Raw genomic sequence first — 144,179 nt, forward strand, 5'->3', positions numbered from 1 at the left:
ATTTAACTTTTTATTTGACTACTGTGATGAACATTTCAGACTAAAGTGCTCATTGATACTCATTAGTACTTCCTTTCGTTTTAATCAGCCATCTTTTTTTCCTGCACCTATAATATTTAGGATGAGCGCTATTCGATGGATAGCACACAAAGGGAGAGATTTACAAACATTTTGCGCTGGGTTAGCGTCACAAAAGTGACTCTAACCAGCGCAAAATATTTGTTTGCTATTTACTATCCAGCGCAAAACTTGTTTTGCGCTGGAAAGTAGGTTAAGGTGTGGATAGCTCTGAGAGGTTGGTGATTTGGATGAAGATGTGTTGTGACAAGGAGATGTGTGGTGTGTGAGGAAAAATAGGAGCTAGGTATGTGTGAATTCTTGGTACTTGGGTGATTCAAGGGAAGTGGAGACTTTGGGGGCAGATTTACAAGAAACTGACACATCTGTAGAGATTTGTCACCTTCCCTGTGCCAGCCTGCGATACCCTTGCGCCACCATGGATGCGCCACATTTATAATATGGCGCACCATAGCGCAAGGATTGACAGATGCGTCACAAATTCAGGCCCCAAAAGTCACGCAAGCATGACACAACTCCAGCAATGCTTGGGGAGGCCTATACTCATTTCGTCAAGATACATTCCCTTTGACTGCATAATAACCTATACCAATTTCCTATCCCCCTCATTCTTGTCTTAAAGAGGGCAGTCATTATTGGTGAAGAGATGGAGCTCATTAGTATATTCAATTTTTTAATAAAGTGCACAATCTGCAGATATCCAAAATAAAAAAGCTTGCAGCGATCTCCTGCATCCTTGGAGATTCTGCCAGGATATAATATTCCTTCCTTCCTTCCAAAAAATATCCTAGTACTTTAAATCCATTCATATACCAATACCTCGTATGGCTATTAAGGATTTGCAAACCCAACACCTGGCATTCATTTAACTGCAAATACCTATAACCTGCAGATTGTCCCTTTACGGCATTAAATGTTTGAAGTCTCGAAGAATATTCCAGGAGAACTTTATATCTAGTCTTTTTTGTGAGCTTTGCAGTCTTTAAAAAAGCAGGTAGCTAGGACCCCACCTCCTTCAACATCTCCTCAGTAAACAAATTAACCTGAGATCCTTCAGCATCTAAAATCCGCGCTGATCTAACTAAAAGGGCTGCCTCATACTAAGAATACATATTGGGTAAAGCCAATCCACCCTGACTTATATCCATCTCAATGACAGGGAATTTAACTCTTGGAGCCTTTTTATTCCAAATACAACGCCTTAAAAGTGTGTGCAATTCCTTAAAATATGCCCTATTGATTTTTATCAGGATATTCGAAAAAAGAAAAATCAACAAAGGTAAGAGACATTTTTTATCAATGTTACACGTCCTATCAATGTATGAGGGAGAAATGCCCATCTATCCAATAATTACTTGATTTTTTTCTCAACATTGGTTCATAATTCAATCTATAAAGTTCTGTGAATTGGTTAGTTACTCTTACCCCTAGATAACGAATTGGTTGGTTATTTGATGCCTGTTGCTGAAGGTTTAAAGGGAGTATACTTGACAAGGTATTAAATACAATGTAGGAAGCTGGCTCTGTATATAGTGTACCATAATGAGGTATAATGTGCACAGAGTCCAGTGGAACCCCAATGGTAGGCAGGGGTAAAAGTAGAGAGCACCTTACTCTCTATTTATGGTAGTGTGGGCTCACAGTAAGGCTTTATCAGAGGGTAGTGTTAAGCATTTCTTGTACACACTCAATCAGCAAATGATGTCACACACTCAAAGACTGAACTCGGACCAATTTGATTTGTATAAAAATATTATTTAGTTGTATATATTTTCAAGAACCGAGTAAGCCTGGCACAGGTAAGTGTATATGGTATTTTTCAAGGCAGGTGGAATAATACAAGCAAGGTGAATGAAAATGTCTTTGTTACAGGTTTGTAAATCTTTTTAATACAGTGAAAGTGACTGTTAGATTATTTTAGATTACTTTACAGATTACTTTATGAATTACTTTTTCTACTCAGTGTGATATGCCTAGATATCACACTGGGACATTTACTAGAGACAAGGTAAATAAAGCACACTTAGAACAATTTTCAAGAAAAGCAGTCAGTGCAGTCCCATGGAAGGAAATTGAGTTATCGGTTTACAGGTAAGTAGAAGTTTGTGAGAGTTGGTATTCTGAGGTTAGAACCAAGGTTCCCCCAAGGTCAAGGATGCACTCACAGAACACCCTCAGCGGCGCTAGGGCGGCTGGGTGGAGAGTGCTGAGGCCCAATGTTATCCAATGAGGGATAGGGGACCTCTGGTTGGGCCTGCTCACGAGCAAGCCACAAGGTTGTGGGAGCAAAGCTCCTGGTGTTAGGCAAAGTGTAAAAGGGGATCCGAGTTAGCACCCAAAGTACACCCGCAGCGGTGCAGGGGAAACTGGGTGTAGGGTGCTGTTTTGGCATTGGGTGCCCTGTTTTCAATAGGGATTATCTTGTTGCAACAAAGACTGCAGGCTCGGGGACGAAAATCTTCTGGAGGTGACCACCAGTTGGAGAGGTAAGTTGGGATGCCTGGGGATGCTGGAACATCGTCGGTTTGGCCACCCAAGGCTGTGGGACGTCGGGTGCAGGGGTGTTTTTATGCGTCGGGTTTTCTTACCCACTCCAGTCACGGACGGGGGGGTCTTCCAGAAAGAGGCTGCAGGTTTTGCTAGGAGGTTCGAGGAAGGTCAGAGATCACCTGATTTCAGGTCAGGATCACCACGGAGACCTCCTCATGGGGTTGGGCCACTCGAACTCGGGCCGTAGGATTCAGGTGCAGAGTGGTGCAGACTCGCGGACTTGGCGGAGCCAGAGTCTTTGGGTGAACAAATCCGGTGCTCACAGGAGACAAAGTCTTTCTTGTGGAAGGCAGGTCAGGTCCTCTGGGTTCTTGAGGTTGCTGGCTGCAGGACACACCGGGATTTCGCTGGAGCAGGTTTGAGGTGGGGACAGGCTGGTAGGGCTGGGGCCAACTCAGTGGGCGTCCTCCTCTCCTTAATTCAGCATGGCTTTTCGGTCCTTCTTCTTCTCGGTCGGTTCTTGCCTGAGGAGGCAAGGTTCAGGGTTGCGCAAATACTGGATTTAGGGGCATTACAGGTATGTAAAGGTTGGGACCAATGGGTCCCTTCCTTGGGGTCGTTACACCCCCTATTATGCCACTCTCTAGTGGGAGGGGGGCATATGCCTCATTCTGGTTGGCTGGGACCCCCATCTGCAAGATGGCAGGGACTGAGAGTTGTGCTTCACCTTACCTCTCCCACCTGAGGGGTGGGGTTGGCAAAGGTGGGCACATCTCCCTTCCTCACTTGGTTTTCCCGCGATTCTCCTGCCCAAAGTGTGGGCCAGAACCAGTGGGGGCCAGTTGCTGGAAGCAGCATAAGCCTGGGGAAGCTCACAAAGGCGGCAAGCCTTTGAAGCTTCCTCTTCGTGAACCCTTCCCATCCTGCGGGATGAGGCTTGGCACCTCGTCCCAGGGTGTGCATTGTTGCAGACCCCCGAAAGCACCAGGCTCTTGACCCAGGGGTCCTGAAACATGTCTGATGGTGTTGTCAGCTGGCGAGCAGCCACTCAGCCTGGACACTAGTGTTAGGTCGTTTTTCAGGGAGCTTCTCTAAGATGCCCTCTGGGTACATTTTTCATTAAATCCCACACTGGCATCAGTGTGAGTTTAATGTGCTGAGAAGTTTGCTACCAAACTTCCCAGTTTTCAGTAAAGCCATTATGGTACTGTGGAGTTTGTAATGACAAACTCCCGGCATCATATACTCTTAATATCATTACTGCACTTACAATGTCTAAGAATTAGTTTAGACAACGTTGGGGTACAGGGCACATGCACCTGTACCCTCACCACTGGTATAGTGCACCCAGCTAGAGGGGTGGTTGACCAATGCTATGGCAGTGTTTTGTAGGCATGGCACACACGGATGTGTGCCATGTCGACTCCTCACTTTGTTCTGCACCAGAACACGGAGCCTGTGTAGGCAGTGTGTGTGTGTAAAGGTACAAGGCCTCTAAGGGTGGCACAGTAAGTGCTGCAGCCCTTAGAGGTCTTCCCTGGCCACAGTGTCCTTGGTTCCTGTGGTACTATTTACAAGGGACTGACCTGTGGCCAAAGAGTGCCAATTGGGTTTTGTCTTAATGCAGTTTTTAGGTAAAGAACATAGGTCCCGGGTACCTGTTTGGCAGGGACCCAGGGCAGACTCAGTCAAAGTACATCAGCAGTTTAGCAAAAAGTGGGGGCAACCATGCAAAAAGAAGGCACTTTCTTACACAACCCCCCCACTCCCCACCCCAAATGAAAGAGGATAAGAATAACCTTTCCCTAGATTGTCTTCATTGTCTAAGTGGAAGAACCTGGAAAGTCCATCTGCATTGGCATAGGCAGTCCCAGGTCAGTGTTCCACTATAAAGTCCATTCCCTGTAGGGAGATGGACCTCCTCAAAAGTTTACGATTTTCACCTTTCATCTGCATTAGCCATTTGAGAGTTCTGATCAGTTTGAACTAGAAAGTTAGTACCAAATAAGTATGGTCTCAACTTCTTCAGGGACCTTGACCTTCATAATTGGTCTGGGATAGGACCGCTCCTATCCCTAGCTCAGAGGCATTGGTCTGCACTATGAACTGCTTGGTATAGTCTGGAGCTATTAGAATTGGTGCTGTGCACATTGCCTATTTCAGGGTGTCAAAAGTATTTTGACAGCTAACTGTCCAGTTGACCTTTTTGGGCATCTTCTTTGAGGTATGTTCTGTGAGGGGGGTCACAATGGACGTATATCTCTTCACAAACCTCCTGTAGTACCCAGTCAAGCCAAGGAATACCCTGACTTGTGTCTGGGTTGTTGGAGCTATCCAGTCCAGGATGGCCTGGATCTTGGGTTGAAGGGGTAGCACTTGGCCTCCACCAACAAGGTGCCCAAGTATACAACTGTTCCCTGCCCTATCTGGCATTTGGATGCCTTGATAGATAAGTCTACAGTTTGCAGGGCTTTTAAAACCTTCCCCAGGTGGATCAGGTGATCCTGCCAGGTGGAGCTAAAGACAGAAATATCATCTAGATATGCACACTAAAGGATTCCAATCCAGCAAGGACTTGATTCACCAACCTTTGGAAGGTGGCAGGGGCCTGCTTTAAACCAAAGGCATAACAGTAAACTGATAATGCCCTTCAGGTGTGGAGAATGCTGTCTTGTCCTTTACTCCTGGTGGCATGCCAATCTGCCAGTGCCCTGCAGTTAAGTCAAAGGTACTTAAATATTTGGCTGCACCTAACTTATCTATCAATTAATCAGCTCTTGGGATAGTGTGAACATCTGTCTTGGTGTCAGAGTTGAGCCCTCTATAGTCCACCCACAACCTCATTTCTCTCTTTCCACCCTGTAGATAAGGTTTGCGGACTAGAACCACTAGGCGGGCCCAGGTGCTCTCAAAGGGTTAAATAACCCATAGCTCCAGCATCCTGCTGACTTCAGCTCTAATGCTTTCTTTGACTTGATCAGACTGTCGATAGATTTTGTTCTTGACAGGTACAATGTCCCAAGTGTACACATCATGGGTACACCAGTTTGTCTGACCATGGGTCAAGGAAAAGATCTTAGCATACTGTTGCACGACAAGCCTACTGTTGGGGAGAGAGAGTGTCTGAATAAGTATAAGTATTTTTATTAACAGTTTGATTATTTAAAATCTTTACAGTAAAACCAGCTAAAATCAATGCCCACCCCCCATGCCTCCCCCTTCCTCAGCCATCCTTCTGCTAAGGCCCCTATTACCAATAGCCAATCTTGTTACGAGATTCTTTTTGCTTTAAACCGGGGGTTGGTTTCATGTTACACCAATATTACAATAAAACCCATTAAAAATAACTATCTGTCTCTTCTTTGCCCATTGATGTTATTGCCGGTCCCTTATTGTCCGATAAACAGTCTCTGAGTTTCAAGAGCTAACGATAGTGCATTTATAAACTCGCTTCTAAGGCCTGTCTAATTAAATGGATAAACTTTGCCACTCTTGCGAGAATATGTTTTTGTTTCCGAAATACACCAGTCTGACGCACCCTTAATATCGGACGAAGCAGCCTTTGTCGTTCACTCATCAGTTTAGGGCAGCAACATAAAAGGTGAAACCAGGATTCCCTGTGATAGTTGCATAGCCGACAGGAGACTGCACCATCTTTTCGTGTCCATACAGGGTTAAAATCCGAAATTCTAAGGGCCGTGAGCCTCATAAAAAGAATTTTCCTGCAAGCTTGGACCCCTAGTGCTTCCCGTCTATACTGTTGAGCTTTCCCCAAAGTATAGGATTCGTCCAGTGCCATCGTGATGGTATTATGTCGGAGTGCAGCTCGATCCTTTTCGAACGAAATGGAGCGGACTTGCAGTTTCATAGTATTTGACCAGGCCTTTTGCGAGATATCAGGTAGAGACAAACTATCAGCTTCAATATTTAGGGTCCCTAGTGCTTTGCCCAACTTGATGTGCCAGGGGGAGTCCTCTTCTCTAAAGATTTCTGCCAGATGATGTTTCGGAGTGTTATTCGAGGCTTTGAGTACCCTGATGTAGTACTTAATTAGGTCCCTCCTGAAAGGCCAGTTCAGGTCTGCAGAGCCCTAATTCCAATCATAGCCTGGTATTCCTTGCATGCCTAGGTGCTTGTAACACAGACTTGTGGGCTTTGACCTGAGCTGCTGCTATTAGGTTGTCTAAAGCACCCGGGAATGCCAGGTGGCCATAGTTGATAGCCGGTATTTATTTTGCCTTAAGCACCATCAGCATGGGATCTGCCTGTCGGGCTGGACAGGCATTGGCTTCGGCATCTCAATGTTAGAATTACACTGTTAGTTTTGGCAATTAGATGTTTTGTATGTCTTGCCGGAGAAGCCCTCTCGAATAGCCAAACCCCAAGATAATTATAAGCTGCTGTTGTCCCAATTTGGTGAGCTCCCATTTTTCAAGTAGCTTGTTTTTTGTGGAGATATCTACCAAATATAATTATCTTTGTTTTGCTCTGGTTGACTGTCAAGCAATTTTCCTTGTTGTACATTCCCAGCTCCTTTAAAGCTCTTTGAAGACCCACCCTGGTGTGATCCAACACTACTGTGTAATCAGCGTACTGGAAGATTGCCAGTCTCACCTTGCCTATTGTTGGTATCAACTCTTGATGATAAGGCTGTGGGGCTTATCTTGACTTGAACCCAGGTCCCCTCATAAATAGGCAACTCCATTCACTGACCCATCTTTGGGGCTGTAAGAGAGGAGGTCAGATAGAGGCTCACTCTGTCTCCAGATCCTCATCTGTCACCATAAGCATGGTGATGTCAGCCCTGTCATGGAAAAAGCTTAAGGCGGTTCACATGGATCACCCTTTTGGGAGTCCTGCTTGTGCCCAGGTCAACCAAGTAGGTGACCTCACATTTCTTTTCTAAGATGGGGTAAGGGCCAGTCCATTTGTCCTGGAGAGTCTTTGGTGCCACTGGCTCCAAAACCCACACCTTTTGCCCTTGTTGAAATTCTACCAGTACAGCCTTTTGGTCATACCAGTGCTTCTGGAGCTCCTGGCTGGCCTCAAGATTGTAGGAAGCTTTTTCAATATACATTCTGGACCTTACGCCTAGTACATAGTCCACAATGTCTTGTTTGGGTTCTTGAAGACAAAAGGTTCTTTTACAAGACAGAGTGGTCCCCTTACAGAATGGCCACACAGAAGTTCAAAGGGGGGAAACCCTACTCTCTTCTGAGACACCTCTCTGTAGGTGAAAAGCAAGCATGGTAAGAGGACATCCATCTCCCTTTGAGCTTTACAGGGAGCCTCATAATCATGCCTTTCAATGCCTTGTTAAACCTCTCAACAAGACCATTGGTTTGTGGGTGATAAGGTGTAGTAAACTTGTACCGCAATCCACATTGTTTCCACATATGTTTTAGGTAAGCAGACATGAAGTTTGACCCTCTTTCCGGAACCACCTCCTTAGGAAACCCTACTCTGGTGAAGACACCAATGATGGCCTTGGCTACTGCAGGAGCTGTAGTAGTCCTAAGGGGAATTGCTTCAGGATACCTAGTGGCATGATGCAATACCACTAGTATAAATTTGTTGCCTGATGCTGTGGGAAGTTCAAGTGGACCCACTAAGTCCACACCTAGCCTTTCAAAAGGAACCCCAGCCACTGGAAGTGGAATTAAGGGGGCCTTTGGGTGTCCACCTGTTTTGCCACTGGCTTGAGAGGTGACACAGGAGCCGACAAACTCTTTTACCTTCTGAGACATTGGCGGGCCAGTAAAAGTGGCTAACTAGCCTTTCCCAAGTTTTAGTTCGGCTCAGATTTCCAGCTAGGGGGATGTCATGAGCTGAAGTTGGTAAGAACTCCCTATACTTCTTAAGCACTACCACTCTCCCAGTGGCTCCAGGGTTGGGGTATCTGGCCTGTACAGTAGTCCCTCCTCCCAATAGACTCTGTGGGTACCACTGACATCTCCCTTTTCCTATGCAGCAGCTTGCTGCCTCAGGCTCTCAAGAGTGTGTACGGGCCGTTTCACTATGGCTTTGCTCGCGTATGCGTACCCATAGTGATACGCTCCGTACACGCGCATGTACAGGCCGTTTCACTATGGCTTTGCTCGCGTATGCGTAGCCATAGTGATACGCCCCGTACACACGCGTTTACGGGCCTTTTCTCTATGGGTAGGCCTACGGCAGCACTCCCATTGTGATGGGGAACGTACACACGCCCTCCGAGCGCATGTACGGTGCATTCCACACCTGACAGTGGTGACAGGCAGCACACAGAAAGGAATAGAGCTGACATACTTGTCCAAGGCTGGACATCAAGGCATTGTCTGTGCAGTACTACATGTGTGGGGCACAGGTGCGTCAGGCTATAATGTGGCACATTACTCCTCAGTTGTGAAGGCAATAGATGTATGATGAGATGTGTACAGATGTCATGTGTGATGGTGGACTATGTGCCAGAAATCCCCTTCACTCCTTTGACATGTGTGCATGTAGTACAGAACACTTGTGAAAAGCGTCACTGCCATGGCACAGTCAACAACACACGCAACTGTCCCCTGATGCCAGCTACAGGGTTTTTCACACCTGACATGTGACTACCCGCGTTGCACGATATGACTATGTCATGTATGTGTCGTGTGTTCCCATTAGCTTGCTGTAGGTGTTTGGTCAAATGCATCTGCAGTTGCGGCAACCAACATGTGTCTGTGTGTAGATGGCCATGGCACAGTATTACGCATACCACGCCACATGTGGAATCCGATGTAAGGTGTGTGTGTATGCATCGACACGGAGTTTCAAAACAAGGACATATCTGCATAATCTCAATGTATGTGGGATCATTATTGAAATGTAATCCTACATGGCAAGGTGTGTGGTCTGTCCTTTTTCCATTACATGTGACCTGTGCCTCTAGTGTTCCGCAACCTGTCTGTACAATAAACATCCTTCCTCTGCACATTTTTGGTTGTCTGTAACTCCTGTAATGCGTCTGCCTGCTCACTTACACTGGCCCACAGCTAGTTTCATGGCATGGCATTATGAGTTTGAGAATAAACGTTTGGAGCTGTCTCTTGGTAGGAGTGTCACATGCCTGGCATACGTGTCCAGGGCATATTGCACAGACCCGACTCTGTATGTAGCATATGTGTATTGCCTGTTGACCATGTGCTGAGTACATTGACATTGGTGGTGTACTGTACTCACTCTTCGTTGTCACTTCTAATTCACTGCAGGGCTCCGCCTCTCCCTCGAGCAATTCCGGACTTGGCTGACATGCGGGAAAATGACTGTATACGCCGCTACCGCTTCCCCCAACGTTTGATTGAGGACTTGACGACACGGCTGGCAGCACACCTCCAACCGCTACACAGGTATCCTGGTGCACTGACACCCAAGGTGAAGGTGATGGCAGCCCTACATTTCTTGGCCACGGGTACCTTTCATCATACCATTGCCCATGTGGGTGGGATGTCCCAAACCATGTTAAGCCGTGTTCTGCATGATTTTTTAGAGGCCATGTTGGAGCACCTTGATGAGTTCATAAAATTCCCAACTCCTGAGCAGTTGACAGCTGTCAAGCGTGAGTTCTATGCCCTGGGAGTGATGCCCCATGTCATTGGGTCCATAGATGGAACACATGTGGCTTTGGTACCACCACAGGCACAGGAGGTAGCCTTCCGTAACCGCAAGCATTACCACTCCATTAATGCCCTTGCGGTGTGTCTTGCCAACATGGTGATTTCACATGTCTGTGCTCGTTTTCCAGGATCAGCACACGATGCGTACATCATGAGGCGTAGCAGGGTGCCTGAAATGATGCTGCAGCTGCGCAACGAACGAGCATGCATTGTTGGTGGGTATACTCTGCCAGTCCTGTATTTAACGTCATCTTCCTGTCTTACTGCTTCTCCTGACCCACTCTTGTCCATGATGTTTCCATGTAGGGGACGCTGGCTATCCCAATATGCCATGGCTGATCACGCCTCTCCGCAACCCCAGCACGGCTGCCGATCACCGCTACAACAACGCCCATGGGCGGACCCGGCGAGTGATAGAGAGGACGTTTGGCCTCCTGAAGAGCCGATTCCGTTGCCTCCACAAGACCGGTGGCGCACTCCCATATGCACCGGTGAAGGTCTGCAAGATATTCCTCGTGTGCTGCATGCTGCACAACATGGCAGTGGAGAAAGCTGTGCCACTCATCCTGGATCCAGATGAGCAGGACCATCCACCCGTGGAGGATGAAGGGCTTGGGCACGAGGCAAGTGATGTGGAGGAGGAGGAGGAGGAGGCGGTGGAGGACATGCGGAGTCGGCTCATACGCGACTTCTTTGCTTAGTGGTGAGTTCCAGTGTCTGAGTGTGCACGCATTGGGCTGTGTGTGGCATGTGTTGCAATGTGTGTGTCCATCTGCATGTCTTCCAAGTGAGTCTGAGGTGTGTTTGGATGTGTCACTCGAGTGATGGTGCAATAGAAGAATGTTTTTCCAGAGTCATCATTGTCACCTAGCATGTTGACAACCTAATACGTGTCGAGTACATGCACATGCATGCGGATGTACTTCTTTTGGCTGACTTCTGGTCTGTCTCCCATCCACAGGTACTTGCGCATGCTGTCTGCTGGTGGCATTGTTGTGCTCCTGCTATTCCTCATGATCACAGCAACATGTGCTGAATCAGCGTATCATGCACGCACAAGTTTGAAAATCTCCTTCGGGTAAGGGATGCAGCACGGCTTTTTGGGAGTGGTATTTGTTTTGAATGTGTGTGCACTGCTCCTGTTCATGTTTGGTTACTTTGCATACATGTAGAATCACCATGGAGCACATTACCTGGAGCAGAATTCACCTGAATTGATGGTCAGACTTGGTGACAGTCATCTGGAATGGGATTGTGATGGAGCCATCAATGTGTGTGACACTGGCCCTCGGAAACATACGGGTTGCACCGGGTTGACATGGTGTGTGAATTCCCCATTAGGGGCTCAATGGTGTATAGCAGGCTCTCCGTGAGCAGCAGGGGGTGTTTAGCTGTCACCCGTCACTTGTGTGCCAGTGCCATGGATTTCCAGCATCTGTGGTGCTAAGGGGGGTGCCAGTGTTGGTCCCACGTCTTCATCCACATGACCTGTGTATGTGTAGACAGAGTTGCATTAGCATTCCGACACACATGACTAATAAAGGTGTCCCTCTGCCTCCAAGGTGCCTCATCTCTGTCAATGGTGGTCTGTTGCCACTGTGCATGCGGCATGTCTGGCATTGTTCTCAGAGATGGTGCATATGAGTCTATGTGTAGAGTAGCAAGATTCAAGCTGTTTGTCAGGGATTAGATTCTGTATTGTGCCTGATGTCCATGGCTGTGTAGGTTTTGTGGCCTGTCAGTCTCCACGACGGCCACTGTGCCGCATGTGAATCCATTGTGTGTGTGTGTGTGCCATGTTGAACCAGACATTCCTTCCTTGACATGCACCTTTTGCATGGTTCCTTCCTGAGATCCTTGTCTTTGTGTGCTACTTGCGGCATTGTTTCCTTGACATGGCGCATGCTGCTGCGGGCCCTGCTGCAAGGGCACCCAGTGTCCACGCAAACGAGCTGGTGTCGATCATGGATTGCTTGCTGACATGTGCTATGCTGATCAGCAGCATCTGTGCCTCATGCGGCAGCACACTGCATTATGCACAAGATCCCCAGTTCCATCCACCTCAAGGCAAGAGGGAGACCATCCCCCAGGTCAACTATGACATCCGTGTCTACTCCTACCCTGCACTCTACGGACATGTGCGTTAGAAATCCCATGATACTTGTCCACATCCAGGGTGCATCTGCACAGCTCTGCTACTACATCCGGCGACCAGGCCACATCAACGTCCAACAGAGATGGGGGGAGTGGATCACTGCCAGCTGCAGGATGACCTTCTCAATCCACGCACACCCTCAGGATGCAGCCCACACCCACAACACAACCTTGTGGCACTGTGATCCAACACCCAATTGTGCCATCTCCATGCATCCAACCTTGGCTGCCCCACCATTCTCCACATCCACCTGACTCAAGCATGCAAGACATGGTTCTGCCACGTGTCTACACATACCTGGGACTCCCACCCCAGGACACTCCACATGATCCCTGACCTCTGCGCATGACCGTTGCTCTTCTAAATAGGTCTGTGGGCACCGTTGTGCGGGCACCCCCTCAGCTGGTTGGGCCCATCACGGGTGAGTATGGTGCTCCATGTCTGTCTTGGATGGTACGTTGTGACCCATGTGTAGGCTTTCCTGTTTTCAGTTTCTATTTTAGGTATATTCTGGTGGTGTTTTTTCAGTGTTTTCCAGTGATTTCAATACTTTAAAAAAACAGTGCTTTTCAGTGGTTACTCATTTTCGCGCCATAAAAAAACAGCAGAAACAGTGTTTTACCGGTGTTTATGGAACGCTTTGCTTTTATTATTGCTTGCTTTCTTCACTGATGCATGGTATGTAGACAGTGTACGTACAGTGTATATGAGGTCCAAATACATTTTTACAAGTAGAACTTATTGTAGTACACTATACAATACTTCTTCAGTGAATCTTTGGAAAACAAACGATTCACAATAATGAAAGAGAAGAGCAGACTGAATTGAAAAATGTGGTCATTCAATTTCTCCCAAGAGGAGTCCAGAAGCTGCTTGTTTCCCCATCAACAGTAGCGATGAGATGCGTTTTACCAAACAAATACAAGTCGAACAAAACCAGCACAGTAGTTAAACATGCATTAGCAGCCTGCTGCATTTGGAAACGCATTGGGGATTGGGGAGTTGAAACGAGAGTAAAAATGTTTAGAGTTAAAATATTTTATCAACTATCAAATATAATTTGAAATGTCTAATACTTTGGCGCTTCATTAAGGCAACTTCATAGTAGAGCCAATGCATAACCAGAGTAAGGTTTAACAGTTGCTTTTTGCTGCATATTTTTTGGGGGGGTTTGTGCAACCTTGGATTTCTTGAGGGAGGAGAACTGACTACGTTATCGCGGACCTTGACCTGACTGCTGGTCTCCTCGTACGAGTACCCCAAAGAACGGTGCAGCCAATATGCCAAATTAGTCTCTCCCGCGGTCCAACATTACACCCCCACCCTCACGGTGTAGCACTGGCACCACCCAGACAACCTTCCTGCTCCCTGTCCGTCAATGGGGGGGGGGGGCGGGGGCGCAATTAGCCTTCTGTAATCTTTTAGCTGTCGCTATGCCAGACACTCAAATTATTGCACGCTCCGCCGCCTGTGTGTGCCCCCCAGCTTGCCACCCACTGTTCCTTCCACCTCCAGCACAATCCCTGTGTGTCCTTATTGCCTCGTGCCATGAGAGCCCCCTCCCTTTCATGAAGGTGACCGTCCTCTCCCCAAACACCAGCGCAAAATACCGCCAGCCTCCCTTGCAGTTTCTCTGGAATAAAAATAAATGCAGCCTCAATAGTATTTTTAACCTTTCAGAATTTGAAACAGATGGGTGATATTTGTGTAAAGAGAATTCCCGGGAAATCTGGAGTAACAAAGAAAAAGGATATGGAGTCCATACTCACCTTTACCTTCCTTAGCAGGTATACAAGCTCAGCTGTGGCCAGCGTGAGAGGCTTGCGCCGCTCCTCCGAGATATATTCTGAATGGTACCTCGCATTTCTCAGCACGACATGCCCTGTTTATTTAAAAACAGTAGTGTATCTTCTCTTCTCAGTGGCAGCATTTTTTGGAAATCTGAGAAAAAACACCCAAGCACTCAATCTGCCCTACAAATCCGTTTTAACGCACAGTGAAGAGCAGTGTGGAAAGTTTGCACTTCAGTGCTTTCAACATGGCAGTTTCATGACCTCCCCATGCCCGACAAGTAGCTAACACTGCCAGAGGGCTACATCCAGGACTTAAAGTGGGCCGGCTCCTGCAGGTGCTGGGCACAGGCAATTCTTACAGCAGGTGGTCAGACGCGTCTCTATTGGGCTCTCCATTTTTGCCCTCACCCTCAGGGTGATTTTTTTTTTTACTGTGCAGCTGCTCATAATTTAATGTAACTTCAACGAGACGGGTTATAGTTCTTTCAGTGTCTCATCAATTCAGCACTGAAGCATACATACAACAAAGCCGTAGTTACTGCTTATTTATCTCATGCAACTAACAACCATTGACAAAGCCAATAGACCTGGCTCATTGTATGTGTAATGTTACTTGTTGTATCATATATCGGGATGCTAAGACAGAAAACGCAAATACCAGTGGGGCGACACACTATGCTAAGCACAGGTTTTTAGCATACGTGTTTTTAAGCCTCGCCCTTAATTACATCCACCACTCCCATTTAAAAGACCCACTAGATTTTTCGTCGTCCTACATAAAGCCAAAGCCCTGGCCATGGGTACCTCGATGTTACAGACGCAGCAAAACACCTGCTGGGGTAATAAAACATTATTCCCAGCACCAATTGAATTACGGCGGCACTTAATTTTTTCGGAAATGCTACATTGTAAGCCGAAAGCGCTTTATCTGCGCCCCCCAACCCCACATCAACACGCTACCATGATTGCAGGCACGTGAGGCACTGTTCTGCTCTGCATGATGGATGGCCGATCTTCCTGTAGGTCGGGCCCAGTTTGTTGAGCACTAAATTTCCCAAGTGCGTGCCACCCAGTGTTTCCCCCTACACTGCCGGACTGGTGCCTCTATCCCCCTCCATGGTACCCCCGTGTGGAAATCAATCACGCCCTTGTAAGAAATGGCGCCAATCCCTGCTCTCCTATAGTGCCTGGTGCAGCAATCTCCCCCACCCCCAGATGTGGGGGGAACACCCAATAGATCCTAACCGGCCAGACTCTTGCAAAAACCTCCTCCGGTGCAGCCTGGCTCCCAGCCTTAACCTAGTAATTAGACCCCTACCTGCCCTGACTTAACCTGGAGAACCGAGGGCCCCCTTTGCCCCTCCCTTCTCGCTACCCCCGCGCTTTGTCTCCCTCTAACTAACCTGTCTCTGATATTGAAGTGCTTTTTATGCTGCCCCCGTTGCGTCACCCCTGGACAAATACCTTCTTTGTGGTATTCTGTGAGATATATCATCCGCCCAGGCTCACACGCCGAGATTCAAACTTCACTCCGAGATTCAAACAACACCCTGCTCCTGAGTCAGCAGGTCCGAGCCTCGGCCCCCCTCGCCTCCCCCTTATACCATGCCATTTACTACAATTGTCTCATGTAACAACCTTGCGCTCCTGTGCCCAATTACAATCTGCACAACTCCTAAAACGCCCCTGCCGTGTTAAGTACCGACCATTACCCACCCCCATATCCATATAAGTGCCTGGACGGCCCTCAGCCATCCCCCCTTGCTATCCACGGGCATTTCACCACTCTTCATTATCCTTATCCTCTGCCCGCACTTTATATCTTTCGTGTTGCAGCTTGTTAGGGCCGAAGCCCTTGTACCCATCCCTTGCCTATGAATGGCACTTGAATCCCCGCTGTGCCTTTCCCACTACTCTGCCCATTTATAACCACCATCAAGCCAGCCCCAGAACAACAGTCCCGCCCTACCATTATCACACATCGTTACCTCCTCTCCTGCACATTGCTCCACACCTGCTGCCATATGAAATTCAATCGGGGGCCATTGTACTGCTTTGGCTCCATCAAGTGGCCAAGTGGTGCAACAGCAACGAAAATCAGTGACACTCGGTTTAAACCGAGTCCGCTGATTTTCGTCCGGTAGTGTACTGTCGGTAATATTCGGTTTAAACCGAATTCCGGACAGCCTACCCATGTGTGTCCTGTGCCAGACTCAGACACCAGGGTATGGTGGTTCGGAGTTAATTCAGAAATCAGGCATGGTTTGACTTTACTACACACACATGTAGTGAAATAATGCAAAATGACGGCATCATCTTGTGATTGTGATGAATTTTATTAGTGCTGGGGTACGTGTTTGGGGGGGTGACAAGAGGTGCTTGGCGGGAGTGTAGAATCCAAAGTTCACAGGGGGAGTTGGTGTCCTTGCCATTGACAGTCATCAGAGTCTGTGCCACAGTCTTTGTCAACTTTGGTCAGACAGTGACCAGCAAGGCCATGTGGCAGAGAATGTCCTTTGCTGCTGTGCTGCTGTTGGGCCATAGGGCCAGGTGCCAGGCCAGGTGACCTGGGAGATGGTGATGTTCCGCTGACTCTCACAGTCTTTTGCGTGGACGACCCACCTTCCTGCGGGGACCCTCAGACGCCTGGCTTGACGGTGCAAGGGACGCTCCATCAGATGATTCCTCCTCCTCCTCCCTCCCTGGGGCTGGTGCTGCTCTACGCCTGCTGGCACAGGGAGGGTTTGCCAGGCTTTGGGCGATCTGACGGAGGGATTGGCTCATGTCCCTGTGCACCGCCAAGTGCTCTGCATGTCTTGCCTCCATCCTGGCATGATGCTCAACCTGCAGGGCCTTCATCTCATTGAGGGTCTCCACTACCTGGGCGATGCCTCTGGAGTCACGCCGGTATGCGTCTAGGATGGTTCTGACGTGTGCCATAGCCGGGTCCTGAGCCAACTGGGCAGGTTCGGGCCTCCGCCGTCCTCCACTCCCACGACCCCTGCCCACTTGCGCCTGGCCTGCCGTTGTGGGCACATCGAGTCTCCGGGACCCCTGAGGGATGGCATTTGCGGTGTCGCCTGCCTCCTCCTGGGTGCCCGAAGAACCTTGTCCCTCCTGGACAGACTGGCTGCGTTGTTGTGTGCGGGCAGGGCTCCTGGGTGTCTCCTGGGATGTGGCAGGAATGGGGGTGGTGGTTGGCACAGTTGTACCTGACGCAGGTGCTGCAGGTGGTTGGACACCAGAGGGGCCAGGTTGGTCTGGGTCATCCACGGAGTGGTGAGAGTCGTCGCTGGCGTTGGGGTCCTCTTCACGCAGAGCCTGGTCCTGTGAGTCTTCCCCCCCAGTGTTGGGGGGAGATCGACGACGTTGACCTGTATGTGAGAGAGACAGTGTTAATTGTGTTACATGCGACATCCATGTTTCATTCTTTTTTGATTTGCCACAGTTCCTCTGGGTGGTTGGATTTGGCTACCATTCATCACACAGTGTACTTGTGCATGGATATGTCCCTTGGCCACAGCTTTCGACACTTTACCTATGTGTGACACAATCTTAGTTGATGCATATTTTGGGAACGCAGTCAGCAGTGTAGTGAGCGGGCGTAGCAAGCCATGCAGAGCCGCCTTACGTGTTGCACTGTACGTGGCCAAATGGTGTTTTTTCATGATATTTGAGAATGCAGGTAGGTAACTTAACAATTTGTGACAGGGTTCTGACGAACACAGTGGGTAGGTATACTGGGTGTACGGTTCTGTTTGTGCCTGCAGCACGGATGTACTCGTGCACAGATTGACACATGGCCTAGTGTTTATCAAAGGTTAAAGGGGGGGTTAAGGCACTGCCAAACCTTGTCTACATGCACACAGTCCACCTGCTGACGAGCGGACATGGCCACACTACCCAAGGGTGATTTGGTCTCCCTCTGTCTCCCTTACTCCCTCCCTCTGTCAGCCTCCTCCCACTGTCCGTCTCCCTCTATCTCCCTTTCTCCCTCCCTCTATCAGCCTCCTCCCTCTGTCCGTCTCCCTTTCTCCCTCCCTCTATCAGCCTCCTCCCTTTGTCCGTCTCCCTTTACTCCCTCCCTCTGTCAGCCTCCTCCCTCTGTCCCTCTCCCTTTCTCCCTCCCTCTGTCAGCCTCCTCCCTCTGTCCGTCTCCCTTTCTCCCTCCCTCTGTCAGCCTCCTCCCTCTGTCCGTCTCCCTTTCTCCCTCCCTCTGTCAGCCTCCTCCCTCTGTCCGTCTCCCTTTCTCCCTCCCTCTGTCAGCCTCCTCCCTCCCTCTGTCTGTCTCCCTGTGTCCACCTCTGTCTCTGTCCCTCTCTCTGCCCCTCTCCCTCCCTCTGTGTGTCACCCTCTGTCACCTCAGCCCAGCTTCCTGGGCACACACAGTTTGCAGGTCTTGCAAAGGCCATTGGCTTGTTCATGTGGGTTTGTTTCTTCTCTGCGGGCACCCATTGGGCGGAGTGTGTGAGTCTGCGCTGCTGCTGTGGCGGTGTGTGCTGACACTCATTCAGTGTGCTGCGTCTTCATTGGCTGCTGTTATGTGCAAATTGTGCCTTCATACCCATGTCGTCCTGCAACGCGGCCACCATTAGCAGGCAAAACAGTACTGTGTGGGGGGACACTGTTGGTATGGCTGTGCCCTACGCCATATGGGCTGAGGGCATTGTTGTGTGCTTCAGAGTTGCTCTATGTTAGTTTTGAGGCCCACCCTCCCGGCATCGGGGACATCCTGTCTTGTGTTTGTGTTTTGTGTGGCCTGTGACTTGGCCTGGCCTTGCTTGGGGCATGGTGCATGGAGGCGCTAGTGGCATGTGTGTGTTTTTGGAGTGTGGTTGTATCCGGTGCTGGCTTTGTGGGGGTTGCGTGCATGATTGGTATTTGGGTTGTATATGGCGTTCCCCCCATGTGAGGTGAGTTGTTTGTGTACTCACCAGGCTCTCGGACTCCTTCTAGTCCGTCACATGCCAACAGCTCCAGCGTGGTCATCACCTTCTCCTCCCAGGGATGGCCCTCCTCCAGTGATGTTGGCCTGGTTGTGCTCGTCCGTCATTTTGCGGCGGACCGTCCTCCGCAGATCGTACCACCTGGCTTGGCACTCATGCCTGGTCCTTCTGGTGGACCCAACAGTATTCACGGAATTGACTATCCTCTCCCACATGGCAGTTTTTTCTGATATGCTGGTCCGTCTGACCAATGTTCCAAAGAGCTGTGGCTCGACTCTGATGATTTCGTCGACAAGGGACTCCAGCTCGACCTTTGTGAACTTTGGATTCTTGTTGGTGGGCATGGTGTGGGGTGTGGGTGTGGATGGTTGTGGGTGTGCAGGTGTGTGTGTGTGAATGTGATGAGGGTGTGTTTGCGATGGTGGTTGTGTGAAGGAGTGCAAGCGTAAGGTGTATTGATGGGTGAAGTATGGTGCAGTGCGTTGTCTCTGGGGTCTGGCAGCAGTGGATCTGTTGCAAAGGATCATGGTTTGTGTGTGTTGGGCCTTTTTATTGGTCCATTTGTGGGTGTGGCTGTGTTTGAACTTTGGGTGGGTGTGTTATAAGGAGTGGTAGTGGTTTGGGCCTCTGTTTCTCTGTTTGTCAGTTGCAGGTCAGTGTATAGGATGTATTTGGCCTTGTTGGATATGTTTTGTGGTGTTGTGTGCCTCGGATTGACTATCCTTGTGTTTTTTTGGTTAGTTCTGGTTCAGTAGGGGTGTTTTTAGCCTCTGTACGGTGCGTACATGGGCCATGTTGTTGTAGAGTGCTGTCCTTTGCTATGGCTTAGTACGACTCGTACATGCCCGATGTTGGGTGAGGGTGCTGGTGTGTGGGCCTGGGGTAGGGTGCGTACGAACACGGGCAGGGTGTTGGTCCGCACCGTCCATCGGTGGTGGTTTTTCGCACGGTACATACAAGGGGGCCTGGGTGTAGGGTCCGTACATACACGGGTGGGGGTACGGTCCGTACATACACTGGTGGGGTGGGGGTACGGTCCGTACATACACTGGTGGGGTGAGGGTACGGTCCGTACATACACTGGTGGGGTGGGGGTACGGTCCGTACATACACTGGTGGGGTGGGGGTACGGTCCGTACATACACTGGTGGGGTGTTGGTACGCTCCATTCATACACAGGTGGGGGTACAGTCCGTACATACACTGGTGGGGTGGGGGTATGGTCCGTACATACACGGGTGGGGTGTTGGTACGCTCCATTCATACACGGGTGGGGGTGTTGTAAATTGGCAGCGATTGGATTAGCATTAGCGGAATCCATCTGGTATTTAGAGGCTATCTTGTCCATGTTGTAGAATCCATTTTGTATTTCTGGCAGCCATTTTGTTTGCCATGTGCTCACCATGTGCTTTGTCCTCCCTTAGTGTTGACTGCTCTTGTAATCTGCCTAGCAACAAACTATATTTAGTATCTCCTACTTCCGCACATGCCCAGTTGAGTTTGCAGCTGCTAGTATCATGTAACTGTCAGGATATGTTTACCAGTGTTAGCAAACTGTTAACTCCTCCCACTTGTCGACTGTGCAGTTTCTGTATGACCATATCTGTGCATAACTCCTCTCAAGTATATCTGTACCGTCTTCTTTTAGCCCCTGTGTGGGTATAAAAGGACCATGGCCCTGCTGTTCAGTGTGCTACTTCATTCAATACCGAAGGGTGCTGTCTGAATGTAGTTCCACCTCATGAGGTTTATTAAACTCTGTATTTTCTATATCAGTTTCTGTGCCAACTTCTTTCCAATAGTCTGAGGACTCTGTGCAGAGAAGGGCGAACCCCTTGCACTGGTAGGCCTAGCTGAGGCCTATTTTCTACAAATTGGCGCCCAACGTGGAGACTCATCGAGAACTCGGATGCCCGAAGGATTGGTCGCGACGAAGGATTGGAATCTCGCTCTGGACGTGATCACTGCCCGATAAGACCCGAGTCTTGGCATCCGCGGCGGCTTTTCCTTTCTTTCTGATCTGACCATCCAGGTGGCGCCGGTCCTCGACTGAGATCTCTTCTGTTGATTCGCCGTGCAGTGACCGTTTGGTTGATTTTAGAACTTGGCAGGATGAATCTGGACACCAAGTGATTGGTAAGTGTCCTTCTGCGGCGCTTGCTGTTGGTTTTGATGCCTGTGATTGGTAAGGTAGTTTAGTAATGCTTACTGTGGCTTTGAGATTGTATATTTGTGTTGGCCAACTTGGTTTGTTTTGACATATGTGACTTGCAATTCACATAGGCAGGTAATGAGGAGAATTTTCTCTAACTGAATTGATTTGAACGGCACATCGTACTAAAGGTACCTTAAGTGCTACTTTGATTATAATACTGCATATTCTGCACTATTTTTGGCATGCCTGTCTTTAGCACACTTCGTAGGATGTGTTGCTTTTGTAATGGTACCACTTTGAGTCTTAATGAAGCACAACCGCCCCCCCCGGAGGGGACGCCTAATAGGGATATGTACATTAAGTATGGTCTTTCTTCTATAATGTACAGCACATTATGGAATAAATATACGCGTAAGGATCCTGAGTTGCGTTGGCCTATGTATGGGTCATTTGATTTACGAAAGATTGAGTATGTGGAGCAATGTATGTTTAAACGAAAGACTAGGCACGATATGTTTGATTGTGTACGAATGTGGGAGAAAGAAGTGCGTGAACGGATGAAACGTGAGCAAGCCTTGATTGAAAAAGAACAGCGGAAAATTTTTTATGTGAAAGCATTAGAGTTAAAGAACAAAGAAATGAAAGAGTTGAAGGAGAGAGAAGATAGGGAGCGCGCTTTACAGGTAACTGGCCAATACCCTGTTCGGAGGCCCCTTTATCCTATACTTAATAAACCACAAGATGATTCCTTATTATTAGATCGTCCTCCACCTCCGTATACTGTTCCTTCTGCCCCCCATGAGTTAGATGAGAACTCTAGTTTGGAGGAAGATAAGACGCGAGAAACTCGTTCTATGTTAACTGCTGCACGCTCATCTCAGCTCCGATCTGCTGCTCGTAAAGCAACTCATGGAACTGCCACCGCCCCTGAAATTCTTGATAGTATGAGAGGGTGGTATGAAAGGGAGCATCTGTATTTTACTGAGGTGTTTGCCGGTGAAGTCCTTGAGTTGTTTAGGAAATATTCTGAGGAGTTAGAGCCTAAGGATATAACAGATGATTATAAGCAAATGCGTGATGGTCTTTTTGTTTTCTCCCAGGTGGCTGATACAATCAGGCGTTTGGTTAAACTTCGTGTTGATGCAGTCCGCTTGCGAGAGGAGAAAAAGACTGCAGACGGGGCTGTGCAGACCTCTCAGACCGGCATGGCACAAGCTTCTCCCTCCGGAACAGATAAGATTATGATAGTCCATGCGAAACCTATGCGGGAGGCTGCGCCCTTGTATGTTCCTCCTAAAGGACAGGGTACAAGCGATGATAAGGCCTCTCTTGATGCAAAGGGTTATTTTATTTATAATTGGGTTTACACTCCTTGGAATAGGACGGATGTTATGGCACTTAAAACTGCATTGCCTGATCCGCGGAAAAATCCAGCCGCTTTTTATGAGGAAGTTGAAGGTGCTATTAGTTCTTGCACTATGACTTTACCTGATATTGATTTATTTTTCGGATTGATATTACCACCTGATATGTGGAGAACTGTTCGTAAAATTGATGATCAGGCAGCTTTTGGGGCATTATGGAAAGACTTAGAACAAATGGATGCCGAAAGGGAACCCGCACAGAAGCCATGTCAGTTAATTTTAGATCTCCCTGCAGCTATACTAGTTAAGTTGAAAACGATTATTCCCCCTAAAAAGATAGATTGGACTGTTTTAGCGTCTTGTAAGCAAAAGGCAGATGAATCGGTCTCTGATTTCTTTACACGCTTTGAAGAAGCATTCCACGATTTTAGTGGCCAGTCTTTGACAGATGACACAGGCAGACATCTGTTTGTCGATAAATATGTCGCAAACCTGTTGCCAGGAATAGCTAGTCGCCTAAAGGCCAGTGAGAGTTCATGGTCCACGTCTTCCCCGGTCTCCCTTTTTACTATGGCCCAGTATTATGAGCGCCAGGAATTAGAGGCAAAGGGTAATGAGGACAAAAGGACTAAAGAATTGAAAATGAAAATTATGTTGGCTCAGGCTTATGGTCCGTCTTTCAGAGGTAGCGATAGAGGTGGACGTGGGTCTTATGGTTCATCTCTCACTTCTTATACTCGTTCGAATTTGTCTGCTGACCAGTGTGCATACTGTAAGAAATTTGGCCACTGGGCTTCGGATTGCCCAGCACTACGTGCTCCGCAGTATACACGTGGTCGGGGACAAATGAGAACTCGACCAGGATATTCAGGGCCTAGAGGAAACACAGGTGATCGTGCTAGGTTTGATACTAATATACGTGGGCAGGATGGGTTTAACACTTTTGATAGAAGGAACCAATATCAAATGTCTGATTATGTGCCATCTGATTCTCAAGATTCTGCTCATGCATAGGATTGCCTAAGATGGGGTAAGGAATCAGTTGAAGTTCCAGTAGATCAGAGGGGTCCCTATGTTACAGCGAATGTCTTGGGCTCCACTGATCAGTTTCTGGTTGATACAGGAGCTACTCGTAGTGCCTTGTCTAAACAATTGGTCCCAAGGGCTCCCCTGTCTGGCTTAACCATTACATCGATAGGTTTCGATGGAACCCCTTCCCTTAGCCCATTGTCGCAACCACTTGCATTCCATGTGGATAAATGTACTGCTCCATGTCCATTTTTGCTTCCCCGAATACACCAGACAATATTGTGGGTCTTGATATGCTTAAGTATTTCAGGGCTACGATACGCTGTTCTACAGAAGGTGTCCGTGTTATCTTGAATGACAACCATCCTGTGGCGGAGAGAGCTTGTCTTGTTAAAGAGGATATTGCATTAGCTTCACTCCCTAGTACTTTGTGGGCTACTTCAGATACTGATGTAGGGCAAATGGTTATTCCACCAGTACATATTAGTGTCAAGGAGGGCGCTGTGTTGCCACGTTTGCCTCAATACAAAATTTCACAGGAAGGTGAAGAAGCACTCACATGTATTGTCCCTGGTCTCCTTTTGCAATGGGGGTTGTTGAGGAAGTTCCCTACAATATTTGTAACAGTCCGATTCTTCCTATTCTGAAAAAAGATACTGACACTAAGGTCTACAGATTCATTATTGATTTGCGAGAAGTTAACAAGATTGTAGTACCACAATACCCCGTGGTTTCTGACATAACAACACTTCTTACTTTGGTCCCCCCAACTGCGACTACATTTTCTGTGATAGATTTGAAGCATGCTTTCTTTTCGATCCCTATTCATCCTAATAGCCGATATTTGTTCGGTTTCACTTTGAATAATCGATCGTATAGATTCTGTAGAGTTCCTCAAGGCTATACTGAGAGTCCTAGTATTTACAGTCAAGCATTGAAAAGACAACTTGATTCTTTTGTTTTGTCTGAAGGAGTGGCTCTCATACAATATGTCGATGACATCTTGTTGGCAGCTGACACAGTGTGAAATATGTACTTTGTCCTTGCTGTCCTTTCTTGCTTCCCATCATCACAAAGTATCACGAAAGAAATTGCAATATTGTAGACCGAAGGTAACCTACTTAGGTCACCTTCTGTCTAAGGAGGGACGTGCACTTACACCAGATCGCATTCAAGCCATTTTAGACACACCAGTGCCCCGTACTCAGAAAGATGTCCGTGCATTCATTGGCCTTACTTCTTTTTGTAGGCAATGGATATTAGGATTTTCACATATTGTTAAACCCTTGCTGGCACTTTTAACCAAAGACACCCCAATGCCCCTTCCATGGACAGATGAGTGTGAGACTGCTTTCCGACAGTTACAACAAGCTCTTTGTTCAGCACCAGTGTTAGGAACTCCAGATTATACGAAGTTTTTTTCATTATATGTACACGAGAAAGATGGATGCGCATTGTCAGTTTTAGTGCAGACACACGGTGACAAACAGCGTCCCTGTGCATATTTTTCAGCAGTTCTTGATCCTGTTGCTCGTGCGTTACCCGGGTGCTTCCGTTCAGTTGCAGCAACAGCTGTGTCAATACGTCAGAGTGAAGGGATAGTTTTGTCATATAAGCTGTTGGTGCTAGTACCCCATGCGGTTGATGCCCTTTTAAATCAGACGAAGACGCAACATTTAACTAGCGCTCGTCTGACAGGATATGAATTGACATTGTTGGCCCCTCACATTACACTAAAGAGATGTGCGACATTAAACCCTGCCACTTTGTTGCCATACCCGGTGACTCAGTCTCAGTCACAGGAGTCTCATGATTGTATATTCCTTACTGAGGAACAGACAAAGGGTCGTGTTGATTTACAAGACACGCCCCTTTTAAGTGTCGATGGGGAACTATGGGTTGATGGGTCCTGTTTGAAGTTACCAGATGGTACAACGTCAGCTGCATATGCAATTACAACACTTCAGACGGTAGTTGAGACAGCTCGTATCCCACAGAAGTCAGCTCAGGCAGCTGAGCTAATAGCATTGACACGAGCGTGTGAACTCAGTACTGACTTATCTGTGAACATTTATACAGACAGTCGCTATGCCTTCGGAGTGGCTCATGATTTTGGGCTACTCTGGAAGGAGAGGGGTTTTCTTACATCCCATGGGGTGCAGATAATGCATGGAGAATTAGTGCATAATCTCTTGACTGCTTTAACATACCCGAAGAGAATAGCGATTGTTAAATGTAGCGCACATAAGAAAATAGTTGATAAGATAGGGCGAGGCAATGCTTTTGCAGACCAAACAGCCCGTGAAACTGCCATGCAGCGAAGCACCACGTCCATGTATGTAGTAAAGTCACAGGCTGAACGCTGGCATGATACCAGGCAGGAAGTGCTAGATATGCAGAGATCTGCTTCTGCAGAAGAAATTGAGCAATGGTCCAAGGAAGGAACATTGGATGATGAGGGCTGTTGGAGGAATAAAGAGATGAGTAAGTGGAGATTGCCGACAGCTTATTTACAACCTATGATTCATATGGCACATGGGCCGGCACATGTTGGAGCCTCCTCGATAACGAAATTGCTTACGCAAGTTTGGGAGCATCCAGAAATTGCCGGCACAGCTAAAAAGATGGTACAGTCCTGTCTGATTTGTCTTCAGCATAACCCTGGAAAAGGGACACAAACTCCAACAGGAGGGTTTGCTACGCCAACTGCACCTTTTGAAGTCTTGCAAATGGATTACATCCAGCTCGAGCGCTGTAATAACTTAAAGTATGTCCTAGTAGTGGTATGCGCCTTCAGTAAGTGGATTGAGGCATACCCTACGAAGGACAATACAGCTCTCACCACTGCAAAGGTGCTTTTGAAGGAATTTTTTCCTAGATTTGGTGTTTGTAAATTTTTATGGAGTGATAACGGTCCCCATTTCATTGGGCAAGTTGTCGAATATGTCTTGAAGGGGTTAGGAATAAAACAAAAGTTCCACGCCGCCTTTCATCCACAATCAGCAGGGTTAGTGGAGAGGTATAACGCCACACCTAAATTAAAATTGGCGAAAATACTAGCCTCCACATCCCTGAAATGGCCAGACGCGTTACCTTTGGCACTGTTGTCCATTAGATCAGTGCCACATTCGCGGTCTGGCCTTACTCCCTATGAGGTGGTGTTCGGCAGGCCTATGAACATTTGGGGAATTCCTAAGCCACGTCCCTTACACGACGTACCGTGTGTATTGATGAGTGACTATTTAGCACAATTGACTGACAGTTTGATCTCTATTCATCAACAGGTTCGAGAAGCTCTTCCGGACAGGTCTGCAGGTGAAGGCCATGGACTTCGGCCTGGAGATCAGGTGATGATCCGATCGTTCCAGAGGTCGAGCAGCTTGGAACCGAGATGGCGCGGCCCGGAGCAGATGCTCCTATCGACGAGAACTGCGGTTCGAGTAACGAATAGGAGGAATTGGGTGCACTCCACCCACTGCAAGAAAGTGCCGGCTACCTTGGTGGATCCTGTTGCTTTGATCGACCATCGGGACATCTTGGATACAGAGAAAGGCCAGGCCATATCACCTGACGAACCTGAGGAAGTCTTCCCGGACCACACGATTCCTGGAGTATCCCGATACCAACTGAGACCACGGAAAGAGCCTGCATCGTCGAAAAAGACTGGTTGAGCAACCTCCCTGGGTTAGTGAAACGGAATGCCGATGTGGCAAGGGGGGGGATCAGTTCTGTGTAGTGTAGCGACACCCGTCTTGACCCTCGGTGAAGAAATCAACGGCTGCCCAGGGATAAGAGCTCCAACGGTTGTTTTGACAAATAAGCTGATCATGTCCACAATGAGATCCACTGTTTCTAAGAGGAAGATCATTTGTACTATGGGGTTTGTTGTTGCTATGGTGGCTGTAGCAGTAATAACCTGGTTCGTTGAGAAGGTGGCTCCTGCCCCAGAACTTTTGATTGCCACTACTCCGGTACCAGTTGAACACCACTACTTCACGCTTCCCTATCATGAACGGAAGCATCGACAATCCTACTTGAATAATACCTTCATTCAGATGTTGCATCATACTCACAATGCCACGAATACTACCAACTGTTGGGTGTGTGGGATGATACCTGCACATCAGAAGAAAGGAGGAACACCTTTTATTCCTCTTCCCTTTTTTCATAATGGTTCTTGTCAAGCTTGGTATGCGCTTTTGTTTGCATCCGGGAAACGTACAGTAGGCGGGCTTCTTTTTCGCCTCAATAAAGTATGCTACCAAGACAAAGATGGCTATCCTCAAGCCAACGGAACTAAATGGGAATGGGAAGAGTATCAACCGGACAATATTTCAACGCCATATATTTTCACAAATATGAGAACTTTTCCTAGTAATAAACAATTTGTGATTTCTGTTACTAGAGCTAAAGCAGAGTTATGTGTAAGCAGTGTTGGAAGAATTCCATTGGGGAAAAGTCAATGTACTGTGATTCTGCCTATTGAGGGTACAAATAATAGCACTTTCATAGCCTCTCCCAATACTTACTTATTCTGTGGTAGCCACGGATATTATCACCTACCTGTTGGATGGTCAGGCGTATGCTATGTATCTTTTCTATTGCCCCCTGTGTTTCTGGCACCTGCATCCTACCACCGAGACTTTAAGTTATTTACTGATATCTCTAAAAACAGATATAAAAGGACAATAAGTGTTGACGAAGTAGACCAAACAGATACCACTCTACAACAGTATGTTGATTTTAATCTGGGTTTGTTCTTCTTTGTGGGAGCTGCATTCAACAGTAGGAAAATTAGACGATTGACTAGAGTTGTGGAAGCTGTTACCAATCAGACAGCCTTGGCGCTTGGAAATATTACAGAGGAGCTGCAAATTGCAAGGATTGTAGCTCTCCAGAATCGAATGGTTCTAGATGTAGTTCTGGCTGATCGAGGTGGTGCATGTCGCATCATCGGTAGCAGCTGTTGTGTATTCATACCGGATCACTCACCTTCAGTGTATGACGCAATTTCAAAACTGCATAAGATCGCTGCAGAAGTTCATCCAGAGACTGGTACCTGGATACTAGCTGGATGGTTCTGGACTCTCGTTTCTGCTTGGGGCTGGAAGCTATTAACTATCTTGTGTATTATTATTACTGTTTTATTTACATGCTGCGTATGTATTCAATGTGGTCCAATGCTTTGCTCCATTTGCATTTCTGCTTGTATACCTGTTAAAAGGAATATTGAAGAGATCAAGGCCCAACAAATGTTGAATAAAGAAGTGGCCGAAATAATGTTAATAGATGTAAGTGATACATATTTAGATTACCCTAGAGGAACAGATGTCTTCAGCTAATGCTAAAAGGGTCTTCTGTTGTAAATTGGCAGCGATTGGATTAGCATTAGCGGAATCCATCTGGTATTTAGAGGCTATCTTGTCCATGTTGTAGAATCCATTTTGTATTTCTGGCAGCCATTTTGTTTGCCATGTGCTCACCATGTGCTTTGTCCTCCCTTAGTGTTGACTGCTCTTGTAATCTGCCTAGCAACAAACTATATTTAGTATCTCCTACTTCCGCACATGCCCAGTTAAGTTTGCAGCTGCTAGTATCATGTAACTGTCAGGATATGTTTACCTGTGTTAGCAAACTGTTAACTCCTCCCACTTGTCGACTGTGCAGTTTCTGTATGACCATATCTGTGCATAACTCCTCTCAAGTATATTTGTACCGTCTTCTTTTAGCCCCTGTGTGGGTATAAAAGGACCATGGCCCTGCTGTTCAGTGTGCTACTTCATTCAATACCGAAGGGTGCTGTCTGAATGTAGTTCCACCTCATGAGGTTTATTAAACTCTGTATTTTCTATTTGTTTCTGTGCCAACTTCTTTCCAATAGTACACTCCATTGATACACGGGTGGGGGTACGGTCCGTACATACACTGGTGGGGTGGGGGTACGGTCTGTACATACACTGGTGGGGTGGGGGTACGGTCCGTATATACACGGGTGGGGTGTTGGTACGCTCCATTCATACACGGGTGGGGGTTCGGTCCGTACATACACGGGTGGGGTGTTGGTACGCTCCATTCATACACGGGTGGGGGTACGGTCCGTACATACACTGGTGGGGTGGGGGTACGGTCCGTACATACACGGGTGGGGTGTTGGTACGCTCCATTCAGACACGGGTGGGGGTTCGGTCCGTACATACACGGGTGGGGTGTTGGTACGCTCCATTCATACACGGGTGGGGGTACGGTCCGTACATACACTGGTGGGGTGGGGGTACGGTCCGTACATACACTGGTGGGGTGGGGGTACGGTCCGTACATACACGGGTGGGGTGGGGGTACGGTCCGTACATACACGGGTGGGGGTACGGTCCGTACATACACTGGTGGGGTGGGGGTACGGTCCGTACATACACTGGTGGGGTGGGGGTACGGTCCGTACATACACGGGTGGATTGGGGGTTCGGCGCGTACATCCGCGGCCGGGGGGGCATTTTGCGCGTACATGCGGGGTCTGTGGTGGGGTGTTCGGCGCGTATGCGGACACGTGTCTCCATGCCTGCTGTGGGAGTTCGGTCCGTACGGTATTTTTTGCATACAGTTGTGAAATCGAAAGGACGGGAGTGATCGTACTAGCGCGGTCGGACTTCATTTTTCCGATTCGTACGGTAAATCGTCCGGGGATGTGTCGGACACAATTTCCGACCCGAGGACGTGTGGGGAAATGTTCCGGATGTGATTCGTATGGAGTTTTTCCCATGCGAATCGTACTTGGCAGTTTGTACGCTACTTGTACGATTCGTACGGTAAAAAATCCAGATTCAATTCGGCCGGGGGAAATTTTTCCAGGATCCGAATCGGCACCTATATGGGGGGAATATGTGTTATGGCTCAGGTTGCATGATCAATCTAATTCTGGAATATTACTTATGTTACTGACTACGTAGGTTACTAGAACTTTAACTAGGTCATTGGTGACAGCACAAAAATCTCTGTACACCATCTAACTGCAGGGGTTTGAATGTTGTCATTTGAATGCTGTCTTGGAGCTGCCAGCTCGGTTTGGTGGTCTGCTTTAATGTACTTTCGAATAAACCCACATGAAATCACACTACGAGTGTTGTAGTGAACCTGAACTTAACAAAGCCACAATAAACTGAAAACGTAAATCAGAAATATAGTGTCAAAAACTGGACACACACACACACCTTAAAACACATCAGAAACAGTGACACTAGAAGGACTGATTTTATTTGTTTATTTGTCCAGAATGGAGCGGGGATAACTCAGAGCACCCAAACAAAATACAGAAAAGTCAAGTGCTAAAATGCTAACACTATAAATCTACAATATTCCTGGAGTTCCAGAAACATCTATTAACAAACATCAAATTAGCGCTATCGGAAGCAGAATGAAAGTAAGTAGGAAGTTTCAAAAGGTGATTAGAGCTAGACTATTCCAGAGATGTATGGGTACTGGCTTAGGTACATTGTTCCACGATGTTTAAGCATGAAAGATGAGATGACGTCATTGGCCTCACAAGACTACTAAAATGAGGGGAAACTCTAAAATGAGGGGAGGCAATGCGGTTACTAGACTTAATACAGGCAAACGTTCATCCTGAGCGGTTGACAGATTCCCTTCACGGTTGGACGGCAATTGAAAGGACGGCAACAAAATAAAATCTGCACACATTTTAGCAAATGGGGTCACAGAGTGGAAATCTAAAAAGGTTAAACACCTCAGTCAGAGAGGGGACATGGCTGCAGGGAAAATAACATGATATTAGTCAGTCCCCGAAACACACTTTTTCTATAATAAATATTTCTTTTACCATCCTTATGGTTGTGAAATTACATTATAAATAACCCGTAGGGAGGCTTGAATGCTGGCTTTGGCATACTGCACAAGGGAAAAAAAGATACAGCTAAACACTGCTGCAACACAGTTGCTGTGATTCATAAACTTGGTTTCTGAACTGTTAGAAGAAAATATGTTACAATCAACTCTGTGCTCAATTTTGTCATTTACAATTGGAAATCACAGTGCAGGTATCCACAAAGTACACTGGTCAGTCCTAGAAAGAAATTCTTATATTGCAAAGACCATTTTTTCAAATCCGTAGCTCACTAAAAGCTTATTATGCATAAATGCACCACCTTTTTAAACAGAAACAATTCTAACTGTAAGTATCTATAATAATTAGTATGAATACAAGTTTAATCAGCTGTTGAGCACTCCCTGTTTATTGAATATATTTATAAAATGGGGTGTAAAATGTAAATTACAACTGAATAAGTGGGAGTATAGCAATACCTCACGCTTTTCTCAGGACTTCATATTTCTTTTAGAAAATTCTTTAAAAATATTGGAGGCTATTTTATGACAAAATACTATTCAATTCTCAGCTGGCATTCCAGGAACTTCTATTTTGGAGTGTTACAAACAAACAAAAACTGCGATAATGTAATGGATAATAACGTGCTTGACTAAATGGTAAGCTCTTTCAGAGGCATACCAGCAGTCAGTCCCCTGAGCCTCAGCACCTGCGACATTAATGAATGTCCAAGGTAAGAGCTTATGTGTGAGTTTTTCCTCCTTTTCATATCAACAGTTATAGGAGTCAAATAAAGACCAGTATAAGAGCAATTTTTATATCTCAGTGCATTTTCATTTCAAATTCTGGAAGTGTAGATAGCTTTTTAACTTTCTGAATCAAAACAATGAGTACCATTGAGTAATAGTCATCGCTTATTTTTAAATTCCCAGAACCCCCAAAAACAATCTACATTTGAGGCTGCCCAAAGACCGTAACATGGCCAAATTTAAAAACTCTGCTCACAACTTATTTAGACAAACATGCACCCAGCCATTCCATTTCAGTTCTCAATTTTAGGTCTGTCATTTTTAAGTAAGCATAGGTGCAAAATAAAACATTAAAAAATTGTAATATTGTAATGACTTCTACTATATATTTTTTATATGTTTGTCATCAAATCAGAAATATGAACTACACCAATTACAGATATATCCTTTTTCATGCTAGACTCTCAAGTAAGTCATGTAGGAAGGGACAATAGGGCCTCAACTTGTGGCCTTGCAGTACTGTCAAGTACTAAAGTAAATAGTTGACAAAAAGTATTGACTTTGGAAAGCTTATTTAATATCTTATAGGAAGCAAACAAGATAAATATTAAGAATTACTTATTGATGGAGCTTACTAAAACATACTGAGGTATTGACTCACTTACAGAATGCTGGACGGAACCAAAACTTTGGCTAAACAAAAGCTTAACTTGTCAAGGGTAAAACTAATTTCCTCCTGAAATGATCAATTTAGGAATGCTACTTAGAAAAACGATTTCAAAAGCATCCAATGGAAACTTTATTCAATGTTTCCAATATGCGTATATGTACTGATTTTACAATTTAGAATAGATGCGTTGGCCTAGGAGTCCACTAATTTTTGTTTGGATTGGTTAAAGAAGTTATGTGCTCATTCTTGACGTGAGGCAATCCAGAGTTTTTGACAATGCGTTAACTAAATTTGAGGTTTCATAATGATTTCACAGCCATATGGGTGGAAGAATGTGGGTAAAAAATATATATATAATGAGAACCAAACCAGACAGTTCTCCTTCAATTGACGAGCCCCAGGACGTTTTATGTATCAAAATCTTGAAAAAATGTTAAGAACACTCCCTTGAGTGCCGAACGGCATTTAAAAAGTTACAAAGTTTGCTTAAAAAAAACCTGGTGTCAAGTGAACTCGACTCCTGCACAAAAGAGTAAAAAAATATGTTTCAATCATGATCAGAATTCATCTGTATATGTATCTAAAAGGTGTAGGTAGACGAGAGGAATCTCTATATCACAATTTTTTACATTCCTAGGAATTCCCCATACTGCGGAATTTACATTCTTAAGAAACTTCGTACTGCAGATCTGCAGAAATTACATTCTTAACAATCGCCTGTACTGTGGACTTTCATTAAGAATTCCCTGAACTGCGATTTTAGTACTGCAGACTTTACAATCTCAATCCAGTGTACTGTGGACTTTTGTATTAGGGATCCCCTGTACTGTGGATTTGACATTCTTAAGAAACAATGTACTACAGGTTTTACATTCTTAGGAATTACATTCTTTGAAAGGTTTTACATTCCTGATAAACAAGTCATGTCACTCTCTACATGGATGGGAACAGTTACTGTACAGAATGAATGGTGTGTTGCACCGCTCTGCAACAACAACAAAAAAAGACAAGAGACTTGTCAACTCGTCTACCGATGGCGAGAAGAAAGGCATGAAGGCTGCAAGACGGCTGGTTTATAAAAAAGAAGTGCGCTGCCAAACGCTACTAGGAAAAGGGGAGAGGACAGGGAATGGAGAGTTGCAGACAAGGGACAGTAATGAGACTTCAGCACTGTGACATGCTGCGGATGGTTTTGTGTTCCTTGATAGTCTTTTCCCACTCCTTCCCGTTGATTGGCTCCATCTCAATGCTCCGGGCAGAACCTTCATCCAGGCAGTGTGGGGCAATACCTGAGTAGTAAAAAAATAAAATAAAGGTAAGCTTGCTTTTGTTTTAAGAATATTTTATCACTTCCAATAGCACAAGCCTATTTTTAATCATACTTCAGTTTTGTTTAACTCCACAAACTTTACAGCCCTCCCAGTTGTTCAAGATAACACTTGCCTTTACTTGCGCTAAACAATGAATTAATACACAATAAACACTGGGTTTTCTTCAAAATGTTCTCTGTGAACTATATGAGAGAAACGTGTCTCGTCTACTATTCAGAATTTGAGTGTTTTGTAGAAGTATGAACCTTCCCCCTCTAGCTGCTGCGCCAGACCATGTCAACTACTAAGCCGACCCAAAGACCGAACAGTGCGTTTGTTTCTTGGCAGATAGTCATGCGAACACTTGCAAATGCATGAGTACCTCCATGCTAGTTGAAGGCCTAGGAGATCTGATTAAAATAAAGTGGGAGAAAGTAGAAATTACATATTTTCCTTTTTTTGCATCACATGACATCTAAGTTATACCACAGCCTTATACACTGTAATATCTTTTTTACTCCTTCACTTTGCCCCTTTATCTCCTAATTTGTTGAACTATCAGCACGAAGGGAGACAACAGCTTTTTTTAAGCAGCAAGAAAATCATTTCATACGGAAAGACAGAGCTCTTGAAAGCAAGTTCAAGGTCCACCTCACTCATCAACATAACATCAACACCTTAGTCCATTTTTCTCTACTATACCGAAAGGATACAATCATGGTAGGTCATCTGGAGGTAAGTGGAAAAAGTATTGTCAAGGGGAATGGGGTTGTGCGATAGAATAAAGGGAGATGTGATTAAAGGATAAGATGTTTTCAGCAAAACGAAAGTTACTTAACATCTGTAATGGTCTTTCTGATGATGTACGTTATCTCTCTGGAGATTCCTTAAGTGAACATCACCAATGCCAAGACTGGAGATGTAAACATTTCTTACACCAATATCTCCCTACCAGTGCAGGTGATGCAAGGCCGCTTCACCACAGATCTACAAAGCTCGAAGACTGGTGACTTGATAGCGTAATACGTCATTTGCCAAAGTGAGAGTTATGTTATGTTTTTTTCCATGTCATACTAACATTCCGGGGAGGAAACAGAACTGGAACCCAATACTATTCACTCAGAAATGGGGAGGCAGGAAGGCCTAAAGCAATCTGAAGAAAATAGGTGTCTAACACAACAAAGCTTAACAAATGTATGGAATGGCCTTCTAATTGAGACTGCTTTCCACAGCTCTCGTATGGTAATTGTCGCCAAAGCAGTAACCTATAGAGCAGTGTTTCCCAAACTGTGGTCCGCGGACCCCCAGGGGTCCGTGACACATTCCCAGGGGGTCCTCAGGCAGCAATTTTAAAAGCACAACAAAGTTCCTTGTAAAATTAGCAGTTTTCCAGCAACAATAAAAGTGTCAAGATAATGTCAGTGATTTATGTCCCTGCTGGAGAGAGATGAGTTTTGTCCAGTGGCAGCTTTGACTTATCTAATGTAGCACAGAAGGTTAATATGCCTACTGCAAAGAATGTGTACCATGCATTTAAAAAAAGTGTTTTATGTTCATAGGTTAGTGGGTTTCTGCTTTTGTCACAGAGATTATTTTGTTACTGTGCAGTTCATAAGTGACAATCATAATCTAGCACAGTGACCTATTAACTGTCATCAAAGAGCTGCTTGCAAACTGCATGATACAAGTTAGAAACATGTTTTTTCTAAGTCTTTCATTATCCTGATGCTGCTAAAAAAGTTTATTTGGGAGGAAATACATTTTTATTGTTAAAGTCAATGCTAACCACTGTGTTATGTTCTGAATCCTGAGTTTGTGCTGCTCCAGACCAAGTACTCTTTAAAAATGCCTACCATTATGAATGACATGTGAATCCTACCCCTTGTAGTCGCATTTGCCTTATGTAACATTTTCTATACACTGATTTACACATATGAATCATTGTGTCTATGGGGCAGATTTACAAGGAAAGTGACTCAGTGTGTGCCTCAAGCTATTTGGCTGTGCCGCACTGAGTCACTTTCAAAGCACAAACTGCTGCCATGTGCCTGCACAGGCTCCCTTGCACCATGGTGCAAGGATGCCTGCGTCGTGGGGAGATTGTTTTTGTGCAGGAAGGGAATCTTTCCTGCACATAAACAATCAGAAATGGCATTTTTCAACTTCGAAGTGTGCTGCATTAGCACACATAGATCTTGCAACCTTTCTGTACATAAACAATCACCAGAGGTGATTTCCTCTTTCTATGCGTGCTGTAGAATGCAACACGCATAGAAAGAGGAACAAAACGAGGAGAAATAAATACATTTCTCCTTGTTGCGCCTCCCTATGCCTCCACTGGGGAGGCGTAGCATTCAGACACATTTCCAGATTTACGATTTCTAGTAAATCTGGAAATGTGTCTGGTTTCATGGGTGTTGCATGGGAACACCCACAGCAACACCCATGGAACGCCCCTTTCACACAAAATGCTGTGTGCAAATGGGCCATATTTACAAGACCAGGAAAAGTCACGCAGGGTGGCCTTTCCTGTCCTTGGAAATATGGGGCTCTAAAATACACCACCGGTGCGTCACTTTTTGTGACACACCCATGGCACAATGGGCTTGTAAATCTGCCCCTATATGTGTGTGATGTAAAGTGCTCTGACATCCTACAATGGTATGATAGATGCTATAAAATACATGTGACAGAGGGGCTATGGAGAGATGAGAGGCACTGTTGCAGGGTGATAATAAGGTAATCATGGAAGAACCCCAACAAAGATTGTCGTATCCTGGTGCATAGTAAAGTCATCATTTACTATTCTTTAAAAGCTGATACAATTCATTATATAATGATAAATGTGTAGTAGAATGCACCATTGTGTCCTAATTTTTCTTGGGGGGAGAGCCTCCCAAAGCCCCCTTTGTAGTGGTCAGGTTCACTCGCTGCACTTGGTGTGCACTCTATGGGGACTGGTCTGAAAACATTTGCCAGGGCTGCTTTGGGTTTCCAGTCTAGCCCTGGCAGGAGCCTTGTACTGCGAAATAAAACAAACCATTTAAAAGTTAGTCACGAAGATGCAGCACTAACCTTCCTGTTTTTTGCAAATTCTTTCAATACAAAATACTAAAATCCTTAGTAATTTGATTAATTGTTTTGTGTGCACACGTATTTGTTTTCGAATTACTGTTTTAATGTTTGAAATTTAAATCATACAAATTGCTTGGGGGTCCCCGGCTTCCAGTGGTGACTCAATGGGGGTCCTCAGGAGTCAAAAGTTTGGGAACCACTGCTATAGAGGAAAGCTGATTGAAGCACCAGAATCACACCTGGAAGCTCTGGATCACTGCCTTGTCAAGCTGGAAATCCTCCTTCAAGCGAGCATATAAACAATAATGCTTAGTGAAGGAACACAAGGATGACTAGGAAGAAGTAATGCAAATAGTCTCTACTGGACACACAAACTGCATCATTCATCTCTAAACCCTAGCAGAGTCCTGTTCGAATTAACTTGTAACATTTTCACCATAGGGGAAATCCATCTTGATAAAATGTATTTCCCAACAGATATAGGTCTTGCACCCTGAAAACCTACAGAAAGGTTATCATCCACCCTGAAAATGTTGGTCTAAAAGACAGCTCTCAGAACTCTTGTTGAAGCAAGTCTATACAGTCTTTCCTCCTCGTTTGGCCAATGGGAAGAAGAAAAAGAATGCAAAAGCACCACCTGAGGGAGAATAAATTCTAAAAAAAAAAAACACATTGGGCAAGAAAGAACATTCAATTTTAAAAGTAACCTTCGGACACGTGCATCAAGCTAGGCAATTACGGTTCCTTAATAGCGATTATTAAGGAATCGCCATTAAGGAATCGCAATTGCCTATGCATGTAGGTTTTGCAAAAATATTTACGATTCCTACACATTCCTTAATTGCAAATCCCAAATTGCGATTCCCAATTAAGGAATGCCTTCCCATTCATTCCTATGGGCCTCTAGGCCTATAAGAATGAATGGGAAGCCATTCGCAATTTGCGAGTACCAAATAGGTACTCGCAAATTGCAAATGCAATTTGAAGGGTGTCAGGGGGCCTTAAAGGCCTCCCTGCTGCACCCCCAAATTTGGCATGTATGCTCATGTGGCGCACACATATGGCACTTTGAAAAATGCACTTTTGTGCATTTTTCAATGTATTTGCAAATTACCATCAACTTGCAGTTGATGGTAATTAACGTATATTAAATGCGAAGTCGCATTTAGGAAAGGCTTTGATGCATCCCAAATAGGGAATCACAATTTGCGATTCCCTGAAAGCATTTGCAATTTAGGTAATCGCAAAATTTGCGATTACCTATATTGCCAATGGGTTTTGGGTTTGATGCATCGGAAATGGCAGTTTGTGGCCGGTAAAATGCATGATGCATGTGCCAGCTTGTCTTTAAGAAAAGGAGGTAAAGTCTCAAATTCACCAATTCTCCTAGTTCTACTAATAGCAACTAGAAATCCAGTTTTGAAATGTCAAGTCACAAGAATTAAGGGGCACAAGCAGCTGCCACATCATGAAAATAAGAACCAAATTTAGACCCCTTTCAGAAAATGCAAAATGAAACTGGAAGGGAGCTTATTTTGTAACCCCCTTAAAAATCGTTAAAACTACTGACTGCTGTTGTCACATAACTTATAACAGTAATTAAAGCTGAGGTATTTTTCAGCCAGTGAGACAGCAAATTGCAGAAAATACATACCTTCAGATTTTAAGGTGTCCTAACTGTTCCCCAAACACCAAATGCTTGAATACACTGCTCTAATGGACAGCACCCTTGCTGCCAACAATATGTAAGTCATTTCATCTGGAGCAGCGGTATTAGACAGCTAATCCCTCAAGATCCAAACAGGATGGTGCCGCTTTCCGATGCAGAAACTGTTGTTCCTGTTCGGATAAAAGATCCTTCCTCATTGGCAGATAGTCCAGCTCCAACAGGTCTAGTCTACATTCCATGCATGTCTCGCCCTATCCGGTGCGATCATGATCACAAACCCAGTCCTCTCAGATCTTTTGTGCAGCTCTGAGTCAGTGGCACTGATGGGAACCCACAGCGGGGCCTGAAGTCCCATGAAACAGTCTGAGCATCCCTAGAGGTTTCAACAACTTAGCTGGCACTAGGGTGATGAAAAAACGATCATCTAATTTGGATTTCGATGTTGGATCGAACAGGTGGGAGAATGTTAACTGTGAAACTAGCTGATCTAAAACTAGACCACTTTCCTTTGCCATGAACAAGATCCACCCCATCTTACCTTCAACATCTACTGAGATGTTGCTATTATCATGGCCACATTTTACTAGCTTTGACACATGACGCTGTAGTGTTTTGTGATGAGCTTAACGATGTACTGTACACTTCTTTATAAAAGTAATTTGCTATATTTTTAGGTTTCCTGAGGTCACCCCCTCAATCAAAGATTCACCTTGAATTTTGGTTCAATGACCTATTATTAGAAGGCCCTGTAAATTAGATTCATATTCAGAATTTGGAACTCAAATGAAAACTCGCTGAAGAGTCTGATATGGAAAGCCTTCACTCTGATCAGTCTATGATAAACTGTTCAGAGAAGAAAGACAGGTTTTGAGTATATCAGCCCTAAGGAACACGTATAGGTGGAAGCATGTTTAACCTCCGAACGGTGTTAACTACTACAAAAATATTTTCATGTCACCACTTTCAACATCACTGATCGTCCCAAGTTCCTGAGGCTGGAAAATGCAACACAGATAAATAATAGTGATTTAAAAAAATTCTGAACTGGAGGAAACAACTGGGTCATTTAGTCTAAATGTCTAACTACAAGGTTATACAGGAAGAACAAATTCCTATTTAGTATTCCTGTAGGCACAGGTAGTAGAAAGTAAACAACTCAACGTCGATTCCAGATGTAGATGGCTAAAAATGAAGATAACAGACCAGTTAGAAGATTAATTCAGAGAGCTGAACTCCTCTTCAAAGGCTCAGTGGCAAATGCAAACAAAGTGTCTTGTTTTTGTACTGGCCAACATAAGATTTTCTGCCTTGACAATGACTAGTTTGAGACAGGGCATTGTGGACTGAGTAACTTCTTCAAGAACGAGGCAGCCAAGCTCAGAATTAGAAGGATAGGCTAGAGGACCAGGCATCAGTGAAGCCAGTGAATTACTTCTTTTTCCAGGACTCGGATATGTGCTGGAGGATGGGGACAGTTATGAACCTGGAGACAATGTCACACTGGGGAAGCACAATATTACCTTAATGGTCAGTCTGGGACTCTAAGTCCATACACTATTCCATTATCAACCTGTGAGTAGCCATGCCACCTAGTGGTGTGGACAGTTTCTATAGCCGTTGTGATATAGAGGTTTGCAGACGACCCTCACATACATGCTCCACAGACTCCTTGGCTATACTCCTGTGCAAGTGCAAGCTCCCAAGTGTTTTGCTTGATAGAAATTGTCTGATCGATGGCCGAGTCAGCAGATTGTTGCAGGTAACGAGAGAGATAATTGTTAGAGTTGGTGAGGAACCAAACTTGCCATTTTCTATCTGATCTTCTGAAGGACCCTTAGAGTCAGAGGGGTCACAATAAAAGATACGTTATGTTACAGTTAGCTACTTTAGATCGGTATCATAAAAAGAAAAGTTTTCCTGCATATGTTGAGGGAGATGTTTTTCAGCTATTAGGGAAGATGATTCCACAGCTGCTGGGTGAGAACACTGAAAGCTTTACCGTCTAGTTTGAATTGTTTTAAAATATTTTACATCAAAAGGGATGCAGAGGAGAAATGTAATGGGTGGATTGATACATAATTCCTGATTTTAAATTTTAGGTAATCAGGGTAGCACCATAAAGAATATGCTACTTACCAGTATACATCTGTTCTTGGCATGTAGAGCTGCAGATCTACACACTTTTGCATAGATCGCCATCTGGTGTTGGGTCCGGATGTTTGCACTTGTTTTTGTCCTGGAAAGACTTTGGAAGTCACGAGGTATGTGACTCCTCCTTAGGATCATAGTGCGCATGGGCATCGGCTCCATCTTCAGATTGTTTTTCGCCAGCAGGGAAATGATGGAGCTTTGTAGTAAACAGGAAGATGCCCTTGTATAGTGTATCTAAATAAGATAATACTGGAACAGATAAAGGAAGCCGGGGAGGCAGGTGGGCGTGTGTAGATCTGCAGCTCTACATGCCAAGAACAGATGCATACTGGTAAGTAGCATATTCCGTTCGAGGCATATGAGCTGCAGATTACACACTTTTGCAAAGATTGTATAGCAGTCCCACGTCTAGCGGCGGCCACCATTATCTGTTGTAGTGGTCTGAAATAGGGTTTTGAGTACAGCTTGGCCTACACTGGCTTGTTGTTTCGTTTGCACATCTACACAGTAGTGTTTAGTGAACTTATGTGGTGTAGACCATGTAGCTGGTTTGCAGATATCAACTAATGGAATGTTGCCTAAGAATGCCATAGAAGCCCCTATTTTTCTTGTAGAGTGGGCTCTAGGAGGAACAGTTAAAGTGTGTTTTGCTTTGTGGTAGCAAATTTGTATGCATTTAACAATCCATCTGGCTATCCCGGACTTAGATATGGGATTGCCTTTGTGTGGTGGTGAGAAAGAAACAAAAAGTTGTTTAGTTTTCCGAAAAGGTTGTGTTCTTTCAATGTAATAGAGTAATGCTCTTTTAACGTCTAAAGTACGAAGAGCTCTTTCTGCGACTGTGTGTGGTTGCGAGAAGAAAATGGGCAACTCCACAGATTGATTAAGGTGGAAGGGGGAAATGACTTTAGGGAGGAATTTAGGATTAGTGCAGTGAACCACCTTATTATGATGCATTTGTAAGAATGGTTCCTGAATAGTTAGGGCTTGTAGTTCACTAACTCTTCTTAGAGAAGTTATGGCCACTAGGAAAGCAACTTTCCATGTTAAGAATTGTAGCTCACATTTATGTAGAGGTTCAAACGATGGACCCATCAGTCGTGTGAGCACGATATTTAAATTCCACACAGGCGAGGGTGGAACTCTGGGAGAAATTATCCTTTTGAGGCCTTCCATAAAGGCTTTGATGGCGGGCACTCTAAATAGCGATAAATGTTGTCTATTTTGTAGGTATGCTGCTGTAGCAGCAAGGTGTAGCTGAATAGACGTGTAGGCTAAGTTGCACCTTTGTAGGTGTAGTAGGTAGGGTATGATGTGTTGGATAGACACATCTAGGGGATTGATGGTATTATGGCAATATATCACAAATCGTTTCCACTTGGCTGCATAGCAGGCTCTAGTGGTAGGGCGTCTAGCCTCCTTAATGACGTTCATACAGTCAGGAGGAAGGTTAAGGTAACTGAACTCTAAGATTTCAGGAGCCAGATCGCAAGGTTCAGCTGAGCTGGGTCTGGGTGTCTGATCTCTCCACGGTTCTGGGTTAAGAGGCGTGGTAAGAGGTGTAATCTTTGGTGCGGGACTATTGACAGTTCCAACAATGTGGTGTACCACGGTTGTCTGGCCCAAGTTGGAGCAACTAGAATTAGAGTTAGTGAGTGTTTTTTTTAAAACAGATTTTATTAGTTGTTTTTTCCAACATATACCATACCACTAACATGTTACTCTGAGCATTGTAATGGTACATACTGCAACAGTGCTGCATCAACATCAGTAAAGGGCAAGAAAGAGAACAAAAAGTCCACTGTGCATCATAATAATTTGGCAGTAACAGTCTGTACCCAATGTCCCCAACTTATTTTCACACCCCCTCCATCCAGTCCTTCATCTTGTTGCATTCCTCCCTATGGGAATCTTAATCCTCAGATTCCGGCAGGCATTGTCCCTATCAAATCAATATCAGTCCTATTCCGAGATACGGTACTATCTGTTACTAACCATTGATACATATTCCTGTCATTGTAAGTGTTGTGTTGTGTCCAAGGACCGGTTCCAGGGCCCACAGTCATCATTGCGTGCTAATATGGTGTCACGAATTCCACTTCCTGCAGTTTAAAAGTTTCTAGCATTACATCCCATTCCAATGTTATCAGGATTTTCCTTAGCCCCCTGATCTCCTCCCGTCTCAAGATTTCGCTATGCCATACATGTGTGGGGGGATGTTTCTTGGACTTCCACCGCATGGTGATGGCCCGTTACTACGAGGAGTAATGACAAGTTTATAAACCTATATTGCACTTTGTGTTTTGAGGGGGACTTATGGAGGCCCAATATACATTCCTCTATGGTGTTGGTCACGTCCCTTTGCGTGGCAGCAGCTACGTGTCGTCTGACCGAGTCCCAAAACCTCCCCAAGTGTGGACAGGACCATATCATGTGGGCTAAATCGGCTCCCACTTCATAACATAGAGTTAGTGAGTGTTGCTGTAGTTTGCGCACCATCCCGTGGTATGAGTGGTAGAGGTGGACAAGCGTACGCAAATCTGCCTGACCAGTTCATCCATATCGCATTGTCTTTGGATAATGGCGGCGAAGCTTGGGCATTTGGCGTTTTCGTGGGTGGCAAAAAGGTCTATCTGTGGTTGCCCCCATATCTGAAAGTATGGTTGGAGAACTTGTGGATGGAGTTCCCACTCGTGAATCTGTTGTGTTTGATGACTTAACAGATCTGCTATGGTGTTTTGGACTCCTGGGACGTGTTGGGCTAGGAGGAATATATTCTGAGGTATAGCCCACCTCCATATGTTTTGTGCTAGCTGAGAGAGCTGCAGCAAGTGTGTCCCGCCTTGTTTTTTGGATGTAGTACATGGCTGTCATTTTGTCCGTGCGGACTAAGACAGCCTTGGCCGATATTTGTTTTTGGAATGCTTTTAAGGCTAGGAATATGGCCAATAATTCCAGGTAATTGATGTGGAATAACTTTTGTTGAGGTGTCCACTTGCCTTGTATGGTGTGATTTAATAGGTGAGCTCCCCAGCCGGAGAGCGATGCGTCCGTTGTCATGACAATCTGAGGAACTGGCTCTAGGAACGGTCGCCCTTTGGAAAGGTTTTTGGTGTTCCACCACTGCAGAGAGCGGCGAGTGCGACCGTCTACCAACACCAGATCTGTTAGCTGACCTTGAGCCTGGTTCCATTGTCGTGCTAAGCACTTTTGTATGGGACGCATATGGAGTCTTGCGTTAGGCACTATGAAAATGCAAGAGGCCATCATCCTTATGAGCTGCATGAACACTCGAGCTGGGAGAGAGTGATGCGTCTGAAATTTGGGTAGGAGAGCGAGGATGTTTGCTATCCTTGCTGGACTGGGATAGGCTAACGCTTTTGAGGCGTTTATTGTGGTGCCGAGGTATTGTGTGTGAGAGGGTTGCAGATGAGACTTGGTGTAGTTTACTGTGAACCCCAGGTCGTGGAGTAATTGGAAAGTTGCGCGAGTGTGACAAACCCACTGGTTGTACGAGCTGGCTTTTATGAGCAAGTCGTCGAGGTATGGGAAGACGTGAATGTGTTGTCTTCTTAGATGGGCTGCGACTACTGCTAGGCACTTGGTGAATACCCTTGGTGCTGTTGTGACTCCGAAAGGGAGTACTTATAATTGATAGTGCTGCCCGTCCACTACAAACCTGAGATTATTTTCTATGAGCAGTGTGTATAGGAATATGGAAATAGGCGTCCATGAGATCTAAGGTGGCCAGGAAGTCGCCCTGTGAAAGTAGAGGGAGGACTTGCTGAAGTGTGACCATGTGGAAGTGGTCTGATTGTATGTACCTGTTTAGTGGTCTGAGGTCTAGAATAGGTCTCAGAGAGCCATCCTTCTTTGGTATGAGAAAATATAGGGAGTAATCTCCCTTGTTTTGTTGGTGCTGGGGAACTGGTTCTATTGCACTTTTTTGTAGTAAGGAAATCACCTCCTGTTTGAGGAGTGACAAATGGTCTGCTGACATTGGACGCTGTTTGGGTGGAATGTTTGGGGGGTAGAGGTAAATTCGAGACAATAACCTGATTGCACTATTTGTCGCACCCACCTGTCTGTGGTGATGTTGGTCCAGATAGGAAGGAACTGCTGTAGTCTTCCCCCGACAGGGGTGGAATGGTCCGGGGGAAGCGTAGGGAAGTCATTGGGCAGGGGTGGAGGCAGAGCGGGTGTTGTTGGTCTTGCCTCTGCCCTTGTTATTGTTACCTCGGTATCCTCCTCTGTGGTAAGCTCTGGTGAAGGTGAATTGGGTGGGAGACTTGTAGGAGGTGGATGGGGTTTCAGATGAGTATCCCTTGGAGTTGCCCCTGTAGGATGAGCGACAAAAAGAACGTCTGGGAGCTTGCGATTGCAAGGCTCCCATTGATTTGGCTGTATCTGTGTCCTTTTTCATCTTCTCAAGGGACGCATCAACATTAGGGCCAAAGAGGCGTTGCTGGTCGAATGGTTGATTTAGTATAGAGCTTTGCACCTCAGGCTTAAACCCCGAAATGCGTAGCCACGCGTGTCTGCGAAGAAGGACGCTTGTGTTCACTGCTCTGGACGCGGTATCTGCTACGTCAAGAGCACACCGGATAGAGGTATTGGTGATAACTTTACCCTCTTGTATTAGGTTGTTGGCCCTATGTTTGCGTTTGTCCGGGAGTTGTTGGAGCAGGGACTCTAACTCATCATAGTGAGCCCTATTGTATCTGGCTAACAGGGCTTGAGTATTTGCGATGCGCCAAATATTAGCTGCCTGGGACACTGTTCTTTTGCCAGAGGCGTCCAGGTGTTTAGACTCTTTGTCGGGTGGAGGTGCATAGCCTGTTGTCTGCGAATTAGCCCGTTTCCTAGCATTTGAGATGACCATCGAGTCTAATGGAACAAGGCCCCTAATGTAAGCTGGTCTGTAGGGGCAGCTTTGTATTTCTTCTCAATTCTAGGGTTGATGATTCTAGTCCTGACAGGGTCTTTAAATACTTCTGTAGCGTGTTTAATCACCTCTTTAAGCATGGGCAAAGTGGATGTGGACCTTTGGGTGGTGTCGAAAGTGTCCATTAAAAAATCATCTTCGACTGGATCTGTATGGAGGTCGACCCCGTGGTACAGGGCAGCTCGGTGTATTAGCTGAATAAACCCCATGGTATCTTCTGGCGGTGAAGGCTTAGAGGGGTAGATGTCTTCTTGGGGTATATTAGGGACATCAGGCGTATTATAGTCATCCCATGGGTCAAGGGAGCCTGGAGGACTGGGGTCATCTATTGGCATGTTGTTGTCACCGTACCCTGTGTCATCATATGTGTAGTCGTAATCTACTGGTGGAGGGGATGGCGTAGGAGACCTAGGCGGGAGGGGTGGAGGAGGAGGTGGTGGTGGAGAGGGTACCCTAAGAGGTGATGTGGCTATATCCCTTCTTTTAGGTGGTGGAGCTGGTTCAGGCATGTTCAGTGGTCTTTTTCTGGAACTGAGAGTCAATTGACCGGTTTTAGGGTCTTTAGTTAAAGTTTTTTGTTGAGGGTCTGGTTGAAAAAGCTCCTCCAAAGAAGTTTGGGTGTTCGTTGTCGACGGTGTCGGCATCGAGGGCTTTTTCGGCGCTGGCTGCAGAGCTGTTTTGGGCTTGGAGCCATGCGATTTGTCGGTTTCTGTGTGTTTTTTCAGTGTTGATGCCTTTTTCGGTTCCGAAGAAAGTGAGTCCGAACTTTTGGGGAGTGGCTTCTTCATCGGCTCCGAGTGTTTTTTTGGTGCCGGGGAGTCACTAGTTGGAGTTTTAGGTCCCGAAGGCTTCGGGGTTGAAGTAGCAGTCGGCCCCGAGGATGGGTGTGGCTTCTTTTTCGGTGCCGATGATTGGGTTTGGGCACCGGTAACAGGCAGACTCGAGCCGGAAGGCTTGGTAGGCTTCTTTGCCGCGCCCGAGAGCGGGGCATGGGAAGCAATGTGTCAGTGTGCACCTGAGCCCGAAGGTGTGACCGAAGCCTTTGTTGTTGTAGGGAGTGGGTCGGGTCGACGTCTGTACTTACGACCCGTTGAGCTGGAGTCACTTCTTCGATGTCGGAGTCATCGGCTTTGGAGGCGCTGATGAGCTCTTCTTCGAGCCGCTCCTCTGGCACATCGACACACTCGTGGAAGATGTCGTCGGGGATTGAACTCGACGAGCGAGCCATGGTCCTTCGAGCTCGTCGATCCCAGATGGTCTTCCTCGAGCGGAGGGAGGCACAAGCGGGACAGTCTCTGACCTCGTGCTCGGGAGAGAGGCAGAGGTTACACACCTCATGCAGATCGGTGTGGGGAAACTTCGACCCACATCGAGGACACTTCTTAAATAGTGTCCTTTCCATGAGCCAGATGCCAAGGCTCGGGTCGGCCCGAAGGCCTGCTTCGACGACCGGAATGGAAGATTGGTAGAGATGGAGTGCATGATGGAGAAGTGAGGGGGGAGCCCCTCATGGTGCATGTAGTACACACAATCATTCACATAAGTTTTGGCAGTAATGCTTACAATGCGGTAGGACACAAGGTACGTTGCTACTGTGATGTACGGGTAACACAGTTATTCAGCATGAACACTCAAGGGAGCGAATTGAGAAATCCTTTCCTGATGCACTATACTACTTGTCGCTGTCAGCATTGCTAAGGTAGACACTGATTTAAATATATTAACATGGAACGTCAGAGGCCTGGGAGACCCGAGGAAAAAGAGACAAATCCTCTCATACTTGGATCGCCATGCAATCCACATAGCCTTTATCCAGGAGACCCATTTTAGAGCGCAGGCTACTCACACTTTTGCCGGTAGATGGGCGAAATACGCAGCTTTTTCCTCCTACTCATCATACTCTAGGGGAGCGGCAATACTGGTAAAAAAAGGAACGCCCTTTATTATGGCAGGCACTAAAAGAGATGCCCAGGGGAGGTATTGTCTGATGTGGGGTAGGCTAGGGCATGTGGCAGTTACCCTGGTCTGCTGCTAGGGCCCCAACATAGACGACCCGCATTTCTTTACAGACCTCAGTGCGACTATCATAGGCGTGGGCCCGCAGCACCTCATCTGGGGAGGGGATTTCAACACTACGCTTGATCCACCTAGGGATAGGTCTCACCCGGCCCCACATCATTATACTAAAGCTCGTGTGACGCTGGTAGAGACACTAGCTGAGCACAAATTGATTGACACATGGAGATACCTCCATGCTGACAAGCGTGAAGGCACACACTTCACGGCGCAGGCGAGATCATGGGCACGGCTTGACTATGTTTTTATATCTCCTCATTTTTATACGGCGCTTGATCGAGCACACCATCTTCCTAGAACGTTCTCTGACCATTCGCCGGTACGCGTTACGCTACGGGCTGCGGACCTTGGCCCCCCATTGACTGCCTGGCGCCTGCAACCCACGATGCTACTAGATACTGTGTTTCAGGAGGAATTGCGGGACGACTGTTTGGATTTTTTTAGGCGCAACAAAGATTCTGTGAATGATGTTGAAACTATATGGGATGCATTTAAAGTGACCTTAAGGGGCATATGCATCGCTAAGGGGTCCGGTGTACTGAAGAGTATACTAGCACGACTGCGAACACTAGAAGGTGATCTTAAAGCGCTTGAGACGTCACTGGCTGACGGCCCTGACGATGCTATACTAGCACATATACGCGAAAAAGTGACGGAATATACGGACGAAGCCACTAGGGAGGTGAAATTTAGAGGTAAACATTGGATTGCCCGCCGCTATGGCGAAGGCGAGCGGCCAGGGAAAGCCCTGGCGGCGACGATAAGGTTGACGCGGCCCCCTAACACTATATTGGAAATTGAAGGCGTGGAGGGTGCAGTATACAGAGACACCACGCATATTCTTAACGCGTTTGTGGAGCACTATCACCAATTGTATACGTCAACTAGGACTGGGGATCTACACTTACAGGATTACCTGGAAGATGTGTCCCTCGGATGGCTTAGCGATGCACATAGAGAGTTTCTGAGCTCCCCTTTTGAATTGGACGAGGTGCGTGAGGCTATTATGCAGATGCGATCGGGCAAGGCTACGGGCCTAGATGGGATACCAATAGAATTCTATAAGACTTACATTGATTTTATGGCACCGGTCTTGCGGGAGGTGTATGAGGATGCCCTTGAGGTGGGCCATTTGCCCCCTTCTATGCGCATGGCCCTCGTTACATCACTCCTTAAACCCGGGAAAGCTGCAGATAAGTGTGTCTCCTACCGACCCCTCTCATTGCTCAATTGCGATGTGAAAATACTTGCGAAACTAATTGCTACCCGTATTAACTTGCTACTCCCTAACCTGATATTAGCCGATCAGGCAGGGTTTGTGCCCGGCAGGGCGACGTCCCATAACCTGAGCACTTTCTTCTCGATCCTCAACTCGGTGCATGAAGACCTGCCGATGGCTGCCATCTTCCTCGACGCCTCGAAGGCTTTTGACTCGTTAGAATGGGATTATGTATTCCAGGTACTGTAACGTATGGGGTTTCCACTCATTTTCATCTCCTGGATTAGACTACTGTATACAACTCCTAAGGCCAAGGTGCTGATAAACGGCAGACTTTCCTCGGCATTTCCCATCTCCAGAGGCACTAGACAGGGTTGCCCCCTGTCGCCCCTGCTGTTCACTATAGCCATGGAGCCACTTGCAGCGAAGTTAAGACAACACCATAAGGATAAGGCGCTGAGGTGTTTTCAGAGGCAGATATTAATATCTATGTATGCGGATGACATTACTTTGTATATACGGGACCCCAGTGATAACCTCAATCCGATTCTTAGGGAATTCATCCGATTTGGCAGGCTCTCCGGAGTTCAGATAAACTGGAGCAAGTCACGGGTTTTCCCTCTTACGGCGTCTACAGAGCGGTTTGTGTTAGAGTACCCTCTCGCCTGGTGCGAGGGGGACTTCAAGTATTTAGGTATACACATAGAAAAAGACAAAGATGAGTTAATGCGGGCCAATTATGGCACGACGATGACACGTATTACAGACTGCATTACTAGATGGATCACGCTTCCCCTTTCTATGGCGGGAAGGACGTCGCTGATTAAAATGGTCATATTGCCTCAGTTGTTGTATCTTTTCTTGAATATCCCCTTTTATCCAGGCAGTTTTTTCTTCCGGCATCTACGCTCAGAGCTCATTAGACTAGTTTGGGGCGGGAAGTCACCCCGGCTCAAGTGGGAGGTCCTCACTAAGCCATATAGTCAAGGCGGGTTTGGCGTCCCTGATTTTGAGCTGTACTTTCAAGCTGCGCAAGCACATTACGCCTATTTCTGGATACGGCAATCTCGATACATGCCCCAACTAGCGGACGAACACTGGCTGGCACACCCGGTCCCCATAGAAGGCGCCTTGTATGTCCCAGTACAGGGGAAAGATACAACGCCCACGATAGTGGCGAGTACAGTGACTGCATGGAACCGAATACCAGCCAAATTAGGGATTAACATGTTGTACGCGCCGCTCTTGCCCCTTGTTTACCATCCAAGCATGCCCCTGTTACAGGAAGCGGGGTTTCGGAAATTAGTTCATACTATCCACGTCACGACGTGGGGGGACCTGTACCGTGATGGCACGTTCCGTCCTATGGAACACTTATATGAAGGCATCCAACCTTCTCCCCTTGACGTTTTTCTGTACATCAGGCTCCGGCAGGGGATTAAGGCGCTAACACCCGACTTTCCGCAGGAACCACCGGCTGTGGCACCATTACAGCGTATCCTCCTAGACGAGGCCCCTGCCAAGTTGGTCTCTAAAATGTATGGGTCGGTCCACTCGCTCATAGCCGCACCGCCTCTGGCGGCTCGGGCGAAATGGGACCTAGAACTGCAGGTCCCCCTGACAGACAAACAGTGGGAGTTCTGCCTCCAGCAGACGGAACGTATCTCCTCTAGCAGTAGATTTAGAATAATACACTATAAATACATTCACAGATTGTATTACACTCCTGCTCGGCTTTACAAATACCGGCTCCGTGAAGACGATAGGTGCGACAGGTGTCATGCCCCTGGGGCGGATTTTCTTCACCTGGCATGGGCATGTGAGGCGGTGCACCGCTACTGGTGCCAGATATTTACAGCACTTTCTAAAATGATTAATTCGGAGATTACGCCCTCCCCTATCCCTGCCCTCTTGGGATACGTGGAGCCCATACAAGCTTCGCACCGCAAATTCATTGCGCTTGCCTTCTTACTTGCTAAAAGACACGTTGCATGTAGGTGGGGCAGAGGTAGGGCCCCAAAATTAAAAGATTGGATGCGAGATCTTACTTATTGTCAGGAACAAATCAGTACATATTCTGAACTCTTACCAACAGCATCGCGACCAGCAGATATCTGGGCTCCACTACAGTGCTACTTGTTAGGGGGGGAGGCTGCCGTTGCCAACGGGACACCCACATAGCCACGTGCTGGCGAATCACTCATGGACTGCTGAGAGATTGTTGAGGGAGTGTACTGCCCTTGGAATATGGCTCTATAGACACTGCATGCTGGGGGACTCCACCCTTGTGAACACTATCTTCCAGACACCTGGTGTTGGGACGTATGGGACCTGGCGAGGGGCTCCTCCAGGGAGAGTGTAGTCATCGGTAAACCCTATAGTAATCATAGGATTGATGTACAGTCCTGCTCTGATGGACAGGTTCGCACTGTCAATGCCTGTTGTGTTCTGTTCCTGCCTCCATTGTATTGCTTCTGAATGAAATGTGTACCCATTGATGCACCTTTGCTTATTGCTGTATGTTCGCTCAAAATGCTCAAAATAAAAGTTTAAAAAAAAAAAAAAAAAAATTGGTAGAGATGCGCGCCGATTAGGGGTCGCGTTCGAGACAATACCATCAAAAAGGTGAAGGATTGCGCGTCGAAACTGGAATCGGTAACGGTTCCGAACTGGAGCGCGAGAAACACATCCGAACCCGATGGCGGATAAAAACAATCTGAAGATGGAGCCGATGCCCATGCGCACTATGATCCTAAGGAGGAGTCACATACCTTGTGAATTCCTAAGACTTTCCAGGACAAAAACAAGTGCAAACATCTGGACCCAACACCAGATGGCGATCTATGCAAAAGTGTGTAATGTGCAGATCATATGCCTCGAACATACATTTATATATGGCACGCAGTATTTTGCGCTCTAGTTAAACAAAGTATCAAAATGGCCTGGAAGTCACTGGAGGTGCCACAGCACCAACGGGGGCTAAAGGATCTCTTTAAATAGGGACAGCTGAGACGGATGTGTGGGATAAACTACGCGCACAGTGCCTTAGAGGCCATCCTGCAGACACATGGGACGACTATCTGAATGCACTAAAACCTAAAACTGATGACAAACCGCTCTGGAGGAGGGCAGGTAATGGCTTGAATTACCATACTGGGCTTCATATGGGACATGCAATGTGCCACTTGCATTGCATGCCCACGGGTGCGGGCTGAGCCATGCACGGTCAATTCCCGTGTGTAGTACAAAACACTCACCGAAGAGATAGAACGCCTGACTGGCACATACATGATGAGAAACCAGTACCCAGCAGGACAGGGATTAGCGGGTGCTATGCCCCGACTCACTAGGAGTTAGGCAATGTTTGTGATTGTGACAGTGACTAATAACCAGCATATTAGTTAAGTTTCCCTGACAAGAGAGAGTTGTAATTGTTCACTGTTTTTGTTTTGTTCCCCATATCGGCCTCATGGCCAATGTGTATTTCCTAACCGAAGAAGATCACACTGTTTTGGACTGTGCACACCAGTGTACACTCCAATTAACTGGGAAACATCACACATCTTCAACTGCTGACGGCACATGAGCGAAATAGATACTCTCTCGAGGCTATAAATGCAATATCTGTCATATATGCTTGAACGCTCTTGTATACTGTATAAGTCCAAAATGACCCTGTATGAAAATAAATAAAGAGATACTGGGAAAAAACTGGCATGAAGAAAAACTGGCATATCTATGAGAAGAAAACAGGGGGTTTACATGGAGGCCAGCCAGATCTCAACTAATCAATGCCCAAAATAGGCTTTACGAGGTCGGAAAGAAGGCAGGGAAATTATTGCGCAGTTCGCAAAAATAAATGATGGTCAAAGGTGGATTTGGCGTGTAAAACAAAAATTGAACAATGCAGGGCAAGGCAGAGGATATAGCTACCACTTCTGCGTGCTACTTAATAGAGATATATGTGACCAAACTAACATGCAGGCAGGAACTGAGGGATATGTGTGGACTTATCTATTGAAACACTGGGGGATGAGGACTGGGTTAGGCTGTAGGGGGAATCATAATAGAAAAATTGCTGAGACCATATCCCAACTTAAATCCAGGAAAGCCCCGGGGCTAAATGGTCTATAAAAGAGCTGTTCAGAATTTCATCAGGCAAAATAGAACACATCCTAGATTTGCACGAGGGAGCGAAAGAAGGGGGTATTCTTCCATTGGATCAAAGGTGAGCCACAGTCATCCTCATCTATAAACAGAGTAAGTCCTGGGAAGATTGTGCCTCATACAGGCCCATCTCCATTTTAATTTTGGTCAATCAGCTGTACACTGTACTAGATAACTTAATACATCCTATCCAATCAGGGTTTATGACTCAAAGAGCCACAAGACCTAATTTACACTGATTGTACAGCTGCTTGTCTAAAACACTGACTTTAAGGGAAGCCCCAGTGATTATGTCACTGGATGCTGGAAAGGCATTCCACTATGTTGAATGGCCCTGTCTAATGTTAATATTGGAGAAGGCAGGTTTTGGTCCGAAATATATACAACGAATAAAACTGATATATACAATATCAATGGTAAGTGTGCATGTAAATGTTGCAACCTCTGAAGACTTTCCATTAAATCGAGGCACCACGCAGGGTTGTCCGTTGTTGACCCTGGCCAATGACCCACTGGCCTCCTGTCTAAAAAGATATGCCTAGATTAGAAGTCTGAGGTGGGACGCTGGACGGGAAAATACAGCGTTGGTCCACGCAGATGATATACACTTGTACCTGGCAGACCTTGCCCAGTCAGTACCTCCTTAAAGTTATTAGAAAATTTGGCAACTCTTTGGGCTGCAGTGTTCATTGGCATACATCGATCATAAGTACATTGACGGACTGGTCTTCACACAGTGAGACTGACTATCTGTTACACATAACCAGGGAGGGATTCCGATACTTGGGAATGTATGTGACTAAATATGAAGATAGATTCATAGACAATAAATTAAGAGTGCTCCTAGATGGACTCCTCACCGAAGTAGCCCATTGGAGGAAACTGGGACTTGATAGCTATGTCCAAGTTAAGGTATATCTGGCTCTCAGAAGGCTTAAAATTCTTTAAGAAACTGGAAGAAAAGTATGAATTAACGGACTCCCAATTTTACAAGTACCTCTAGATAAAATATGGACTACAAAACCACTCCGTAGATAATCTAAAAACAAAATCTCCGCTGGAATATCAGACGACCTCAGCCCCACTGCACAAACATGAAATAGCCCTGACATATAAAAAAAACCTGCTTAATGAAATGCAAGAACCACTCACAAAACTCAGAGGGAGATGATTTAGGACTACTGGCAGATAAGGATTTAACCTGTATCTAGTAGCCATCAGTGCAGAGTTCAGAATGGTACGCCTTAAGTTTTTACAGCGGGGATATCACACCAGTGTACCACTGTTAAAATTGTGGATTGATTTTGGAAAGTATATGCTTGAGGGGGTGTCAAGGAGTGTTTACATACTTGGTTGGAATGTCTCAAAATACAACTATCCTGGGAAGGGGTTAGAAACTAGATTCACTGTAAAATCGGAATTGCTTTTGATATGCCAGCAGACTTGCAACTGTTGGGAAAATAGTGAGATACACCAATTTCCTGATATCTCCGAATTTTCTGTTATTTGGTAATGATGATGAAGTTAAATGAAGGAGTTTCTTAAATGTAAGGAAGTTGAATTGATATGAACATCTAATAACAAGAAAACTTGTTTAAAATAGGAATTCAGGCTTCCGATTTGATTAAGATTTTCGATGGTAGATTCATTTGTAGCTATGTGTTTTTTTCCATATAAAACTCTTAAAATACTTCTACCATGATCCCGCATAAAATGAAAGTAACTGCAGTAGGCGTAGCGATCCTGTCTAGACTTGACCATGCCAACAACTGTTATGTAGGACTCCCTTCTAGTACCGCTGCCATATTCAAACTCCGAAAGCAGTTCTAGAGTCATTGGCCCTGCTGGAAGCGAGTTTCAAATGGGAGATCCACTGAAGGATCTGGTATTGCAAACACTTATTCTGCCATACTTTCACATTTGTCCTTTCCAAATAATACCTCAGCTCTCTTTAAGCCTTACCTGTTCAAAGCCAGCTCAGCTGAGTTGACAGATTCTGCGACTTTAAGAGAACTAGAACATCTTGAGTAGTGTGATGGTTCATGTGACCTCTCCAACCGTTCAGGGAAGCATCCATCACTACTACCTCCAGGCAAGAGGCACATCCTAGGGAAAAATCTAATATCGGAGTTTCCATAGTCTGTATAGAGATTTGTGGCGTAGGGGGGATATCATATCTCTGTCGCCCCAATTGATGGAGACACTCTTGCAGTGGCTTATGTGGAGGCCAGTATGAGGAATCAGGACACGCAAGATCAAATCAAGGCCACAAGAAACGCTACCTGGTTGACTGAAGGCTCTGACAGGACTATTACCTTTCTGATGAAGCAATCAGTTGCATTTACAGGGTCCAGAATTGCTCACAGGAACTCATTGTTGTTGAGTCAAAGAAGACTTAGGAGAAGACGTAGGTGATGTGGTAGATACTTAGCCATCACAAGCCTCCATTACCCTGCCTTTTCCCAAGTGGCCTTCAGCAACCGCTTGTAGAAGTATGGATGAATGGGGAGGCCCTAACACCATAGACGGCCACTTCTACTTTCAAGAATTTGATGATCTCGCTTGGTACAGGCTTTAACTGGAAATCAGTGATTTGAATTGATATAAGGAGGATACCACTACAAAACAAAGAATCCGCTTGTGACTATATCATGGTGCAATGTGCAACTGAGAAGAGAGCGAGATCTAATAACAGCAAGAGATCCCATTGGTTGCGAAAGGGTTAATCACCTGCTAAGTTAGCATTTTCCACATGTCTTTCACAATGTTTTTGCTGAGGCCGCTTGCTTCTAGGATTAGCCTTTTCTTTTCGTTTTAGTCTACACACAAGTACTAAAGTGTAACCCTTCCATTGGTCTTGTATGGGAACTTCCTCTACGGCGCCATTTGATTGCATGGGCTGCACTTCTTGCTTCAACAAGACGAGATGTTGATGAGCAAGAAGTCACAGATGGATACCGGTCTCAGGATGAATTTGCCTAAATTGGGGTCAGTAGCCTGCAGCCACAGTTTCCAGGATAAAATGACTTCTGGGGCCGAGGTATATGAACTGAAATAAACTTTACTCACATTAAAAACTAAAATTTAAAGAGTAAGTCATGCCTTTTTCTGGGATTCACAGTATATGCTGTTTTTACCTGATTCCCCATTTGTGAAAAATGATTTTAAACATTGGGCGAAGAAAAACATTTTGAGTAAAATAAGAGTTAAATAAATAGAAACAGGAACATTTGCTTTCGTTCTAAACATCAAGCCAGACGACTGCAAATTATTCCCAACGTTTTGAATATGAGGTGGATTCCTTGAACGGACATAGAAAGTTACCTACATATAATCCTAGTTCTGAAGGTGAGCAAGCTATCAAATTAATAAGGAAAGCAAAGTAATCGAGCACATTTTTTGACTTGGCAATAAGAGCTAGAGCATGAGTTCAGCCATCAAAATATTTGTCATTCAAAGCGTTCAACAAACATCATGAGAAACATTTGGTAGAGCCTTCAAAACTGTAAAAAGTGTATTCAGTCAACATTTTGATGCATTTCACTTTAAGTAAATTAGATGTCACTGTATTAAGTGGTTTTTAGTGTGATAATTTCAAACACACACACTATATACATATCCATCAAAAGTGCTCCGTTTAATAACGACTTTTGATGGAGTTGTAGGGGTTCGCTTCCCCGCCGTGAGCTCACCGTGAAGACGCTTAGGGTTAAGCGACCTTTTGTTGTGGATATATATATATATATATATATATATATATATATATATATATATATATATATATATATATATATATATATATATATGTATGTATATATATATATATATATATATATATTTATATATATATGTTATATATGACACAACACAGTTTTGCCACGTATAGTCATAGTTAGGTCAGAATTTCTATAGAAGCGGTGTTTTTTGCTAATAATGTTGGTGTCGTTTGAGGAATCTTCACGAAACTTAAAGTAAAGATGTATCTGTAAGAGAATATGTTAGTTATAGAATCCTTACCTTAGAATTACCCCCAGGCGCCAAACTGGATCCAGGGATTTTTTTTTAGCAGTACCCCTACGCGTTGGTAGACTCCGCGTCCGACTTTGGTGTCGTGGTCACTGGAATGACGTTGCGGTGTTTACTTAGATGCCGACTTTCCAAGCCAGAAGCGCAGAGCCATGCAAGACACTGACCACTGGTGCACGTAACTAGGGTCCTGAAAGGGAGTCCCTATCCCTAGAAGTCAGTTCGCAGAACGGGGAGGATGGGTGGGGCGGTAAGGAATCTATAACTAACATATGTCTCTTACAGATACATCGTTACAGAAGGTAAGTAACTTTTTCATCTGAAAGAGACTGCTAGTTATAGATTCCTTACCTTAGAATAGATACCCCAGCAATGCCAACCCGGGAGGTGGGTCTGCGAACTAAGTTCACACCAGAAAGTCCTGGAGAACAGAACGGCCAAAATAGCCGTCTCTCCGGACTTGGCTGTCCAGGCAATAATGTTTGGCGAACGTGTGAAGAGATGCCCACGTGGCCGCCTGACAGATGTCAATGAGTAGCACTCCACGTCCCAAGGCAGTACTAGCTGCCGTAGCCCTGGTGGAGTGGGCACCCAATCCCACTGAAGCTTCCTTTTTCGTGAAGGTGTAGCAGATTTTAATACATAGGGCAACCCATCGAGAGATGGTGTGTTTTTGCACAGCCCGACCTTCCTTGGCACCCACATAGCCAACAAAGAGTTGATCATCCACCCGGAAATCCTTTGTGCGGTCTAGATAGAAAGACAGCCCACGTTTTGGGTCCAGATGGTGGAGTCTCTCCTCCTTCTTGGAGGGGTGTGGAGGCGGGAAGAAGGTGGGCAAAGTGATGGTCTGTCCTATGTGGAAAGAGGTAACCACATTGGAAAGAAAAGAGGGCCTTGTGCGAAGGACTACTTTGTCCGGATGAATAGCAAGAAAAGGAGGTTTTGAGGATAGAGCTTGAAGCTCACTCACTCTGCGAGCAGAGGTGATCGTGACAAGGAAGGCACTCTTCAGTGTAAGGAGTCTGATAGGGCAGTTATGTGGAGGCTCGAAAGGAGCACACGTAAGGAATGTCAAGACAAGATTCAAGTCCCACTGGGGCATTATGAAAGGAGAAGGAGGAAAGAGGTGAGTAATGCCCTTTAGAAATCTATTTAAAATAGGGGCTTGAAAAGAGAAGGCTGATCAGGGAGGCAAAGAAAGGCAGAAATGGCCGAAAGGTAGCCTTTAAGAGTGCCCAGGGCAGAGCCCTGCTGGGCTAAAGAGAGGATGAACAAGAGTAACTCAGAAAGGGGGGGGGGGGGGGGGGGGGCAGGAGGGTGGAAGGTCAAAAGCTGTCAACTGCCGCCGCTCAATCTCCACGCAAGGAGGTGGAGGCTGGACAAGTTCGGGTGGAGGACCGTCCCCTGCTGCTGCAACAGAAGGCCCTCCCGAAGTGGCAGTTGGATCTGAGGATCGATGGCCATGCTCAAGAGCTCGGGGTACCAGACTCTTCGTGCCCAGTCCGGAGCCACAAGAATGACTTGGGCCCGGTCACGCTTGATCATCTTCAGCACTCGGACCAGAAGTGGTACCGATGGACAGGCGTACAGGAGGCTGCATTTTCAAGTGACAAAAAGCATCGCCGCGCAAGTGCCGCCTTGGAAATTCCAACGCACAGAACTGCTGACAGTGTGCATTCTCTTCAGTGGCGAACAGATCTAACCAAGGCTCCCCCCACTGCTGAAAGAGACCTTGAAGAACCTCCAAGTGAAGACTGATCCATCATGCGCCGACGGCTGAGCTCCTCCGACCTGGCGTTCAGAGAACCTGCCAGGTGTTGAACCACCAGGGACATGGCCTGATGTTCCAGCCATGCCCAAAGGTGAAGAGCCTCTTGACATAGGGTCCCCGACCCCATCCCACCCTGTTTGTTGCAGTACCACATGTGGCGTCATCTGTGAACACCTGCACTACTCTTCCTTTGATAGAGGGAAGGTATGCCTTTAATGCCAGATGAATCGCCCGGAGCTCCAAAAGGTTAATGTGGAGGCCGGACTCCGCCGGAGACCAGAGTCCTCTGATCTCTGTCTCCCCCAGGTGGCTGCCCCACCCGAGGAGTGATGCATCGGTCACCACTGTTAGCTCTGGTTGGGGAAGGGAGAGGGATCTGCCGCTGACACAATCTTCGTTCGTTAACCACCACTGCAATTGATGTGCAGTCCCCTCTGAGATCTGGATATAGTCGGAAAGTTTGCCCTGATACCGTGCCCACTGGAACTTCAGGTCCCACTGCAGAGCCCGCATATGCCACCTGGCATGATCAACCAGCAGGATGCAGTAGGCCATGAGGCCCAGCATCCTCAGCGTCATTCTCACTGAAATCCGGGAAAGAGGCTGAAACATCGGTATCATAGCCCGAATATCCCAGACAAGCTGTTTGGGAGGATAAGCCCGAAACTGTGCCTTGTCCAGAACCGCTCCGATGAAAAGGAACTTCTGAGAGGGAATCAGGTGCGACTTCGGCACGCTGATAGTGAACCCCAGCAAATGCAGGAGGTCCGCCGTAGTCTGGAGGTTGGAGTCGACAGCCTGGGGCGAGCTTGCCTTCAAAAGCCAGCCATCGAGATAGGGTAAGACTGAAACCCTTGATCTGCGCAGGTGAGCTGCGACCACCGCCATCACTGTCATGAACACCTGAGGGGCGCTGGTAAGGCTGGTAAGGCCGAATGGGCGTATGGCGAACTGAAAATGCTTGTAGCCTACCATGAACTGTATGTAATGCTTGTGTGCTGGCAGGACGGGAATATGGAAATATGTGTCCTGCAAGTCCAACGCTACCATCCAGTCTCCAGGTTCGAGGGCAGACAGGGCCTGAGCCAATGTGAGCATCCTGAATTTCTCCTTCCGGAGGAAGCGGTTGAGGGCACTGAGGTCTAAGATAGGACGCAGGCCTTTGTCCTTCTTGGGTACCAGAATGTAGTGGGAGTAACAACCACGACCGACTTCTGGCACAGGGACCCTTTCCATAGCTACCTTGGCCAAGGGAGCTGCAACTTTGTGGCGGAGAAGGGCCAAATGATCCTCCGACATGCAATGGAAGGATGGTGGCAGGGAGGGAGAGGTTGTGTTGAAGGGGAGGAAGTAGCACCTTCGGACTATCTGCAAAACCCACCTGTCCGACGTGCTGGTGTGCCAGTGGGGGAGGTGATGGTGAATCCTGCCGCCCACTGGTCTCTGGTGGCCCTGAAAGGTGGGACTATTAGGGTTTGGAGGCTGCTGCAGGGGGAGGGTATGGGTGGATTGGCCTGCCCGCTGGCCCCAGACCAACGTCGTTGGGTCCTACGTACGCTGCCACACACAGGCTGGGCAGCTTGAGTGAGCCGGTGGGTAGACTGGGCTAAACATGGTGGGGCAACCTTTCCATTGCCGCGAAAAGCAGACTGCATAGGGCGAGAGGTCGCCGCGAGGCCCAAGGATCTGGCTGTAGCCCTAGAAACCTTAAATCGCTCGAGCGCTGAGTCCGCCTTATCACCGAAAAGGCGACAGCCATCGAAGGGCATGTCCAGTAAGGTGGATTGGACAACCCCAGAAAAAACAGACGTCCTAAACCAGGCGTTGTGCCTCTGGGCTACTGACGTGGAAACCATTCTGCCCAGTGAGTCAGCAGTATTCAGCCCACATCTGATTGTGAATTTGGCTTCGCCTCTGCCACTGCGCGGGTTAGAAGGGCCCGAGGTCTCCTCCGGGCACTGCGGCAGCACTTGCGCAACCGTATCCCACACCGTAAGGGAATAACTGCCCAAGAGGCATGAAGCATTCACAGACAGCAGCGCTAAGATGGTGGACGAAAACATCTTCTTCCCAAGATGGTCCAGCTTCTTGGACTCCCTATCTGGTGGAGCAGTAGGGAATGCACTCTTAGAGGACGAGGCTTGGACCACCAAGCTCTCAGGGGTTGGTTGTTGGGAGAGGAAAAGTGGGTCGCCCGGAGCTGGGTGGTGGCTTCCGGCAAACATCCTGTCCACAGGAGCCCCTTTGCTGGACTTGGACCAAGTGCCCCGGAGGACGTCCTTGAGTGCTTCATTGAAAGGCATAAGGGGTCCTAAAGAAGCCACCGCCAGTTGAAGCACCTCTATCAGGAGGTTAGTCCTGACTGCCACTGTAGGAAGCTCCAGGCCCAAGGCCTTAGCCACCCTACGCAACACCACTGCATATGACGCCCCCTCCTCCATTGCCACGGAAGGGGCAGAAAGCATGCCAAGGTCTGGGGAGGTATCCAGACCACTGGTGTCACCCAGTTCCTCTTTCCAGTCTGGTTCATAACCTAACTGATCAGCTAATGAGTCCACAGACCCCTCAAAGTCCTCAGGTTGCCATTCAGGCCTAAAAGGAACACCAGGGATGAACAGTGGCACAAAAGTGCCCTCCGGCGCAAGGCAGACGTTGGTCGATGTTAGTCAGGCGCCGTGTCCAAGTTGGGGGTGAGGCTGGGGTCGGCGCCGGTTGGGGGCATGACTGGCACCGAGGGAGTCGGGATTGGCGCCAGGGAAGGTACCGTGAGGTCGACCGGCATCGATCCGGATCCAGGCGTGGATCCTCGAGGGCTCTACGGCTCCGGGGTCAGAGCCGCCCGCATCGAAATCCCAGGGCCCTCAAATGAGTCCGCGGGGCACAAAGGCGAGCCAGTAGAGTTGGGCTGCCCAAAGATGCTGTGAAGCTCTTTGTAGAAAGCTCGAAGCTGGGCAGGGGAGGCTACGGCACAGGGAAAAGGAGGGAAGTGCGGAGCCGTCCCAGGAGCAGGCTCCGAAAACGGAGCTGGAGAGCGGCGACGCTCCGAGTCCCAAGTTGGCCGATGGACAGGGAGAAGGCGAAGAGCGTCGCTGCTTCTTCTTGTGCTTTGACTTACGGAACGATCTCGAAGCCGAATGATGGTGGTGGCTCCGCGACCGGTCCCGAGACCTTCCTCTCGACCGGGACCTCAAACATCACGAAGCCGACTGCCGGGCCTCCAAAAGCTTTCAGGACTGCTCCCACAAAGACTTGGGATTCATGGCCCGGCAGCCGGAGCACAACTTGAGATCGAGGGTCAGCCTGTAGTTCCAGACGCAGAGCAGCAACTCCCTGAAGTTGTCATCTTAAAGTGCTCTGACGTCATATTCTGAAGGAGCAGTCAGAGTTAGAGTACTGACTGCAACATCCTATGTTTCTTGGGGTTTAGAAAGTACAACAAGTAAATAGCTGGGTTTTTATTTCTCATTTTTGAATGAATGACTTCGCTTCTTTTAGCAAAAAGAACATATGATGGACAAAATGCTGAATAATGTCAACCCCTTCTCCCCCCCATTCAGAGATCTGGGCCTAAGTCCATCGTTTGTTTGCTCGCCGTGCCATTCCAGTTTGGACCCAGCCATTTGCAAATCAGTCTTGACCCTGCTCCCCATAGGAACAGTTAAGCTTGAAATGCTAGGCCAGGTTCTTCCCGGACCAGAAACAAGCATCCTAGGACCGATTTAGGGGTATCCCCCCCATATCAGCTAGGATAGCTTTAGTCCAGCGGCATGGTGATCACGGGACCCACATCTGGGCATACCCGTCCCATTTAAGGACGCAACAAAAACTAAAAGAACAAATGATGGGCGGAATGCTTAACAATGTCAAACACTCACCGCCAGTACAGAGATCTGGGTATAAATTCATAGTTTTTTTGCTCACCACGCCATTCCAGTTTGGATCTAGCCACATGCAAATCAGTCTTGACCCTGCTCCCCATGGGAACAGTCCAGCCCCAACTGCTGGGCCAGGTCCTACCCAGACTGGAAACAAGCATCCTTGGGCCTGTTTCGAGGTATCACCACGCATCAGCCAGGATAGCTTGACTCCAATGGCATGGTGAGCATGGGACCCACGTCTGGGCACACCCGTCCCACTTAGGGTGACAAATGAAAAAAAAACAAATGATGGAAGGAATGGTAACAATGTCAAACACTCACCCCCAGTACAGAGATCTGGGCCTAAATCCAATGTTTAGGCCCATTGTAGCAGCAGCCGTAGATGATTTGGACTAATGCTGTGCTAGCATATTGTGTGGTGTGCAGTGAAATTCCACGCCATAGCTTTGGTTAATGATCAAAAGTACTCATTGGTCTGAGATTACATCCTTCTATTGGGGAAGGTATAACCTGATGCATCCTTCCAACGTGTTAAGTGGTCAGAGAATGTTTAGAAGATCATTGTTTGGAGACAGACTTGTCCTTGGTTTGGGTGCCCTTAGCCTTACTGTGACTGTTGTCCCAGAAGTCTCCTCTGGTAGGTGATTTGGAATGAGGTCTAGGTGTTTCTTGCAGCCCATGGTGTTTGGTGACAAAACCATGACTTTGGTAGAGGATTTTGGAGAGCTTTCATATCCTTTGCTGTCCTTTCTTTTCTCCAGATGCTGTGAGCCAGTTGTGGCACAGAGTGGGATGTTGGTGTTAGCCTCCTGTTTGGCAGATTCAATGGTGTTGAGGGCATACCTGACATTTAACTTAAAAATGATCTTGCCCTCTGGGACCATTTCTTCCAAAGGTTTTTTATAAGCATCTGGAAGTTGCTTGACAAGTTCCTCCATTTCCTCTCAATTATGTGCCATACCTGGAGAGCAGGCCAACAGTTTTGCCATTTGCCACTGCATTGCAGCCCCCACAGTTACTAGTTTGCCTGAGGTATCAGTTTTCTTGCTCTCCTTATCAAGTGGATGGGTATATTCCATGACTAGCATGAATGCCATTTTTTTGTGCTGTGTGGAAGACAAGAGAATCAGGTGAAATAGTATGCAAATGAAGATAGGGCCTAGCGGAGTGGCTTAGTATTTTTTCTCCGTCAAGGTATGTCCAACCGTGCCTTACCTAGATATTTGAAGCTCTCTGTGATACACCTGCGCATCAGCAAGAACTGTAGGGGCAGCTTTGTTTTACAAAGGGTCTCAATGAGGAAGGTATCCTCCTCTTCCACCTCAAAGAGTTTAACTTTGAAGTGTTCTGCCACTAGAATGAGAGCATAAGATGCGGTTGTGTCATCTGGTGGGATGGTTTGACTGGACAGGACTCTAAAGATGCGTCATCTGGAGCATCCACATATATTCATCTCCATCTTCCATGAGCACTAGGTCCTCATACGAGTCTGGCAGGTCTAAAGAGTGGTCCTGGTTTGAGTCTATACAAATAGATAGGGCCTCTGTTAATAAGTGTGCATGCTCATTCCTTGGGCTTATTTTTTGGTATTAGGTAAACCGTAATAAGCTCCTCTGGGATTGCCTCCTCAAAGGTAAGGTAATATCTTTTATGGTGTAGCTAGCCCGTTGTAGGAGGTGGTGCTAGGATATGGCAGTCAATTGGGTCAATGTAAATCCTCCTTTGTCTTACATCAGGTTATCTTTGGCAGCGAGGGTGTCACTTAGAGTCGAGCTCAAGGCTGGTTTCCAGGCCGACTTCAGTGTAAATTTCTGTTCCGAGATGGGCTCAGACAGATCGCTGCCCTGGGGCTTTTGCCTCTGGAGGTTGAGGAGTCTCTGTAGCCAAAGGTGCCTTCCAGGCTTGAGGGGTTTCAGGAACAGAGGGATGTGCAGAGTGTTGAGGCATCATGGAAGTTCTGGAGTGTAGGCACGTCTCTCTTGGTGCCATTCCTTTCTCTCGCGCAGATGCTCCGCTTGAGTTTGAACAATATAGGAAAGACCCTCCGTGTTTGTAGAAACCTATGTGTGTTTTAGTTCTAGACGTATTTCTACCCAAAGTTGAACACACAATTTTCTTTTGTGATAGCTTGCAATGTTTGAAAGTGATTGCTGATGTTTCCTACCACATCACTGTTTCAAAACAGAGGTTGTAAGTGCAAGTCCTGCTTTTGTCTGAAACTTTGCCTAATGTTCCTTTCAGGTCTCAATGTGGTTGAAGACAAAGCCTCTGATGGGAATGCCCTACTGATTTTTTAAAAGGGCATCCTAGAGGCCCCCTATCGCGTGCCTATGTCAGCAATTACAAAGCTTGCGCTATACCACTCTGAATACTTTTTTATTTTTAGAGTTTTATATAGCTTCGAACTAGACCCGAGAAATCAGGTATCAGAGCGCTTTACATGAGCACCAGTTTCGTTACAGGTGAACACATTCATTTTTGTTAGGCATGGGGAGATTAAGAGATTTGCACAGAATCACAGGTTGTGTTAGCATCGTTGGCGAGACTCGAACCCAGGTTCCCCAGCTTCGAGGTCGACCGCTCTAGCCCTGAGGCTACATCCTCTCCCCCTCCTTCTACTTTATTTTCTCCCTGGTGTTATTTCGCCATAAGAACTTCACATCTAGTGGATGATGGAAGCAGAATAAAGCTCTCATTTTTTAAAGCGAATATCTAGGTATAATAGTGGGCGTGCATGGGTACAACTGTAAGTTCAGTCAACGTTTAAGGGATCATGCTTCTAGCACCTTTTAGGATATACAATTCCATGCTGTTTCTTTGTAGATTAACACTTGAGCATGAAGCTTTTTTCTTGTTCTTTAATTAAGTGAAGTTGGATCGTTTTTATAGTTCATCTATGATGCCCATAGCTTTGAAGCAGCATTAAGTCACTTGTGATACCTTTTTGCCTGACTGGCATTTTAGGAAACAACATTTTGTATTATAAGATTTCTTGTTTTGTGTTTATCGCTGAAAATAGAGGTTTAGTAGTTACATCATACAAATTGATTTGACTGGATTGAGCTGGCCTCAGGTGTTACACATGATGTGGGCCCCTTGATGTATGTAGAATGTATGGCAGTAGGATAGCCTGTGTTGATAATTTGGTGTGCAGCTTGTGCTTTGTTGACTGCGTTTTTCTATTGATGTATTCTTCTGTAATATGCCTGACATTTTTGTCTCTCATTGTATTCACTTCTAATACGATATATTTTTAAAGTATAGTACTGTCTTGTAGTTTTTATTATACCCCACACAGGTCGAGGATGTCAGTGTGCTTCTACTTGTTGAATGGTTCCTTCAAACACTTCACAAATATCCGCCCTGCTAACAATGCTCAGATATCAATTAAAGCACTTTCATCTTCCCACTGCACTCTTGCAAATCGAAAATTAGGATCAGGAAAGACACTGTGCTAGAACAAACAAATACATTTCACCTCGAGTAGTGCTGTTTCATTATAACTTACAACATCATTCTTATTCCTTGAACTGTACATACCATATCCATCTGGATTGGAGCGAGGTGTGTAGAAACTCTGGACTCCGCAAGTCTTACAAAATGAGTGTCGGGCTCGATGAGTGTTGAATGTGTATGTTGTTAAGTTGTCAGCACCCTAAGAAAATCAAAAATATTAGTCAATGCAAAAATGTGCAGTATTATACACCAAGTATCCTATGCAATGGAATTCTCTACAAAACGCATAAATGATTTAAAAAAACACATTTGGATTTGCCTGGATGGGATACATAATTCTAGTTATATACAATGGATTATGTAGAATTAAATGCGAAGAGTTTCGTAATTGCCTATGTGAGAAACTATATTACAATAGCAAGAAATTTGTCAAGACTAACCATGAAGTTAAACAGTATCCCTTTGAAGGAAAAACTTATTCACTCCTTGCTATTAAACAAACCCATTTCCAAAGCCTGTGATGTAGCTGTGAGGGGGGGAAGATAAGTTCACTTAGTTCTAAGATAGATATGAAATTAATTTAGATTCAGACTCCTCAGAAATAAAGGCGATTTAGCATCAGAAGAGTACCACTCCAGTTTGAGTTGTGGCCGATGCATCTTCAGAAAACTCCGAGGAGAATGGTGAAAGCAGAAGATGTAGAATGGGGAAAGGAGAGAAGGGGGAGAACTAACTGCTATGTGAGCAGGTGAACAGGGATTCCAGAAAGATCTGGTAGAAGAGACTATGCTCTCCTTTTACAGTGAGATGCAGGTACACCAACAACTGGAAAATATGCACAGCCACAAATGCCATAGTCATTCAACTGGAATGGGAAGTAGGAAATAATTTACCAGTTTAGTTAAACTGTTTTTTTAATCATGGGCATAAAAAGTTAGGCCCCTTAGAATATTTCTACGTGTTCGATGGGTCTCAGAACACTTGTCAACAGGGCACAGTACATCTCTTCCACGTTATAGTGTCAAACAATGTCAATGTAAAGGATTTTTTAACGTTTTCCATAAAATGACAGAAGTGAAAATAAACGTGATTCAATAAAAAACGTTATTTAGAGCAACTGTAATAACAAACATATTCAATCACGTATTACTTTACTACAAAGGTCATATTACAGGTTGTTACCAAAATACAGGGAAACTGACATGAGAAAACACCGTTTACTGTTTCCGAGATTTCAGGTTACAGCGACGCTGCAAAGGGAAACAACTAATAGTCAGGTGGAGTTTTTAATGTGATTTTACCTCTACGCACAAATTGAATCCCTTGTATTCTGGTTTGGTTAAAACAGCTACTTTTTTTAATGTACGAAAACACGCCATGGCATAAATCTTTTATGCAGATATGCACAGTGTAATGCTAATTATTATCATTATTTAGAAAGGGGAGAGGAGTCTTCGCCCATTTGATGCCTTGCCTCGTGTGAGCATGGCTGCTCCTTGTCGTAGGTAATGGTAATAAATAGCATATTACAGTTTGCGCATCCTCATATACGAAGAAATAACAAAGTAAATAATGCACATCTGTATGTATATATATATATGAATGCTCCCTTGCCTTGTCCCAAAGATTGAGCTGCACTCCAACACAAGACCAAAGGTGGCAAGCCTTTATTTCAGAGTACAAGCGGCATACTGAAAACGATTACAATGTAGCAGCCATAGACGCGACCAGCCTGACGCGTTTCAAGGGTGTGTGTCCCTCTTCCTCAGAGGCAATCGCGCTTAGGAGGTGCTCCGGTTCCAGTCCCAGAAGGATGTTTTACGCCCCCAGATGGGCGGGTCAACTGTCCCAAGCATCCTGGGACTTGTAGTTCCGGTGAATAAAACCATGAATGGTGCACAAATATTCTGCCCTTTTCAAGCCCACAGATGGGCCATCGCTTTTCAGGTCCGCTTTAATCCCTGGTCAGTGCTTCCACAAAGACGGCAGGCAATATACTGCCGAGTGGCCCCCTCTCATCCCGGGGTGGTGCTGCTCGACGGCTGGACCGCCGCCAAAAATGAATGCTCCCTTGCCTTGTCCCAAAGATTGAGCTGCACTCCAACACAAGACCAAAGGTGGCAAGCCTTTATTTCAGAGTACAAGCGGCATACTGAAAACGATTACAATGTAGCAGCCATAGACGCGACCAGCCTGACGCGTTTCAAGGGTGTGTGTCCCTCTTCCTCAGAGGCAATCGCGCTTAGGAGGTGCTCCGGTTCCAGTCCCAGAAGGCTGTTTTACGTCCCCAGATGGGCGGGTCAACTGTCCCAAGCATCCTGGGACTTGTAGTTCCGGTGAATAAAACCATGAATGGTGCACAAATATTCTGCCCTTTTATATATATTCACTGAAAACACCATAGGTTTTAGGGAAAGTTATAGTTAGTTGGACATTTCATTCGTACGAAATCCGTGAAATTCCCCCGTTATAGTTAGTTCAGCTAACTATAACTTGCGCTCCCGCAATGCACTGCTGATGACGTCACATATTACATCACTCATGACATGGTCAGTGACATCACAGATGACATCACGGATGACATCATCCAGTGACTGTGTGTTTCTGTAAAGTTTAAATATGTTTAAAATATATAGGGAAAGGCATATTGAAGAATGAGTGGGTGTATAAGTGTCTGAATGGATGATTTAGTAGGTTTGTGACTGACTCTATAAGTGAGTGATTAAATGTATCTTACTGAATGCATGGGTTAGTGACTAAACTGTGTGAATGTCTGTATCCGTCTGTGTGTTGGTGTGTAAGCGGCTGCATGGGCAGGGCTTGACAAATCCACTCGACCGCTCGCATTTGCGAGGTAAATTTAATGCGGTCGAGCTATATTTAGGTCCTACTCGCCCTTTCTGGCGAGTAGGAAAACATACTAACTTTTGTCCTCTGTCTTTGAAAACGGAGCAAATGTGACCAGATAACAAGATTTAAAGACCTTTTTATTGCTCACAAAGCAAATGAGCAATAAAGATGCCTTTAAATCTTGTTATCTTGTCACATTTTCTTCACTTTCAGAGACGGAGGTCAAGTAGGTTACTGTTAGGTCGAGGAGATTTTTCAAGGTACTAGACCTGCAGGATTAGTACCATTTTTCACATTTTTCAAGCCCTGATGGGTTTGCGAATAGCTACATGAGTGTCTATATGGGTTATTGATTGGTTGTCTGAGTATCTGTATGGGTGCCTGAGTGTTTGTGTGGGTGGGGTGTGTGGGAGACTGTGCATAAATGTGTCAGAGGGTGATTCATTGGGTGCATGGTTTCAAGAGTGCATCTGTGATGGACTGTATGGGAGGGTGAGTGTGTGTATGGGTGTGTTAGTGAGTGAATGTATATGTCAGTGGTACATGTGTGAGTAACTACATATGTGAAAAGCAGTATATATGTGTGTTGGAGTACATAAATGGCTATAAGTGGGAGTGTGTGATTGTGAGAGTGGCTGTATGGATGAATATGTGCTTGTATCATTGATTGTATAAGAACGTAAGAATGTGCTAGTATTTGTATGAGTAATTGAGCTAGTGTGCGTATAACTGTATAGGTGAGTAAATGGGAGTGTGTTTAATTATTTGCATGACTGACTAGGTGTGTGAGTACCTCTATGGATGAGTGGTGGTGTGTGAGTGTCTTTATAGGTGTATGAGTGCATATGATAGTCCTGTACTGAGTGACCATAAGTATTAGTGACTGTACGGGTGAGTGAGTGGATGTGTGTGTAGACCTAAGAATCAGTGAGTGGGTATGTAGTTATTGGTGTTGGAGTGTCTATGGTTTTGAGAATGGCAGTCTGTAATTTAGAGTGGGTGTATCTAAAGTTATATTAGGGTGTGAGAAAATGCATGAAATTATCACATGGATGATGTAATCAGTTATGTCATTTGAGATGTCATCAGTGATGTCACTGACCAAGTCATGAGTGATGTAATATGTGACGTCATCAGCAGTGCATTGCGGGGGAGCGAGTTATAGTTAGCTGAACTAATTATAACGGGGAAATTTCACGGGTTTCGTACGAGTGAAAACTAACTATAACTTTCCCTAAAACCTATGGTTTTTTCAGTGAATTTCTAAGGTTTTTTAGATGCTAATTTCTAACTATAACGTGCCTGAAACCTATGGTTTTTTCAGTGAATTTCAAAGATATTTCAAATGCTAGTTTCTAACTATGCCTACAGAGGTAGGACATGTGAAGAAAGATGAAAATACGCACAGAAAGAAGCAAAAGAAATGCAGAAAGAAGCAACAGAAGTCCACAAAGACGAAGAAAAGTGCAGGAAGAAGCAAGACCTGTGCAGAAAGAACCAACAGAGGAGCAGAAAGAGGCCTTGTTCCAAAATCATCCTGTGCCCACAACTTTTTCAGACGGGTACTGGTGGTAACTGAGTCTGACTAACCAGGCCTAGAGCCAGTGCTATGCTAAAAGACACTTAGAATACAGTGAAAACACATACATACACTAGGGAACACTATGCATTGGGGTACCCCTGTGATTAGCATGACCTCTTCTGTAAGGCCCTAGTACATAACCGGGCAGGGGGATTAAAACAACCTCTTAAAACGTGATATGGGGGGGGGGACAGTGGTGAAGGGGGGGGGGGGGCTGAGGTGATATGTGTGCATTTTAAGTTGGGAGATTAAGTCCCCTTGAATCCTGACGGTCCCTGGGGTCCAACTAGCCAACCAGGTACCTCCAGTAAGAGCCACAGAGCTGCGTTGCAGAGATGTGTAAAAAGGGGCATGGCCTGGCCCACCTCTCTGCAACGCAGCGCAGTGGCGCTTACTGGAGGTACCTGGTGGGGTTGTTGGCCCCCAGGCACCCTCAGAATTGAAGAGGAATTAATCCCCCAACTTAAAACGTGCCACAGGGCGCGTTTGCACACTTGTCACATCAGGCCCACCCCCTCCCTTTACCACTCTGCAAACGCGCCCCCTGGTGCGTTGTAAGTCGGAAGATTAAGTCCCCTTAAATCCTGAGGGTCCCTGGGGTCCAACTATCCCACGAGGTACCTCCAGTTAGCGCCACATAACTGCGTTGCAGAGACATGTAAAAAGGGGCATGGCCTCTGAACACTTCTCTGCAATGCCCCTCCCTGGCACATACTGGAGGTACATGGTGGGCTAGTTGGCCCCCAGGGACCCTCAGTTTTCAAGGGGAATTAATTCCCCAACTTACAACGCGCCAGGGGGCGTGTTTGCACGGTGGGGAAGGGTGGGGCCTGAGGTGACATGTGTGCAAACACACCCTGTGACGCGTTTTAAGTTGGGGAATTAATTCCTCTTCAATCCTGAGGGTCCCCCCAGTAAGTGCCACTGTGCTGCGTTGCTTACTGGAGTTACGTGGTGGGCTAGTTGGACCCCGGGGACCCTCAGGATTAAAGAGGAATTAATTCACCAACTTAAAACGCGCCACAGGGCGTGTTTGCACACATGTCACCTCAGGCCCCGCCCCCTCCCTTCACCACTGTGCAAACGCACGTCCCATGGCGCGTTTTAAGTTGGGGGATTAAGTCCCCTTGAATACTGAGGGTCCCTGGGGGCCAAGTAGCTCACCAGGTACCTCCATTAAGCGCCACAGAGCTGCTCCAGGGCCATCACTGGCTCCAGGAGGGGGGCCGTGCGGCCCCTCCTCCCAACATTAGCAAAGGTGGTGGTCCCCGGGGCTCGGGGTCCGTAACGGATCCCCAAATTTGCATAGTTAGTGCCCCGGGGTGGTGGCGGTCCCCGGGGCGTGTGGGTGGGCTGGAGCCCCCCACACAGGTAATGGCTTTTTTAAAACAAGCCCCGGGGGGGGGGTGGCGGTCCCCGGGGCTTAGGGGGGCTTGGAGGCCCCCCACCCATTTAAAATACAAGCCCCTGGGGGGTTGCGGTCCTTGGGGCGGCCCTTGGAGGCCTCCACCCATTTAAAATACAAGCCCCGGGGGTGGCGGTCTCCGGGGCTGCGGGATTCCATGTGCCCCCCCCCGCAAATATGTAAAGAAAGCCCCGGGGGTGGGGGCCCCTTTGGGCCAAATATAAACATTGCCCCCGGGACTTGGCCCACCCGGGGGCTAAATAATAACGAAGCACGGGAACCCGCACTTTGGTTTTTTTATTTTCGCGGCCGGATTCGCACACCCAGCGCGAATTTGTCCGATTTTTGTTTTTTTATTAAATGCTTTTTTTGGCCCTGGGGGTCCTTGTGGGACCCCTTGAGCAGGCCTAGGGGGTCAGGGTGTTTCTACCCTGCCCCCTTTTCTTGTTTTGCGCCTTTGTTTTTCTATTTTCTTGTGCCTCGGTTCTACTGAGGCACAAGATGGCTGCCAACACTTCCTGGTTTGAAGCCAATTAGAATGCAGCTCGTGATCGGCAGGGTGCGCGGATCCACCGCGGCCATAGATATCGAATTTTTTTTTTCTCTTCTCAGCAACTACTAAACGGATTTACACCATTTAAAAAAAAAGGTCTCTTTCTTAACCAAGGGCTACCTTTTTGCCAAATTTGGTGTAATTCCGTTCAGCAGTTTTGGCTATAACCGTGTCTAAAGTTTCCTATGGGAAATTGATTTTTTTACCTCTGTTTTTTTAATATATCAGGAACTACTGAACGGATTTACACCATTTAAAAAAAAGGTCCGTTTCTAAACCAAGGGCTACCTTTTTGCAAAATTTGGCGTAATGCCGTTCAGCAGTTCAGGCTGTAGGCGTGTCTAAAGTTTCCTATGGGAAATAACGGAGAAAACGCGTTTTGGAACCCCCTTTTTTCTCGGCCACCGCTTGGCGAATTACCCCGAAACTTTCAAGGTAGGGGCTGACCATAACGGGACATAAGTTTTGAACATTTCGTGAAGATTCGTCAACCGGTGCCAAAGTTGTTGCGAAAACAAAAAATGCTTTTTGAATACAAACATGGTCTTAACTATAACTACCTACTGGCGACCGCCAGTACGTAATACATATATACAGATGTGCACTGTTTAATTTGCTGTTTCTTCGTATATGAGGATATATACACACACACATATGTGTGTATGTATGTATATATATATATATATATATATATATATATATATATATATATCGCAAAGTGGTCTACAAGCAGCCCGCACTGACTGCCAGTGCAGTGTTGGGGTTAAAAGACCACAAACCTCCTGAATATTGATTTCTCAAATGGAGACCCTGCACTCCCTGAGGCTATATATATATATGTATGCACTGAAAAAAGCAAGGGTTACAGGGAGGTTATAGTTAGGCTCCGATTATGCACACACAATACCATAGAAATTCAGCAGTTATAGCTACCTGAGCTAACTATAACTTACGCCCCTGCAATGCACTGCTTATGACCTCACATATTACATCACACGTGACATGGAAATAGTCTTAAGAGCTTGATGGGCTACTCTACCAGGCTGGTAGGTTTACGTGATTTTTTTTCTGAATCTAGTCTTGGTGCCTGGGATGTTTACATAAAGAAGCTGCTAGAAGAGGTGTCCACTAGGGGAACATTCACTGTTCCACATTCGAAAGCAAGAAATATATTTGCAAGAACATATGAAGCAACTGCCTAATTTGAATATGAGCTGATCAAAATGAAAATAAGGGCCAGAATTGGATGGAGAAGAGCAGACAATGCAAATGCAACTGGGGTTTATTTACCATGTAGGTAGGGTCAGCGTAAAACACAGCACAGCATTAGCAGACCTACCTTGAGTAGCTTGAAGCGGGAAGCAGGAACAATGAAGTGGCGGTTTTGTTTCTTAACACAAATGCTGCAGCTGCAAAAAGTAAAAAGAGGAAGTAAAAGTCTGCTATACACTAAGTCTCGTGATGGGGGAATGATGAACAGATTTAAAGGCATCCACTACAGAATCTACATAGTTATGTTATGTTATGTTACGACTATATATTGTGCGCACAGATACTCCAGCCAAGGAGCGTCCTGGCGCAGAGACAAGGTAGCACGTAACACAAACCACAGGCTAAAAACAGATGCTAAGAGACAGCTAAAACAAAAAGGTTTTTATGGCCCTCCGAAAAGTCAGAAGGTCCTCCAGCAAGCGGATTTCAACAGGCAAGGAGTTCCATGCTGACGCAGCCATTACCCTAAACGAGCGTCCTCCCATGCGGCTAAGCCTGAATCTGGGAACCACCGCAAGGGCCAGACCCTGAGAGCGAAGGCTACGGGCAGGGACATAGAAGGACAGACAACTCGACAGGATTTCCGGGCCTGTACCTCGCAAGATTTTAAAAGCAAGGCACAATACCTTGAAGAGGATGCGCTTCCTAACCGGAAGCCAGTGTAGGGAGCGAAGGACACCTGTAACTGAGCAGAATCTGGGCAAGCCAACGATCGCCCTCGCCGCAGCATTCTGAACCCGTTGTAAGCGGGTTAGTTCAGCCTGGTTAGCCCCAGCCAGGAGAGAGCTGGCATAATCCAGGCGGGAGATGATAGTAGCCTGGATCACCAGCTGCCTGGTCGGGGCGTCAAAGAACTTGAGAACAGGTCTCAAGCCCCTCAGGAGACCGAAACAACAGGCCGCGGTTCTTTTAGTATGGCCTACAAAGGAGAGGCCCGCATCCAGCCATACCCCCAGATTTTTCACTTCCGATACCGGGATCGGAGTAGGTCCCAACTCTGAGGGCCACCAGTGGTCACCCCACAGCTCCACTCCCTTCCCGACGACCATCACCTCTGTTTTAGTGGCGTTTAGCTGAAGGCAGTTGCCTGTCAGCCAACTAGCCACCGCCTTCAGTCCGGACTGAAACCTGGGGGCCTCAATCTCCGCATCCCCACTGAGAGTAACCGCCAGCTGAGTGTCGTCAGCATATGAGACCAAAGTAAGGCCCCACTGCCTAGCGACATCCGCCAGCGGTCTCACGTAAAGATTAAACAACGTGGGACTCAGCGAGGACCCTTGCGGAACCCCCATGGCCAGTGGTTGGTAGTTGGACTTGAAGGGAGGGATGGCAACACAGAAGGAGCGGTCATCTAAAAAGGAGCGGAACCATACCTGACCGCCAATGCCAGTCTCCTCGAGCCGACGCAGGAGGATGCTGTGGTCTACCGTATCAAAGGCGGCGCTAAGATCTAACAAAATAAGCGCCGCCGTTTGACCAGCATCCAACCTTGCCCGGAGGTGTTCCACCATCACAAGTAGCGCAGTTTCCGTACTGTGCCCAGCACGGAATCCGTTTTGTGTGGGGTCGAGGGCATTGGTCCGAGTCAGATGTTCAGACAGGGCCAGGTTAACGTGGGCCTCCGTGATTTTGGCTGGCCAGGGTAACAACGAGATGGGGCGATAGCTCTCAGGCTTGGAAGGGTCCAGGGTGGGCTTTTTAATGATCGGGGACACCACAGCTTGTTTCCACTTAGATGGAACGGTTCCCGTTTCCAAGGAGAGGTTGACAAGGGAGCATACGGCTGTACGCCCCATAAAAGCCTGATCTCGGAAGAGAGCAGGCCTTACTGGATCGGATGGGGACCCAGATTTGACTTGCAGCGCAAGTTTGTCAAAACCATCCAAGGTAAGGGGGGGGAAAACAAGCAGTGTAGTCTGATGATGGACCCCATTTATACTTTCCTCAGTGAACCCTATGCTAGGGAATGTCCTATATATAGCTTGGACCTTCCCCAAGAAGTAAGATGCAAGGGATTCACAATGGGAAAGGGAGCTCACGGTCGTAGAGGTAGTCCGCTTCGCTGTGAGATCTTTTACGGCCTTAAAGATAGCTTTTGACGGATTCGGACTGTTCCGGAATTCGATGGCATAAAAAGCCGCACGGGCTCGGCAGATAGCTCGATGGTAAAGCTTAACGGACTTGGCGTATGCAGCTTTTAGATCAGCCCCATAGGTTTTCCTCCAAGCCCTCTCTGCTCGTCTACAGGCACCCTTTAGGGCCCGAAGAGTGCCATCGTACCAGGGACTCGACTCTCTGGAATTGATTTTAGTTGAAACGATGGGTATCAGAGAGTCCAAGGCCCTAGTTATCCATGAACAGAAGAGGTCATACCCCCTTTCCACATCCGTCAAAGGACCCAGCGGCTCCTCTAACAGAAGACGATGAAAGTCCTCTAGCCGAAGCTTTTTCCAAGCCCTCTTCTGGACCCTTCTAGCCGTAGAGATGGAAGGAGTGGCCAAGACCGGGCAGAGGATGGACACCAAAAAGTGGTCTGTCCATTCCACCGGAGAGACAGAGGTAATTTGAATCCCCAACAGATTGGTAAACAGGGGATCCAAAATATGCCCCCCCAGATGGGTAGTCTGGGAAACCATCTGGGAAAGTTGAAAGGCCTCCAGGTCAGAAGAGATGGAACGCACTGTCAGGCCGGAGAGGGTGTCGAAATGTAGGTTTAGGTCACCCATGATAGAGAAGTTGGCACAGTCGGCGACCTAAGGGCCAACAGTGTCAGGGAAAGCATTTCTAAACGCCACATCACTGCCGGGTGGGCGATAGACGACCATCCCGGACAGGGTAAACTCTGGGCTGACAGAGACCTTGAACATGGCGCTTTCACACCCGGAGATGTTTAGGGCACCCCAGACGCAAGGGTAGATAGATTTTACCACTAACGCGATACCTCCACCCCTAGACAGCCTATTCAGAGTATACATAGAATAGCCGGGTGGGCAGGCTAGATTAGTAATAGCGGTATCAGCGTCCTGTAGCCATGTTTCCGTCATGGCAAATACGTCTGGAGCTTCCTCCTTAATGAGGTCATAAATATGCTGATAGTGTTTCAGCGCAGACCTAACGTTTAAATTCAAGATCTTCAGAGTAGTGCGAGTGTCTGTAGTACGGCGGGTCTCCGAAGAAATAAACCTTGGAAGAGGATGCGGAGAATCGAGAGCCCACCCATTACAAGGGCAATGATATGGGCCACGCAATGGGTGTACCGGTAGAAGGGTGCAGCAGCGGCTTACCTGACCGATGGCAAACAGGCAATCCCGCGAGTACGTCAGCATGGTGGACCCAGGATGGTATGATAGTCCTTGCACAGAGTACCGCGACGTCCAGCGCGTCCTTAGCGCGGACGGGCGCAGACGGGCAGGACTCTGGCACGACTCCGGCCACGCGAGGACACGCCCGCTGCGCGATCCCGCTGCGCTAGGGGAGGAGCTTTAAGTAGGTGTTCCCAGGCTGCTCCTGCGCACTGAAGCGCTGGAGGGTAGAGACACCTCTATCCACACACCCCACTCCAAGATGGCTGCCAAAACGAACAGGTCACCCACCCCAGAGCCAAATCCGCCAAAACGGCAGTGCGGGGGCCAATTAAAGTGCAGGTAAAGGGCGCTATCTAAAAACAGATAAACAAACAAATAAGACACAAAAATTATTAAAAATCACAGAGGAAAGAGCACATGCTCGCAGAGCGCTCACACAGCTACCTTGTCAGGGGCGGTTTCAGGAGGGACTCGCCTTAAGTAGGTGTTCCCAGGCTGCTCCTGCGCACTGAAGCGCTGGAGGGTAGAGACACCTCTATCCACACACCCCACTCCAAGATGGCTGCCAAAACGAACAGGTCACCCACCCCAGAGCCAAATCCGCCAAAACGGCAGTGCGGGGGCCAATTAAAGTGCAGGTAAGGGGCGCTATCTAAAAACAGATAAACAAACAAATAAGACACAAAAATTATTAAAAATCACAGAGGTAAGAGCACATGCGCGCAGAGCGCTCACGCAGCTACCTTGTCAGGGGCGGTTTCAGGAGGGACTCGCCTTAAGTAGGTGTTCCCAGGCTGCTCCTGCGCACTGAAGCGCTGGAGGGTAGAGACACCTCTATCCACACACCCCACTCCAAGATGGCTGCCAAAACGAACAGGTCACCCACCCCAGAGCCAAATCCGCCAAAACGGCAGTGCGGGGGCCAATTAAAGTGCAGGTAAGGGGCGCTATCTAAAAACAGATAAACAAACAAATAAGACACAAAAATTATTAAAAATCACAGAGGTAAGAGCACATGCGCGCAGAGCGCTCACGTAGCTACCAGGTAAATGGACTAGTATCAAGCACACTGTAACTTATTTCATTGATGGCACACAGGCAAAGGTTGATACAAGATCACAGCTCAGCAAAGGTGCAAGAATCACAGGCACATCCCACCCACCACCATCCTGTGCTGTTTACAACCCAAGCCTATTTATAGGTTAAAATACAAGAATTTATATTTAGGATTTAAATTGCAGCTTCTGTAAGGAAGTTGGTTTCAGTTTAACAGATGCCAACTATGTGTAGAAAATACACAACCAAATATTCTGATTTTTCTTGCAGAACATTCGCAATATGGCAGATTATTGGTGATTCCAGTTGACTTGATCAGGCTTATCTTCTGTAAAGAATCTAAAACTACAAAATGGCCTATGATAAATAGTGTGTTATGCATATTACCAAGTTTAAGTGAGCACAGTCAGGCAGAAAAAGAGCAGCTACATACCTGAGGAAAAGAACAAAAAAGAAACACATATATAATACAATTGGTACTAACTTGCAATCAAAGACATGAAGATCAGATGGTGCCCAGACTTCAAAACGCACTGCTCCACAGTGGCAGCCTCCATTGTGCTTGACAAGACCTTTATACTCACTGGATGTGTGCAAAATGGGAAGAAAAGGAAATGGATAAGATAAGGATTAGCATGAATGGCATTGGCCCTTCAACACCCTGAAAAACATGCTTTGCACTTGTGGTTTATAAACATACTGGCCTCTACCTGTACCCTCTACCTGTACAACAGCTCTTGGCCATCCTAAGATGATGTCACCGGTGGACCTCACCACAGGCCTCTGATAACCCTAGCCGCTCTGTGACTCGAACTTCAACCAATGCTAGTCTGAGGAAGGAGGATGGGAGCGTGGGCCAGCAATAACAGTCACAGGCATAGCCTTGAGTTCTCTGCTATGGAACCTGCCCGCGGGAATTTCCATGGTCCAGCTTAATTAAAGACTTTCAATCATGTTTGCTGTCTAAGTCAGTCTCCCTATGCGGGAGTGCCATAAGAGTCCCCAGCTGGCTGGCAACCAAACAACCTAACTAATGAGGTCCAGTAAGGTGTACATGTGTGTGTCTTTATATATATTTGTTCTTGTACAGAAGGGTACTGTTGTATTTTAAGTTGCGCTTATTTAAATATTGACATTACTGTAGTAGTGGCATGTGCGTTGTTTTCTTTCATGCTGTGTTCCAAGTTCTAGTGTAGAACTGTTTATGTAACTTTCCAGTGAGAGACTCATTTTGTCTTGGAGTCTTGAGCTGGAAGGATGTTCTCCCGTGCTGTACCATTAAAAGTTTTCAAGCCTACGGATCAATTATTTGAGTTTTAATATTTCGCCATGTTCTTGGTTTGAAACGCTTTTCTAGTCTTTGTAATGCCTCGTTATACACATTCAAGTTCTCTTCTCCCACTTGTGTTGTAACTTGTGGAAGCGCTCTAAAAATGTCTTGACCTTCTGATCCTAAGCAATGTAGTAAGATGCTTTTTTTCCTCTCTGCCCCCATACGTTCTCCGTCAATTGCCTTCATGTATGTCAAGAATTCTTCTTTCCACCTTGACCATGGTAGGGGTGGATCTCCCTTACTTTGTAAAAACTTTGCAGGGGGTCAAACTGCATTTTTTTTTAATATTATTTCACTTCTTCTATTCCTTATTGACTCTTTTTCCGTTATTTTCCTTCTTTACACTTGAATATGTTGTGTAATGCACAATAAACAAAAAGGCATTAACATAAGAAAGAATAAAAAAAAAAAAAAAAAATTATCAGTTTTTCTCCTTTTAAGCTTTGAAATGTACTTCCCCCTTTTTTTTTTATGTAATGTACATCATCTTGTATACTTCAGGCAAATGTCTGATGGAATTAACTGTTCAAAAATATTCTCCTTGTCTTTCTCCCCCAATCAATTGAATGTAGAGCCAAAATTCAATTCAATAATCAAGTTGAAGATGGATTCCCCACCTTATGTATTGTTTCTTTCTTCCTCTTAAAATCCACACTGCCTTCTTCCGCGCACCGTTCACTCCTCTTCCTGCTCCGATAACTGGTCGCTAAGGCAACAAGATATTCTTCCCATGACTCACTGCGCGTTTCTCTTCATTTGACGCACACGCGCGTAACAATTGCCTCACTATTATCCTTCACTTAGCAACGCGCAACTGTTCACTACGCTCCACATGTCACCGTGCGTTCTGCGTCCTGACGGTCCTCAACAACGCTCGTTCACGTACCTTTCTCTGCCGCGTTCTTACTGCGGAGCTTGGATACGCCGATCGTTCCACCAAGACGTTCTTTTTCCTTAAGATAATGTATATTTTTTTTTTAAATAGAAATTCCTTCACTCTTCTAATTTCGCTTCCATCATCGAAGAGCTTCCAAAAATATCTTTTCTATTTTCATTAAGATATTCCTCCTTCCAAATGAATTTCTCTGTCTTTACTCCTCGAAATCCGCCAACTTCTTCTTCCTTTATACTGCTTTTCCTCCATGGATTCTTCTACTCTCCGTCCCTGTGCTTCTTCTGACTGGAGAGACTATAACTCGTCGCCAATATTAAAACTCAAATAATTGATTCGTAGGCTTGGATACTTTTAATGGTACAGCACGGCAGAACATCCTTCCAGCTCAAGACTCCCAAGACAAAATAAGTCTCTCACTGGAAAGTTACATAAACACTTCTACACTAGAACTTGGAACACAGCATGAAAGAAAACGATGCACATGCCACTACTACAGTAATGTTAATATTTAAATAAACGCAACTTAAAATACAACAGGTACATAGTCTGTCAGCTCGGGCTGAGCTGTCTCATTGGAGAATGGGCCAATATTGACTTATATATGGTTGGCCCCTGCCCCTAATAGTAACAGCAAGATAAAAAAAATGGAGTACTCAAGTCAGTCTAATGTAATCAGGTTCAGGGGCGTAGCATCAGGGGGTGTTACACCCCCTAATAAATGTATTTTCAGGTAAGTAGTTGGGTACAGATGCTTTCAGTCAGATATGGTGATGTGTCTGTCGGATTTCACATACACAGACAAAGCACACACACACACTCTTTCCCTCTGTTTCGAAAGTCTTAAACAATTTTGGCTAGTCTACAAAATATTGTGTTTTCCCTTACTTAGTACACCTACTAATCAGCATTCTTCTCTCTTTCCTCTGCCACTTAAGCCCCTCTCATGCGCACCACTTGTCCTATAACGTATTTTAACATGATATGCCTGCCCGGTTGTAGGAAAACCTGAAGCTCACACCCCCTCAATCTTACTGACCAAGCCTCCCCCCCCCCGCCTCCCCCCTCGATCAGGTTAATAATTTAAGTATCTGAATCCACCATGCGTTCCGTCTTCGTTTTATCTGCACCATATTTAGCATAGTCCAGTGTAAATGTCCTTTCTTCCCTTCTGTGGCTGTCCCTGTGGTTTGATGAGAAACCCTCATCTGCGGTGATCCCGACTTCTCACCTAACATCCTTTGTGTTCAATGTCAGTCTGCAGATTGGTTTTCACACTGTACTGTAGGAGCCCCGGCTTCAATGAAGCCGGATGCAACTTTACACAGTGGTCACGAGGGCCGGCATAAGCATCACTCCACTGGCCTTCATTAGCTCGGTGGGTTACTGGAGGGGCGGGTGGGGGTCGGGAGAGGTGTTAGGAGGGAGGGGGTTGTTGTGCATGACAAGCTGCCGCCTGCACTGCCCGCTGTCTGACATTTGGTTAAAAGCAGCACATGTGGTAAATGCACTTAAGTGAATGTAAACAAAGAAAGTGAAGGCGGGATCGCCATCTTTGATGGATGAGTTAGAATGGAATGGAGATGGTGGCCAACCTGAAAACGGAGGAGCATATACCCTAGCGCACTAACAGAAGAAGGCCCCCGTACGTAAAAAGCGCTAGGAATGACAATGATGGTGTTCGCCAGTTTTTATTTTTTTAAAGGAAAAATATTTTGCCCTGTCGTAAAAGTCACTCCAGAGTAACCTGACAGCAATAACATTAACACTGGCGGTAAACGCATTACTGTGGGCAATTCCCATTACAGGAACGTTTCTTTTTAAGCATTTGTTTTTATAGCGCAAGCCAGGCCCGAGGGTATTAGAGCGCTTTGCAAAGAACCAGACATCACGCATGTATTTCGGCACACGAAGATTAGGTGATTTGCAACCAATGTCGTGAAAGCAAAAACCGCACAGCCAGCGACTGTTCCCTTAAGGGTAGGGTTATCGGGGGTCACCTAACACCAAGGCAGCACGATTTTTTTGTTGCATGGTCTCTGTCACTGCCCTGGCAATTTACACGTTTGGGGCTGGTGCCATTTTTTCAACTTCGGAGATAAAGTCTGACTCTGGCACTGTTTGTTTAGATGCTAGATGTGATTACAGCTGCGTGTTGTAGGTTTAGAGCCGGCACTGCTTACCGCCAGCATTTTTTACGACCGGCTAAGTTTTAGGAGTGGTAATCTGCCCCCAGATGGATGTTTCAGTAATGAAGGTTGTTCTTGTAAGCTGGTGAAACCTGTAAGGGGGCCCCCAAGGACCACCAGCCAGCGTCGATAAGGGAGGTAGGAGAAAAGGCCACAGGCGCTCGTGTAAGACAACCCCAGGTGCCAATTCAAAGTTTAAAGATGAGTCTACTATGGAGGCAGACAATCTATGGTTTCCCAGATCCGGGTTTAACCCAGCCTTACACTCTAGTTCCTAGACCCCCCTTCCGAAACATTCGGAGCACTAAATGAATGAATGATTTCAGTTTGGCTATTCTGTCTTGTAACCTCAGGTATCTTTAAAAAGTACGCTTTTTGTCTTACCTGGGCCACTCCGTCACAATAGGACATTAAGTGCAAGTTGTGTTTCGTTAGTCTTCTTGCACAGATAATGGTGAAATGCTTGTCAAGGTCCACCATAAAGTACAGTTGATGGTCAATATAGACTTCATTCCTTGGAGAGGGGACCAGCCTTTCTTCCGAAGGCCTAATCCAAGTCCGCTAACACCTGGAGAAGCCCATCCCTTCCAAACTTTAAATTATATACATATATTAATATGCAACTCTTCAAAACACATCTGGCAACTCCCTGCAGTGTTACTAACACAACTGACAGATAAACGAGCCTATAAAGAAAATGTTAACCCTCATAAGGATTATGATTAAAAAAATAATAGTCACATTGAGTAAAGAGCATATAGGATAGCTATGGAATGAGGGAAAGCCAGTGGATCAAATACTTTTAATAATATTGAGAAAATTCCTGATGCTAACCACAAGGCCATGGATAACCGAATGCTATGGTCAATTGTTTCGCAATATCTGAAGAATGATATTTGTTACCATTTCAAACCCCTATTTTCTCACGAAATGTTTTTAATTACCAGGGAAAACATTGCGATTTTTATACTGCCTCTCCCCACCATGAACATGTATTTAACCTGACCTTTGATATTCCTAAGGAGATATCTCCTTAACATCTCTTACACATCCTTTATGTCAGAGGAAATTCAAAATGTGATTTTCACACAATGCAGATGATTAATTGATATAAGATGATCTGCTTCTCTCGACTGCCTGTAAATAGGAGTAATGTTTCTTGAGCTGCTCTGCCCGTCAGTATTGGGAGGGTGGAGATCCTACTTTTGACATGGAAATGCCTAGGATATATTCACTAACACTCCTTACTGTGATCATTTTGCCTCAATTGCCACTCTTCGGCCAAGTTAATAGATAGTAACGCATGTCCAAGGATTTCTACACCCCCTCTCCCCTCCTACATGTTGCTGTGTTTCTAACTGTGGACGGATGCTACTTACAGCCAAAAAGGTTCCATTAAGTGTGCTTACTCCTGCATTGTTTGTTCTGGTCACAAAGTATACCATATGATTGCTGATGTTCAACTACTGTATCCACTGTATGCTGAGCATGGTTTAATAAATTCTATTTTTTTTAAAGGATGTATGGTTCCCCTGACAAAGGCACGCTTACCTCTCACCAGGATGAGGGTTGCTTTAAGGGGCAGCCTGCTATCCCACCTTCCCTGTGCTGCTTAAGTGGGCACCTAGTGTACCACTGGCTGGCCTGGGACTGGCCTCAGTTAACAGACTGCACCTACTTTTCTCTTCTGCTGTCATCTCAGGTGGACATTTACTGAAGCTCGTGTACTAACAGAAGTAAGACAAATGAAGACATCATAGGCCTCACCTGCCATGCCCATTAATAAAAGAGTGCTGTTCAGTGCCCCACAATGCAAGCCCTCGCTTCAAATACTCCGGGTTCGAAGTGAAAAAAGGGGAAAGATTTTAAGTAGTAAGCCCAAATCGAGAAGCGTTTAATGAGAATATATTTTAAATGGGAAACGTAAGAAAGCCTTTTAGCGTTCTTTTTCTCAACGGGTGTGAATACCCATGGTATTTTTTCTCCAATAAATGGCAAAACCTAAGGTCTAACCCTAAGTGTTACCACTTTCCAAACCCTTCAAATAACCATAATCCTAGCCAACGAACTAACCCATAACACCAATTTACCGACTTCCCTTTATCCTTGTGCCCTATATCCCTGATCCTTTTACCCTAATCTTAGACGTTTTCTTCCTCCAAACTGTTCACACTATCTTTCTCAGGCGTCTGCAAATGATTATCCGTGTGCGTGCACATGTTCAGCTGCCACCACTGATTTAGCGAGAGTTATTCCACTCGAGTGGCACAGTGCCTTCTCATGCCCGTGTTTACACACTGTCACCAGTCTGACACTGAAGCAGGCGGATTTTCCACTTGGCCTGTCAAACACACTGGGGTTCCATTTCAAACGGCCATGTGTGCATCTAATTGGTTTAAAACTGATTAGCCGAATAACTTGATTGTTTCCTAATCAGTACGTAATCTTCATCAAGAAGGCCCCTACTACTTACAGTTAGCAGCGAAAAACACAGTCTGGGGGATGCTACAGTGATTTAAGCACAGTACGAACCTCCAGCTTTTACTCGACGCTATAGCTTCTTGAAAATAATAACAATGAATGTATGTTTGCATCAATGTGTCTGGATTGTCCAGGAGTCCGTCAGTTTGCCTCTGGATGCCGTGCAGCCAAGAACACGTAAACAATGTTTGATAGATGCACTGGGCTGCGCAGTTATTCAGGTGGAATGATGGCGTTGCAGGCATGCATCTGGGCGTGCGTCTGTAACATGCTGTACTGCGCAATGACAACACTCAGCGCTTTGTGAAGCGCTACATAATAAATCTAAGAAATCTAAGAAAATACATTGATAATGTCCTTTGCTTCGGATCTACAGCTCTGGCTCGAGGGTATGCACCTAACCTTATAAATAGGGTACGTTTGTTTTTTCGCATTTTTGTAGTCAGTAATGCTCGAGTTCCCCTGTTTCGCGCTAAACGGGGGAGGCTCAGTTGAGGTGAAGAGCGTTTTTTTTCTTTGTTTGGTAAGGAAAGAAGGGCATACGGGCGGGGGTCCGCCATCTTTATGTCGCACCCCAACCGCTGCTGCGCCTTCAAATTGCTGATGTTTGCATCGAAGGCTCTAGGTACCGCGCTCCTGTCCCATCCTCTTTTGGTCGGACAGCACCGCACCTGTACGGTCTGCTAAAAGGAAGACACGAAAAACGAATACTTCAGACTCCTCTATGTATTTAATGGATACAACATATATTGCATGAAAGCTCGCTCTTTTGCCCTTTGTGTTGGTAACATTTTTTATGTAACTGGACATCTATTTAGCTCTACTTTGTACGCGCCCAATTCTCCAAACCTAACACTTCCTATGTGTGTCCATCCTTTGACAAGTATGGACAGGGGTCGTTCAGCCGCTGGATTACAACGGCGCGAAATCATTCCTTTCTGCTGCGTCCCTCATCTCACGGCGCGTTTCCCTCCTCTGTTTTGAATGCAGACAACAACAAAAGCACACGTTTCTGCCTACCCTGTTAAATGAGAACAAACATATTTTTTTTATTGAGCACCCCACTGTCAATGCCCCTCGTCACTTCACCACCCAGCCTTCGCAGGCCCTCATTGTTGACAATGGAGGGTGGATATGTTCGGAGGCTTCTCTGTAGGCAGAAAGATCATATTTCAAATATTCCGCTTGCACGTATTCTGTTTCTGCTGCCAAACAGACTTGGAAGGCAGACAAAGGGCCACAGTGTGCCTCTGCGCCCGTTTCTTTATATACGCGTCCGGGCGCATATTAATATATACATTTTAGGGATAACGCCTACAAGGACTTGATAATTAGCATCTACGCGAGTCAGGCAACGAGAGGGTTCATTGTGCTCGGTAACCATAGTGAAGCCACATATGGTAATTACACGGGACGAATACAGCAATTTCATTGGCTCTCAACGTTCAAGTCCCGCCGTTGCTATACAAATTCCCTTCTTGGCATCACTGGGCCTTTTGAAAGGCTTGGGAGTGGGTGAGCCATTTTGAAGCACGTCCCTTTCTCTACAGGCGTTAAAGAGCCCGCCATATACAAATGCTCAGGCAGCAACAAAAGCACGACATGCCCAACAAAGACACTCTAACAACGCCCACTGAAATTCAAAACACAATTCCACAAGGGCGCGCATCCATTTGATAAAAGTTACTGGACAGGCGCAGGTACTGCTCCCGTGTCAGCAGAAAGACAAACAGATCGAATTTCCCTTGGAAGAGACCCAGGAGGCAGCAAGTGGGTTCATGCTAGGACAGCCTAAGCATCAGCTAATGCAAAAAGAATAATAATAATAAAATAAAACAAAAAAGGAGTAAAGCGTCGAGTTGGTTTGCAGCTACAAATAAGTTTAAAAATCACTGTAAAATTCCGAAGAATCTATTTGGACTTAGGTAGCAAGCAGATCGACGCTGCTTTACCTATTGAGGGGTTCTAATGAGTGGAGAATTTAGAGCGTTGTTAAGTGACACCAGGGCCTAGTCTTTGTTGACCTCTGGTAATGGCCGCGCTATATAAAACCGCATCAATAAACAACGGTGTGAACGATTCAGAAGATCCCACTTTTCAAGAGAGAACATCTGACAGAAGGTCTTCTCGGCCTGTACCCTTTCTTTTGGCTAATGCTTTGAATTCGGCAGGTGCATCGAGCCACGCCGCGCCTCTTTCGGCAAATGATTAACGCATTTTTAACCATAGCAGGCATCGGGATTCGAGGAAACAGGGCCATTTGATTGACATAACCTGCCCCCACCCACCACCATAAAATGCCAATTTTTGCGCCAACTGTAAAATCAATAGACATGACACATACATTGTGGCAAGGGGTACGAGAGAGACAGAAACTCGGGATCAGGCGGGGTGCTAATGCAAAGAAACAGATTGGAGAAACGACACAATAGGTCAGCTGGAAAGACGGAAATGGAGGCAGGCGAGAGAGGTGGGCAGGTGACAGCCCTGAAACTGGTGGACCATACCCCTAAATGTACGTCATCCCACGCTGCATCCCCCTTCATAGTACAAGGCCTGGACAGTGCTATGAATGCACCCCGATACCTCCGGGTCTGTTGTTAGGACTGTTGCATTTCATAAATAAACACCGCAAGCAAGCACTGCAGGCGAACTAAACTGCCGAGCAGGCAGATTAGATGGCACACAAAAGCAGAGAGTAAACAGTATAGGGGTACATCAATGTGAGCACGTGGGGTTTCCTGCCGCCCCCTCGACACATTCAGTGGACTCAAAGATAAGAGCTGTAACGTAATGATGGAAGCACAATAATTTAAAAAAAGATCAGTGAGATGTTGGAAACGTAATAGAAGCAGCCAAGTGATGGGCGCACAGAGCTAACTGTAGGTCAGGTGGAAATGCAATGCTCGGGGTTGACATTCAGGGCAAACTCTGCCCGTTCGGAGGTGGGCCACTTCAAGACTAACAGAGGGTTGAGTGTGGGTGCGGGGAATGCAAAGAAGGTGTAAGTGTGCTCAGCAAGAGAAAGGGTACAACATGCCAGACCACGAGAGCACACGTCACCTCGCGTCGGCGCTACTAGGGCCATAGGTCAGCAGGTGCCAGTTGCAGAGTTCACCAGGAGGTGAGAGCTCAGGGTAATTTACGTGAATTTAGCAGAGCATGTTAGCAGGTGACAAGGGTCAGGGGCGGTGGAACGGGCATGTGTCTACAAGAAAGAGCATGTGGTATGGCACCTTGTCGAAAAGGCAAGGACAAACAGGTAGATTTACAGGGTGCAGGAGGGCACACGTAGCCGGGCTCAGTTCACACGGATTACTATGTTCAGGAAGGTAAACAAAAGTCAGCTGACATTAAGGTGCACTGGTCACACTGCGTAGCGTGGATTTTGCACAAGTTCCAATATGGTAGATGGATAATGATCACATAGGTTAGGTTAGCCCAAGGCACCTACATGTAGGAGGGCAGTGGTCATACTGCACATAGGGTGTTGGAGGTAGATGAATACTGATCGCATTGAATAGCCTGAGGTTAGCACAGATCGCCTAGGGGTAAATGGGTGCCACTGGTCACACACTGGCTTTAAGTCATACTGAGGTAGATGGGCACTGGTCCCATTGCGTCGCGTGGGGTTGGCACATGTCACTTTGTGCACAGATCCTGTTGTTAAGCGTGGGTTGTCCGCAGGTGCGCAATTCTGCCCCCCATCCCCTACTCACTAGGAGTCCAACAGGAGTTTGGCGGCTGCTTCGGGACTCAGTTTCTGCTGCTTCTGGAAGTTGTGCCAGCGCTCCCGTTGCGTGCCCAGGTCCAGCAGTGAAGCGCTCTTGGCAGGCTGAGGGGTGGCGGCAGCCTTCTTAGGCGGTGGAGGTGACGGGGAGCGGGCGGCGGGGGGCTTCCGGGCCTGAGGGGGAGACTGGGAACGGGCGGCGGGAGCCTTCCGCGCCGGAGGAGACTGCGAGCGAGCGGCAGGCGCCTTCCGGGCCTGCGGTGGTGACAGAGAGCGGGCTGCCGGTGCTTTACGAGGCTGGGCGGGAGAAGCGGCTGCGGGGTTCTGAGTGCGGGCTGCGGGGGCCTTGCGGGTCGGCGGCGGGGACTGGGGTGCAACTGCAGGAGCCTTCGGCGGGGACTCGGAGCGAGCGACTGCTGGCTTCAGAGGGGACCGGGACCTGGCTGTCACAGACTTCCTATTCTTCACCGGGGAGCGGGCCCGAGCCTTCGGGGGACTCCGGGAGCGAGCCGCCGGGGCTTTGCGGGGCTGCACGGGTGAGCGGGACCGGGCCGCGGGGGTCTTCAGTGGGGACCGGGAGCGGGCAGCCGGGGCCCGCGGTTGAGGAGGGGTGCGCGCCTGTAGCGGAGCTCGGGGAGGCGGTGTCTTGGGCGGTGGGGGGGTTTGGGACTTTTTCTGTGGCGGGGGTGCCGGAGACTGGGACTTTTTCTGTGGCGGGGGTGCCGGAGGCTGGGACTTTTTCTGTGGCGGGGGTGCCGGAGGCTGGAACTTTTTCTGGGGCGTCGGAGTCTGAGGCTTTGCAGGTGGGGGCGACCTGACCCGAGGTGGAGGGCGATTTGAAGTCGGCGGAGGGGACTGAGGCTTCCCGGGGGCAGGAGGCTTGGACTTGGCAGGAGGTGGGGACTGTGGCTTCACGGGTGGCGGCGACCGGGACGTCGCCGGCGAGGGGGTCTTAGGAGGCAGTGGCTGGACCTTGGGGGGTGGCCGAGACTTCGCCAGTGGCAGCCGGGACTTAGCCGCTGCAGGCGACTTGGGCTTCACAGGAGTGCTCTGGGGCTTCACTGGAGGGGACTTCACCTTCGCCGGAGTCGCCTCGGACTTCGGCGGAGGGGACTTGATCTTCGCAGGGGTCGCCTGGGGCTTAGCTGGGGACTTCTGGCCTTTCGAGGCTGGTAGTATCCGCACTCTGGGAGGGGGACGGGTCTTGGACGCTGGAGACGCTGCCACCTTACGGGACGGGGTCGGGGTCTTGAGCGGTGTCGCCTTGACGCCCTTGCCTGGCTTGACCAGGGGGCTCTTGGGTGCCACCGCCGCAACTCCACGCCGACCCTTCTTCGCGGCAATGCCTGGGACCGCGCCCCCGCTCTTTCCGCTCCGCGCCACCTTCTTCGCCTTCGCCATACTGTGCCCGCCGCCTCCTCTCTCTGCCTGGGGATGTCAGCGCGCCTGGGTCCCGTTCCGCTAGTCGGCGCTTTGTCTCTATCTTTTCTTTCTTCCCTCGCAGTTGAAAATGGCGACCCCCTCCCGACCACCAGCAGTTACTGCCTCTCCATCACCTGCCCGAAGTGTGATATGTTATACCCCTCCCTCCCTCCTGCCTCCCCTCCGCGGCCGCGGCTCCACCAGGGGGCGCCCTAAAGTCGCTTCCCGCCTATCCCTATAAAGAGGACGCATTACAACTACAAACAATATTTAACGCCCATTTTTTCAAACGATTACAAACACTCCCTGCTTGTGCACCACATCAAATTGCGTGGAAACTAGAACAGGGTCACTCCAGACGAGTTTTTCCCAGTTGTATCCCTTCCGCGGTACACAGGGCAAGGTTCCGCCATCTCCCAGTGCGGGACCGCAGCATCCATCTTGTGTTTTTTTTAGGTCGATGTCACAAAAGCTTTGTTTGAAGACTAGGACCAGCACACAATACTTCAGATATGGCACGTTTGTGTACTTATGTGCCAGACTGTATCATGCCCTAACCTGTCAAATAAGGGCAAATGGGAAATGTGCGTGTGATTTGTGGGAGGTGGGGTGCATGTTCTGGCATTAACTTAACACCACCATTTTTTCTCAAGATAAAATGTCAAGAGGATCCTGGTAGGACACGACACTATGGCCCTACGGAGTAAAACGGGCTGCGCAGGGGCGGGTACTAAATGTAGCGGTATCATAGCACAGGGTTCGGACGATCACCGAAGCTCTCCCCACTAAGGCATCGAGCTCTTTGTCCCACAGTAAAGGTGAAAGAAGGCTTTTACCTGTCACCATCAGACGTTTGTTCCAGAAAAGCCGTTCATTCCGATTCACTCCCAGATCCACAAAAAATCTCCCACTTTAAAAAAAAAACCGTGGTTTTTGCAACTCATCGTCCAATATTAACTTTTTGCAACCTTGTATAGAATATAGCAATGCGGGACACAATGTGTCGATAACATGGGGCGATTGGGGTTATATGATGCACGGGTGTTCGTTTGTTAAATAGTCAGGTGGTCGAACGGGCAGCATACCTGTACACTCAGTCATTTAGCAAGTGTCACCCTCTTTTCAGTATACACTCCTAAAAAACACAAACGTTTCCATACACTTTGATAAGGTCATTCTGTCTGCAAGTATGCAACACTTCCAAAACGTGTGTTCTCTTTACTTTCACGAGATCTTCCTCTTAAACATATGTCCTTTCCCTCGTTCGAGAGCTATGGGTTAGCAGGTGTGAGGAGCTGTTCACTGCTGATCTTTGACTTATCAAGAAATACAAGTACTTTTCACCTCTATTTGTTATCAGTTTCTCACTCAATAGGAGGGTAGCAGCAATGAGAAGGATGGGATAATTCTAAAGAATAGCATATGTGGTAAAAGGGAAAAAATTCTTTAACGAGCCAACATTGATAGACATTGTTAACGAATTCAGAACTGAAGAACATATTTGAGAACCTATCTCTTTTTGACCATTCTGCACCGAATTCAGATACAACACTTTTTTTCCTGTTCATATCCATATGTGCAAACCTAGAGGTGCAAAGCAGGGCACTATGCCACACCCATATTATTTTCTCTCAAATGTTCTTCATTCACAAAACCACAGAACAGTGCAATTTCCACTCCTTCACAAATCAGTTCATTCTTTCAATCAGACTACTGGTTCGAGGACAGTATAAAGGTCTTTTATCATCTGCAGTTTCTGCATTCAAGAAAGTGCTTCATGTTCATGTCGTAGGAAGTACATTGACCATTATTTGTTAAGGTTAGCAACCCTTTCGTTGAAAACACATTTTGCCCAAAAATCCAATACACATTCAGTAGTCTTTGTAGAAGAATATTTGTACTCCACAGAATTGGAAAAGTAGTTTAACAGAACATAAAATATTGTTTGCCCTCTGCCAAAATGTCCAATGGGTCTGAAAAGTCGATGGTGAGAGGTTCCCAACATCTAACACAAAAAGTAAACAGCATCATTAGAGCCGTCTTGCATCAACACTGTTTATCTGACAGATCTCATTCTGAGCAAGGCCTCAGAAATTCCTTAGTTATGTCATGCTTGCTCAGCCACCAACATATTGTTCTCACCTACTCTTTGTACCCTCATTGTAAGAGAGGTGAAGAGGAACTGCAACACTAACCCTGCACACAGCAGTACCAAGAATACAGTGATAGCCATTTCCAGGATGCAGTATTACCTGACTATTACCGGTTTTGGACTCATAAATGGTGAATACTTTTGAGAATCGAAGCATGTACACTGATTCCCACAGGTTGCTGGAATGCTAGCTCTTATTCTTCATGTTTTACCTTGTTTCTTGTTTTTCCTAGCAAAAAAGTGCTTGGGAAGAAAAACAGTACACTTTAAACAAGAATTTTCAACCTGAAGCAGGTGAAAACTCATGTTTCTGCCAGCATTAGAATTACAATGAAGATTGTAATGAGGGACTTAGCAGCATTGGTACCTAAATGACAATGGTGTACTTCTTTAATGCTCTCTAATCACAAAACATGACATAGGTCATCACACGCATCACATATTTTCCTAAGTCTACAAATTTGGCACAGAGGAAAAGCACACTGAAGCTCAGCGACAAGATCCCTTATTATGCACCAGAATAACATTTTCAGTCATAATTTTAGGATTGGAGTGCACTCCATTCAGTTTTATTCATAAGTACTTCACATCAGATAGCAGTGGTTGACTCCAAGCTGTTGAATTAAAGACCTCTTTATTCCAAACTTAAAAAATGTTGTTCGTTGACATTGATAAAAAGGCCACAAAAGGACATTGAGGATTCAGCCAATGCATTTCATTCCGTATACAGAACACATGGCAAATTATTTTACTAATTAAAGAGCAAGAGAAGGCAGATTTCTCAGTATTCATAATAAGTTTGTAATAGATATTAGAGTTAAGAAAAATGTAATTTAAAACACATATGATAAAGGTCAATTTTATATGTCTAGACTTTTAAATCACCATGATATCACGTTGATCAATGAAACAGGCCAACCATTCTTATCCCAGTACATATTTTACCCCAAATTAATGACTATTTGTCATTATACCTTCATTGTATTTTTGGATCACATCCATGTTTACATGTGACACAGGGTTAGACATTGGCACAGTTTCTCGTGGGTATGAACATTGTGTATATCATAATCTTGTAGTACAAGATTTTCATAGTTTAGTCTTTACTGTTTTTAAAGTTTATGAAAAATCTCTTAAATCTTTTAATTTGTTTAATTTCAGTCCTGAAGAACGAAAAGCTGAATCCTTGATATCTCTTTGTGAACATCTTTCAAGTTTGGAACAAAGAAGTCTTTTATTCAGCAGTTTGGAGTCTAGGATTAGTCTATTTGATATGAAGTACGTATGAATCAGATGTAAAGGAGTGTACCTCAATACGACATTTTTAATCATGAACTCGCAGGTGGAACACATTTATGGCCGCCAAGAGTAAATCACCTTCCTACAAACCTTCTCCTGAAAGATTCCAAAATATTTGTAATGCATGTTCTAGACTTTTCCTTTTATGCCACACACTCACAACAAATTGCATAACTCTCAGTCATATTACAAATACTTGTGTGTTCTAGAATTGTCTTCCTAAGCCAGTCATTCACAACATACTGTGTTATACTCTATCACATTATTAAGCATAGCCATAATCAAGACATGACCCAACGTCTCCAAGGCATCAGTGACCAAAGTCACTGTAGACTCATTCGAATAATCTTCCAGAGGTTATACCAGATAGGGGTAACCTTGATAAACAGTTCAGCCATTCTTACCCGGTACATATTTTACCCCCAAATTATCTTCATATAACTTGTCAGCATTCTCAGTAAGCAGGCTGATGTTTTACCTGTGCGGCTACTTTGTGACAAAATACTAATGTTTTATAGTCTGTTTCAAATCCTAAACTTTCTTATTCAAGGAGATGTCGTTAAATAATTTACTGTCCACGAGCAAGCTAGGGCTTCCGTCTTCGGTAGAGTGATATCGTTTCGAAGACTAGATAGGCATAAGAAACAGGGTTTTCTAATTCTTTCACAAACTAGGAAAGAACAGCTCTGTAACCAATAGAACTAATTTCGCTTCAAAAGAGAGAGGTTTGAGTGCAGTGAATTTAATAATAATTTTTCCAAACAGAGGTTCAGAATATCCAATTTCTCAGTAAGAAAGGACAATTAATGAGCCCCAAATTTTTTTTTACATGTATAACAATGCACACATTGAAATACAAAGCAAAATAAAGATTAGAATAAAAATAAAAAGACCCTAATGAAATTACAAAATTTATTCAGAGTAAAATATCACCAAGGCTCAGTATAATAAGCTGGTACATATAACATATTACAATCATATATACACCCAGACAAGTGGCAGACAAGGAGAAAAAAACCCAAAAAACCCCATAAAAGGCAGAGTTTCAACACTTTACAAGAAAACTCCGACAAACAAGACAATGTGTCCTCCAATAATTGCGGCCACAGTAGCGTCGACGGCGTTTCGACCTTTGGCGTTAATCCATGGTCATCCTCAGGACATAAAGTTTAACTGAGCATCCCAAATGAACAATATATACAACAAATGGATTCAATGTTGCTCTAAATTCAATTCGGCAACTGGCCACCAAGAGCAAGTCTTATGGGGCCCAAAAATGAAAAGATCCACTTCAAATTATGCCCGCATTGAAAGTCAGAATGGATACGCAACAAGGCAAATTAATTACCGACCGGCAGCTTCGTTTCGAAGCTGCCGGTCGGTAATTAATTTGCGTGTCCATTCTGCCTTTCAATGCGGGCATAATTTGAAGTGGATCTTTTCATTTTTGGGCCCCATAAGACTTGCTCTTGGTGGCCAGTTGCCGAATTGAATTTAGAGCAACATTGAATCCATTTGTTGTATATATTGTTCATTTGAGATGCTCAGTTAAACTTTATGTCCTGAGGATGACCATGGATTAACGCCAAAGGTCGAAACGCCGTCGACGCTACTGTGGCCGCAATTATTGGAGGACACATTGTCTTGTTTGTCGGAGTTTTCTTGTAAAGTGTTGAAACTCTGCCTTTTATGTTTTTTTTCTCCTTGTCTGCCACTTGTCTGGTTGTATATATGATTGTAATATGTTATATGTACCAGCTTATTATACTGAGCCTTGGTGATATTTTACACTGAATACATTTTGTAATTTCATTAGGGTCTTTTTATTTTTATTCTAATCTTTATTTTGCTTTGTATTTCAATGTGTGCATTGTTATACATGTAAAAAATTTTTTTTGGCTCATTAATTGTCCTTTCTTACTGAGAAATTGGATATTCTGAACCTCTGTTTGGAAAAATTATTGTACCCCCCTGGTTCAGGAGGTTTGGGCTGCCCTTGTGGTGGTTAATGTGAGTTTAATAATAGCCTTTTGATACTATTAAATACCTCTCAATGCTTCTTCCACTCAAGTGTGACTCTCTTCTTAAGCATCACCCTACAGGGTTCTGTTAACATAGAAAACCCTAAGACAGGCCTCAAATAAAACATCTAAAACTTACTTCAAAATCACAATTATTTTTCCCAAGGTCCCTGCAAAACATAAGACTGTAAAACATAAGACTGTCATTGTAAGAAACTAAGGGGCATATGTATGAAAGCAAAAATTAGTCGCAAACGCTGCGAATCGCAAAAAACAGCGTTTGCGACTGATTTTTCGCTATTTCATATGTATGACACACTTCCAAACTGAAAAATAAGAAATCGCTAAATTAGCGATTTCTTAGGCTGCGAAACAAGAAAACTGCGAATTTCCTAGCGAATACCTAATTTGCGATTCCTTAGCGTTGCGAATATCGCTAACAAGAAATCGCTAGCTAAGAAATCGCAAACACATGTATGAAAAAATCGCAAATTGCGATTTCACGAAATTCGCTAATTAAGAAATCGCTATTAACACCAATTGCTTGCAGGTGGTAAACTGGTGCAAGGTACAAAAACCAGCCCACAATGCAACAAACACACCCACAATGGCTGCAATGTACGTGATAGCCAGGAGGCTGCGTATTCGGGCCCTTGCACACAGGAGAATGAGACAGGAACGTATCTTCAGGCTGCGCATCACCCTGTTACAGAACACTGAAGAGGAGATCTATGACAAGTACAGACTGCACCCACAGACCATAATGGACCTGATTGAGGAGCTGAAACCCCACTTGGAGCACCCTACTCGCAGGACACAAACAATTCCCACACATGTGCAGGTCCTGTGCTCCCTGCACCTCCTCGCGTCAGGGAGTTTTCAACGGGTCATAGCGGAGGTTGGTGGTGTGTCACAGAGTGCACTTTCGCGCTTCTTCCATGCCTTCCTAGATGCAATGCTACTGAGGCTCCCACATCACATTTACTTCCCCACCACCCAACAGGCATTACAACAAACGATACTGGACTTCTACCAGATTGCACGTTTCCCCCACGTCATCGGCTGCATTGACGGGACCCATGTGGCCATCACACCCCCAGCAGAAACTGAATATGTCTACAGGAATCGGAAATGCTACCATTCCCTCAACATACAGATTGTGTGCAACGCTAAGTATCACATCACCGACATCGTAGCCAAATACCCCGGCAGTACACATGACTCCTTCATCTTCCGACACAGTGGAATACACAGACGTCTGAGTGCTGGAGAGTTTGGGGAGGGGTACCTGCTCGGTAAATACATTGCACACATCAATACATCCACTACATCAGTTGAGGGGGGGGACATTGACTCACCTATTGTGTTTTTTTCCATGCAGGTGACAGTGCCTATGCAGTGCGCGACTTCATCCTGACCCCATACCTGGATCCTGCAAATGCAAGTGAGAGGAGCTACAACAGGGCACACAGATCTACACGCTGTGTCATTGAGCGAACCTTCGGAATCCTGAAGAGCCGCTTCCGGTGCCTGCATAAGAGTGGAGGCGCACTGCAATACAGCCCTGAGACCTGCTGTAAAATCGTGGCAAGCTGTGCAATGCTACATAACATGGCAATGAGGAAAGGCACCACAATTGATGTGACCGATACAGACACATCGGATGACGAGCGCCCTGCTCCCCCTGCCAGACCAGCACCAGGAGTTGGGGCAGCTGCTGGACGCCAGAGACGGACTGAGATCACACAAAACTACTTTTAGGTGATTATTGAGGAAATGAGACTACAAAGCCTGATGATGTGTCAAGTGTTTAATCACACTTAACATGAAAGAAATTGTAATTGTCCCCAGCACATGTTGTACACACAGTGCAGAGAAGGCACAAGAAATAGGGCAAACAGCCTTTTGCGGGTTAATGCACCCGTGTTGCAGTCAGTGTCCCCGCAGATGATCACCTCCGTCGGTGCCGTCCAGGGTGGTTGACCCCCATGGTGCGCCCTTGGCCTGCTACCTGTCTGCCACTGCGGCGTCTTTCACCTGGCAAGGTTGGAGTGATGCTGCTGCGACTCGATGTGTCCTCACTCTCAGCAGAGGCCATTAGTGCGCTGCCACCTGCATTGGCTGTCTGCAGCTGTTCCACAGCAGTGGTCACCTGTGCCAGCCCTCGCGCTATGTCCTGGCAGCAATGTGCCATGTCCACCTGCATGGTTACGCTTCTGCGTGTGAGTGCGCTGGTGGTGGTGCAGAGGCGGTTGACTGCCTTGGTATAATTGTGTAGCCGTGCATTGGCACGTCGTCCAGCCCTGTCATTGGCAGCTTGGGTGTCCCTCAAAGTGGCACAGAGCTCTCGTATTGCCGCTACCATGTTGCGATTGTCCTGATGTAGGCGGCCTAGCTGGCGATTCATTGACCGCATTGCCTTGCTTTGCAGGCGCTGTTCCTGCAACATGCACTGTTCCAAGCCGGAGAACACGGTGCCTTCTCCTTCTGTTGCAGTGCTGCTCCTGGGCCTTGACCTGGAAATGGCCTGTTCCCTTTGCCTTGGTGTTGGTGCGTCATGACGGGGCATGTCTGTCACACCCTGACTCCCCTCTCTCCTGTCGGTGTCATCGCCTGTTGCTGGGACTTCATCCTCAAATGGAGGCAGTGGGGGCACATGTGCGCGCTTCCTGCGCTGAATTGGCTGCTGCTCTGTCTCATCGCTGGAGTCCGCAGGGTCTGCAGGCTCCTCTCCCTCAGCGCTGTCTTCTTGTGGCATGGCGTGTGCTGTGGATGTAAAGGGGACTATATGAGTTTGTGTTACTGTCTGCATGTGGCACTCAATAAAGTTACAAATCTTTGACGGCTAATCTCTGACACATTTCTATTCAATGATCCCCAAAACACATATGTTGCATTTACTTGTGATGGTGTCATGGACACACAGTCAGACACAGTACTACGAGTACCATGATGCATTGCTGGGTGTGCTGTAAGACCTGGGCTGGATTGGCATGTTGGGAGTTAACTATGCGCATTTGGGGGAGTGTGCAAGGGATGGGGAGGAGTGCAGGGTGATTTGGCATGCATCTTACCTTGTCTGCTGGATGAGGGGTCGGAGCTGTCGATTGCAGCCACACCACCAACGCTCTCAGGCAGGAGGGTTGACTCCACAAGCTCCTCATGGGGGGTTGGCTGCTCGGCAGTGGATGGTCCTCCTCCAGTCTGACTGGCATCCTTAAGTCTGGCTGCCACCCTCTCCTTGGACCTCTGGCGCATATCATACCACCGCTTGCGCAGCTCCTCGATGGTGCGTGTGGTGACTCCAACAGCATTCACCTTGCTCTGTATTTCCAGCCAGATTTTCCTCTTCCTGGCCTCTGGGACTTTGAGTGCCTTCTTCCCAAACAGGAGCTCATGGCTGCAGACCATCTCCTCAATGAGGACCTCCTGCTCCTTTTCTGAAAACTTGTGTTTTCTATTTCTTTTTTCTGCATCTTTGCCCTGCTGGTTTTGTTTGGGATCCATTGCTGGTTGCTGTCTCCAGGAAAGCCTCCTCACACTCCACAAGCAGCCTCTGGGTGTGGCTCAGGTGAGCAGGTGCAGGCAATCACTACAGTTTCCTGTTTGTGATGTCATCAGCCTGCACCAGGCTTGCAGATTCCCGTTTTTGCGATTTCTTATTTAGCGAATTTCGCTATTAAGAAATCGCAATACGGGATTCTGCGAATTATTTGCGATTTTTAAGGAATCGCAAATGATTAGCGATTTATTTTATACATCCCGTTTAGCGAATCTGATTTTGCGAATCGCAAATTCTCGCAATTTGAGATTCGCTAAAGGGGAGTTTGATACATATGCCCCTAGATTATTATTTGGGGTGGGTGACTGGCCACTACAAGGACTAATTACAACTTTAGCCAGTGTGATCCCTTAAAGTCACTAAATTAACCTGAGCTCAGCTTCCTGGTAGCTATGGCACAGAGCAAAGATGCTTCACTTAGGGCAATGTGTAAAGTATTTATGCAGTACCAATGATATTAATGATCGATGTGTGTGGCACGTATACACGTGGCAGAAGTACATACCTGTTACCACTAGAGACATGAACACTTCCTGATTGCAACTTGGCTGATACAAAAAAGTGATATATACTATTGTGTATGTCTGTGTTGTTACCTACAAATTTAAGGAAACAGATTCAAACAAAAAAGTATGTATGCAGTACAAAAACAATAATAAAGTCAAAATGCAAAACAATAAAAATCCCAAACAAAATTAGAAAAATAAGGTATAATTTAATAAACAAAATGGCGCCAACATGATAAAAATCCAATAAGTGGAACTGGGATATACATTTTTAAAGTTTTAAGTAGAAATAGCATCACAAAGCGCAAGACGCGAATGATAGTCTATGTTTACGTTAGTCTGGGACCTATGAACGATTTGAGGCTGACAGCAGTGGAGAATACACCAACCAGGTTCATCCTGGGTGAAACATTTTGACTTCGGACTTAGGAACTGATTTCGAGTTTGGCGGTCTTCCTGTGGGCCGCCACACCAGCACCACGCAGGAAAACTGCTAAACCTGAAGTCAAACTGCTCGCTGGTTTAAGAATTTAATCCTAGCGGGCGGTGTGTGCTGCAGCGGTGCCTTTCTATGGCTCAAAGGAGAGGTTTAGAAAGGAAGTACTGTGGGACTGCCGAAGTATGTTCTTGCACAGGAAGAAATGCACCATGTCGTACATTTTTTCCTATGCAGGAACTGGGGGTGCGGAAATACAGGGGGCACAACATGTGCCCCCCTGCATGCATCCCTATGCACAGAGGCGATAGACCACCCTGTACGGGCCCCCAGAGTTGGGTCACCACCATCCTTTCCATGGTGGGTCCACTGGCTTGGATAGGGTTGTGGTGAGGCAACTTGCAATATGCTCGGTGGTGCTGCAGCAGCACCGCCAACATATTGCTGCACCACTGCCACGGGATCAGGAATCTCCGGTGGTTGCAGCGGTCCAGTGGTGGTCCTACCGCCGAACTCATAATACGGATGGTGGACCTCCAGTCTGGCGGACCTCCAGCACGATTATGGCCGTCCGAATGACAGCCATAGTCTTAATTAGGCCCTCAGTCTTTTGAGTCCCATTCAATCACAGGAGTGCACATCTAAAGCCTCTCATGACCTCTGGGGAGGCACAGTAGAAGGCCAACAGCAGTGCCCAGTTTTGGTCCAGTTGCCATTGGTCAACTAGGTACTTGCCGCTTGATGTCTTCCTTTAGTCAGACAGGTCATCCAACTGACCCTTGGAATCCACCTCTTTGTCCTGGGTACATGAGGGAACAGGTCCAGTCCTCCAGGGCTCCTCCAGGTCACAGACAGCAGGTCCTGTCCTCTTCTGATCTCCTGCAGGTCCAGAAAGTGTCTCAACTGGGTGCCTGGAGGTGCCACCTTTATGCCTGTGGTGACTCCTGGGTCCGCCTTAACCACTGGGGTAAAATATCCTGCAAACAGGTCCAAAATGCCATGTGTCAGGGTATTTTATGATGGTGAAAGTGTTTGCCAACAATAATCTTGTGCCCTGAAGGCTGTGTGTATGTGTGGGGAGTATACTGTGGTAATCCTACTGTCCCCTCACATCTAACACTAAAATCCACTTAGAAGTAGGTACTGTTCCAACGACAAACCCACAGTCAGAGGTTTGGTAGAAAAAGAGGGTCCTCCAACAACCAGACAGGGCATCCATAAGAATTGTCATGGTATCCTGTTCTTTCCCTTTCATGTGTGCCCCAAGTGTTACATGTGCCTTAACAGACCTGTCAAGCAGGATTTGACAGTGTGGTGTAACAGGATGGGCACAGCAGCCATTGAATACTCTGGAGTTCAGAGGAGTTGTCTCTGCCCATTCAAGTCAGCCTATTGCTTGCTCCTGGTTGGCATTTCATACCTCGTTTATACTTTTTCATGGCTTAGAACAAGCTGAGAGAAGCTGGAGAGCTAATGCAAATCAACCTCCATAATCTTCAGGCAGAGAAAAGGTGACTTTTTAAAAGTTAGCTTTTCTTAATAGTTAATAAAAATCCAACTTCACCATTGAATTAGATTTTTAATAATTATTAAAAATAGTGGTTTAATTATTTTTCCAGCTGGTCCCTGTTCCGAGTTAGCAGTATTAGTATTTTAACTTGCACTCTGATGTTCTACCTTGGACAGCAATGCTTGCCACAGTGAAAATAGTTTTTGGGCATTCTCACTGTTAGTACATAGTAATAATATTTTTCTACAGGTCCCACTTTTACATGCCATGCATCCTACATTGTGGGCTACAAGGCTTACATGGGGTGACTTATTAATTTGTAAAAGGAAGGCTTTCTCTTGTCAAATAGGAATACTTTGACAGATCATATTGCAGGGTTTACACTGCAGCAGTCAGACTACACATAGGGTAGGCCAGAATACACGTTTACCCTGCCACTGTAGTGGATGCCATAATACGTGCTGCAGTTCACGAGTGGCATTTCATTTCCAGGCCTTGCAAAAAAAAATCTTGAATCTCCAATAACAAGTGACAATCTACTAAAATCTTCTTGTTAAGAAAGCAACATTCTGTGCATGAGCCTAAATCGCCCAATTTCTTCTTGGCAGTAACAAGTGAAGAAAAACAATGTAATTTACTTATTGTTTCAGATATTTATACTCACACAATTGTTTTAATATACATGAAAGAACCGTTCATATGCTCAGTCATACATTTCTCACTTTGTCTTCCACAGGAATGTCATATTTGTTTGGTTTGATTTCATTAGTAAATCCTATAACCTTCTCCAAATCTTTTTTGAATTTTTTTTTTAAAGTTATACAACAATTCTTGCCACCTTTTGGTCAATCACAGTTTTCAACGTAAAACATGTTAGGCCTCATTTTAAGTTTGGTGGGCCAGCGGAGGCACCACCTATGTCGCCCGAGCCATGGCAGGTGTACCACAGTTTGGCCCTCTTTATGAGTGTCCTCCTAATTTTGACTGGGATGGAAATGGGGGTTACTAGCACCTTCTGAAATATTAGATTTACCATAACTCAGCATATTTGTTGTCTATCACCAAGAAACTCGACCTGCTTATGGCAGATGAGGTCTCTTGATGAAATACCAGAGAAATGAGGAACAACCAGGGGAATGGTGTCTGGAATTACCATATTCATTGGTCATTTTTTTAAATCTCTAATGGGTTCGTTAAAGTCTAGTGCATAATACTGGGTAACTCCGCTGCACCTTAGAGTTACTGATGCCACCAGTATCCATAACTTCATAGGGAGAAGTTCTGGGCCAAACTCTGAGGCACTTAGAATGAGTCCCTTATAATTTGTTACTGCGCCTTCTTGCTTCCTTAAGCGGCTATTGTCATAGTTGCTGGAACCAGCAAGATCACTCAGTGAGTTAAAAGCTCTCCTCCGAGATATGCATTGATCTGTAAGTGGTTATATACTTAGGAGTTGTCTTTTACTTCTAGCGTCCTTTGGCTTCTCGAACCGCAGTGGTTAGTGAACCAAATTCTTGAACATTTGTTTGGCGTTTTTATTTTGGGTTTTAATTACTGAAGCATTGTAAATGGTTAGCTGTTTTAAAGTTTAATGTTATTTGTTGGATTGTTTGATATTTCATTATTTCACCTAATTTTGTGACTGCTAATTAGTGTTTGGTCGAGTTCTATCAGCGTTTTATTTCAAGGTTATAAATATATTAATGGTTTATATTTTACTATATAAATATTTATTGTATATTGTTTTTATAGTTATATTTAACTATAGTGTTATGAATTATTTGATGGTTTGATTTATTTTGAGAGTAATTTAATTAAAGATTTATAGTACTATGTATATGCTTTCATTGTAATATATATGTGTGTGTGCATGTGTATGTGTATGCATGTGTAATGGAATTTGTGATAATTTCATATATTTACAGTTGCTTAGTTTACATTTGTGTTGTTAAAATAACAATATTTTTGTCGTCAATATTTTAGTTATTGATATTTTAGTAATGTTTAGCATGTTTTATTGTTTTGCTGCTATTTAGTGCTGCTTTATGTGTATAATGTTGAAGTATTTTAGATATTTTTGATGGCAATATTTTTTTAATCAATGTTATTGTTTTCTGTTTTTCTCATGAAAACAAACAACAGCAGGAAAGTTGACTAAAATAAACTTAAGCTAAATTAAATAAATAAAACCTAATATGCTAATTTAAACTTACTACTATATATATATATATACGTCTTTTTCATTTTCCTCAAATAGAGACAAAAGACATACAAACCAAAAAGAACAAATCAGTGAAAAAAAATACATATTTGAAAATCAAACAATGCCATGGCAAAAAGTAAGTAAAATGTTAAAATATAACAAATAATTAACTAACAAAATTATCTTCTAACAGTAAAAAAAAATGTACTACATAAAACTAATACTACTATTTCCCCCCCACAGTTCAAAAGAAATAGCTGTGGAGAAAAGTTAGGCTTCCAAACATCACTAAAACTTCTAAGTACCCAAAACTCATAATTCCACGCATATCAGAAGTTATCAGGGCACTCGTAATGAGATTCTATGTCCATATGACAGCTTCCTGTAGTCCCTAGATGGGATGACACTAATTCAAATGGAGGTGTTTTCTTGTGTTTTTAAATGATTTAACAGTTACATGCATGCATACTATTTCTTTAAAGTGGGCATTTGAGGGGGAATTTCTCAGACTTCCTCCTGGTTAATAGCTATAAATGCTTTATGTATCATTTGACCCAGGGGGTTCTGGATAGGATGTCCATCACTTTTGAACATATCACACAACAAACCCTAGAGCGAACCTGATTTGCCTATTGTAAGCCTGAGAGACAGCTTCACTGAGAGTTCAGGTATTGCAATATCAGGTGACTGCAGGCCAAATTCCAACCTGATCTGCACCAGACTAGACGCTTTGGGCAGACAAAATATGTTTCTATATATATATCGCACACTGATCCAAATTCAGTCAATTAACCATCCACCCTGGCAGGGACTGTATAAGCTTTGATTTTGCCACTTTTACTATAGAGGGGTCAGCAGGGCTCACCAGTCTACCAAATCACCTCAATGCAAATATTAAAATGACAGCCTTACTTTTCCAGATGGCTAGGTGTTACTTTGGGCTGCAGGGGTGACTCAGTCAAATTCCTAAATGAATATAGTTTTAGGCACTAGTCACTTTTTAGTTCAATATATCAGAACGACAATCTTGCAACCTCTTTCAAAGATCTAAATTTTAGTTTTGCTTACTTTTCAAATAGATTTTTTGCAGAAGTATAACTTTTTATTTCTCTCAGTGTTCTTTGGAGTATGATACTAGTATGATCTGTAATCATCATGTCATAATAAATTAACAAAATATATGCTGAACGCACCTGTGGAGCGAATATGATCTTACCTTTGGACAGGGCAGACCTTCTACCAATTTAAGCCTGACCCAGGTCCCTGAGTATAAATCTTAAATAACCCCCAAAAAGTTGGCAAATGCTATTGTCACTGTAAAAAAATGTCATAGGCAACAAAATAATGTTTATGCTGTAAAGAGTCCACAGCTATGGACTCAGCTGTTGATAGAGAACCAGTCCAACTCCTTAACGATCACAGCATTCAAGAACATATAATCTGTTTGCTGTTAGAAGACCCTTCCACCACCAGAGCCAACTTGCACAGATGTATGATGAACGTCGCCAGCTGGATGAAGGGTAACTGTCTTAAACTCAACACGGACAAGACGGAAGTCCTAATTTTTGGGAGCAACACCTCAACATGGAACAACGTATGGTGGCGTGCTGAACTCAGCCCATCCCCTGCCCCATCAGACCATGGCTGCAACCTCAGCATCTTTTTGGACAGCAAGCTATCTATAAAAAAACAGGTACACGGAGTCTGATCCGCCTGCTTCCACACCCTACGTATGCTCTGTAGGATCTTCAGGTGGCTCCCAGAAGGACTGTCATGCAGATCCTCGTCACCAGCAGGCTGGACTACGGGATCACACTCTACGTAGGAATCATCACACACCTCCTGAAGAGACTACAGACAGTACAAAACTCAGCAGCAAGCCTCATCTTCGACCTCCCCAGATGGACCCACATCACACAGCACCTCAAGAAGCTACATTGGCTCCCGATCCGGAAGAGATGCCCGTTCAAGATGTTGACCCACCCATACAAAGCCATGCACAACGAAGGACCAGTGTACATCAACAAATGCATGACCTTCCACCAACAGACCAGACACCTATGATCTGCCTCCCTCTTCCTCGCAGATACCCCCCTGGATTCACCTAAGCAACAGCGGAGGACACTCTTTCTCACATCTGGCGGACACATTTTGGAACAACCTTCTCCTGCACCTCAGAACTGCCCCATCGCTCAGGTAATTCAAGAAAGCACTCAAGACCTGGCTGACCGAATGAACAAATCACCATGGAGCACTTAGCTACTCATGTGCTTTGAGACCCTCACAGGTGATTTGCCGCTCTCTATGAATCCCTGATTGATTGATTGAACACAAGGAATGTTGTGAAGATACCTAGTGTAAAAAAAAAACAGGTATCCCACACCCAAAAACATTAACACAGACTAACGTCTGATGAGTATCACCCTAGTATCTGGAAAAGTGAGCAGTTTCTTCTGTTAGACTCTCACCCACTCTATAAGTGGCATGCTTCATATTCCAGGAACTAATTTAGATATAGCTTTAGCCAGAATCTTCAAAGAATAAAAGGAACACAAATACCATTAGCAACCAAGTTATCCCTTTAATATTGGTGGCTCAGGTATGGTTAAGATCAGATGTCAGGGTAAAATGGCCCTATCATCCTGTTCGTCTGTTGACATGTTTCCTCCCTTAAAGTGATGGCCTCTTATGCTCCAGGGCTTCATCAGGACAAAAAAATGTGCCCCAGGATCTACTTTCTAATTACCTTTCTGTGTCGGGGACAAAATATCATGCAACAAATATTTCAGACATATATGACTTACTCGCCCAATGTGTTGGAGGGATTTTTTCTTGATTCCTGTTTAAAAGAACAAAATCAACATATATACAAACACTAGTGGGCTCATCTTTTTTATGAATATAACTTCACAGATAGTAATTGTGCATGTCATATGATGGTAAAGGTGCATAGCACACAAACACCGTCTTTGTGAAACATAACTCAGATTTAGCACATCTCACTTTTAGGCAGTGGCTACATGCTGTGATAAAGTATACTGGTTCATGCTGAAATCAGAGGGGTATATTCTCAAGAACGTGTGATAACCATCGCAAAAGTTACTTAACGCAACTCTCAACATCGCAGTCCATCGCGGGAAATTTACGCCGTATTAACCAGGTATTCACAATACAGTGGTACCATGCGATAGTCACCAGATAACGCGTCAACTGACCGCGTTAAAATCAACGCCATGCTGCAAAAATGCGAAACGCGACAGTCAAAAAAGCTGCGATGAGGCCAATCGCGATACAAGAAGCAGAGAAAACCAGCGGCAGGCCTGCAAATCCCATGCGACTGGTGGGAAAATGCACTATAAAAGCTACAAAAACAACAGATCAGAAAGAAGCCAAAGTGCGTAGCAACATGGATGCACCCTGACCGAGCGCAAAGGCCAACGCAAACCCCACAAGCCCCACAGACAAACAGCAAGGAACAACGGGCCGGGGAAGGCCAAGGAGAAGAGGGAGAGGAAGAAGGGGTGCAGTCAGCAGGAAAACAAGACCCGCGTCACAGAGGTGACAGAACACAACCAGCAACTGACCCACAATCAGACTACCTTGAATGTAGCCGGAGTGTCGAGGAGACCAATGGAGGAGGCCAAGAGGCGCTGGCATGATGTGAAAACCTAAACCAGGCCCAAAGATGCTGCCAACAGGAAGGCAGCAACAGCGACAGAAGGTGGGAGTCCTGCGCCATAGGAGGAGCTGGAGGAAACAGAGGCCACAGTCAACAGTGCGGAGACGGTGCAAGGAGTCGGGAGTGCGGACACAGCTCGGGAGGACCTGACATAACATCAACAGGGTGAGTAAAGACCAGGGACTGGGGGGGCGGGGAGAGATGGGCACAATGGCACACATGCACAAATAAGCAGAGCACACTGCTCACCCACAATGTCCCTGGATCATGTCCCCCTGGCACACTGCAGCACACACACATAGCAATAACTGCACATCCACATTGACGACAATGTGTTACAATTTGCAACCCCGACATTGCAGAACAGAGGACACAACTGGCTCCGCACACGCGCGGAAACAGGCCCACTACATCTGACAGAGGTGGAAACTGTGAAATGGAAATGTACGCGTAAAACCTCACACCCGTCATGTAGTCCAAATGTACACTGTCCCGCATCTAAATCCTGCACCAGCAAAACAGTCACAATGTACATTGTCATACAGTCTGCATGTAAACAAGAACAATGCACCAACACACGTCAACACAATGTCAACATGCATCTCCCCTCCACATTGCAGAGGGACACACAAAACCTCCAGCAGAGCACAGAAGAACACACATCAGTGATGCCGGAGAGGACCACCACACCTTCGACATCGGCGCCCTACAACAGCCCTTGGACATCCCACGCAACCCACCACCAGAACCAGGGCAGACAAGCTACTAAGAGGAGAACCCAGCCCCTCCAACAGACCACACAGCATGAAGCTCCCGCAAGCATGTCAGGCTCACAACACTTCACCGACCTACACACGGCACCCCAATGCCAGGTGTCAGAATGCCAAAAGGAGGTGGCCCAACAGGTGCGGGTGTGTTCCGCATCCATGGAAGGCGAACTAGATCACATACATGGGTGTCTATTATCCTTCAGGGACCACCTATACCCCACAAAGGAGACCCACACTGCCATAGAGACACATGCAGATGCACATTCCCAGTACAGAACCACGCCCAGGGGCACGCACATATCAGTCACACACCCACGTTGGCTCTGCATACGATGGCACAGTCCACTGCTCTTACGAATTGAGTGGGTGACGACAAAGCTACATGTCCAAGATCTAGCCTGCTGCCTGCGGTGACATGTCTGCATCCGCTGTACACAGCACAATGTAATGTCCTAGGGCCCAGGGCCCTCATGCATACAACAAGAGAACAGGGACACACGCAAATATCATGTTGAACTGGCTACAGGCACGTGCGCCCGGCCCCTTTATTGGCAGGGCCACATGTAGAGTGATGCCTGTGCTGGATGTGTGTGGGGTGAGTATAAAGCAGCCCGCATGGAGTGCTTGGTGCTGGCAACAACTTGAACAGGGGACACCAGTGCAATAGAAACAGAAAACACCTGCATAACAGTCAACCACTGGGCAACATGGAGGGAGACGGAGCAAGTACAGACGTCACCCAACATACAAACAGAAGTGTCCATGAGTTTCAGTGCGCTGCGGTTGGGTCCCCAGAGCTGAGCGTGCTCACGTGAAGAAAATGTCTAGGATTGTGTCCCTTCTGGACATTCCTGATGAAGCTGCATTCGGGGGGTCTCACACCTGCATCATCTTCCTCATCGCCGTCCCAGGTCTCCCACACTGCCTGAGGTGACATTGCTGCGTGAGCTCTCCACAGTACATAACCAAAACAGTAATGGACGATGATTCATGGTGCACAGAGCTAGTGGCACCTGGAGTGCTGAGCAGGATATCAGGCAGAAGATGGCATCCACGACAGATGCGGGCAACTCCGTCAGTCTGCCAGTACGACCATTTCAAAATTGGCAGTTGGCGGTTGGAGTTGGTCCTGGCGGTGGTGGCGTGTGCCTCCTGCGGTGATGCGACGTCCGGGCCGGTCAGGACTCGATTTGATGTGTGAGCCCTGGTGGGCTGCATTTGAGGCCGGAGGCAGCGGACAGTGCAGGGACACAGCCATTTGGCGTTGATGACCCCAAAGCCATCACCTCAGAGGCCATCCAACATCTCAGAAGAAGGGGTCCCAGACCTGACCAGCACAGAGTTAGTGGCCCCGGATGCACTGCGGCCGGCACAGGCACCCCGCCATGGGACGGTGACTTGCGGTGCAGTCAGATGGGCCATGCGAGCTGAGCGGGTCCTCATCAATGTCCGAGGTGTATGTGGCAGAGAGTTGCGGGGGACAGTGGAAGGTGTCCTCCAGGGCATGATGCAGAGGATGAAAGCTGTCCGGAAGCAGCAAATGGAGGAGAGGAATGCCACGGCATCGTTTTAGCCACAAAGTCAGTATCACCGACATGATGGTGATGACAACCCCAAGTCCATGGACTCGGGGAACACTTAGTGGCACCGGGGCTGTAGGGGATGCAGTCTGCGTTGAGGCCTGTACAATGACATCAAGTCAGCCATAAATAAATCAAGACTGAATTCGAATAGTGTGACCTACTCGACCGCAGTGGAGGCCTGAGGCAGTGGTCAGCACGGGCCAGCAAGCTCCTCCTGGAACTCTAACACACGACGTTGACATGACATTTGGGGTGACTTGTGGTTGACAGACGCAAAAGCACCAGAGCTGAACGGGTGTTCAGTCAGCGACGATGACGTGTCCTGCCTGGTACGGACTGGATTGGATTAGCGTGAGGCCTGCTGGACCGCATTGTAGGCCGACGGCGTAGTCATCAAGGGCCCACAGACACGTGTGATTGGGATGTCAGGCACAGACTTGGTGTCACCACATCGAAGGGAGTATAGTGAGTTAAATCTGCCATTCTTGATGTTCTCGGCCATAGTGTAATCAGGACTCAGTTCCAACTGTGTGACCTACTCGAGGCTGGAGGCAGCTGTCCATAGTGGCCCACAGCCACGCATCGTTGGCTCGTGATGCACAGAGTTACTGACACCAGGGCAGTTGTCGGAGTGTTCGATCACCTCCGTAACAATGATCCTTTTACGTTTCGGACTGAAACGCGTCATCCTCTTACACCTCTCCTTGCGTGCAATGATATGTACTCTGCCATTGACAAATCAAGACTCAGTCCCACATGTGCGAACGACTCCAACGCAGCGTGGCCCGAGGGCAGTAGTCCGCGTGGGCCCACGGACACCTGTGGATGGACTGCTATGCACAGACTTAGTAGCACCACATCGATGGGAGTATAGTGAGATAAAATATGCCATAATTGATGTTCTCTGCCATAGTGTAATCAAGACTCAGATCCAAATGTGTGACCTACTTTTCCGCTATGCATGCAGGTGGAGTACCTCAACGAGAAGGGAGTACAGTGTGTCGGTGTCGCGGAGGCCGTGATGGTCTGAGGAGGCTGCCAGGTTCGCGGCACTCTGGCTTGGAGCTTGCACCGGCACGTGGTGGGCCCTCATCGACACTCTGGTGTCGGCATGTGTGCATTAAGGCCTGCACCGGGTCTGGTAGGACTGATATGGGGCCCTGCGGCCTGGGGTGCAGCAGGCGCACAGAAACGCAGGCAACACCGCTCACGGCGATGGCGTCGGCCTCATGGTGGGGTGAGGGGCGCCGCCCTGGCAGAGTCGTTGGGCACTCTGGAAGAGGATCACGCCCAGAGCTACGTCCTTTTTATTCACAACCCTACGCATGCCCGGCGTACGCCAGGCCTGCCAACTCCGCTCACGCTTACAGGGGGGACGTAATAAGCTACATTTCCGGGGTCCTCCCCATTGGCTGGGGTGACATCGTTGCGTCCACTGTCCACTGCACTCCATACACCAGCAGTGTATGTCGACATGGATATGTGTGTGGTCTGCATACTGCAGTCTGGCCAGTGCTTCGATGCCACACTTGGCATTATGTACATTGTCATTCATTGGTCAGTTGCCTCCTTCGCAAATGCCTGGTCATCACCTTTTCCCACAATCTGCTATCGTGTGACTGAGGTGCCATGCAGTTGATGGCTTATGCCCATGGCTGGCCAAGGTTGCCAGAGTGAGTTGTGCTGGCGTGTCTGGTGGGTGGGCATGTTGTTTGGCATGTTGTATGTGAGTTTGTGACTTGTGCATTCCCAGTGTTGTGAGTTGGTTGTGGAGTTGAGGTGTGTGGTGTGTTCATTTGGTACTTGACAACGAGCAGCGCATTTACGTAGGTGCCAGCCAGGAAGCGCCGGGTGATGATGGTCTGTCGGAAGATGTAGGACTCATGCACTCAGAATGGGTGGTTGGCATCGAGGTTGGTGGAGATTCCTGTCAGAGTGCTCCAAAAAATATGAACAAATTTCCTTCCACTGAAGCGGATGCTAAAATCCCAACTCCCACCGGCAAACGAGTGAGCAGACTGATGAAACAATCTGCGCAACTCACCCACAAGGGGGAAAGGGGAATGGGAAGACAAGAGAGACCGCCTCCAGATCCAGTATCCTCTGCTACTTCTTTCTCTGAACACTTGGGAAATTTGCATCAGAAAAAGTCCTCTATCAGAGCTCAGTGAACTAAGGCTGATGCTCTACACGACTGAAGAATTGAGACACTAGTCTCCTCAGAATAATTAGTCCTTGGTGTGCACACTGCTATTTGTGGGCAGAGTTCAAATACGGAAGAAATTTGGTACGAAGACAACGAGTAAATCTCTGAAATCGGCGCGCGGTAAAGATGCTTCTCCTCAGCTCTGAATCCACAGTTGAAGTGCACCGTTTAGAGGACTCGCGTGCTTGAAGAACACTTCAGCGCGAGAGCAAAAGACTAGACTGCAACACTTGATTTTGAAGGCGGCCGCCATCTTGGAATTCTGGGGAAACCAATGCTGGCGAGTTTTGACAGCAAATGATATAGAAACATCTTGGAATGGAAATGTTGCAGATACCAATGAGGGTAAAGAGCAAAGAAAGTCTTCTTTTTTGGGAAACTATTAAGCAGACAAGCTATAGTGTTCCTGACAATTGCCAAGTGGTCCACTATTGCCTGCACAGTGATGGTATGCATGTGCTTTCGGTTGCGGATATTGTGTGCAGTGTGACCAGGGGGCACAAGTAGGACATGTGTGCATTCAATTGCCCCCTGACACTTGAGGGAATCTAGCTATGGCTTTGATGCCTTGCTTGGTTTCCAGCTGTTCCTGCGCAGTGTGGGGAAGGATAGGTAGTGTGGTACCAAGCTGATGATGGCATCCAAGACAGTTGGGGGGGGCTTGGATGTGTCTGGCTGTGAGACTCCTCGGACTCTGGCAGTTGTTGGTTGGCAGGTCCCAGAGGCCAAAAGGAGCGGCACAGCCAGCAGCTTTGTCTGCGGAGGGATGTTGGTTGTCCGCTGTGTTGGTACCGTCGGCCTGTGGGCAATGGTGGTCAAGATGCGTAGGATGGTTATCCTTTTGAGCCTGTGGTGGGCAATGACGTTCCCAGGTGTTGGGTCTGTGAGGTTGGTGCGTTTTCAGCAGGTCGCTGTCTTAGTATGCGCTGCCTCAGTGTTGGTCCGGGCGGGGTGCAGAGGGGCCCGGGGGATCCTGGGGGTGGTAGTGGTGGGTGTTGGTGCCCTATTGGGGTTCCTGCCTGCATGTTCAGTTGCCCGGGTGCATCTGTTGTTCTTCATGTTTGGCTCTAGGCTGTGCTCCCTTGTCTGTTGCCGGTTGTTGTTGGACTTTGCACCAGGTCAGAGCAGGTGCTAATTTCCTGCTGTTAAAGCGCCTTATCGCATGTTTTGTGATCTTATCGCCGATCTGGCTGGTCATTGAGAATGTTGTGGAGTGGAGTGGTCGCAGCTTTTTGCACGGGAACGCCTACTCTGCATCTCATTAGCGATAGTTGCCGGGGTCATCTGGGATGATGTTTTTTGCGGCTGCTATCGCGGATAAACTGGTGTTATCTTGTTAGCTTGTGAATTGGGTGATATATCTATCGCAACTTTGGCTGGGATAAAGTGGCGTTAACTCTGCGATAGCTCCTTGAGAATATGGCCCATAGTATGGTGACCATAAACACTTGTGAGCACAAGCCAAACAAGTGACTTGCCCAGGATCATATGTTTTTATTCATGCTTTGAAGCTCAAATTGGAATTTTAGTCTACGGTTTCAAACAAAATAATATCGCGAACCAATAATTACAATTGCCAAAAAAGAACTTTGGGTGAGCAGTGTTATCTACCATTTAAAAAATATATCCACATACAGCCATTCAAGAGTGTTACTACCAGTTTAATCAAAGTATCTTAAGACACCAGCAAACATTGGCTTTAAGTGTAGAATATGCCACAAACGCCAAATTTGCCCATTCAAATAAAAAACAAATTGGCCTAGAATACATTCCTGTAACTGCAGTAGCAAAATATTATGATCTACTAATAGAATCATCTCACTACCAAAGACATGAATACAAATTAACTCCTTCAATGGACTGCTTTGAAGCTTCTTTAGTTGGCAGACTGCACTGTTCTGGACACAGACACCAACTCAAGTACTGTGCTATGGTGGACGTTTACAAAAGTACCCTGCACAACAGGCAAAAAATAACAGTGCAGTAGAAGGGTGGCACACTTCTTTCCAAGGAACTCTACAGTGAAGTCACCCTACACAATATCCTTTTTTAGCAATTAAAAAAAATGAATAACACTACCAAGAACTAAGAATGATACAATCACAAACCCAAATAAGCCTAAAGTACAGCTCTTTGCCAACCATCAAGGCTCCATCTCAAGAACCTTATTCTAAACTAAACAATCCCAACAGAAAACACAACATCGCTAAAGAAACATAATATTTTTAAAATGTATTAATATTATTTTAATACTTTTACTATTCAATCTTAAATAACAATAATCATAAAAAATTAATCAATAAGATCGATTAGTAAAAAACACTGAAATAAAAAAAAATAATTAGCTCAAATACCAACTTTAAAAAAAATGTAAATGTACCAAAAGTGTAAATATATAATAAAAAGAACTATAAAAACATTAATAATGACTTATGGTACTTTTTAATATATTGGAGTATGTCAGAATATACAATGTATAGAATAAATTATTTGTATGAAAAAAATTATTGTATGTGTGAAAAAAGTATGTGAAAAATATATGTATGTAAAAAAATAAAAATGTTCAACATATGTTAAAAAATAATTAAAACAACATCAATGAAATATATATGTTTCAAAATGTTCATATTGACACGACAATTATGTCAAAAATGTATGACAATATGGTTCCGATTCCAATCCTGTAGAACCCGGGTACGAATGGTCGTACGGAGCGTATTCTCCGTACGACTCGTACCCGGGAAATCCACCTTACAAACCAGCAAGTACGATTCGTACAGAAATACCATTTCCGTACGAATCGTACAAAACTACGTACGGCTAAAAAATACCAACTATTCTGATCCGGGACATCGCATACGTGACGTCCGTATGGAGTCAGGCAGCGTTTTACGGACCAGCAAGTATGATTCGTGCCTACGTCGCTCCGCACGGCTAATTTTTTACGGCAGCCAAAAACTCCCGGGAAATCGAGTACGACGCGAATAAGGAGCACTGGTACGCGACGGACAGCCATGGACCCCATCCTACGTGTCATCCCGGCCCTCCTAGCCTACGACCTGGTGCACCGAACCCGACGCACACGCCGCAGAAGGTGAGAACAACACCCATGGGTCAAGGGGGGGTGAGGGGCATGAAACATACCCCCTACCCAAATTAAAACATACAATATGGAGGACATACATTACCTCCAGGGACTGGTCACTTCGGGGGGCGTGTCCACCAATCCCTGCGTACCGCAACAACGGAAGTGGACGTGAACGCGTACCTGTCACCACTACAATGGTGGTACGGACCGTACCCACGCTCTGAGGGCGTGGGTACAGTCCGTACCACGCGTACCCCTACGGCACCACTCCAATGGTGGTACGGACCGTACCCACGCCCTCAGAGCGTGGGTACGGTCCGTACCACGCGTACCCCTACGTCACCACTACAATGGTGGTATGGACCGTATCCACGCTCTGAGGGCGTGGGTATGGTCCGTACCACCATTGTAGTGGTGACGTAGGGGTATGCGTGGTACGGACCGTACACACGCCCTCAGAGCGTGGGTACGGTCCGTACCACGCGTACCCCTACGTCACCACTACAATGGTGGTACGGACCGTATCCACGCTCTGAGGGCGTGGATATGGTCTGTACCACCATTGTAGTGGTGACGTAGGGGTACGCGTGGTACAGACCGTACCCACGCTCTGAGGGCGTGGGTACGGTCCGTACCACCCGTACCCCTACGGCACCACTCCAATGGTGGTACGGACCGTACCCATGCCCTCAGAGCGTGGGTACGGTCCATACCACCATTGTAGCGGTGACATAGGGGTATGCGTGGTACGGACCGTACCCACCCTATGAATGCGGGGGTACGGTCCATATCACCTGTACCCCTACGGCACCAGTACATTTGTGATACAAGGCGTACAAACGCCACAAATGTTGGCTTAGGGCCTGGTGCAGCATATAACCAGTATATTGGGATGTGTGTATGCCCAGGACAGCCGTGTACTGCACCAAGGGTGCGGGTGGGTGGGTGGGTGGCTGCCTAGGATTCCCAGCAGTGGACAAAGACATGTGAGGTGTGGGTGCCTATCACTCCCAGCAGTGGACAGAGACATGTGAGGGGTGGGTGCCTATCACTCCCAGCAGTGGACAGAGACATGTGAGGGGTGGGTGCCTATCACTCCCATCAGTGGACAGAGACATGGGGGTGGGTGCCTATCACTCCCAGCAGTGGACAGAGACATGGGGGTGGGTGCCTATCACTCCCATCAGTGGACAGAGACATGGGGGTGGGTGCCTATCACTCCCAGCAGTCGACAGAGACATGTGAGGGGTGGGTGCCTACCACTCCCAGCAGTGGACAGAGACATGTGAGGGGTGGGTGCAGAGGAATACCAGCAGTGGACAGAGACATGTGAGGGGTGGGTGCCTATCACTCCCATCAGTGGACAGAGACATGGGGGTGGGTGCCTATAACTCCCAGCAGTGGACAGAGACATGTGAGGGGTGGGTGCCTATCACTCCCAGCAGTGGACAGAGACATGTGAGGGGTGGGAGCAGAGGAATACCAGCAGTGGACAGAGACATGTGAGGGGTGGGTGCCTATCACTCCCAGCAGTCGACAGAGACATGTGAGGGGTGGGTGCCTATCACTCCCATCAGTGGATAGAGACATGGGGGTGGGTGCCTATCACACCCAGCAGTGGACACAGACATGTGAGGGGTGGGTGCCTATCACTCCCAGCAGTGGACAGAGACATGTGAGGGGTGGGTGCAGAGGAATACCAGCAGTGGACAGAGACATGTGAGGGGTGGGAGCTATCAATCACAACAGTGGACAGAGACATGGGGGTGGGTGCCTATCACTCCCATCAGTGGACATAGACATGGGGGTGGGTGCCTATCACTCCCAGCAGTGGACAGAGACATGTGAGGGGTGGGTGCCTATCACTCCCAGCAGTCGACAGAGACATGTGAGGGGTGGGTGCCTATCACTCCCAGCAGTGGACAGAGACATGTGAGGGGTGGGTGCCTATCACTCCCATCAGTGGACAGAGACATGGCGGTGGGTGCCTATCAGTCCCATCAGTGGACAGAGACATGGGAGTGGGTGCCTATCACTCCCATCAGTGGACAGAGACATGTCAGGGGTGGGTGCCTATCACTCCCAGCAGTGGAGAGAGACATGTGAGGGGTGGGTGCAGAGGAATACCAGCAGTGGGCAGAGACATGTGAGGGGTGGGTGCAGAGGAATACCAGCAGTGGACAGAGACATGGGGGTGGGTGCCTATCACTCCCATCAGTGGACAGAGACATGGGGGTGGGTGCCTATCACTCCCAGCAGTGGACAGAGACATGTGAGGGGTGGGTGCCTATCACTCTCAGCAGTAGACAGAGACATGTGAGGGGTGGGTGCATATCACTCCCAGCAGTGGACAGAGACATGTGAGGGGTGGGTGCAGAGGAATACCAGGAGTGGACAGAGAAATGTGAGGGGTGGGTGCCTATCACTCCCAGCAGTCGACAGAGACATGTGAGGGGTGGGTGCAGAGGAATACCAGCAGTGGACAGAGACATGGGGGTGTGTACATCATTATCAGATGACCACAACTCCATGGGTGTATGTACGCATCCCTAATTTTCGACTATGTTGATAGTGCCATAACAACACATCACTGACAGCAGTGTCCCACTCCCATGAGGATGGATGTCTTTCCCCCACTGCATGACACACCACATGTGGGTGTGAGGACAAATGACACATGCATACCCATCCCTGGCGGATGCAGCACAATACACACACAGAGATCATGGCACAAGACTGTATAGTCATGTCAATGCCTACTAAACTAAGAGACCCCAAGGGAACACACACTGTCACACACATCCCAGGACTGATAGGAATGTACAGGTGCTGGGACAGCCACCAAGATGTTGTCTCTCATGGAAGGAATAGGGTGGAGTTCCCACAGATACAATGCCCACAATTGTGAGTCAGGTGCCCAAATACCCTCAGAACAAGTACCATATGTGTGCTAGGCTGGGATTACACACATACTTAGTGCGGAAAAGGGAGAATTTCTCCATGAAGGCATGTCAATATACTCAATACACAAGTACAGTGACTAGCAAGGATGGCACAAACGATGCAGCCGGAGACATTGCTGAGCAGGCATGGCCATAGTTGAAGGGATCCGTCACCAACAAAGGGAATGTATACACAGGTCAGCACAACAATTGTGCAACTCTCTGCAGGGAAGATGTCAGGTGCCACGGAGGAAGGAACACTCCTTGGTGCAATGTCTCAAAAAACAAATAACACACACGACCAAAGATTCTTCGCAGAGACCTTGTGATGGCACGCAGATCCCATGGTCCACCTCATGACCATCAGACTCGAACCTTTGCCAGAAACATAATACATTACCACAACCCCAACTCCTGGAGCATCAGCACCAACATCAATACCTGAAATGCAATAGTGTTCAAAGTAAAAAGAAAATGCTTTAATCAGTATAATTTGTTTTTCCAAGAACACTATATACAAAGGCCAATGGCCAGTCCAGAATAGAAGTCCTTGGGAGTACACATGGGCACGCGTCTCCCCTAGCTTGCCTGCACAGTGGAACCCTCAGGTTCGTCGACTGGGGGGGGGGGGGGGGGTACGTGTACTACCAGTGCCTACACGTACGGGTGCGCACTGGTAGTACACATATGTGTAGGCACTGGTAGTACACGTACGGGTATGTGCACTACCAGTGCGTACCCATACGTGTAGGCACTGGTAGTACACGTATCCGTACGTGTACTACCAGTGCCTACACATACGTGTACTACCAGTGCCTACCCGTACGTGTAGGCACTGGTAGTACACGTATGGGTACATGTACTACCAGTGCGTACCCGTACGTGTACGGGTACGCACTGGTAGTACATGTACGTGTAGGCACTGGTAGTACACGTACGGGTACGTGTACTACCAGTGCCTACACGTATGGGTACGCACTGGTAGTACACATACCCGTACGTGTACTACCAGTGCCTACACATATGGGTACGCACTGGTAGTACACGTACGTGTAGGCACTGGTAGTACACGTACTGGTACGTGTACTACCAGTGCATACCCGTACGTGTAGGCACTGGTAATACACGTACGTGTAGGCACTGGTAGTACACGTACGTTTGTACGGTCTGTACCACGCGTGCTCCTACGGCACAACTACTATAGTGATACGGACCGTACTTGTACGGTCCGTACCACGCGTACTCCTATGGCCACACAGCTCTAGTGATACCGACCGTACACACGCCCTCAGAGCGTGTGTACGGTGCGTTTCACACGCTTACAGTGTTGATAGGATGCGCACACGAAAGGAATGGAGGTCTCAGACTCACACAAGGATGTACATCAAGTCATTGTCATTGCTGTCCTACATGTGCAGGGCCTAGGTGTGCCAGGCAGTGATATTGCACATGTCTCCTCATGTATTTGCACAATTGATGTGTGATTACCTGTGTACACATGTCATGTGTGATGGGGCACTATGTGGCACACTTTCCCTTCACACTTTGCACATGTGTGCATGTAGTACAAACGTGTCAAGCATAGAATCACTGGTATGGCACAGTCACCACCACCCGCAACTGTCCCCTGATGCCAGGGACAGGGACACTAACAACTGACATTTAACGACCAGCGTGCACCGATGTGACTATGTCATGTGTGTGTCAAGTGTTCCCATGAGCTTGTTGTTGGTGTTCCGTCAACTGCATCTGCTGTTGCTGCATCCAACATGTGTCTGTGTGTAGATGGGCATGGCACACATCTATGCACACCATGCCACATGTGGATTTCCACATAACGTGTGTCTGTATGCATCGAACATGATATTTTGACATGAGGACATATCTGCGTCGTCTCAATGTCTGTGTTTTCTGTTTTCACGTGTATCCCTTCATCGCAATGTGTGTGATCTGTACATTTGACATTCCATGTGATCTGTGCGTCTAGCTTGCCGTCAGCTGTCTGTATGAGATGACATCCTTCAAATGCAGATATGTGGCTGTATGTCACTCTTGTGATGTCTCTTGCTGTTCACTGACACTGGCCCACAGCTCGTTTCAGGGCATGTCATGTAGACTTGACAATCAACGGGTGTAGCTGGCTTTTCGTAGGGGTATCACCTGGCTGGCATACGTGTCCTGGATGTATTGCACAGACCAGACTCTATGTTTAGCAGATGTGTATTAGCAGTTGAGCATGTGCTCAGTTCATTGACATTGGTGTTGTTATGTTCTCACTCTTCGTTATTCATTCCAATTTTCTGCAGGGCACCGACCAATGCCTGACTTGGGTGCCATGAGGGAACGTGACTGCATACGACGGTACAGATTCACCCAACAGTTGATTGAGGACTTGACCGCCAAGCTGGCACCACACCTCCAACCATAACACAGGTATCCTACTGCGCTGATCCCCAAGATGAAGGTGATGGCAGCCCTACATTTTTTTGCCACAGGTACGTTTCAATTCACCATAGCTGATGTTGGTGGCATGTCACAGACGATGTTCAGCCGTGTCCTGCATGATGTTTTAGCAGCCATGTTGGAGCACCTGGATGAATTCATCCATTTTCCGACTCCTGAGGAGTTGACAGGTGTCAAGGGTGATTTCTATGCCCTGGGAGGGATGCCCCATGTCATTGGGTCCATTGATGGGACACATGTGGCTTTGGTACCACCACAGGCACAGGAGGTCGCCTATCGCAACCGTAAACATTACCACTCTATAAATGCCCTTGTGGTGTGTCTTGCTAACATGCTGATTTCCCATGTCTGTGCACGTTTTCCAGGGTCAGCACACGATGCCTACAGCATGAGGCGCAGCAGGGTGCCACAAATGATGCTGCGGCTGCACAACGAACGAGCATGTCTTGTTGGTGGGTATACTCTGTTTGTCCTGTGTTTTGCGGTATCTTTGTATCTTACGGCATCTCCTGACCCACTTCTTTACATGATGTTTCCATGTAGGGGACTCTGGCTATCCCAACATAGCATGGCTGATGACGCCTCTCCGCAACCCAAGATCAGCTGCAGATCACCGTTACAACAATGCACACGGGCAGACCAGGCGAGTGATTGAGAGGACGTTTGGCCTCCTGAAGTGCAGATTCCGGTGCCTTCACAAGACAGGCGGGTCCCTCCCATATGCACCGGCAAAGGTCTGCAAAATCTTCCTCGTGTGCTGCTTGCTGCACAACATGGCAGTGGAGAAGGCAGTGCCACTCATCCTGGAGCAGCATGAGCAGGAACATCCACCCGTGGAGGATGAAGGGCTTGGTCACGAGGCAAGTGAGGAGGAGGATATCCGGAGTCAGCTCATACGTAACTTCTTCTCATAATGGTGAGTCACTGGGTCCGAGTGTGCACGCTTGGAGCCTTGTGTAGCATGTGTTGCAATGTGTGTGTCCAGCTGACTGTATGCTAAGTGACTTTGCTGTGTGTTCTGATGTGTCACTCGAGTGATGATTCCACACATTTTAGCTGAGACACTAAATTTTCAATTCGCATGGTGACAACATTATTCCTGTAGAGTAAATGACCATGTATGCGGATAACAATCTTTTAGCTGACTTCTTGTGTGTCTGTCATCCACAGGTTCTTGCGCATGTTGTCTGGTCGTGTCATCGTTGGCCTCCTGCTATTCTTCATGAGTATTGCAACGTGTGCTGAATCAGCGTTCCATGCACGGACATGGGGAAAAGTCATTTTGGGTGAGGATTGCAGCAAAGCATTTTGGGGGTGTTACGTGTTTGGAATGTGTGGGGACTGCTCCTGTGCATGTTGTGTTACCATGCATACATGTCGACTCACCATGGGGCACATGACATGTAGCATGACTCCCATGAATTGATAGTCAACCTTCGTGACAGTCATCTGTAATGGTTTGTGGATTCTGATGAAGGCATCAATGTGTGTAAAACTTCCCTCAGAAACATAAGGGATGCTACGGGTGGACATAGTGTGGGACATCCCCATAAGAGGCTCAATGGGGAATTGCAGCCTCTAAGTGTGCAGCAGGGGGTGTTTGGCACATCCCCTTAACTTGTGTGCCAGGCCATTTGGATTTACAACATCTGTGTTGTGAAGGGGGTGTCCAGTGTAGGTCCCACATGTTCAGCCAAATGACCTGTGAGTCTGTTCATATTGATGCATTTCCCTTAGTGTGAGCCTGAGTAATAAAGGTGTTTCTCACCCTCCAAGGTGCCTCATCTCTGTCAATGCAGGTCTCTTGCCACTTTGCATGCAGCATCTCTGGCATAGTTGTCAAAGATTGTGCATATGAGTCTATGTGTAGTTTGGCAACATGCATGCAGTTCTTCATGGGTTAGAATCTCTATTGTGCATGAAGTCCATGGTTGTGTATGTATTTGGGCATGTTGGTTCCCACAACGGGCCGTCAACGCCTGCTGAGGGTGTGTCTCCTGTGCGCAGCTCGGCCTTCTGTTTCCTGATCCTGTGTCAGTCATCTTTGGTGATTGTGCATCCATTTTCTCTGGGTGTGCCATGGGTAACCGGACACTCCTTCCTTTACATACGCCTGTTGCAGTTGTCCTTTCTGACATACTTGTCTTTGTGTGCTACTTTTGGCATAGTTTCCAGGACATGCCGCCTGCTGCTGCGGCCCCTGCAGCAAGGGCCCACAAAGTAGCGGGATTTGGCAACACACACGCCTCCAAGATGCTCCTCCCTGCCTCCCTCCACCCATTCATTTGGCTGTCATCATCTTGTCTGTGCCACTGTTGCGGCCACGCGGTGCCAAAGGCAGGACCGTCAGCACATGCAACATGCACATTGCACGACCCTCATGTCCTTGCATGACCGACATTACACTACAGTCTGATGTTGCAGCCACCCTCCAAGCAATGTCCATCCGAAAATCAAGCGCCTGCTCTCAGGCATACCCTAAGTGCACACACGACACCTTTGCATGCTGAGTGTGCAACTCCAACTGCCTACACAGCGCTGCCCCGCCTTCCAGGCCCTGTCACACCAACCAGGTCATGTCCCTCCTACTTCACACCGGCTCCGTTCACCAGCAAGGCCATGGGAGTGGGACTCAAGCCTTCAGCATGCAGTATAGTGGCGTCATCTGGCACATGGCCCAGGGATCATCTCTCAGCGTGTCAATCTTCAATGTGTCCATGACCCCCCTCTCCACCATCACATGCGCACACAACCTCATCATCATGTCGTATGCCATTGACAGCCAGGTGCTCCTCACCCTCACCAAAGACGCAGCCATTGCCAGTTCCAACATTCAAGAAGGCATGAGGTCCATGGATGAATGGCTGAACATCAGCCACCTGAGGCTGGACTTCTACAGGACTGAGGTAATCATCTGAGGATTGTCCCCTTACAGCTGGCTCAACTCCTTGTGTCCCACCCGCAGGGGCCCTACACAAGCACCCAGTGGCTACGCACACAAGATGGTGTGCATCATGGATTTGTCACTCACATTTTCCATGCAAATCACCAGCATCTGTACCTCATGCTGCAACACCCTCTGCATGATGCACATGATCCACAGATAGATCCACTCCAAGGTAAGACAGACCATCCCCCAGGTCCACGACACCAGCCTTGTCAACTACTGCCCCGCCTTCTACGGAGCAAGTACATCCAAACTCACGGGAAACTTGTCCACATCCAGGGTGCATCTGCACACCTCAGCTTCAACATCCCGCACCCCATCCACATCACCGTCCACCTGAGATAGCTGCAAGGGATCACTGTCTGCTGCAGGATGACCTTCAGACTCCTCAACCACACTCAGGAGGCAGTCCACAACCCCAGACCCCAAACAAACCTTGGACGTCTGTCATCCAAGACCCCGTTGGGCCAACTCGGTGCATCCAACCTTGCCCTGGCCACCATTCTTCACATCCACCGTACTCCAGCATGCAGGACATAGTTCTCACACCTGGCCAAACATACCTGGTACTCCCTCCCCAGGAACATCCACATGAGCCATGACCTCTACGCCTTAATGATACTCTTCAAAATTGGTCTGTCCGCACAGTATTGCAAGCCCCCCCTCAGCAGCTTGAGGCCATCACGGTTGAGTATTGTGCGCCATGTCTGTATTGGATGATACATTGTGACCCATGTGTGTCCTGTATCAGACTCAGATCCCAGGGTATGGATGGCTGGAGTTAGTTCAACACTCAGGCATAGTTTGATATTTCCCCACACATAGGTTGTGTACTCATGCAAAATGACTGCAACATCTAATTAAAGAAATTTACTTTTATTCTAGGTGGGGGGCGTGTTTAGTGTTGAAAAATAGTTGCTATACAGTGTGCATAGAATCCAAAGTTCACAGGGGGAGATGGGATCCTTGTCATTTGAAGTCATCAGAGTCCAGCCCACAGTGTTTGGCATCATTGGTCAGACTGTGACCAGCCAGTCCATGTAGCAGAGAATGTCATTGAATGAGGTGCTGCTGTTGCGCATGTGGGCCAGGTGCCAGGCCAGGTGACCTGGGAGATGTAGATGGTCCGCTGCCTCTCACGGTCTTTTCCGTGGACGACTCACCTTCCTCGGGGACCCTCAGATGCAGGCCTTGACGATGCTTGGGACGCTCCGTCGGACGAATCCTCCTCCTCCTCCCTCCCTGTGGCTGGTGGTGGTCTTCGCCTGGTGGCACAGGGAGGGTTGCCCATGATGTCGGCGATCCGATGGAGTGAACGGCTTATGTCCGTTTGCACCGCCAGGAGCTCAGCCAGTCTTGCCTGCATCCGTCCTTGGTGTTGTTGTTGACTGGCGTGTTGCTCGGCCTGCTGGTTCTTAATCTCTGTGAGGGTCTCCACTACCTGGCTGATGGCCCTGGTGTCACGCAGGTATGTGTCCAGGATGTGGCATATGTGTGACATACCGGTCCCTTCAGCTGGCTGGTCAGGTTCTCGCCTCCGCCTGCCTCCACTCCCACCACCCCTGCCCACACAAGCCTGGCCTGCCATTGTGGGCACATCGGGTCTACGGGACCCCTGAGGGATGGCATTTGCGGGGTTGTCTGCCTCCTCCTGGGTGCCCGGAGAACCTTGTCCCTCCAGGTCAGACTGGCTCAGTTGTTCAGTGCGGGCAGGGCTCCTGGGAGTCTCCTGGGATGTGGCAGGAATGGGGGTGGTGGTTGGCACAGATGTACCTGAAGCAGGTGCTGCAGGGGCTTGGGCACCAGAGGGTCCAGGTGGGTTGGGGTCATCCACAGAGTGTTGAGAGTCGTCGCTGCCGGTGGGATCAGCTTCCTGCCGAGCCTGGGACTGTGATTCTTCCCCCCCATTGTTGGGGGGGAGATCCATGACGTTGCCCTGTGTGTGAGAGAGAGACAATGTTAATGCTGTTTCATGTGACATCCATGTTTCATACATATCCAAGTTGGCACAGTTCCTCCAGGTAGTTGGATGTGGCTAGCATTCCTCTCAATGTTCACTTGTGGATGGGTATGTTGCGGGGGACAGATTGATATGTTCTCATGAGTGTTTGGCATGTAGATTTTTGGCTGTGATGCTTCTTTGGCTATGGATTGATCTTGCTGTGTCACATGTCCATTGTGAGAGTGGGTACTTGGGTAAGGGGTGTGTGTGACAGGGCCTGCTGTTGGGTGTAGTGTGATTTGGCATTGGGTCTCCCAGGTGATGTGTCTGTCCCCTCATGGAGCATGCTGGCATGACAGTGAGTGTGAGTTCATGTCCTAGATATCTGAGCTTGTGGTGTTGGTGTTTGAGTTTCCAGTGGTCACAGGAGGGCCTTGTGCTGCCTACAGCAGGGCCAAGTCTCAGCTACCTTGTCAGTACTTAGCCAGTCCCTGTGCATTGAGCATGGTGCATGGGTATGTACCTGGGCCATATGGGCTGAGGGCAATGATGTCTGCTTCTGAGTTGAACAATGTGTTTTTTGAGCCCCACCCTCCCAGCATCACGGACATCCAGTCTTGTGTTTGTGGCCCGTGTAGCCTGGGGCATGGCATGGCCTTGCTTTGTGAATGGGGCATGGACATGTTAGTGGCATGAGCGTTGTTTTTGTGTGTGGTTGTGTCAGGTGAGGGCTTGGGGGTAGTTGCGTGTATTTGGTGTAGTTAGGGTGTGGATGGCATTACCCTCATGTCACGTAAGTTGTTTGTGTACTCACCAGGCTCTGCCACTCCTTGGACTCCGTGTACTCCCACCGGCGGAAGCAGGGCCATCACCTTCTCCTCCCAGGGATGGTAATGTACCGGTCTGCGGGGCAGCCCACCTCCAGTGATGTTGATCTGGGCGTAGTCCTCGTTCATTTTGCGCTTGACTGCCCTCCGCCGATCGTACCACCTAGCTTGGCATTCATTCCTGGTCCTTCTGATGGGCGCAACAGCATTCACCCTATCGACGATCCTCTGCCACATGCGTGATTTTTCAGCTATGCGGGTCTGTATGACCAATGTTCCAAAGAGCTGTGGCTCGACTCTGATGACTTCGTTGACAAGGATGTCCAGCTCCTCCCTTGTGAACTTTGGATTCTTGTCTGTGGGCATTGTGTGGGGTGTGGGTGTGGATGGTTGTGGGTGTGTGGGTGTGAATGTGACGGTGTGGGTCTGAATGTGAAGAGGGGGTCTGTGTGAATGAGGTTGTGTGAAGGTGTGTACGTTAAGGTGTATGGGTGCAGTTGTTTGTGTGTGGTGTCTGTCAGCAGTGGGTCTGTTGCAAAGGCTCTTGGTTTGTGTGTGTGGGCCCTTTTTATTGGTCCATTTGTGGGTGTGGCTGGGTTTGAAATTTTGGTGGGTGTGTTATAAGAGGTGGTTGTGAGTTTGGGCCTCTGTTTGCCTGTTTGGTGTGCCAGGTCAGTCATTTAGATGTTTCTTCTACTGTAGACGTGTTTTGTGGTGTTGTGCGAGTCGAGTTGACCCTCCTTGTGCTGTTTTACAGTGTCCTGGTTCTGTACGAGTCATTTTAGCGTATGTAAGGTGCGTACATACGCGATGTTGTTGTACAGTGCTCACATATGCAATGTTGTTGTACGGTTTGTACATACGCGATGCTGGGGTACGGTGGTGGGGTACGGTGCGTACAAGTACGGGGCTGGGGTACGGTGGTGGGGTACGGTGTGTACATGTACAGGGCTGGGGTACGGTGTTGGGGTACGGTGCGTACATGTACGGGGCTGGGGTACGGTGCGTCCAAGTACGGGGCTGGTGTACGGTGTTGGGGTACGGAGCTGGGGTACGGTTCATCCAAGTACGGGCCTGGGGTATGGCGCTGGGGTACGGTGCATCCAAGTACGGGGCTGGGGTACGGTGGTGGGGTACGGTGAGTACATGTACGGGGCTGGGGTACGGTGTTGGGGTATGGTGCGTACATGTACGAGGCTGGGGTACGGTGCGTCCAAGTACGGGGCTGTGGTACGGTGTTGGGGTACGGTGCTGGGGTACGGTGCATCCAAGTACGGCCTGGGGTACGGCGCTGGGGTACGGTGCGTCCAAGTACGGGGCTGGGGTACGGTGCGTACAAGTACGGGGCTGGGGTACGGTGGTGGGGTACGGTGCGTACATGTACGGGACTGGGGTACGGTGGTGGGGTACGCTGTGTACATGTACAGGGCTTGGCTACGGTGGCGGGGTACGGCGCGTACAAGTACGGGGCTGGGGTAGAGTGCGGACATGGGGGGGTACGGTGCTGACATATGCGGGTGGGGGAAAGGGGGCTGTACGACTCGTATCCCAGGCACAAGTTTACACGGATGCGAGTGGTACGGCGTTCGCTCCGTACGGGGCCTTTTCCATGCGCTTGTGTTTTCGGAAGGGAGGTACGGATCGTACTTGCGCGCTCAGACTTCAGTTTTACGATTTGTATGTAAAACTGTCCGGGTACGTCTCGTAGACTTTTCCCGAAGCGATTCGTATGTATTTTTCACGTACGAATCGTACTTCACCAGTTGTACGGGACTTGTACGATTCGTACGTAAAAAAATACGGATACGAGTCGTACGGTAATTTTTTTTAACGGATCGGGATCGGCACCTATATGTTGAAATGCAAATAAATGTATACAAAATAATAAATAACAATTGGCTATGTTACTAAAATGAATACATGTAATAAATAAAATGGACCTTACAAAAAAGTGTCTCATTATTGAATTTTTACTTGATAACCTAAAATTTAAAGCAAAGCATGTTATTACAGATGTTACATTTGCATATAAATATTACTTTTACCTTTAAAACTACAAATGAAAAATTAACTTAATTGTCGTTTGAATGTGGCCTAACGGCTAGGGCGGTCGAATTCAAATCTGGGGAACCGGAAGGACGCTCCACATCTTGTGATTCTGGACTAATCACTTAATCTCCCCGTGCCTTAAAAAATTAATGTGTCCTTGTGTAACGCAACTGGTGCTCATGTAAAGTGCTCTGCTACCCAATACCTCCGGGTCAAGTCGCACTCTATAAAACTCCGAAAAGGAATAAATATTTTTTCCCAAGTGTTAAAGACACTAAACCAAGCGTTCAACTTACAATGCTCTGAATTATATTTTTCAACTCTAACCTAAAATCTGTTATAGAAAATTTTAAACATAAAGGGAGTACATTTACTAATTCCACTTCAGTCTTAGCCACAATAGAGGAAGTATTGGGCTTTGGGAGCGGGGCGGGGAGATTTACTATTCCCACTCCAATCTAAGAGCCTTATTATGACTTTGGTGTTCTCGGAGCGTGGCGGCCCCACTCCGAGACTACCAAAGCCATTAAAGACTGGCCTTCAGAGTATTAATTATTTTTACTCTGGCAGGAGGCTCTTTGAGGTTCCTACTGCGGTGCCTTTGGGAGCATCAGAGACAGTTCCTGCAGGGCATGGACTATCAAGTCCATGCCCTGCAGAAACTAGGGGTGCGTGTATACAGGGGGCACAAAATGTGCCCTCCTGCATGCACCCCATGGTGCAGAGGCACAAGGGGGCCTCGTGGGGCCCACTTTGTTTCCTCACCGCCACACTTTTCATGGTGGTTGCACTGTCATGAAAAGTGTGTCAGTGAGGAAACTCGTAATATGCTTGGCGGGGCTGCAGCACTCCCACCAAGCATATTGCAGCCTCAAGACCGATGTGCCACTGCCAGGGATCTCTGATCCCTGATGGTTGCGGTGGTCCTTGGGAGCCCCGATGGCCCTGGTCCCAATAGGGTGGTCCGAAGACTGCCATCCCGCGCCCCATAAGTCTGGCGGTTTGTGGACTGCCAGACTCGTAATAAGCCCCTAAGCCAGTTCGGGAAAGAGTTAGAATTTGAGGGAGTAGAATTACTATTCCACTTTAGTCTAAGCCATCCTTAGGAAAGAGTCAGACTTTGAGGGTTTTAGATTTACTATTCACACTTAAATCTAAGCCACATTGGAAATCGTTGAACTTTGAAGGGGGACAATTTGCTATTTACACTCCAAAGTGCGTCACATTGGAGAAAGCGTTGACCTTTGAGGGTGTAAGATCTACTACTCCCATTTCGATCTGAGCAAAGTACATAAACTATATAAAATACTAAAATAAACATTTCCCATCTAATAGAAACATATTTATGAAAATACTATGCTATTAAAAAATAAAAAAAACTATAACCAGAACAATAAGAAAACTTCCTATAGTTAGAACATATACATAAATTAAATGGAAAAATATTTATGAACACAAATTAATTATACTAATTAATATATTAAATCAATTTTCTAATTATTTCAGACACAGATTTTTAAGGAACTGGATTTGCTACTGGGAGCCGTAATATGGGGGACAGAGAGACAAAGAGTGGACCTGGTGAAATTGAGGCTGCCGACTGATAGGGGCAGAATAGGAATACCAGACTTCAGGGGATACTATATGGCAGCCCACTTACAATTGTTTGCTAGCAGACCACCACATAAGCGCAACAGGAATTGCAAAGTCACATCTTTATGAGGGAACACTGCAGGCACTGTTAATTCCATGCATTAGACACAGGGGAGATCCGTCACTACTGGTTAGGACGGCACTGGGATGTTTGATGCGAAATATCACATATACGAAACCAGTTCAACATTATGCACCAGGAATTCCGTTGAAGGGACTCTCGACTATGTTAGGGCAACTCACTCCCGGAGACTTACATCATTAGGAAGCTATAGTGCAACTATTCCACGTTAGTGCTCTAAATTGATGTTTAAATGTTGAGAGAGGAATAGGGTATCCCTGGAGGGAAATGTCTTCTATACAGGATGATAGTACATGCCAGGACCCTTGTCAAGAGGCCACTGAAGCATGCACCATCTACTGCCCCACCCAGTGCTGCCATTGACAATACCAACTCAACTGCTAACCATCTCACTCTAACAAGGGTTGACAATTCCAGGTCCCCAAAGCTAGGATGCAGGGGCCAAGCCCGCTCTTGCCCCCTCGCTCCGTCCCCATCCCACGCTTCCCGCCACTGCTCATCCGGCCCCTCCCCTCTACCCATGCCCGTTTTCCCTCCTCCCAGCTGAGCGTCCCTCTCCTCCCCTACATAATGCAAAACGCTACGCGGTCGTGACGCTGGCGTGCCAAAGGCGCGCCTAAGGCAAGCCCGTCTGCGCCCGTCCGTGACCCGAACGCGACCAGCGCCCGGAACCCTGGCTCTCCCAGGACCCACCGCTACGATTCTACCATCCTCAACGCACTCAATGCAGGAAGACTCACCGACTGCGTAAGAGCCTCACCGAACACCACCCATGGAGAGTTCTCGTGCAGAGATTGCCACAGATCCTTCACCATCGACAACACCCCCACCACCACCGAAGGCCCACCAGATGCACGCACCACCAACACCCTGACTTGCTTCCTCCTCAACGTGCGCTCCCTAAACTGACACGCCGTAGAGATCTGGGACCTGATCGATACCCTCTCGCCTGACGTCGCCTTCTTCACGGAAACCTGGACCAATGCCACCTCCGGCCCGACATCGCCACTGCCATCCCCAACAGCTACAAGTTCCAGAGAAAGGACCGCCCCACCGCCCAGAAGGAGGACTCGCCATCGCACACAAGATCCCCCTCCGACTCTCCACATCCAGCACGAGTGACCCCCACTCCGACACAGAACACCCAAGACCACACTATGCGGCACCCTCATCTATAGACCACCGGGCCCTCGCACCCAGTCCGCAACCACCATCGCCGAGCTCGCCGCACCTCCACAGACTATATTCTGCTCGGGGACCTCAACTTCCACCTTGACAACCGCAACGACCCCCTCTCGAACACTCTCCTCGACAGCCTCGCCAACCTCAGACTGAAGCAGCTGGTCAACACACCCATGCACAGAGCTGGACACACTCTAGACCCTATCTTTGCGGGAGGAACAAACATACGTTTCAGTCACACCACCCAGCCACCCTGGACGGACCACCACTGCGTCCACTTCACCTTCAACACCACCACCGCACCCAAGCCTGCCCCGCAACCGTCAGAAAGAAACTGCAGCAAGGTCACAGATGAACTCCTCATCACCACCCTTCTGCCAAGACCCCCCTGCGCCAGGACTGAGACCAACTCCGCACCCACAGAACTTCACCACTGGATCGCCTGCTGCGCCAACATACTCGCACCCCTCTGGCACCCCGCCAAGCAACACCCCTGAAAGCCGCCTGGTTCACCAATGAATTACAGGAAGCCAGACGCTCTTACAGATGCCTAGAGAAAACCTGGTGAAACCAGAAAACCTCAGAAGCATGGAACGACCACAGGAGCGCCCTGAAGGAATACCACCAGCGCATAAGGGACTCCAAACGGACCTTCATAAGAGACAAAGTCCATACCAACGCGACCAATGCCAAGGAACTGTTCAGCGTCATGCAGCAGCTCACCAAACCACCCAGCGAAGCCACGGACGTCACACCTTCCTAGCAACTCTGCGACAAGCTCAGCTCATACTTCCACCGGAAGATCAAGGACCTCTACGACAATTTCAACTAAACGACGCTGGACATCACCTCCCCCCATCGTGGCTGATAAGCCTACCATCATGACCTGGAAGACCGCTACAGTCGAACACATCAACACTACTGTGCATAAAACCCACTCAGGAGCCCCTACAGACCCCTGCCCATCGCACATATTCCACAGAGCCGCTGCCACCATCGCACCTGAACTTGGACTTACCATCGACGCCTCCTTCTCCTCCGGCATCTTCCCAGACGACTGGAAGCGGGCGGAGGTTAAACACCTCCTCAAAAAGCCCACGGCCGACCCAACGGACCTGAAAAACTACTGGCCCATCTCTCTCCTCCCTTTCACAGCCAAAGTCACCAAGAGACTCGTGAACGCTCAGCTGACCACCTTCATCGAAGAGAACTCGATCCTAGACGCCTCCCAATCTGGATTCTGCAGTAACCACAGCACCGAGACCGCTCTCATCGCCGCCACAGACGACATCGATCAAATGCTACTCGACCAGGGACACAGCACGGCCCTCATCTTTCTAGACCTTGCCGCAACCTTCGACACTGTTTCTCATCGCACCCAGACTTCACAACGCTGATCCCTTGACTCTTGACTGGATCCGATCCTTTCTCTCCGGCAGAACCTAGAGGATCTGACTCCCTACCTTCTTCTCCGAACCCACCAACATCAACTGCAGAGTGCCCCAAAGCTCATCACTCAGCCCCACGCTCTTCAACATCTACATGGCCCCCTCGCCGCTATCGTCAGACAGCATAGGCTCAGCATTGTTTCCTATGCGGACGACACCCAGCTCATCCTCTCACTTACAAAGAATCCAGAGGACACAAGACTCTGCTTCCAGGAGGGAATGAAGAACGTGGCAGCCTGGATGAAAGACGGCTGGCTGAACTCAACTCAGAGAAGACTGAGGTCCTCATCCTCGGATCCTGCAACTTCGCCTGGGACAAATCCTGGTGGCCCTCGGGAATCCACCAACTCCTACAGACCACGCATGAAACCTCAGTTTCATCCTCGACTCTTCCCTCTCCATGAACCGCCAGATCAACGCCGTCGCCTCCACCAGCTTCAACTGCCTGCGCATCCTCCGCAAGACCTTCAGATGGATCCGCCCAACTGCAGAAAGATCGTCACCCACATGCTAATAACAAGCAGACTGGACTATGGCAACACCCTATACGCCAGAATCAACAGATCTCTCCTACACAGGCTCCAGACCATCCAGAATGCCGCTGCCAGACTTGTCCTCGGGACTCCACGCCACGAGCACATGACCCAACACCTACGAGACCTCCAAAGGCTCCCTGACGAGAAGAGGGTCACCTTTAAACTCCTCACCCATGCCTACAAATCCCTCAACAACATCGGACCCAAATACCTCAACAAGAGATTATCCTTCCACGTACCCAAGAGGAACCTCCGCTCCGCCGACCTCGCCCTGGCAGAGGTCCCCCGCATCCGCAGAAACAGAACAGGCGGGAGAGCCTTCTCCCACATCGCAGCCAAGACCTGGAACGAGCTCCACGTAATCATCAGACGCTCCCCAACCCTGCACACATTCAGGAAGGACATCAAGACCTCGCTCTTCAACTGATCCGGAACTCCCCTCCCCCCAGCGCTTTGAGACCCTCACGGGTGAGTAGTGCGCTTTACAAACCCCTGATTGATTGATTGATTGATTGATTGATTGATTGATTGATTGAAGTCCCTGCATCCAGTAATGGCATCTGCAAAATTTCTCCAGAAGTGTCAATCAGATGACCAGAGAGCTCAGTTCCACAGATCCGACTTTGGGTTCACAGAACCGAAATGGACAATGGGAGAAAAAGTTCCCCTGTCCAATCAGGTTTGAATATTTTTACAAATGTTTAGTCTGCAGAGGACCATGACACTTGACTCATGGACCTATGTGCATAACGGCCCAACTATCTCTATAATTTAACCCCTTTGTGCCTACTCAAAAATCTTTTAAACACTAATTTCTCATACATTACCGAAAGGATTACACCCAAAATTCTGTCACGCGTTTTTCTGTAATGGCGAGCAAAGATTTCTATGGAATTTAAAATTGGTAAAGTCTCTTGTTTGACCTCCCACTATTTTTTACCACCTGCTTGATAGATCTTCGTGAATCTTGCTATGCTGAACTAATCTTTGTTTATAAAGTTTTATACAGATTTGTCAAATGGCACCAAAGTTATTAAAACAATAAAAGATCCATTACCAATCGGAACTTTGACCTTACCAAAATACACAGGCACTATAACCACCTGCTCAGTACGTATATATTTTTAAGGCGTGCAGATGCAGAGTTACGAGTCGTACATTTACTCTTATCTGTGAATCATCTGTATACGTTTACATTAACAGGTAGTTGATATTCTATACTCAATATTTTGTCACTCAATATTTTGACACACAACTCTGGACAGTCCCAGCTTCACAAATGCATTTATCAACATAACAAGTAGGTTACCTCTTTTGAGTGGATTGTGGAGCTGGTGGCCCACACCATGAGATTGAATGGCAACCTATAAAGTTCTTTGCCAAGTTAGCACTGCATCTGTAATGTTTCTTCATTGTGGAGAACGGGGCCCACCATGTGGTTCTTACTACCCAGTTAATATGTAAAAAGTGCCTGTGTCTCCACAAAAGTCTGAGGTCTAGGGGCCAGCCCCACTTCTATATCCTCGGTGGTTCAGACTCGCAAGTAAGAAGGGATGGAGTACCTCTCCAATGTCTTTACTGGAGCAGGTAAATATATAAGTCACAGTCTCTGTTTCTCTGAAGAAGCAGTAAATCTTGGGCATTTTTCAATACTTTCCTTATTTCTCACTTCCCGTTACGAATCATCGACTTTTGATATTTCAGTTTTTGACAGGTATGCATCAGTGTAATTCCCAATTACCTTTATTTATGTAATAAAACAACCCTTAGTGCAGAAACTAAAATATAAACATGTGAGATATTTTTATTTTCTATGTCTCTTACATATTGTCTACTGCATTTAAATGTGAAATTAGTGTACACCCGTCAACTGGAACTAAAACATATCACTTCTCCTTAAATTACCTGAAAGGAAAATAAGTTCCTTCTTGGTTCAACCATAAACATCTGGCTTGCTATCAACAGTCTATGCTCTACAGTATGAGGTGTGGTCTTATTATACTTTCTAGCTTTCATCCTCTGCCAGATTGTTGGAGCAAAACACTGTACCTCAATTTCAAGACACCCCAAAATTTACCTCGAATAGAGTTCCCACATTTAACTGGATGGGAGATGGTGTTAAACCGTAATTTCATGAAGCAATATATCCCTGCTTTAAAACACAGGCTCCAGGCCTAAAGCCTAGAGCCTAAAAATCATAAGAGATATAATTCATTAAATAACTCCAGTTTAGAATTAATTTGAGCCACTCAATAACTGAGTTCTATATCAATTAAAAGTTAAAGGGTTTTATTGCAAAAGGTAAAGCGGTCCAGAATCAATGACAAGGCTTTCACATGCACAGGTATACAGAGTATGCAAAAATCAGAAATTATTCCAAATACAAAATTGGCAGAAAAATCAATCGAAAAAAAAACAGTATCCTTAGCAGTATCTAGTCTCCAGGAAATGTTTCTGGCTCACCACCAAATCAACTGGCTTCTTTGCTTTTGTCTTGCATATTAAATCAATATTCCTGCAGATTCATTATGGTGTGAGCAAATGTATAATTTCTTAAGCAAATCAGAGCACATAGAAAATAAACTTTATATTGCCTCAACACCTAAGCACTAACCCAGTACATGAATAATTATTCAGCACCCTCTATGCTAATGTTATCTGCGATGCAAGAATAAAACAAGATACTTTTACAATAATATGAATGAATAGGTCTTAGTGAACCAGCAAAAAGAAACAAAACATGTTACAAGGTATAACTGAACCAGGGATGTTCATTAGAAACATGACGGCAATAATAACAATGGAAAATAATTTGGTACACTGCAACTTGACTGTGCTCTGAGAAGCTTTCAGGGAGAGGATGTGTGCAGGGGGAGCACTGAATAAATGACAGAGATGACTTCCATCTGGAACAAAACTGTGTTTTACACAGAAATCTTGCAATAATAATATTATTGGAAAAATACACTTCTACACATAATAGGAAAATCCTTTCAAATCGAGTCATATTATATCATTCTCTACATGTGAATTTGTGTGTTTAAATGCATACTTCACACTGTTGATGGTTAAAATAATCCCATACAAATCTCTAACAAATCCCCCTTCTGATTATTCTATAATAGTTAAAAACAAATTATTAATCAGAATGGATTAATCAGGAAATTATGACACAGTCTGCATCACCTGCTGCTTCTTTCTACTAGTGTGTTCCATCATCTGTGGATGGTTTTAAACACGATCCTTGCTTTTCCCTAGTTCAAATTCACTTCTCTTTTTGTGTTAATGATTCTCCTTTTCTCTTATCCCCATAATTTAGAAACGAACACCTAAAAATATTAAACAAAAGAAACAAGGAAACTACACATATCTTGATAGAGGAGTTAGGATCAGTTTTACAGTTCTCACTTCCAAACTGTCAATTCAGTCACCAACCTTACTAAAATTATTCCCAATCTTATTGACCCAGGAGCCTACAGTCTCCCATACTCCTTGCTCTTCCAAAGCTTGGGCTTCATGAGAAATATTAGCAATGTTTGTTATATACGTATTAATAACGCTGTTGTTATCGGGTATCAATGTTCAACATTCCTTATACATTCAATATCTTGCAAACACCGCCTTCCTTTGCAAGAAGGATATCAAGCGCTAAAAGGTTTTGCATTATAATTGCATGCATAGCAATTATCTGGGAGTTTTTTTGGGTAATTTCTCCAGCAGTATTAGAAGCAATCTGGTCCATAAGCATGGACAAACATCTAATTTTTACATCTTTCATAGCCATACCTTTAGGAGGAATAATGGCACCTACAAGATCCAATATGACCTGTCAAAATCCACCTTTGAATCACTTAAAGACAAACTGCATCATCCATTTCACTCTTATGATAGAATCTAGGAAACACTAAAGCAGGATAACAAGATCCAACCCACTTACACACCAAATTGAAATAAGTAGTCTTATCACACACATAATAAACTCCTCTCAAAATCAGCTCTTCGCCAATCAGAAAATCACCATTTACAACATAATTTCTTTCACACTCACTCTCTCCCACATATATAACTTTTCCAGTCTTTGAAGTCTTATGATGCACAATACACATTTCACCCTTTCTTTTGTGTTCTATTATCAATCGTGGAAATATGTTTGACAATCTAAATTCTTCCTCTTTATCTGTTTTCCCATCTTTCTCTGACCTCTCCAATCTCTCACAATCATCACTCGCCTCTTATTGTATTCCCCAACTAACATGTTCTGTTCCTCTTCGCTTAAACCACACACATACCCATGGTTAGTAGTTTTAGATTCATGCTTAATATGTGCAACTATTTTCAGCAATTTTCCAAATTTAAAAACTTATTGTCACCTTCATCTTTTTATACAGGCAGATCCTCCAATGAGACGTTAAAGTCAGACAGATAAGGAGACACAAACTCATTGTTGTTAAAAATATTGAACAGAGACACCATAGCACTCAAAATATAAGTCCAATTAGTAAAAGCCTGTCACATAGGGTTCGTAGGCTGTATGTCCAGTAATATGATTTTATTGGGTCGTGGAGAATTCTGTAATCCTCGGTACATGTGTCATCAAAACAGCCGACACATGTTTTTTCACAATATGTGACTTTTTCAAGGCTAACAGAAGTACGTGGAGTAGTAAGAATCGATACAGTCCTTGAAACCAAATGCTGATCTCAAAGAGGTCAAGAGGTCCCAAGCAGATAAGTAACTTGTGGCGATTGGCATCCTGGATTCAAGAGTAGGGATACAATTGTTGAGTTAAAACTCAAATGGCCAAACTGTATTGTGTAGTGATGCTGCAATCATATGTAGAAAAAGCTCACATGTACAGGTGACAAAGCCCACATGTACAGGTACAGGTGACAACTACCCAGTTGCCAGGATTCAGACTGCGACACTTTAATTATTTTGTTGCTTTTGTTGCCAAATTCATCTGGTGAGAGACAGGTTTCAACATCCCATAACTCTGCCCATCAGCACCTCGTGGGGCGAGAGACCAGACAACTTTTATTAGGGGTATATCTTATGCTCATCAAAATAAAAGGAAGAACATTCAGTCACTTTAAATCAGTAGAAGCACACACCTTTGTCAACTTGTTCTTTATGGTCCTATTCATTCTCTTCACCATCCCAGATGATTGTAGACAATAACTACAACAGAACTTCCGATAAATTTAGAGAGCAGTACAAATCTGCTGGCAGTTTGATTTGCCAATATGGGTTATTAATGTCTGGGTCATTTTCCCTGATTATCCTTTTGACACACCAAGCAACCTGTACACAGATTCTCTGCACATCTCTAAAGGTTGTGTTTTCCCAGTATTTCTTGAAAACCCTGATCATAGCTTCAATGCGTGAGTGTGAGTATCCATGGAGGTACCACCCCATCAAATTCAACATTGAGTTAGGCAAAAAATATTAATGTTCAGGGGTGACATATAAATCTTTTGTAACCCAAAATCTCCCATTTCCTTTTCTCATCTTCTGTAGCTTTCTCCAGAAGGTATCTCAATTCACTCAAAGAGGTTTAAATTGAACTTAACAAAAACATTTGACACTCAATATTTTGCAAGGAATTGTTTCTTGATTTATCTTTTTCAGTCTCTTGAATCCATGTTTCATTCTCGAGTGCACAATTCTGGCCACCTGATAAGCATATCTGTTTCCCAGAGTAACAATATCTTTTCCAGCCTTATGGGCAGCACACTTGACTACAGTAATCTCCTTTGGCTATTGTATTGCTTTTAACAAATCAAGTATATACAGACTGTATCTGATGCGAGCACCAGAAGAAGTCATTAAACCCCTATGTGACCACAGCTGTCCAAAATCATCAACCACTGAAAAACCATACTGGCTGTCTGCATAAAGTATCACGTTCAAATTTTCGTACAAGCAACAGGCTCTTGTCAATGCAACTAACTCTCCCACTTGTGGCTGAAGTTACTTTTGCCAGATGGGATGCTTCAAGAATCTCAGAAATGGAACATACTATATAGGCAGCATTCAGCACTCTATATTGATCTCCTAAACAAGAACCAGCAACACACAAAGCCAAATCAGCCATTTCTAAAGAAATCTCTTTTGTGTCTTGGCTGGGTACATAATTATATAACAATGATGCAGTATTGCTCAGGTTTATCATCATCCTAATGTTTGTCCCTACCGCACTACTGTTGTTTGAAATAGGAAGCAATATTGCAGGATTTAGTGAATTGCATCTTTTGAGTAATATATTTTCAGCAATTAGTATGACTTGGTCATATCTAGTCAGACTCCTATTTGTCATTTGCTGAGTCCTTGTTTGTGTCAGCAAAATCTCAACAGAGTGTAAAATAAGCACAATTGAAGTGTGTCCCATCACTGTTACTTCACTTTGTCCAATTGCAATGCAAAAAACTACAACCAATTTCAAGCAAGCAGGAAGACTTACAGCTACTAGATCCAACACAGCTGAAAGGTAGGCTACAGGTCGCATTATCACTCTATGGGCCATATTCTCAAGGAGCTATCGCCGAGTTAACGGCACTATAGCGCAGCCAAACTCACGATAAAATTATCACCCCGTTCACAAGCTGGTGCTAACAGCCCATAGCACCAGTTTACCTGCGATAGCAGCCGCAAAAAACATCGCAACAGATGACCCCGGCAAATATCGCTAATGAGATATGAGATGCAGAATAGGCGTTCCCGTGCAAAAAGCCACAACAACACCACTCCACAACATTCTCAACGACCAGCCACATCGGCAAAAAAACCACGAAACATGCGATAAGGCACGTTAGCAGCGGAAAATTAACACCTGCTCTGACCTGATGCAAAGTAGGACGGCAGCCTGCAACAGAAAAGGGAGCCCAGCCCAGAGACACACCTGAAGAACAGCAGACGCCATGGAGCCAATGAGCATGCGTGCCCGACACCCAAGAGGGCCACAACACCCACCGCCACCACCCCCAGGACCTCCCCCCAGCAACCCCCCAGGCCACCAAATAATCTGCATGATGTAGCACAATTACATCTGGTGACATGTATGTGTCGTCAAAAAAAGGAGCATCACACATTCACCTTTGAAGCAACAAATGAAAATTAACACAGAACAGAAATGAAGACACATGGCAGCTCCCCTCTGGACATTCCGTAGGTCACAGCCTGCAAGACAAAAACCATGATGAGAAGGTGTGTCCTGCGCACATCAAGGGACAGAGAGCGAGCGAAGGAGAGAGAGAGAAAGAGAGAGAGAGAGAGAGAGATAGACGGACAGAGAGGGGGAGAGAGAGATAGACGGACAGAGAGGGGGAGAGAGAGATAGACGGACAGAGAGAGGGAGAGAGAGATCGAGAAATGAAGAGAGGGACAGGGAGAGAGTTCTGACACTGCCTCCAACCACGTGCCGGTATGTAGTGCAATTCTCCAGGTCCCACATCTGAGACAGACCCGTCTTCTTTAACAGAGTCCAGATACATGAATGGCACAGTACATACAATTGCACACAACATCATCGCCTGTCCGCCCCTGCGCACCCAGGCAGCTGCACCCCAGCCCCTCCCGCCACCCAGTGGTACATGCCCGCCCCTGCGCACCCAGGCCTTACTGCTCACCTTCCGCCCTTGGCGTGTAGCAATGAGGGCCCACCACGTGCCGCTACAAGCCACAAGCCCAGGGCCCGCGGACATGGCACCCTCCACATCATGCAGCCCCGCTCCGCAGGCCACCAGCTCTCCTGTTTGGGTGCTGGGACTTGATTTCTCCATGGCAGAGGACATACCAGTGCACCCGGCCTCATCACAGGTTGCACACCCGCTCAGCCCTTGAGGTGCCACTAACTCTGTGACCCACGAGGCCACGCCATGACCAGACAGGTGAACTCGGTGACCTCGGCATGTTTCAACACCCTCCGCATGCTCCGCAAGATCTTCCGCTGGATCCCCACCGACACCAGGAAGACCGTCACCCACGCCCTCGTCACCAGCCGCTTGGACTACGGGAACACCCTGTACGCCAGCATCACCACCAAGCTGCAGAGGAAACTCCAACGGATCCAGAACGCTGCCGCAAGACTCATCCTGGACATCCCTCGCCACCACCACATCTCCGGCACCTGAAAAAACTCCATTGGCTACCCGTCAACAAGCGGATCACCTTCTGACTAATCACCCACGCACACAAAGCCCTTCACAACCTCGGACCCAAACTCATCAACAACCGCGTCTCCTTCTACACTCCCCCGCGCACTCTGCGCTCCACCGGACAGGCCCTGGCAGCCGTACCCCGCATCCGCAAAGCCACCGCCGGAGGAAGATCCTTCTCTTTTCTAGCAGCGAAGACCTGGAACTCTCTGCCCAGCCACCTTCGCGCCATACCTGACCACCTCTCCTTCAGAAGGCAGCTCAAGACCTGGCTCTTCGAGCACTGACCCCCCCCCCCTCCCAGCGCCTTGAGACCCTTGATGGGTGAGTAGCGCGCTTTATAAATGCGATTGATTGATTGATTGATTGGTAGGACCCCGCTGTCCGCTGGCTCAGGCCTACACTCTGGTCCAGCAGGGCACACAAAACCTGAGCAGTCCGGACGCCGGGACAGGGCATCATCGCAGGCTGCACTTACGGTGCCCCTACCTCAGTGCACTGAAAGTCACCGCCCCGTGGCAGTGTGCCTGTGCCGGCCACAGTGTACCCGGTGCCATCAAGTCTGTGCCCCACAATAATAATTAATTGGACCCCCATGATTGGTCATTGTGGTGCGAACGCCATCATGTTACCTCCGGGCTGCGGAATGTGATGTCGCAGGCCCCTGGACCCCCATGCCTACATGCACACCACACGAATACACCCTGAGAGAGGTTGGAAATGGCGTCGAGCACATGCGCCCGGCCCTTTTTATTGGCAGGGTCACATGTGCTGTGATACGTGTGCTGGATGGGTGTGGTGTGGGTGTACACCAGCCGTGAGGGAGTGTCTGTGACATGCTGACAACTAGACCTGTGACCAGCAGATCCCTACAGGGAAGACCTGCGACATGTAGCTTTTTCGTCCCCCCCTGTGAGTGTAAGCGGAGTGGGCTGGCCTGGCGTATGCCAGTCCAGCATAAGGGTTTGAACAATGACCCTGGGGCTCTAGGCGTTATTCCGTATGGGGCTGGACAAGGAAGTAACAAATGCATGTGTCGCTGTTGTTGCGTCGGCGCCACCTAGACAACATTCGGCAATGTGTCACCCTGTGACCCAAGTCCAACGACATGAGCCACATGGACGTAAGAGGAAATCACTGACCATACATTCATCCAACTACTACACTTGAAAGACAATAGACACGACACATCTGTGTGATTCGGAATGTTTAAAGCAAATTCAGTGGACTGTTGCATCTGGAGCAGTACAGGGCCATGCAAACCCCACTTTAAAATGTTGGCTCGTAGAGGGCCAGCCAGAGTCCTTCAGGGAATGACAAGTACAAAGGAAGAGGAAGAGTTCAGTCCGCAGTCTGATAGCTGTGTCATTGGGGATCATACAGAAAATGGCAGTCCATTGCGATGTCCAAGGTGAGTGTCGCAGAGTGTATCGGGGGACAATGGAAGGTGATGATGCAGAGGGCAGAACCAAGCTGAAAACAGGCCATGTGGCGGAGATGAATGCTACAGTTTCCTCCGTACCAGTAAGGCGGTTTCATCCGCATCTTCGTCCTCTGCTATCTCATGTGCCTCACGTGTGGGTGGTGCTGGCCTTTCTACAGCGCTGTGTGGCAGTGACACCTCAGGGGCCGGAGGTGGAATGTCTGGCGCACTGTGTGGCACTGACACTTCAGGGGGCGGAGATGTGGATGTAGTGGTAGCAGCAGCATGCATCAGCACCAGGCCTGGTGGCAGAAATGCCATGAGGATTGTTTTGAGGTCATTGTGGAACCCAGCTACCTCTCACAGGTGTGCAGCCGTGGCAGCCGCTCTTTCCACATTGGCCCGCTCCATGTTCTCCATGAGTCCCAACTCCCGGGCGAGCTCGCTGGAGCTACTCTGACTAGACAGTCGTTCTTGTCTCTGAGTCAGGACTCTGGCAATGTCAGCCATGGTTCGTTGGGGTGCATGGAGCGGACTGCGGGTGTCTGTTATGAACTGTGAGTGGTCCCTGATGGGACTTAGACACCCACATATGGCATCTAGTTTGTCTGCCATGCGGTCGAAGCCCACCCGCACCCGTTCAGCCAGCTGCTCCTGGCATCCCAACACACGGCGTTGGAAGGCCATCTCTTCTTCGTGGGGGTCCTGGGAGGCGCCATGGTGGTGGGTGCTGCCTGCTGTGTGGTCTGTGCAGGGGTTGGGGTGTCCCCGTTGTAGCTGGGCTGCCCTGCTCCTGGAGGTGGGCTG

The 144,179-nt window shown here is 46.9% G+C and overlaps 1 protein-coding gene and 1 long non-coding RNA gene across 2 annotated transcripts; one reads left to right on the forward strand and one right to left on the reverse strand.

The window, feature by feature from the left end:
* Nucleotides 1-30,867: 30,867 nt before the first annotated feature.
* Nucleotides 30,868-90,923, reverse strand: CENPV (centromere protein V). Its single transcript, XM_085649303.1, has 5 exons — nucleotides 89,278-90,923; nucleotides 79,148-79,246; nucleotides 74,370-74,439; nucleotides 66,725-66,839; nucleotides 30,868-34,183 (listed from the first exon to the last, which is right to left on the reverse strand). The coding sequence occupies exons 1-5, from the start codon at nucleotides 90,687-90,689 to the stop codon at nucleotides 34,059-34,061; spliced, it is 1,821 nt and encodes a 606-aa protein (XP_085505429.1). The 5' UTR covers nucleotides 90,690-90,923; the 3' UTR covers nucleotides 30,868-34,058.
* Nucleotides 90,924-94,021: 3,098 nt separating this feature from the next.
* On the forward strand, nucleotides 94,022-99,029 carry LOC146858389 (uncharacterized). Its single transcript, XR_014980019.1, has 3 exons — nucleotides 94,022-94,140; nucleotides 97,564-97,943; nucleotides 98,614-99,029. It is a non-coding gene; the product is annotated as an uncharacterized LOC146858389 (long non-coding RNA).
* The last annotated feature ends 45,150 nt before the right edge of the window (nucleotides 99,030-144,179 follow it).

Source organism: Triturus cristatus, chromosome 3_2, assembly GCF_964204655.1.
Source record: "Triturus cristatus chromosome 3_2, aTriCri1.1, whole genome shotgun sequence".
Lineage (NCBI taxonomy): Eukaryota > Metazoa > Chordata > Amphibia > Caudata > Salamandridae > Triturus > Triturus cristatus.

What these genes read in the sequence shown, in the direction of transcription:
- CENPV (XM_085649303.1), bottom strand. Translation starts at nt 90,689, where the DNA reads ATGGCGAAGGCGAAGAAGGTGGCGCGGAGCGGAAAGAGCGGGGGCGCG. An exon ending in CTTCATGTCTTTGATTGCAA is followed by an intron (nt 74,440 to 79,147) that starts GTTAGTACCAAT and finishes TACTTTTTGCAG; the next exon opens with CTGCAGCATTTGTGTTAAGA. An exon ending in CTCCAATCCAGATGGATATG is followed by an intron (nt 34,184 to 66,724) that starts GTATGTACAGTT and finishes TTTACTACTCAG; the next exon opens with GTATTGCCCCACACTGCCTG.